At 38.4% G+C, this 140,522-nt stretch overlaps 7 protein-coding genes and 5 non-coding genes across 13 annotated transcripts in view; 8 read left to right on the top strand and 4 right to left on the bottom strand.

Annotated features, from left to right (window-relative positions):
* LOC139138308 (xylosyl- and glucuronyltransferase LARGE1-like) overlaps positions 1–2,430 on the top strand; it is a 19,986-nt gene extending 17,556 nt beyond the window's left edge. The window contains exons 16-17 of the mRNA XM_070706634.1: positions 1,420–1,518; positions 1,923–2,430. Coding sequence (XP_070562735.1) covers positions 1,420–1,518; positions 1,923–2,019 — 196 coding nt within the window. The 3' untranslated portion in view covers positions 2,020–2,430. The remainder of the gene's footprint in view (positions 1–1,419; positions 1,519–1,922) is intronic.
* A 6,099-nt stretch (positions 2,431–8,529) lies between these two features.
* On the top strand, positions 8,530–10,614 carry LOC139138302 (uronyl 2-sulfotransferase-like). The gene is made up of 2 exons (XM_070706619.1): positions 8,530–8,712; positions 9,317–10,614. The coding sequence occupies exon 2, from the start codon at positions 9,361–9,363 to the stop codon at positions 10,402–10,404; it is 1,044 nt and encodes a 347-aa protein (XP_070562720.1). The 5' UTR covers positions 8,530–8,712; positions 9,317–9,360; the 3' UTR covers positions 10,405–10,614.
* A 966-nt stretch (positions 10,615–11,580) lies between these two features.
* LOC139138292 (uncharacterized) lies at positions 11,581–17,493 on the top strand. The gene is made up of 2 exons (XM_070706609.1): positions 11,581–11,781; positions 14,131–17,493. Exon 2 carries the CDS (start codon positions 14,155–14,157, stop codon positions 15,760–15,762), a length of 1,608 nt encoding a protein of 535 aa, XP_070562710.1. The 5' UTR covers positions 11,581–11,781; positions 14,131–14,154; the 3' UTR covers positions 15,763–17,493.
* Positions 17,494–21,280: 3,787 nt separating this feature from the next.
* On the bottom strand, positions 21,281–25,429 carry LOC139138273 (uronyl 2-sulfotransferase-like). The gene is made up of 2 exons (XM_070706585.1): positions 25,291–25,429; positions 21,281–23,961 (listed from the first exon to the last, which is right to left on the bottom strand). The coding sequence occupies exon 2, from the start codon at positions 23,871–23,873 to the stop codon at positions 22,656–22,658; it is 1,218 nt and encodes a 405-aa protein (XP_070562686.1). The 5' UTR covers positions 23,874–23,961; positions 25,291–25,429; the 3' UTR covers positions 21,281–22,655.
* An 839-nt stretch (positions 25,430–26,268) lies between these two features.
* LOC139138283 (uronyl 2-sulfotransferase-like) lies at positions 26,269–31,407 on the top strand. The gene is made up of 2 exons (XM_070706597.1): positions 26,269–26,900; positions 28,362–31,407. The coding sequence occupies exon 2, from the start codon at positions 28,422–28,424 to the stop codon at positions 29,427–29,429; it is 1,008 nt and encodes a 335-aa protein (XP_070562698.1). The 5' UTR covers positions 26,269–26,900; positions 28,362–28,421; the 3' UTR covers positions 29,430–31,407.
* Positions 31,408–32,584: 1,177 nt separating this feature from the next.
* LOC139138263 (xylosyl- and glucuronyltransferase LARGE1-like) lies at positions 32,585–51,845 on the bottom strand. The gene is made up of 18 exons (XM_070706576.1): positions 51,576–51,845; positions 50,863–50,939; positions 49,705–49,879; positions 47,399–47,469; positions 46,621–46,872; positions 45,740–45,826; positions 45,155–45,355; positions 43,575–43,664; positions 43,009–43,108; positions 42,184–42,314; positions 41,287–41,402; positions 39,861–39,909; positions 39,490–39,599; positions 38,810–38,882; positions 37,862–37,989; positions 37,085–37,183; positions 36,756–36,835; positions 32,585–34,521 (listed from the first exon to the last, which is right to left on the bottom strand). Exons 1-18 carry the CDS (start codon positions 51,667–51,669, stop codon positions 34,517–34,519), a joined length of 1,938 nt encoding a protein of 645 aa, XP_070562677.1. The 5' UTR covers positions 51,670–51,845; the 3' UTR covers positions 32,585–34,516.
* Positions 43,781–43,852, top strand: Trnaq-uug (transfer RNA glutamine (anticodon UUG)). Its single transcript has one exon. It is a non-coding gene; the product is annotated as a tRNA-Gln (tRNA).
* Positions 44,092–44,163, top strand: Trnaq-cug (transfer RNA glutamine (anticodon CUG)). The gene has a single exon. It is a non-coding gene; the product is annotated as a tRNA-Gln (tRNA).
* On the top strand, positions 44,388–44,459 carry Trnaq-cug (transfer RNA glutamine (anticodon CUG)). Its single transcript has one exon. It is a non-coding gene; the product is annotated as a tRNA-Gln (tRNA).
* On the top strand, positions 44,690–44,761 carry Trnaq-cug (transfer RNA glutamine (anticodon CUG)). The gene has a single exon. It is a non-coding gene; the product is annotated as a tRNA-Gln (tRNA).
* On the bottom strand, positions 46,084–46,165 carry Trnas-uga (transfer RNA serine (anticodon UGA)). Its single transcript has one exon. It is a non-coding gene; the product is annotated as a tRNA-Ser (tRNA).
* A 3,126-nt stretch (positions 51,846–54,971) lies between the features above and the next one.
* On the bottom strand, positions 54,972–109,096 carry LOC139138249 (uncharacterized). Of its 2 annotated transcripts, none has more exons than XM_070706555.1 (7): positions 108,965–109,096; positions 69,942–72,092; positions 68,291–68,461; positions 65,256–65,407; positions 61,718–64,689; positions 59,921–60,105; positions 54,972–58,944 (listed from the first exon to the last, which is right to left on the bottom strand). In XM_070706555.1, the coding sequence occupies exons 2-7, from the start codon at positions 71,877–71,879 to the stop codon at positions 58,576–58,578; spliced, it is 5,787 nt and encodes a 1,928-aa protein (XP_070562656.1). In that variant the 5' UTR covers positions 71,880–72,092; positions 108,965–109,096; the 3' UTR covers positions 54,972–58,575. The 2 variants fall into 2 exon arrangements, with proteins under 2 accessions (XP_070562656.1, XP_070562665.1); XM_070706564.1 differs by having other exon boundaries at positions 108,934–109,037.
* Between the last annotated feature and the right edge of the window lie 31,426 nt (positions 109,097–140,522).

Here is a 140,522-nt window from a genome sequence, read left to right as displayed (position 1 = left end):
GTGACACTTCCCCCTAAGCCTCTCTCATGTTCTCCCCCTGTACTTTCAAATTCTGCCCGGTCAGATATCCTAGTGAAAACCCTGTCATAATATCCATCCAAATTAAACAATGTACTATATGATTAGATACTGCGTGATCTTTTATATCTTTATTTTATTGTGACTTTGAATTTCATTTTGATGTGTTCACCTTTTTTGAACCATCATGAGATAACTGATGATAGTCTAGCAGGGTACTTCAGGATTTGATAGGTCTTTACTGTTGCTGTATTTTGTGAATTTTACAATTACATGTATTGGTATTTAACTTTTCTAAGTGGGGGATCGGTCAAATTTCAGAGTTAGAGAGGGAGGTTACTCAAATTCATCATGGGTTGGCGAAGGGCGGGGGGTCACTTGAAATTTCGGAGTTTCAGGCCGTAAATAATGACGGCTCCCTTATATACAACGCATTACAAACTTGATGACCGATAAAAAAAAATTTGCACTGCTACTCCATTTGGAAAAAAAAATTGATGCAGGTCTGACTGTAGAAAAAAAAATTGCTGTCACTCTGACAGGAAAAACAAAATTGCTCCCATACCCTCTTCCTCCATACCCCCCCCCGAAATCAAATGGTTCTCCCCTAATGTCGAACAGTTGTGTGGCCACTCTGTCAAAACACAATTTCAAAATCGCGTACCAGTTTTATTCTGGCTAAGACAACCAAACCCCATATATCGCTGTGATTCCTAGACTCTGGCTTGAAGTCCTGCGAAATATAAATCGTGTACCTACACAGATCGTTCAGAATACCCCATTTGTGTCGGAGATGACAGCGATACAAATTCTACCGTATGGGGAACAGTTGTGTGGCCACTCTGTCAACACATTTTCAAAATCGCGTACCATTTTTAGTCTGCGTTTGACAACTACAAAACAGGTATCGTTCTAAAGCTCTGACATTGCTCTTCTTTCTTGCAAAATGTTATACGCGTACCTACACAAATAACCTTTATAACAGTATTTCTAATAGAGATGACGAACATCCACAAAATGATTCTCGGTACTTGAGCGAAATCGATAAACTTGGGGTAGAAATGAATCGTCAATATTTCGAATATTTGTTCACTAATCGGACTCCTTGTTGGACATGACCTTCTGCAGAACACGTGGATTATGTTGACTGTCGAAATTCGTCGAAATTCACAAGACAGGGGCTTAATAAGCGGCCCAAAACTGCCGATCACACTTGGTGGGTAATTTGTGACACAGCGTGACCCGTACTTTATTAATGATGTAATCTGGTCGATGATTGGCTGAATGCCGGAATACATTATCATAATGAGTCTCCAATTTTGGAGCTGACCCGGACTGTTGACCAGGTAAATACCTGCATGTAGCAACTAACATTATGAATTTCATTGGTTTTGTCTACAGGTATAAACTTTCCGTATCGCCGAACACATACATGGTTCATATGCCTCACTGGCCGAGTTCCAGTAAGAAACTGTGGGACGCCGATGGCAACTACCGTTGGTGCGTAGTAAAATATCATATAATTGATGTCTGAGTTTCTACTGGTTTTCTTTTTGCATTAATTGGAATACTAAAACCGGCTACTTTTCATTGACATCGATATATTGTGTATGACAGTGAAAGTTGTGAATCGTTTTAAATGGTATGCGAGTTACGGCTTACCTTTGCCGTTGATTTGTTGATCATGAACTTACACATATCTCAAATTTTGAGAGTCATTTTCTTTCTGTATTTTAATATGATGACAACATGGTTGCACCCTGCTGACATTTACGCGTTTTTTGCTCCACGTAATTTATCAAACAACGGAAAGGAAAGTATTTCTGGTCGCCATGTTTTTGGTTCCTCGACTGTCTACCAAGCGACTTACAGGACTTGCTGTAACTTTCTCAAATTATTTCCAGGTGCGTCTATCAGCTGACGTCACGATTCCTGAAGAAGTTCTTGGAGGAGAACAGACAAGGAGAAGGCAGAACAGATGACACTGACGACGACAGATGACGACGGCAGCGCCCTTCCGTAGAATGACTACGACAACCAAGTAAGGGCTGCCATTCGAGACAACAGCTACACCACGAGCATGATGGCGGGCAACAGCAGTCCTGGCAGCAATGGTAACGACCCAGCTTGCTGCAAGGAGAACTTCGTTCGCGCAGGTCGACTCAGGAAGATTAAAAGTACGATGCTAATGAATGGATCAAGAACTTTTGTCCAAACTCAAAGAACGAAAATCAGCTACTAGTACCTGCAGCGTCTTTGCATGGTCAAATAGACGAGAGATACCTAACTATGGTTTGTTTTACATGAATTTTCTGTGTATATGTAAATGTCCTTCTGCTTGCTATTCAAGAGCCAATAACGATGAACGCTGATTTCATAGAAAATAAATATAAAATTATTGTTTTCTATTCACGGTAAAGTGTCAGAGTTCTTTTTATAAACTCATGCATGTATGTATGTATGTATGTATGTATGTATGTATGTATGTATGTATGTATGTATGTATGTATGTATGTATGTATGTATGTATGCATGCATGCATGCATGTTTGTATGTATGTATGTATGTATGTATGCATGCATGCATGCATGCATGCATGCATGCATGCATGTATGTATGTATGTATGTATGTATGTATGTATGTATGTATGTATGTATGTATGTATGTATGTATGTATGTATGTATGTATGTATGTACGTACGCACACACGCACGCACGCACGCACGCACGTAAGTACGTACGTACGTACGTACGTACGTATGTATGTATGTATGTATGTATGTATGTATGTATGTATGTATGTATGTATGTATGTATGTATGTATGTATGTATGTATGTATGTATGTATGTATGTATGTATGTATGTATGTATGTATGTATGTATGTATGTATGTATGTATGTGTGTATGTCCTCTTTCTAAGTTTTTAGGTTTTGTAAAAACATGTCGATGTAAATGTGTCAGTGCAGGTTGTTCACACTGTCACTACTTTCCTCTAGATGACAATGCGCCACAAACTGCACCAGCTCTTTCCAATCTGGCTGGACAAAATTAAATTTATTTTTTCAATCGTTTGTGGAATAGATCCACGCACCAGATAGAGTGACAATTAATGCTACAATGTCAAGGGATTCAATGTCAAAACTAAAACTTGCGAAAGGTTAATATCGTAAATCAACTTTTTACTGAAAGCGGTACCATTTCAAGCCCTACTCACTTGAGTCAGGAAATAATAAATGACAAAAACCATGTCAAAGGCAGTACATCAATTATTACATCTACTGTGGCCAACCATAGGACCGTAACCCTGGAAAACGGCAAAATTCAACGCATTTATCGACAAAGAAATTAAGTTTTCATGTAAACATATTGCACGAGGCCGTTTAGCATCAAAAGTGAACGTTTCAAATAATGTTAACGTGCGATAATGATTATTTTCAAATATTTTAACATCGACGGTATTACAGACATTCTTCTGAAACTGTTTAAACTAGTGAAAAACCGCAACTCCTGATAACGTTCTTCGAAAACAAGGATTCCAATGCCTGACGGGGGTCCTTCTCCCTGTTGTCTATTGAGGGCGTCCTTGCGGGACAATCAGATAATACACGCAGTAGATTTGGCGTTTACGAAGAACTATTTCATAAAGAACAATTTTCCAACATAATTTTCATCGACTTCATGTACAGCTCCAGTAGCTGTGACTTTTTATGTAGTTTTCAGTATTTTTGTTTTGTTTGTTGACAGTTGGATTTTAGTCCTGACGAGAATTCATATGTCAACAACAATAATACATGTATTGTATATTGCATAAAGGTTGTGCTGGCAGGGGGACACGAAGAACAAAAATCCTAGAAACGCAATCAAAAGTTATAGCTATTGACTAGTATAGCAGACGTATGAATTGCATTGTAATGAAATACTCTTAAAATTATTTTACTCATAAGTCGTGGCTGTATGCACTTCGTTTGTTTATTTCAATAACATTCAATGTCGTTTGAAATCGCCATTGTCAAAATGAGGTATGCTTGAGTTTGCCTTGTCTTAAAACTTGACTTTTTTGCTGATACTAGGGGATCCTTTTCACATAGAGTTCTCTCTAGAAGTAGACGCTTGACATTAAAAATCGGTCATAGCGCCCCCATTTCAACTTCCTAGCGTGGAGAAAAATGATATTCACTTACTATGGCATTGGCAATGGCCAAATAATCCAATTCGGTCAACTTAATTTTGAAATTTGTAGTGGAACTTCATACTTATGCCTCACGGTGGATTCACCAGAGTTTATGAAAGCAAGAATGATGTCATCATTAAGGCAGTACGTGTCTCAATACTAAAAGAGCAACTTATTCTCAAACTTTCCCCAAGGAAACGTTCAACCATTCTCCGAACAAATAAAGAATAAAAAATCGGGCGTCAACGTGTAAAGTTTTGTACTGGAGAAATAAAAAATTGACCGCCATCTGTGTTGACCGCTATTGGATAAAAATTAAAATTTTGATTTTCACAAAAGCGTCAAATAATAATCATTGATATGTTGAAAATTAATCACCAAATAAAACTTTTATCCCCTCTCTATTGCGAAAATTTCTGTCAAGGGAGGTATGGCATTCAATTCATTCTATAAATAATTAGACAACAGTCACACGAGGACGAAAGCAAGTTTTTCATTTTTGCGACAGAAGTCCTCTAAGCGCTCCGAAAACCTGAAGTTGTATTCCTGTCATAGATGTATTGTTTCACCATAACGTGTGCATTGTTGAATGATAGATCTAACAACAGTGTTTCCTTGCATTGCGACGCTAAGTGGCATTTAAACGGTCTTTTTACGCTGGCGGGATATACAATGTATTCAGTTTGTCAACTCAGTGTGCGCATGTGTAGACTGCATTGTTATTGCTGACAAATGAATTCCGGTACGGACTAGAATGCAAATGTAAACAATAACAGTGCATTTTGCAAGTACAGACACTGTGTTGGCAAACTAAATGATAGGTATTTGCTTTGGGGAATAGAACAAGAAATTGTAGTTGACATTAAAAGCAAACACTGTATAGTGAAAAATAAACAGGCCCTTTAAAAAGTGTATCGTATCAGATCATAATATCTTCCTCTACTCACCAAAGCATATTGACGTAAAAAGTACTCAGCTTGTCAACTCAGCTTGTGCATGTGTAAACTGCGTTGTTATTCTTGACAAGTGACTCCTGATCCAGCCTAAAATTAACATAATGCATTTTACACATATGGACGCTATGTTAACAAGCTAAATTGTGGATATTTCAGCATTCTTTATGAAGAAGTATAAGTACTTGCACTTGACATAGAAAATAAAAATAATGAAAAAAAATCATCAAAAGTTAGCATTACTGGCCCTTTAAAGATAACCGTGAGATTTGTTGCATTCACCAAGGACCGATATATTTCAGACGAATCTTGCCATTCTGAAGATGCTTTATTTTTGCTATATTGGATATTCACCTGACCCATCCGCGGTCACTATGATTTAACTCTGCCCTTGGGGAAACATTTCATATCTTTCTTGGTGAAAAAAATATCAGGCAGCAATAAATATAGCAATTAATGTTATGGAATTTTACATTTATTCATAGGGGTGGACCGTCAGATATCTATCGAAAAACGGAGAGATATCGCTGTTATCTGGAGCAAAGGACGCGAAACTGGTAACCAAAGGAAGTGAACACCCACTCACAGTATATTTAGAATGTTTATGTTTCTAGAAATACTCGCAAAATGACAGAATATCGGGCAAATTATCGCCGGGAATTCCTCATTTCCTTCAGAGTACAAATGTAGAAGTGGCCTCAGTCTAAGAACAGAAATTTAGCGGTCCATCCCGGCCACGATAAATGGTCGCTCCCTTTCCGTTCCCATGCAAATATTTCCAGGTCAAAGAATACCAGATTATAAATTCTCCTCCCTAAAAATAAACATCCACTGAGTTTACAAAAGCATGCACAGTGTGCGATCTGTAAATGTAAATGAATTATCAGTGATTTTACTTCCTGAGGACAGATTATACGAAGGCCAAGTTTATTTTTAAAATTCACCCTTCTCTAATCTAGCGCACCATCAACAAAAATTACAAGTGTGTGTCGGTCAGCCGTAATGAATTTCCTAAAACTAAATCATACGGCAACAACAAAGTCATCAATTAGCAAACTCAGCGAGTGATTTCAATACCTAGTATATCACAGAGGATTTAATAGATCACTTGTAATAACATCGTTAAATGATTTAAAAAGTGCACAATTTTTGGCGGGAGAAAGGCGATGATATTTTTTAGTAATGTTTAACGCTGGATTTTGAGACAAGTACTGCCCTGCATGATCAGACGAGTCTATGACAACGATCTTGAAAGTCCATACTGAATTTCATTTAAAAGTAGCTACTAAACATCGCTATGCCGTGGTCATCTGAAAGTAAATCGACGTCACGGCGTCCATGCCCATAAAAGGAAATAGGTTTTTGATTAGGGTCGACCGATTCATCGCGGTAGATTGACGCATTTGAGACGAGCATTATCAATCACCTTCCCCAAAAGATACATGTGGCCGGCGCGGCGGCGTCTCCGATGTGAAAAACAACTGGCTAACACGTGCTGATCACGCCGACCACTGGTGTTACGCAGAGTTGAGATCACGCCGCTGTCGCATGGCAAGGTGTAGTGTCACCAGCTGTTTCAGGGGATTTCCGCTTCATGGATTGGGTTATTTGTGTTACAGTGTCATTGGAAGACTTTGTACAAAAAATAACGGTGTTCTGTTCTGTTCTGCATCATGTTTGTCTCCTTGCTGTCCCACGACTACCCAGGATGCAAAGCGTGAACCCTGGCACCATTTTGATTATTTTTGGGTCAGACTTTGATTCCCGCTCACAGGGATAGCGCACAGGGTCATTGTACTGTAGCAATGGAAGGATGATCTTGTAAATTTAACCGTTTACCTCCTAACATTATAACAGTAATACGAGAAAGGCCGTGACTTATTTCATGAAAGACAATAAAGGAGGAGGATTTCAAAAATATTTTGATACGAAAATATATTTCATGTCGTTAAAATAACACAGTCGATAAGGTTTCAAAAATGTAAAGGTAAGATTTTTAAAAGTCGTGAAATTGATTAAAAATCTGTACTGTGGCAAGACATTTTAATATGTATACACAATGAATGAAAAAATCAAGTCCGGTGAACGTTTGACCGATTTTTATGTATATACTTGTTAATGTTCGACATGATGTTTAAATTGACATTAAGTTTTTGTAAGCTTTCTAATATTTACAGAGTACACCATGTCCGATGTTTGTGTAATACACATAGTTGATTTTTTTTTCATTTTTCTCGTCCGCCAATTGTGACCGTTGTCATGTCAGTATCCTCGTAATCCCGTGGGAATGACAGCGAATGTAGCCATGGCCTCAGAGTACAACTAATGAGACGAACGACGACATCTGACGAGAAAGAGTCAACGTGAAACAACGTCACATTCGGGACAAAAATTGCACCGGTGAAATAACTTAAGCAACCAAAACTTTTCACGTTAGGACAGTCTAGCTGATATAAAAACGGTAATACCACCGTTTATCTTTATTTAATGGATATATATATATATATATATATATATATATATATATATATATATATATATATATATATATATATATATTATTATGTAATAACACAAATTACTTCAAGTACAATGTAATAATATCTGTTACTTAAGTTTCATGCATCTTGCAATCTTCAGACAGAAGATTCTGAAGATATTGCAGGGTGCACGAAACTTAAGTAACAGATATTATTAAATTGTACTTGAATTAATTTGTGTCTCCCAATCGAGCACTGTAATTTCCCACGAGGACATCTGTATACGTCGATATATATATAATATATATATATATATATATATATATATATATATAATATATATATATATATATATATATATATATATATATATATGAGTACATACAAAATACATGTCAACAAGTCACATTTGAATTCGAGCGTAACATGCTTCAGACATGACTTCCCAGCGTGCATGTCCTCCTCAATTTGGTGTTATTAAATACAGCTTGATCTTGAACAATGGAATGACATATCTAATTGCGTCAATTTCCTATACGTCGCTATGGTTACCTTTTAGCGGAGTATTGCCGTTTTCAACGATATCAGCGATTTTTTTCCTAATCTGCGCAAAATGTTGCACAAACGCATTTTGACGTCAAACCACCTATTATTACGAATGAATCACAACCCAAGCTTTGTATACTTTATTTTGTTAATGTTAATGGGAAATTTGGCAAAACGCAGAATGATTTATGCAAAGTTCAATTTTTGACAGATCCTCAGTATAAAAGAAGATTCAGTTGCATTTTTTTATTTATGAATAGTAAGAATTGTTTGAAATAGCGAAGAGCTATTAGCACAATGGCTGCAAAGGAACACATGGCGCACGCGTCAGCTGGTCATTGCCATATATGGTAATGTGCTGCCGCCATTGCTGCCACGGAGGTCATTCTTGCTGGTCTTTTCACTCAGCGTTCTTTTTGAATATTAAGATGAAATAGCCAATATGGAGGTGGATGGCTTGTCCTAGTCAAATTTGTCGACGAAACCCTACTAATAAGTGTACTTTTTATGACTTTTCTCCGTTCCAAGGTTAAAACTACGGTGAGTAAAGTTACATCAGTCTTTCTACAGCACACTGTAATATTTCAGGGAGATTAATAGACCTATGTTTTATGTTCATATAAAATCTGGAATTCCACATTATTCGGCGCGATTATGTCACTGGAGAATTCCAAAAACATTGGAGCAAATGTGAAATGGCTGTGCCAAATTTTTAGTGGAGTAGTATGGTGGGATCACTAGTAGTACTGTCTAACACGACCACACATGTCAAGTCATTACAGCGGCTTAAAAAAACCCGTATTTCAATCCACGTTGACAGAAGCAAGCAATGTACACATTTGCGTTCTGAAAATCTGAAAGCGGTAACAGGAATGTTACCAATACGAGTATTATGAAGCGAATGCTCCTTCGGGCTGTTATTTTGATAACATCCTCTATTTTTTTAATGACTTAGTTAGTTTGACAACTGGCGACATGTTTATTTTCCATTCCTTTCGCTCAGAGGACGCGAACGGTCAGCAGACGACATCTGCCATTTGTCACTCTGTTCACCCGCCATGGCGAATACATTTTTACATCACTGTCAACTTGATGTCAACATATCAAAACGATGGCAAAATTATAATGGGATTATTTTTTGCAGGTTTACGAAAAGGAGCGTCGCAAAAGTAGAAGACACATTTTGAAATGAAAATTAGTCTCCCAAGCTGGTGCCATCATCCATTACTGCTCAACATGAAATCGAGGATTCTATTATATTTTCTCTACAAAAAATGCACAACCATTGCTGTGGCAGTTGTGATCCTGTTATCATTATACTTTTCTCTGGCCAATCTGGCCGGCGTTTACAATGGACTCGTGGTCAGTTCAGATAGCTTGGACGACTCAAGGAACTTGAGAGAGTCAATAGATGACGACCTCAAACCTATTGTAAGTTTTGCTAATCTCTCATGGACCGAGAGTAGTATCATATTTAACCGCATTGAGCGAACCGGAAGTCGAACGTTAATTCGGGTCATGGAAAGGCTAGGAAAGAAATACAACTTTTCTACGATCGCTAGTGACGACTGGGCTCTAAAATATATGGACATCGAGGACCAGAAGGCGTTTGTTCACGACGTCAACAAGCAGGCGACGCCATTTGTATATGAACGTTCGGTACACTACGTGCATTTTCCGAGATTTGGTTCAAAGCAGCCATCTTGGATCAGCCTCATCCGGGACCCTCTACGCCGAATCATATCTTTGTATTACTTCAAACGATATGGAGACATAGGAACGAGGCCGAACGCCTCGGATACCAGTTCAAAGCCGAGTTTTGACGACTGCGTGCTCAAAAATCAGCCAGAATGCAGCTTGAAAAACGTCTTCCGTGTGATTCCATTTTTCTGCGGACAGAGTGCCGGTTGCCGTGTACCGAACAAATGGGCCTTAGAAACCGCCAAGAAAAACGTCCTCGAAAATTTTAAATTAGTAGGTGTCTTAGAAGAGCTGAACACAACATTCCAGGTCCTGGAGGCTCTTATCCCGCAATACTTCCACGGCGCGTCAAGGGTGTACAAGGCGATCGTCAGCTCAGGCGTCGTCGACCAATTCAAATCATTCCCGGGAGACCCACCGTCCGAGCAAGCGCTGACAAAAATGAAAGGGAGGCTGGCACTTGAGTATGAGTTTTACGAGTTTGTTAAGGAAAGACTTGGCACCCTGAAACAGCAAATGGAAATTGAGTGACAGCAAACATTTCCCCCGTGGACATTTGACAATAATATACATAAATTTTCATTCTTCTCCGCACGTCATTACATTGATATGATTTTCGCATTATGATAATATTTTATTGACAGGCCAATCCAATTGTATTATACAGTTGTAATTTTAAACATTCTTCAGCTTTAATCGCCATACTGTAATAAACTATCAAGAATATCTGTTGCAATACTAAATAATGTTGCTTTGCTATTTTTGTTAAAGATATTTGTTTAGCGTATGTATGTATGTATGTATGTATGTATGTATGTATGTATGTATCTCTCAGTCTGCCTATCTCTCTGTCTGTCTAACTACCTATACATATCTGGCGGTCTTAGAGCCACACAGTGGATTGTATGTATGAATGATGTACGTTGTTGACAATGATGTAACTTGTTGACTGCTCCGTTGATTGGCATATGACGTATGATGACTGTGTGGTAGAGAAAAGCTATGCCATGCTGGTAAGAGTGCTTATTTATTGAATAATAACAAAGATATATTTTTATTTGTTTTTTATTCTTTTATGGTTTAGGTAATTGAAAGATTTTTCCTCAAAATTTAAGTCGTTTCCTTCCGAAATCAAGAACAAAAATCAAAAGTGCTACATTGATCCTGGAGAATGAAGTTCCCCTAACATTATCTGACACTTGAAATTCACAATAAACTTGTGAAAACTTTACTTTCCAAATTAGCTGCAAAATGATCCCCACAAGTGGTACCCCAAAACTTTATTAAAGGTATACAGTCACCTGTAATCTAAATATGCCCATATATGGTCAAAGGGGCGTTCCTTGGTATTCAAAATGCCCATGTGAGGGCGCTGTTTTTAAAAAGCGGCCACCCGCTTAAAATCTGTGATTGGTTAGATTTTCTTTTTCCATGGTAACTGTGGCAAAATTCGAACAGGTGACAGTATACCTTTAAGTTTGAGAGTCCGAATATCTGACCCCGAGGCGCGTTGTACCATAATATTCAACTCATTCGTATGACGTCGAGAACGCACAAATTCGTCATTGTACCAGCTGTTAGATAATGGCATTTCCGCTAAATGATTTATTCAAACAGTTAGTTTTAATAAACATCCATTGACATATATTTATATTCGACGTTATGTTAATCACCATTCATAAAAGGGAATCACAGTTGCCATCTGGCAACAAACTGATTTGAATAATGACCCCTTGCACGTGTTCGCCGACATCAGAATCACAGGCACAACGTTCGGGGCTAACAGACTCTCAAGTAGGGGTTGCAGGGGTATATCCGGCGAGCTCTGACGAGCAGAACGCTCCGTCTGCCAGTCACCTGGGACGATCGACTCGGACGTGGCAAATGAGGGTCATTACAGTCGTCTAGGTGAGTATACCTATCTGTGACATATACTGAAATCACTTTAAAAAGTCTCTTTCGCTTGACGGCGTACGACTTTCGAAAGAATAGTCCGGGATATTCTGTCCGAATTAAGATTGGCATCATTCTGTCGGATTTCAGTAATACTCGAGTGCTTATTCAATGGAGAAACATCAAGGACCGAACCAAAATCATTATGTGAATGACAATAGGGTTAATCCCAAGATCGAATACTCTATCTCTCGACCTCATTAAATATTGTTAGTTAAATAAAGCACAATACTTTAACAAATTAATCCACTTCATATACTACACAAATATGTACTTGGTAAAATAAGATAAAATATGATTTTGCTTCATGTAGAGTTGTTTCTTGTTCTAGACGCCATCATTGACCATCTTTTCCATGTCATTTGGCGTTGTAATATTTGTACTTAAATTTAATTTGACAATAATGCGCCCTATGTATACATAGCCGGTAATTCGACAGATGGTGGGTGTAACAGATACCTGGTGGGCCGATTGCAATAGAAAGAGCAGTTTAGATTATGGGAAGGTGGATTTTGTTAGAAGGGCTTCCGAAAGAAAGAAACTAATCGACGGAAACTATGCAGAAAGCTGTCAACAAAGCCATACTTACTATCGCTGTATATACTGAAATGCATGTACTAAGCAACGTAGTAGTCTTTCCGGTGACGAATCTTGTATTTGGCCTTTAGGATAAATTCATAAAATTGATTCCTCATAAATTTATGGGACAGTATTAGGATTAAAACAGCAATCAAAGTATCTTTGCGGCGAATTATCACAGTAGCTACAATTTGTGTGAAGTACAATTTCTATCGGTGGAGGTATCTGTTAATTAAATGCATTTTTATTGCCAGCTGTTGATTGAGTAAAGAATTAATATGCTTATCGTGAAAAATTGACTATTTCAATGGCCGGTAGACAAGTCAAAGCGACAACGTCTTTATCAGAGGCACATTTCTTATAAATCCCTGACCTTCAAATGGTCAAGGTTGGCATGCGTAAACACAAATCAAACGGACAAACTTTCTTCACTCATCATATCTGTTGTGCAAATCTCGTTTGAAACGAATTGTGACGAGATCCTTTTTCTAAATACTGTGTCGTGCTACTCTATAAGTCAAAGGTCATAATGTCTGACATATGAGTTGCTGGGGTATCTTTCTGTCATGGAAACGAGCACCTAGAAAACAAGTGATAACAATTTTGCATTTGCTTTGCTATATAAATTCTATAAACATATTCTCTTCCATATCACAATATGATGTCAGTGACAATTAAGTTCCTGTTTTATAAAATCAGGCTTCACTGTGCAAACTCTTCGGCGAAAGTAACAAATAACATTAAACACGATTGGAACTAATTTGGGAGAATAAGATCTTTTAATTATAAAAATTATCAAGGGTGTTTGGTGCCCTATGACTGAAAGTTGCAATATTATAAATTATCCATAAAAACACGCAAGTGAATTGAAAAGAAAAGTAGATTGGCTTAAAGTTGTTGACTAAATCAGCATTACTACAATGTCCTTTTCTCCCAAATTAGTTCCAATCGTGTAAATCTATGTCCATAGACATTTGAATTTCGAAAAAGTGTAGACTCAACAAGAGATAAATACATTTTTTTAATTCTGTTTTACATTACTAGGCGAAATAACATTATTTTTCCCACGAGTTTGTGATATTAAGTAATACACTGTTTAGCTGACACTTGAACTATACATATAAGGCACTCAAAAACAATATTGTGCAGCACAGTATAACATAGTTCACAACACTGTATAACCTCAGAGTACCAATATTGCACCAAATCATACCTCATGTTAATGCACTCCACTCCATCAAACAGCACTGCTCTACACTACTCCAAAGTACACCACACCAAACCCTACCACACCATACCATACAGCACCACACCACACCCCACCACACCATACCATACAACACCACACTACACCACACCATTTTTAAGAGAGCGTACCTATGTGACACTGTGTAAAGCTCCAGGGAACATTTTGATGGATACAAAGCGCTATATAAATTTCTTATCGTATCGTATCGTATTTGTTGGTCATTTTGAAATCGATTGTCCACTTTTAGTAATTTGCATAAATATTCATCTATGAGAGTTAAAAGAAGAAATGTCCACATTTTCAAAACAAAGTTTGGTTATGCACATTTCGCTACAATAACGTAATACCTTTCTTAGAGTAGTTTACGAATTCAAGAAACTGTCTGGTCTACTCATGATAAACTATTTTGAAGTTACATTTCTTTTCCTATATGTTTCCGCATTTTTGATCTATTTTCCATTGTTTGTTTTTTACAGCCACAGTTGACATATGAATCCGCCATGAAGTTCGAAATCGCACGAGAGCTCGCTCTGAAAAAAATCGCCTCAATTAACAGTAATGTGCCACTGTCACTTGTCCGAAAGTACTACCAGAAGGGAACGGTCGTTCTCATTTTCCTTCTACTTTTTATGAGTATGCTTAATTTGCTAAACAGCGCACAGAGCAGCGAACTGTTATCCCAAGAAACTATAAGTGACCTTGGCCATAACTTTTCGTTGCAATTTGAAAAACTTGAACTACCTCCCGCAAAGCCAGATACTGGGCTGCCAATAGACGTGGGGAAAACGTCAAATGAAAACAAGATGATATACAACAGGATTGACAAATGTGGCACCAGGACATTTTTGTACATTGTAAATAAACTCTCTTTGAGAAATGAATTTCATCACTTCTCCAGCGATGTTTGGGCTATGAAGTACTCTGGTACCGAGCAACAGAAAAGCTTGATTACACAGGTGAACACTATGGACTCTCCATTGCTGTACGACAGGCCTGTTCACTATGTGCACTTTCCACGTTATGGCGCCAGGCAGCCATCTTGGATTAGCCTCGTTCGCGACCCCCTCGAACGTTTCATTGCGCTGTTCTACTACAAACGCTATGGAGACCAGCTGACGAGGCCGGCCACATTTACAAATGCCAGCCATTCGATCGCAAAACAAACGTTTGATGACTGTGTTTTGAATAGCTATCGTGAATGCACAAACAAGAACGTTATGCAAATTATTCCGTATTTTTGCGGTCAGGGGGTTGGGTGCAGGATCCCAAACAGATGGGCTCTTGAAACGGCCAAGAGGAATGCTGTCGACAACTTTGCCGTAGTTGGCATTTTAGAAGACCTAAATTCTACACTCTTTGTCCTTGAAAACGTTTTCCCACAATTTTTCAAGGGTGGGAGAGATGCTTACTCTTCGCTATTACTTTCTGGAGAAATCCCTCACTATTCGTCGTTTGCTGGTGATATTCCTTCTTCAGAGGCCAGGGCAAAAATGAAAGAGCGGCTTGCCTTAGAATATGAATTTTACGACTTCATCAGAGATCGCCTTATGCTTATAAAGAAACAGTTCACAGATGATGCGACAGAGTATGATATTTCTAATGACCAGCGTAATGCAGATATTCAAAGTGATCCCTCTGATAACATGGGAGAAGAGGTCAAAACCCCTGAAGAAGAAGGTCAACCGGTTGATGCAGGTCAAGATCAGCCTGTAGCCACAGCAGCTGGGATCGAAAAGGCCGAAGAAGGACATGATGATACCGAAGAAGGGCCAGACGAGGCCGAAGAAGGGCCAGAAATGCCCGGAGAAGAAGGAGGAGAAGATCCAGAAGGACCTGAAATCACTGAAGCTGGTGCAGATGAATTGGGCGAGGAAACAGATGAAAGTAGAGATGCAGTCGTTGTCGTTGATGATGATAATGATGATAATGATGATGATAAGGATAATAATAATGACGAGGGTGGTGGTGATGATGGTGGTGATGGTGGTGATGGTGACTTGGCCGATGAAAACAATGAAATGGATGAAAACAACGCGACTGATGAGAACACAGTGACAGGAGGAGACAATGACAATGACAATCTCAATCAACCTGAAGAAGAGAGATGACACAAAATTTTGTAAATTTTCGATAAAAACTTTTCTGTGCCTATATTATGTGATATGAAATCGGTCAGCAGAACTGAGATATCTGCGTGCGTGTAGGCATTTCTCTCAATTTTATATAGAATTGCTTTTCAAGTGTCATCCAAGCTGAGGTATGATCTGATAGTCCACGAAAGTTGCTATAATTTTATCGTCTGCCTCCCTGGCGAAGACATTTTGACACAGACTAAGAGCAAGAAACCAGCGCATTGAATTCAGGTAGAATGCGTCTCGGGGACAGATATTCGGACTCTCAAACTTTTTCAATTTTTTTCTGATATACCACTTGTTGGGATTCATTTGAAAGCTCTAGATGTAAGAAAACTGTTATGTTCACTTGCTTAGTTTTTCGAAATTTTATTTTTCTCCAAAGAGTTAACACAGGAATGGCGGCCATTTTGAATTTTAAATATCGGTAAATCTTGGGTTATTTTTTTCTCTAGTACCAAAATTTTCACGTCGACCCCCGATTGTCATTCTTGATTTTGAAAGAGAATGGTTGAAAGATTCCTTAAGGAAAGTTTGAGCAAAAGTTTAAGTCTTTCACTTTCGAGGCGCATACTACCTTAAATGTGATAAATCCTGATATATTCGTTTGTAGTGTCCGTCAGCAAAGTAGCACCTCAGCCTATCATTTAAAGTCCATTTGGATATGTAAATCACATGAAATGAGCATTTTTCCGAGATTAACATACACCTCACAAGCATTTTAATTAAAAGTTGGATAAAATCTAGCAACAGAAATATGACTTCACGGGTTACTCAGATGCTACAGCGATACATTTAAATGTAGTCACTGAATTTTTAACTCAAAATCAGGAAAACCAAATACTACAAAATACTTAATGCAATAAACTAAATCCACTTGTGTCACATTGAAAAGTGTCCATGTTCGTTGTTGTAATGAAATGTACCTATTCTTTGAAGACCACTGCGAGGAAAAAAGACAATGTCAGCGATACTTGCTTTTACTGTCCTACAGATCGTATTTTAAATAATGACTGTGTATAAATTCTGTGGTCGTTAATTTTATCTCTTAGAAAACAAAGTCCCGGCTGCTACATCAAATATGTCGGCTTTATGTGGATCATGTTTGGTTAAAATATAACACGATGTATAATTAGCTCTATCGAAGAATTATTTAACTCAGCAGTTTTCTCGTCAATAGCCCTGACAGGAAATTAACTGACTGGTTTCCCTAGTCTTTTAGTATCTTACAACATGTTAGATACAAATGATCAATGCAATTTGAACATACGAGCCATTCTGTTACATGAGACTCCAGACTACTTTAGAATATGTAAATTTTTCGTCAAAAGTGAATACTAGTTCTTCGATGTCGTCACGTCAGTCATAAATTTACATGTCTGTGTGTCGTTCAAGTTTCTGTCGTCTGCAAGGCCGACTGCCACTATCAGAAGCTCTCTCTGCAGCAAGTTCTCTAGTTGATCAGTCAGGCTGTATTAGTGCATTTGAGTTTCATTTTCCATGTCTGTGTGTCAGGATTCTAAACACAATAATATAACAATCCAATTCCATTTCAAGCCATACTGCATCAACTCTCCTTCTTTTCAACAGCCACAATCTGATTTATTAAATGAAACAATAACTGTAGGAATATCCCTTTCTTTCTTGAAATCAACGCTGTGTATTATATTGTTCGATTTCACTTTGTAAATAAATGTCTGAAATCTATCATGGATTATTTCCACGCTTTTTATCTTCTTAAATACCCTGACAGCTGCAACATTCAAACATTGTTTGAATAAATAATATCCAATTATTCTCTTGTTCGGCTCCAGATTGCGTGGCGATTATTGACCTCTTGCGTAAAGACTGCTGATCGTGTGCGAATTTTTGGCCAAAGATTTAATTTGATTCTAGGGTGTCGTGGAGCCTACAAAAAACTTTGTTCCATAGCCCTATGTTTGGAAAAGTGGTCGTACTTTAATATGAACCTCAGATGGACGTAATGGCGATATGTTATTGGTTGGTTGGTTGGTTCACGTGATACAATTTCTCATCAAGAGAAACTGATCCATCGATGCTGAAAGCCCTACCTTATTTTTCTCAAAGTAAAGAAAATTGCGGGAAATACCTTCTTCTGTTTAGTGTTCAATAATTTACAAAACACGCTTCGTGTTAACGTCACAAGTTACAATATGAACGAGAGAAAATCGAATTAAGTTTATGTGGCCCGTTAATAAAATCTAACACACCTTTAGGCCATTTAAAGAAATTTCTTTGGGATTTTTGAAAACCTACCAACCAGACAAGAAAACACCAAGCACAGACAAAACACAAATGTATTAACATAAGCTCAATTTATATTGTTTTCTTTGGCAAAAATTATACTTTTATTCGTAATAGTATTAACATTGTGTTTGTTTTCTTAATTTTCTCTGAAAACCTACCAACATGCAGACAGCAAACAAAGAATTTTATTCAAAGCGCATAAGGTAGAATGCGCCCGAGGGACAGATATTCGGACTCTCATACTTTTACAATTCTTTTCCAATCTACCACTTGTGGGGGTTCATTTTAAAGCTTTTGGAGTAAGAAAAATTATCTCAGTCTTATTTTTGCGAAAGTCGAAAATTTTATTTTCCCATAGAGTTGACACAGGGATGGTGGCCATTTTGAATTTCAAAATTCGGTAAATGCAAGGTAATTTTTCTTTCTCGAGTACCAAATATTTCATGGTGACCCCTCATTTCTTGGACGAAAACAGTTGAAAGTTTCATTGAATTTTCTTTCAAGTCTTGCACTTTCTAGGCGTATACTTCCTTAAACAGTGTGTTTAAGGAAGTATACGCACCAACCAAAAGAAGAATCCGAAAGACATCATCTCAAGAGCTTACTCACCGAAGTTGACAGCTATCAGACAAGTGATTTCAGACAAGATGTTTTGATGTGAAGTATGATTTAATAAATCAATCAGAAAGATGTTATCTCTGTCTCAAGTAACCATAGTTGCTTTCAAAAAATACGCGATTTTATCCAGAAAAAGCGAGAAGTAGACAAATTTCAAAGTTAGAGCAAGCGATTTCACTTTTGAAGAGCGGTAAGGGTAAAATTCTCAAAACTTGTGATTTGTAAAATTAGTCGAAGACAAATAACGGTCTATTTGAACTTTATGTAGTAATATATAACCATACGGATCCTCGATGCGATTCATTGAGCCAATCAGACACTTCAATGACTTTCTACCAACCACTATGGACTAGAGTCTCCCGCCAAAATGTTTCTCCTTTGGCTTTCTATCGCGTTCGTTGCAAGCCTACAAAAGGCGCGTTTAGTTTGCTGCACTTTGAGTCTTGTTCAGTTTTTACTTCCGCACTGTCAGTGCAGCAATAAACCTTGTGAGTTCAATTGCAAATACACGATTGTAGTTTCTTCTTTGCGAAGTCAGACTTAGTAACCTTGATCATAAAACCCTACTTCACGACAAAATTCACGCCCACTTTAGCTTAGGTGAATTATGTATCTCAACGAGTATTTGTTCCCAATATTCAAGCCATTGGGTCAGCACTTGGTGCATACCAAGTAGTTCCAGATGTTCACAACGTTGACGCACGACGTCAGTTATCGATGGACAGTCAATCATAGCTCTTTGATAGACTTAACGGCGCAAACAGACGAACTCGGCGTAGCAGTTGGAGTCAATATGCACCGTTCAGACCAAATGCGAATGCAAATGACCAGCGCCATCAACGACACAATATTTAAAGTAAACCTCTAAAAGAGGTTCATTCTAAATTCCAATATAGTCAATATGAAAGTTTGTATTAATTGACGCCCACTTCATGATGTTTGATTAAAATTTTGGTATTCTTTCTTACACGTTGCAATGTATTACCCGGCAGAAATCATTGAGAAATGTCCCTGTGGCTTTGTCCTTGGCTTTTCCCCCAAACAATTTGGACAGTGTCTTTACATTGCCTCAGTATCACAAAAGTAAATATTGATGTGAAAACGCCATAAGAGTCATATTGTAGAGAAATGTTAAGGTCGTTCGCCATTGTATTGTTTTTTCGTTTGTTTTTGAAATTCGTTAAGTTGTTGATTCTTACAGATCTACGACAAACTTTACTAATGACACTGTGTCGTAAGCTCATTAATCGCACATCGTTCCGTCACGTCAAAGAATGTAAACATTGGCAAGGGTTTTTTTGGAGTCTGTAATTTTTTTTAAATACCTATCGAAGCCCATTGCCTGCTAGTATCCTCGGTATGGACAGTCAACAATTTACTTTTTTGTTAAAAGAGGTGAGTGGAGGGACTGTGTTTCTATGGTGAAGAAGGACTGCTGTTTGTCATCACGCATGTGCAATGATCTATGAACTTTTGACGCCAACGCCTCGAATTTTCTGAAACCTTTGAACCAGATTTACCTCTCATTAATGAAATGTCAGAAATTCACGAATTCGATGTTTCGTGGACGACAAAATGAAACTGGTACAATTTTTGATTTAATATACAAGTAACACCGTTGACTTTCACTTCGTCAGGCTAAAACACAGCGTAATGATATCATTTTGTGCATGTACAACAAAAGACAATAGCCAGGCTTAAAGTGTTCTTTTTACAATATTTGAGATCAAGCTTCATCAAACTGCATGGCTATAACTATCCTATGAACAGTTTTTATACTTCTAAAAAGCATATGTGTCAATGGTGACATCGTAACTTGAATACGTAAAGATTAGATTTTATTGACAGTTTGATAACTGGTGGTTTTGTTTTGTTTTGTTTTTGGGGGGGCTCGTGCTTGGGAGTAAACAGGAAATTACTGATCGCAAAAAGGGGCTGGAAAATAACTGCAGCTGTTCTCACTTTAAGCTTATCCTCTTCCGCCATACACAGATATGTCATGAATATTTATTAAATGAGCAGTTGTCGTTGATTTATATGTCGGACATGGACATCGATTATGACCGTGTTCGTTTCAGTAGAAGCGACGCAAAATGATAAAATGAATGAAGTAAAAACGAATGTTAGCCTTGAAAAATTAGGTTCATCTTTAGGAAACAATTACACTGCAATTTTATAGCTGTTTACAAACGACATGAATACTGTTTATTCTGCATCTATGTGACCTGACCTGACATAATTCAAACAGTGGAAAACATTGTATGGATATTTCAGTTGAAAACATGGTTTTGAAGTTCCGTCGGAGGAATTAACTTGGAAATACAATCATCATACGGCGCGTTTTATCGACTTGCGGCCTGTTAAACACGGACGAGCAAAAAGGACAGAGAATGATAAAATGCTGAAATATGACACGTGGAAATCTTAAATTAAAGCTGCTAGTGAACATAGAAATAAATACCCAACAAAGCGAATCTATTGGTGGCCACATTTAAGACGATTAACAGGTGACAGTTGGTCCTTGTGTAAAGAGATGTAACGTCAAATAGTACTCTAATTCAGGCGCTGCAGTGAAAAAGGGAAAGAAAAAAAGGCATTCGGGTCCGGCTTGTTCATTTTATGGTACTCAACGTCATTTTATTTTCTAACAACAGGCATTAACATGACAGAAAACCCGGGTGCAAAAAGTATAGGGTCGGTCTACTTTGGTGATCTAGCGTGCAAATCAACTGTTATGGAATTAACGTACACATCAGAGCACCCATCATGGAGAAGAAAAATCGTGGCTTCAAACTAAATGTGTATCAGCAAAGCCATGTACTTATTCTGTTTAATCTGGAATGTAGGTCTTTACAAGGCGATCTTCCAGACTGATACCTGATTGTGTAAACCCTTGAGCAAGTTAATTCTCGTTTGCTGTTTGCTTTGGTTGCTATGCCCAACACATGACATCACAACAGTAGTAAAAAAAAATCCGTTTATCCCAAATCATCTAACACAGTCAATTATATACTCATAGTGTGATTGCACTACACAAATGTCTAATTTTTCATCGGTTTTTGTCACAACTCTCTCTAAAAGTAAGTGGTAGTAGGTTTTCATTCACAACAAATTTTCTTGGATGTTGGGAATTAATTTTGAGGTAATAGCTTTTGTCTTTGAATAGTACGTTTTTCATTAATATATATCGTCTTACTCCCTTAACATCACCCAACACTACACGACTAAGTAAGAGGACATGTAGTGCCTTCATAAAATATTGTGAAATGCAGATCGCCACAGGCGCAAAGACACCAATATGGCTGACAAAACTAATATGGCTGCCTTTATCAACAAAGAGCAAAAGTTTGCACATGAATCTTTCTAGTTTAATATACATGATTTGTAACTTCAAGTAATCAGGAATGTAGGAAAAGAAGTCTAACAACGGAGGATTCGATTATATTTACAGAATGTCACACAAAATTCACATTTCAAAATTTTGGAGGGAACTACGAAATTCTTGCCCTTTGGATGAAACCAGTCATCGAGAAAACGCAAGACATCTGCCTGAATAGTGATTAGATAAAGGGTATATATACTTGTAAATTTGGGGTAAATCGATTTCCATTGGTAAAATCAGATAACGTTTGCTGATTTTGTCAGTTTGCTTGCTTTCGATTCAACAGCCAAAATTTGAATACATTTCAAGAAAACAAATGACAAAACTCCCAAGATCACGTGATTGATCTGCCATTGACAAATCTGAACCAAAAGCTTTTGTTTAACGGTCATTTAAGAGGGGTTCCGGTTTTCGATTTTGAGTTTGTGACGCAGAAGGAAGCTATTACCTTCTTCTGGTTGTTTTGATTATTTACGGATTTATGAATAATGATCGGTCACATTAACTTGAAATTTAGAAAAAAGGTCTCTTTGTAAAGTTCAAAGAGGCCAATGATGTAGCCATTTGTAAAAAAAAAACACTTGGTAATGATAGGATTTCTTTATGTCTCAATGTTGAATTGCTTTGCTAGGTGTTCCATCCTAGCGACAGCGAAGTTGTAAAAGTCGTACTCCAGCGCCAATCGTTCTTTCATTTTAGCCATGGCTTCTTCGCCGGGAGGTTTCCCACTTATCGACTTGAATTTCTCAACGATACCGGTATTCTGGACAGAGAGATAGGCATCCATGGCGCCACCGAAGTATTGTGGAACCAGCTTGTCGAGGAGCTTGAGGGTGGTGTTGAAGTGTTCCAAAATTCCAACCAGTGCATAATTTTCGACGACGTTTTTCTTGGCTTGTTCGACAGCCCACTTGTTGGGCATTCTGCAGCCTTCACCGTGTCCGCAAAAATAAGGCACGACGCGGAAACTTGCCTTGGTACTGCACTCGAATATGTTGTTCAGAACGCAGTCATCGAAGGAACGGTTGATAATCTCTTCCGGCATGTTGAACTCACCTGCCGCGGTGTGGGGGTCGCCAAAGCGCTTGAAGTAGTATAGGGAGATAAATCTTCGTAGGGGGTCTCTGATCAAGTTGATCCAGACTGGATTTTTGGATCCGAATCTTTGAAATGGCGTGTAGTACACATGCCTGTCATAGATGAAAGGCGGTTCTAAACCGTTGATTTCGTCTACGAGTTCTTTTTGCTCTTCCTGGGTCAAATTTTTCTTGTTCCACTCTTCGCTGGTTACTTTCTTGTAGCCGTGTTTTTGCGTCAGTTCGTCGATGGTGTACAAAAGACTGCGGCTGCCGCACTTATCGACACGATTGTACACCATCCTATCGTGGCTATGGAATCTGCTTTCCTCGATCGGAAGACCCGTGTCGGGGGCCACGTCGCCGTCGCCACCGCCTGCCGCCGCTGGTGCCGCTGGAGCAGCCGCTGCTGGTTGCTCCGCGGCTGCCTGGTCGCCTCCTCCTTCCGCGGGTGCTGCTGCTGCCGCGTCCGCGGCAGGCTGCTCTCCCTCCGCCGGGGCAGCCGCCTCGTCCGCCGCCGGTGCTGCTTCAGCAGGGGCCGCTTCGCTGTTTGTGCTTATTGCCCTGGTATCAACGCTGGCCGGTCCATAGCTGCCTGACGACTGTACAGCCCCGATCGGTATTCGTCTGGGCGACGTCACGAACACGATAACAATCAAACATGTCATGAGAGTACTTGTCATCAAAAATCGTGTCGGAGTGACAAATGTACGAAAGTAACGTTTGTAAACTTCAACTCCCATGATGCAGTGGTCCCGTCAACTTGAAACCGATGAAGCAAACTTACAAAATAAGTGCACCGATCTTGAACCACCGGATTCAGAAGTGACTCTGAAATGAACAGAACTTTTGACATTAATAAGTGAACAAAGAAATAATGGTCAGAAAGAATGGAAATGAGTATTTTTCTATGGTTTAAATCTACGGGAACGAAGATTTAAAAATAAAAGAGGAATAATTTCATTTAAAATAATTACGTTGTTGTTGAAAAAATTATAAATTTCATACTAGATTCATGTAATTGTGCTAATATACTTAAAGTGGCATAATAAATTCCTGCAATTTTGAGACAAATATGTGATCAATAGAATAGACAGAGTACAAAATTAATCCTTGATTATCTTAGGATTTTAATATCGTCTTTGTAAGCTTAGCAAGGCGTAAACGTTTCGATCAGTATTATGTTTCTAGGTCATACCCTTTACGTCAAATCATCTGAAAAGAATGTGAGTTAGGTTGTCCTTTGCTGTTTACTGTTTGAAATATCACAATTCTTGGTATTTATAGAAATAGATTGCTATCCAGTTTTCTTGCTGAACTTCAACACGTTGTTTACGTCTTAAGTCAGTTTCTTTCAAAATTCATCAAGATGCTGAGTATGATTCATTCGCTAGCGCTTTGCAAGCATGAGGTCAAAATTGAGGGATACATCCGGTTGCGATGGCGCTCTTAGCTTACAATACGGAGCAAAGAGGAAAATGGACAAATTTCACCTTTTCTATGGCAGCCGAAGAGTTATTAAATTTCACCCGAGTAAAGTAGCCGACATGTCGCAAGTTTTCAGTTCTGAAGTCAATAATGTGGATGTTAGACCGTAAAATCCTAGCAATCAGTTTACGTATTGTTTGCAGTGATAGAATAATGACGCCTGTCACAAAACGTGACGTGTAGTCTGCTAAAATGAATTTAGAAATTGCAAAAGAGATTTGTGATTTTTTAAGTTCGACGCTATTATTCCGTCGTCTGTACCGACAGATGTATACATATTCTCTAAAATTCATATAAAAATATGTCTGGACAGTGGGTACACTGCACACCGTGTGAATGCTGCTCAGTGACGTCTGTTGCTCATTCACGAAAATGGCGCCTTAATTTTTCGTCCAACACTAAAGTACGACGGCAGTCCTGACTGAAAGTAAATATTCGGTCTATGGTTTTTCTTCGGTCATCGAAAATAAAGAAACTTATATATCAAAACGGAACTTAGTTTGTGGACAAAATGTTATCAATATATGGCCGATATGAGACGGATTACGCGATTCGGGTAAAAAAAAATAATTATGCGTCAGTGAGACCGGTATTAAATTTTACAGATTTACCGGTTGCGTTTTTTTCTCTTCGTGAGAAAATGTCATAGTTTACCGAAATCAGTTGTCTTACCTTGAAAAATGACAAAAAACCAACAGGTCGGACGTTGTAGGCAATTTCGCAATGGGCCTTTGCTCGGCACGGTGTTAAGACCGACTACGCATGCAGGCAACAGGCCAGCTCACAGATGACCTATGAACCTCGTGACGTGTCAAGCTAAACGCGCAGGTCGTTTCGCGTAATTGAAACGTCATATTGGTAGCCATATGCAAATTACTCGGATGAAATAACCATTGTGTAAATAGCCGAGATTTTGTATAAATCCCAAGTCTTTTGGGAAATTCCCACCAGCTGTTTAACTCTCTCGACATTTCAATGTCAGTCATCTTTAAATCATGATTGAGTGTGATAAAAATGTACACAGATATTCATATTTAGTTCATTTTTAATTAATTAGTGTTCATCACAAAATCGGACAGACTTTTAAAATTTGCTGTTCATGCCCATTGACTTTCTGGCAACTTCTTTCAATTGAATTATACAATCAAATACTCGAGGCTGACTATAGCCGAAGTTTGGAAGAGAAACTTATGGCCTGGAATAGCAACCCCTCTTTTCTGAACTTTGTTGTTTCCGCGCCAATTTTGCGTATTTTTTAGTTTTCTGAAAAATCTTTCTTTGTGAAGACTTACAAAAAACTGTTAACATGGTGTTATCCGTTGATGACGTCAAATGCAGCAGCATGTTGTCGAAAATACATAACACATCGGAAATCACTGCTACTACCTTTAATATTCTCTCGCGCCGTCAATGAACAACGTGGTGCCTGCCTAGCTTCTAGTATCGTTCAAACAGATTCCATTTATGAAAGAATGGCGGGATTAATGAGACGCGAACAGCCGAAAAATTTAGAATAAAAGGTCGCTTTGGGTTTTTTTTGTTGGATGGAAAGAGCATTTTGGACTCGCGGATGTTACAGCTGGTGTTAATCCTCAAAGTGTCTTTCGGATTAACAACGCGTGACATGTGACACACATATTCACCGTGTTCATAATCAATTGATGAACGATGTCAAAATTTGGCACATTTTGCGTTGCAGAATACGACTATTTATCTCTAGAATATCATGCGAGTCCAGCGAAGATCCTTTGCACTATAATTGGCTCTTTTTCAATAGGTAGACACTTGCGCGGTGAACGACATTGATGTCGCCCGGGGTGTCAATGTAAATCGTCACATGCCGCAGTTGTAAGCTGCAAGCTTTAAAAATTCACAAGTTGACGCCTTGTATTCATTTACACGAAGATGCCACGATCGAAACAAGAGCACTGTGGCCATATTTGGATTCCTATTATTGGCAATCGTCTGGGAACACCAAATGTTAAATCACACCACGTTTAAACAATAAAGGGTATTTTACACCTATTAGCACACAAATCGGTTTTATCAAGCGACTGGTGCGCTGTGGGATATAAAAATGGTAATTAAACCGATAACCGTGCATAATTTAATATTTAATAACTAAATCCTAAAGATGAACTGAAAATTGACACTGAGTGACACGTTGTGCAACCGGAAGTGTTTCTCTGACCCGAGTGTCGTCACCAGAACTTCGACGTCGCACATTATCGCATCATCACTGTTGGCGGGTGACGGTAGGCGATAGTAGCTGTATTTTTAAGGTGAGTGAAATTCGTTTAAGAATCTCGATTTGAGTTTGTCAGAATCAGTCACGGACGTTCTAAAACTCAAAACCGAAACAGTTTTTTTGAAAATCTTTTCTTGGAATCGAAATATCGCGAAGCAAAATGAACCGATTTAATGCCGTGTATTGATAAAAGTGTGCTAATTTTAACCCGCCGTAAATGTAGGCCTGTAGAACTCTTCTGTATTAATATTGTCAACTCGGAGTCCAAAAACCACGATAAATGAAACTACCCAATGCTGTTGGGTGATTTTCTAAAGTGACGGCATTTTGTAAAGTTTTCTTCAGTGACAAAATGACTTGCTCCCGGCGGCACTGTAACCGGCATGTAAATGCTTTGAGTGTTCTGTCCTGCTCTTCACAATACAATTATTATAGAATGTTCACTGAACTAAACTATTGTGATGTGTCACAAAAGCTCAAACTTTCGCAAAAAATGACAAATTTCCCATGATTCATCACCTGTATATCCTCATCGACGAGGTCGCCACCATCAGTTTTCTTCAAGTTTACTCGAGGTTAAAAACCTCGAAATTTGTTTCGCAAATCTTTAGCCGCCGGCAGTACTATATCTGACCTCAACGGTAACCGTTCTGTGTGCCGTACAAAATGTGATTACCTTCTAAAACCATGCGGAGCCTTAATGGTGAAGCCAGACTTGCTGTGTATATTTGTTTTATTGTTTAATTTACTTATTAATGACGGGAGAAAGTAAACATTCTAGGCGACGTAGTTTTCCACGGGTGTATCTACATTAGACAGTTGACCTCAAAGCGAACCGGCAGATAGGCGATATATCGATGATACAAGAAATTTGTTAAATGTGTGATAACCTGCAATTCCAATGCCAGTCTAATTTTCATTGATGTCCGCATCTATTTTCACTGTAAACTTCCAAAGTAAGATAAAAAATGCATAAGTACCATTTGTAGGAAGATTTATTTTTGGCCATGGTGACGCAGATCAAACGTAAGACTGGACATGATTGGATTAACATTAATATAAACGTTTTCAGTACTGGCTTTACTGGCAAAGATCAATCGATTTATTTCCATGGAAACGTGGTTGCCAAAGGAGTCTTCTCGGCAGAGACAGAGTGGAGTGGTTAACACCTGTTTATTCTCGGTTCCTCTTTTTAAAAAGATGCTGACTATGGAAGGAAAACGCAACAGATGAAATGTTTTGTGATGAAATAGCGCAAATAACTTTTTTTTGTTTAATATGTGCATGTAATATGAAATTTACAACATCAACAACAAATAACACAGAGTTGGCTCAAAAACCGATGCTTTGTCAGAAATAAATATTTTTCTAATTATTTAGAATTTGAAAATGGGTCAGACGTCTTTGAGTATAATTCATCATGAATGTCAAAATACTTCATTGGAATTGTGCAGCTTATTTGATGTTGTTCTTTTTTATTTGTTTCTGTCTGTAGTTGTAATAAGGATACAAATCTGCAACCCTGGCTCAAACACAGCAAACTACCACTCCAACAATGTTGATGATTCGCATTGGACGGATATTCATCTCGCCTGCTCGGCTGATTCTCATCGTAGGCACCCTTCTCTTCTTCGCCGTTGTCTTCAAGCTTACTTCTCAACACATCGGACCAGGGTCTTCCTCGCTGCTCGACACCAGCCTTCGCTTCGACGGCGAGTCGGCGCTCTCCCCGGACATGGGCCTGCCTCTCGACCCGACCGGCGCCTGGAACGAGACGCGAGTCATCTTCAATCGCGTCAGCAAAGTCGGTAGCCGAAGTCTGCTCAACGTTATCATGCGACTCTCACAGAAGCTTGAGTTCAAGCGCGAACGTAGTCCAGTCTTCGTCAAAGTGTTCCTCAATGAGACTGGTGAGAAAATTTTTATAAAAGAGATCGAAGCGCTAGAACCACCATACATCTATGACCGGCATCTGGACTATGTAGATTTCGAAACTTACGGGTCGGCAGTCAAGCCAGTCTGGATCAATTTAACTCGTGACCCGGTGAGTCGTCTGGTGTCTTTTTATTACTACACCCGCTTTGGTGACTCCTTTTCGGTCCCCGAGTGGACAGGCGCGCCCGAAGACTTTAACCAGACATTCGATGAGTGCGTTTTGAACAACAAGTATGAATGCAGCACAGAGAACACTTTCCGGGTTGTCCCTTACTTCTGCGGTCAAAAAGACGAGTGCCGCACGCCCTCACGCTGGGCCATCGAGCAAGCGAAGAAAAATGTCGTAGAGAAATTCCTGTTCGTCGGCATCACAGAGCAGTTCAACTCAACCCTGGTCATCTTGGAGCGACTTCTCCCTAAATTCTTCGAGGGCGCCCTTGAGGCTTACAAAGTCACCCTGAGTAGCATCCGAGACCAATTCAAATCCAAATCCAAAATCGAACCGTCAGAGGAAGCGCTCAAAATCCAGCGAGAGCGCATGGCGTTGGAAGTTGAATTCTACGAATTCGTCAAGAAAAGGATGCTGCTCATCAAAGAACAGTTAGGCATTCCGGAAAATCCGATGTAGAATGCATATCAAGGTTCAAATTTAGAGACCCTTTCTCCCAAAATCTCTGCTTTTCCCATTTCGGTGTGCACGACGCCAGGGATGTCCACGTGTAACCATTTACCGTGAAATGATAGAGGTCAGAGGTCGAAACTCGCGGTGGCATATTGAAAGTGCTGATGGGGTCGCTTAGCTATTGTAATTGTTTTGCTGACTTAGATATTTTCCTTTCTGATCTTTTTTTTTAAAGGTGACTTCAGGATTTTATTTTGTACACAATTATCTGTTTTATAGTTGTTTGAAGAACTCCAGGTGTGAGCTAGAGGGGTAGTTTTCTTTCAGTTTTAGTTTTGTAATATAATTATTATTATTACAAATCCACAAGTGAGACAAAGACTCAAATTGTAAGATTATATTGATTCCTTTTCTTTCAACAGTGTTTTTAGGATTTAGGTTGAGTGAAAGAGAATTAGGACTTTGAAAAGGTTTTAATATTTAACAGCACTTTGCAAAACTTTAAGAACGTGTAAAACAGAAAACGTAAAAAAAAGAAAGGATATCATATTGGTATCGATTGGAAAATTTCAGATTTTTTCGAAGATCTCGTTTCTCGTTTCTTCGTGTGCACACGTGGATGTGCCATCACTGAAAATACTAACAGTAATCCGCATTATCTTTGTTTGACGTCACTAGGAATTAAAAGATGAATAGATTTTATTTATTTTGTTTTTGTTTTGAAACACATGTTCGACCACAGACGTATATTTCTCGCACAAAGACATCAATGAATTAATACCAAAATATATTCTTTGTGTTCGTATTACTTTCTCCTCGATGTGATGTCCGCGATTATTCATTAGTTTTGAGGTGCCACCGGTCGTAAATTCCCTTCCCTGGAAACGAAATAAATGTTATTTACCTATTAAAAATTTCCATGGTGTTTAATGATGTGCTCGCCTCATTGTCTAATGGCACATATTGCAATCTTCTCATTGTTGTCTGGACAAAAAAGTAGTAGTTATCAAGTTAAGCTACCACAAGCTTACTCGCCTCTTCAGAGTTGCGAAAGCGAACACGTTGCACTTGAGCACAGTGTAGTATTTCATATTTGAAGTTTTTTTCAGAGAGGCCAACCACAAATGACTTTAAGACAGTTGTTAAATAGCTTACGTGTATTTTACCTCAAATTTTCTTGCTTTTTTTAACATCAGAATGTTCAAAGAGTCACTATTTGAGAAGAAAATAAATTAGGTGACGAATAGTGTACTATTGAGGTACTAACTCTGAAGGTAGCTATTTATAAATAGATCAAGATTCAAAGGGTCACAGGAATTGGCGCTGGGAATATCACTCGTGTCTTTCATGTGTATTATTAGTATATTATGTGATGATATGGAATAATTTTGAGACAAATTTGTTGAAAACCTGCTGAAACTACTTAATCGAACCTACCATGTAGATATTGGTAGATGCAAGTTGCAGTTTTAGTAAAATTATACAGTATTTTTCAGAGTAGGAACACCTCTTTTGATTGTGACAATAAAAGCTATTGGAACGAACAGGAAATAGAAATTGTATCCGTGACTTCATTAATTTGACGGATTATTCTGCCACATATAACATTCTGAATAATGTCATTGTAAATTACAGAATAAACTCAGTGTCGACGTGGAAGCCATGACAGGCTGTGCAATGATTTGGCGCGCACAGCTGTTCTCTATCTATTTACATGGTGTCGCCTGTGCACAAAATGAACATAACTAATTGAGGATTTGCTCATATTGTCTGTTGTTAGTTTTTTTGTCTCTGTATTTGATCCCAAAGGGAGGTATATTTAAAACAACACGTTTTGTTTGTAAGCTTATCGTATTTCTTTGACACTGCCAGACGACAAGAAAAAATGCTCGGATCACGTTGCAGTTTTACAGTATTGGTGAGTTTGGTTTTCTGTGAAAAGTGGAATTACTGTGCGAATAAATTAAAAGTGCTTAACATTAAATTATTTGAGAAATACTTTATGAGTTCAACTTCTACGAGTCAAATACAAAACAGAAAAACCGCTATTTCGAGATATTCGAAAGTCATTTCCAAATATCCAGTCTTTCTACAACATGTGCTAGGTGCCCATTGGAAAGAAATTATTGATGAATAGTTTGCAATCATAATCATTTTTACAATCTTCGTATTGAGAGTACCTATTCTATTTAAGGCGTTGTTCCCTTTTATATTAAAGGTGGCCATGACGTCATATTAAAATTTCCGAGCTGAATCCAATGTTGTGATAAAAAGAGCACAGCTGAACAATACAAATATATCTCGGATGGAAGCACATGTACTGCTGCTTGATTACAAATGATGAGCCAAGTCAGATTCAGATTCAGATTCAGATTCAGAGAAGAACGACCAATGCTATGGAAATTCACAAAGTGGTATTTGTACAACATATTTAATGCCAACCTGTCAAGGCTAAAATCAATCGTGAAATACTGAGACCGTCTTTCGTCTGACTAAAATCAGTTCATCAGCTCCTCTGACTCCCCCCCCCCCCGGAAAATTTGTGACATAAGGGCATGCATCAAATGTAATTGAATTGCAATTCCTAATGTTGACAGTGGCCGTGTTGAAAAAGTCCCCTTCTGATATTTGAACCAACACCTCAAGTGTCTTGTTTGTAGTGACGTGGACCTCCTAGATAGTCTATCTTTTCCACTTTGATACAGTCAACTATGACCTCGCGCTTGCATGTAAATCTATGTCGTCTTTCAGATTTTTCGTTCAGTGGCCTCGATAACTTTATGACTACGTCTCAAATATATGTATGTCTTCGTCATTCTCGTTTTTTTCCAGCTTGCGTATCTGGCTGTCGTATTTACTACCGCTTCCCCCTGTCTGTCTGTCTACGTAATCTTGTCTCTATTAGTATGTCTCTCTTCCTTTGTCTTGTACCAGTCTTTGGTCTTCAGACCCCGTCTCCGTCTACATCTCGACATGCCTACCACCAAATTTATGTATCCCTTTTAGCCTCCGCCTCTCTCTCTCTCTCTCTCTCTCTCTCTCTCTCTCTCTCCTCTCTCTCTCTCTCTCTCTCTCTCTCTCTCTCTCTCTCTCTCTCTCTCTCTCTCTCTCTCTCTGAATAAGGAAGACAATAGACATGATAGCAATCAAAGCAATAATGGTTTGGAGAAAATGTACATGGATTTATTTCACAGGTTCCAACTAAATGTACAGATATGAATATATTGTCATCAAACTCAGACATGATACAAATTTTGAAAAATAACCGGGAGATTTCTTCTCCTGATAATCGGCCAATTGAAAAGCAGATACGTATGAACGAAACCGAGACTGAAAGAGTCCTGTCTTCTGATTGATCGAAATCTCTTTTCCTTTGGCGCCTGGGCAAGACTGGTGAATGCTGGACCCAAACTCAAACATTTTACAAATAAAAATATTCCAAGAGGTATCAATTCTTTTAATTAGAAGAGGTCTTCCTGAGAAAATCCCATTGTTTTCTTGAGGAAGAACTGGCCCAGTTTCGTTACGTGCGCCGTCATCAGCAAATTACACTAATTCTGTCGCGGAAGGATATGCAGTTTGTATGTGTCTCCGGTCAGACAGCAAAATCTGTCCCAATTGTTCTTACGGTAGAATGCGCCTCGGAGACAGATATTCGGACTCCCAAACTTTTACATATAAATAACAGTTTGGCACTATCACTTTTGTAGACTCATTTCAAGTTCGTACAGTGAGTAAACTTTTCTCCGGCTTATTTTTATGAAAATCGAAAATTTACTCTCCCCCCCGTCCCCTAGAGTTAACACAAGGATGGCGGCCATTTTGAATCTCAAGTGTCGTTAACCATTGGGTAATTTGTTTCTCTGGTGCATAATTTCGCCCGAGTGACCCCTGACTTTTATTTTATTTCGATAGGGGTTGATTGAAAGTTCCCATACGCAAAGTTTCAGCAGTACCCTTCCGAGTTCGAGGCGCTTACTACCTCAACAGAGATGAATTTTTATTGGCCAGTTTTCCATCCGGGTCCCTGTACATGTAGATCAAATTTCGCAATATTATGGCTGTCAAAGTCGAACTTTCGGATCAATGAGCAGTGTTACGTTACTGAGCTCTCTGTAAATCAAATCTAGCCCAAATTTACCAGTAAATATGCAAAATTTTCTTCAATTTGCACACTATAAAATCACACCGATTTACATAACCCTCGCATACGTAAACCAAACGCCTTTTCTGACTAAGAATAGCTACAATGGACAGAGAAGAGAACATCCGGGTACTTTACATTTATACACGAAAAATAAAATTAAGTTTTAACGAACTTTAACACAAAGCCTAACGCAACGTACATCTGCGAGAGCATTTTATGGATTCCGATAATATTTTCTACATTATTTTCAATCCTTGTGTTTGCTGTCGAAAACAAGCATACCGTCGACATTTGACTCAACGATAGGTCCATAGCAGCTAATACAATTAGCAACCGTGATAACTAGACGACCAACCCAAGTTTTTAAGGTACATAAACAAATCTGTTTGGTCAATAAATGATTGTTGTATCCAAGTTTCCCCTTTTATTTAATGTAGGTTTTTTTACAAAACACTCATTTTTCGACAAAGTAAAAGAAAAAATGCATGATACTCTTTGACAACATCCATTCTATAAAATTTCGACGAGAGGAGTCGGTGACTGTTCCTCATCTCCCAACAAACACTTCCCTATTCTAACCAAATATCCCGAAACAATATAAATCCTTTGACAATCTGCGGTCCTTATTGACTCTAATTTCATGTAGTGTCGATTCTACGTTAGAACATGTCACGTAATACTTTTAATCAAGTAAGGGTCCTTAAGTGAATTGTTATTATAATAATGCATTTTCTGATTCCAGTAACCCGGTTTTTTGTGTGCAAACATTAAACTAACTTGGATGGTTTAATATTGCCAGATAGCAAAACTCGTATTACAAAACAAGACGTCTTTCCTCTGCAAAACGACCCAATCTTTGAAAACTAGTCGTATCTGTCGGAAGTTGCCAAGTTCAAGAACGAATTCTCCAAGTCCATGCTGTGTAATGTTAGTAATCCAAAGTTGTTTATCCTGAAAAAATTAGGAAAAAAATAATCAAACTTTTAAGAATAGATAAGACATGTTATAAATCTATCGATGTAATTGGTAGTACATATATCTGTCTGTGCAGAGAAATTATCACGATGTAATAAGTATCAATTTTTGTGATTCGTAGTGTTATTTACATACATACATACATACATACATACATACATACATACATACATACATACATACATACATACATACATACATACATACATACATACATACATACATACAACTGAACAATATGTTGGAAAATTCGGGACATTGTGGTACACAGATTACTCAAGAATTGCACGATTTGTTTTCCCTTTTGTATGCAGATGATGTATCTATTTTCAGTAATACTCCAGTTGGTTTACAAAGACTACTTACAGTACTGGAGTCTTTTACTAGCAAACGGAAACTGTCAGTAAATATGAGCAAATCACAAATTATTGTATTTAGACGTGGCGGGGTTTTGAAAAAATCTGAAAGGTATTTTTTTAATGGGGAATGTATGAAAACGGTCAGTTATTACAAATATCTCGGTTTAATGCTTTCCAGTAGGAATACCTGAAGTAAAGCTACATTAATATTAGCAGATCAAGCTAGGAAGGCGATGGGCAACATTTTTAGAATGATCAAGCAGACTGGCAGCTTGCCATTTAAAGACTACTTTAAACTTTTCGACGCTATGGTTCTGCCCATTATCACATATGGGTCAGAAATTTGGGGTTACACACAATACCAGGTTCTCAAATGTGTTCAATTGAAGTATTGTAAGAGATTTCTTGGAGTTAAATCATCAACCCCGGACGCCTGTGTGCTAGGTGATTGTGGCAGGTGTCCTATTTTCTTAGTCACTCAGAAAAAAGTGATCTCATACTGGTTAAAACTTTTAAAAATGCCACAAAACAAAATAGCAAAGCACAGTTATAACCTTGCGGTGCGGCTAGATGACAATGGGAAAGAATCCTGGACAACGCATGTCAAAACTATTTTGTTTAACCATGGGTTTGGGGGAAGTTTGGTTATTTCAGGGGCCGGGGGATTTCAATAGCTTCCTAAAGCTTTTCGTAACCAGAGCAAGTGATATTTTCAAGCAAAACTGGTGGTCAGAAGTCTGTACCAAAGATAAACTTCGTCTTTATAGAAATTTTAAGTTAAACTTTCTACCAGAAGATTACTTATTTATTGATATGCAATGAAATTTAGAAGATCAATTGCTTGTTTGCGGAGTTCGGGTCTTGGTTTAGAAATTGAAGAGGATAGGGTTTGTGGTATTTCTCTTGAGGAACGCACCTGTAAGATTTGTGATTCGACAGAAATTGAAAATGAATTTCACTTTATATCTGTCTGTCCCCTTTATCAGAATTTAAGAGAATCCTATTTACCAGTCTGGTAATATAGACAACCTTCAATTGAAAAATTTTATTCTCTTATGTCATCTTATAACAAAGTTATAATATCAAACCTTGCTATATTTGTGTACAAAGCTTTCAATTTGAGAAAAGAGTATTTTTGAAGTATTGTATTTCCTTTTCTTCTTTTGTTTATCAATGATTTATTTATCTCTGTGTCTGTTTTCTGTAACTTATTTTCTGTATATTTTGTGATGTATGCGATTTTGGCCGGTGGCCTTCTAGAGCAATAAACCATATAATTATTATTATATATACATACATACATACATACATACATACATACATACATACATACATACATACATACATACATACATACATACATACATACATACATACATACACACACACATACATACATACATACATACATACATACATACATACATACATACATACATACATACATACATACATACATACATACATACATACATACATACATACATACATACATACATACATACATACATACATACATACATACACACACACATACATACATACATACATACATACATACATACATACATACATACATACATACATACATACACACAAACATACATACATACATAAGTATAATATATAGATATAGATTTGTATTTAATGATTTAATATTTATGAAATAATAGCAAAATATTTCATTGATGCATATTCATTGATAATGGTTAAATTATGTTTATGTAATTAATTATAAAATCGATGATGAGTCATCATTAGTTGTGAATATTAATAGGTCACGAATGGTGCACTCGACAGATGAATTTGAAAAGTCTCTGATCTCACTGTAAATAGCAACGCCCTACTTACCCATGATGCTCTTGCTGTGTTCGGTTCCGTATTTGGCTTCCAGGTCCTTGAAGAATTTCCATGCCACAGCGTATACACATCTATACAGAATCACAAAAATTGAAAGACATTGGACGGTTTGTTCATCCACATGACGGTAAGACGTTTCAAAAATTTGTTTAGAATATTCACATACAATGATAAAATCTTGGGCACAAGAATGTATATGTCGCGTTCCACGGAGTTGTACAAGGCCAAAAAGACGTATGTCTTGTCAGAATATACGAAAGGCAAACAAATTAACATGAGGCAGAAACGTCAAAACGAAGCTCGATAGTTGGTTGACTTACTGGTTGTAGTTGACATCCTCAAGCCATGCAGCTCTGCTTGGACTTGGCCAATGAGGTGTATGCACCATCCAGCAGTCAGGCAGGATCCAATATTCGTATCTGTAAACATTCACACGAATACAAATCAAACTCCATTGTCGAATTCAATCACTTGAACTGAAATGATAGTGATTACCATCAGCCGAGATGCTCAAATTAACGACTCCTAGATGGTCAAGTGCAAAAGGTGTGTGAAACTTTCCATTGTTTGAAAACCAGTTGTAAAAGCCTGTATCAATTTACATGTGCTTGTATTTGATGTAGTTTTTCCATCGCAATGCCAACTTTCGACCACATCAGGGCTTTTTCAAACATTTTTTTTTCGTTTTGCAGTAATCAGAAATGTTCACAAGGACTGTCATTAGTGTCTCTCTCTTGGGGAAAAATTCTTGAATCGTAAGATTTTGGTATGGAAATTCAATTCCGGTATATTAAACAGGAACGAGTGACCTTTGACCTTCACAGGGCAAAGTCTCTGATTTTAATCCTCGTATTCATTACATTAATTGATTGATAAGTTATGTATGTTGGTTAGACCATGCATTGAGAGAGTTGTTGAGAAAGCTCACTTGCAACCCACAAAAAAAGATGATACCAGTTTCTGGTATCTGCTAATGGATGTATACATATGATTGATTGGTTGATTTTGAGAAGATTTGACATTCAATGGTAAAGTACGATGAAGAGCGACTTTAGTGTCCAACGAGTGTTGAGTCACTGACAGTGGGTTCAACTTACCCCAAGAGTACAAGGATGTGGATGAAGGCGATCTTGTCGTGACCTTGCCCAGAAAACCGAAGAGGAAACTCCGGTAAAGCCTTGTTCAGGAGCACAACGTATGGTTCGTATCCTTTCTCCCAAACGATCTGAAATCAAAACAATGGTTGAAATTTGATGCAAAATGTTACAGTCTTTCTAGGGGAACACCTTTGCGCTAATCAGATAGGCTACACCCGCGGCGTCACGGGAACGATTGCTACCATAGCAAATGCAGGGATGAAGATAAATTAACAGACGCCATGGCAACATTATTTTCTGGGCATTGTCATTGCAGGTCACGAAAGGTGACCGTCTGTTTCATATAGCATTGATAGTGATTTTCACGTTGGTGTTTAGCTGAGATTTCCACAGCAAGATCGAAAATTTGGATTGATGATTGTCAAAGTGATGGTATTTTAATGGAATTGTTGTTTCAGATATGAAACTTCCTTGCGAACCCTGAAAAACGCTTGTCCTGTAGTCGTTGTGAAAATGAAGCCGATTTTATAGAGGGATAGAGGGCCATCAGACAACGTTTTAAACAACTGAACCCCCTAAGATTATCTCAATTTATCAAAATGTCCAGTGTTAGCACAGTCTTGTACAGTGCAAATGTCTTCCCTACAGAACAACAGTCGTCAGCACTAAGGTCAAAGGTCACATGGAAACAATACCACCCAGGAAGAATTGAACAACATCTGTTGAAATCTGATCGAAATATATCACTGATTGTCGTAATTTTAAGAATTTCATGGCTTAATTTTTGATTTGCTATCACCAAATGTTGCTGAAGGAAAACACTGCGCATGTACAAGAAAGCTGCCCATATTTGGATGTGATGACCTTCGCCCCGTAAGACAAAGTGGCAATTTATAAACCAATGCTGTAGTATACAGTGTAAAAGTACTGTCACATCAATTGACTTACCGGGTAGGGTTGATCTTCAAGCATAATCTTGGTGTAGTTTGACGGTAAATGGCCTTGAGGGAAATCCCAGAAGCTGTCAATAGAAATAATTCGTCCAACTCATCAGAAATTGAACGGAACATGGCGTTCACAGAGACGCGGATAAAACGTACCACTGTTTCAGTGAGATACAGTCCAGGCGATACACAAACCAGAGATGTAAGGCTATGCTTGTGCTGGTACCTACAATCTACTCATTTTCATGTTCAAAATGGTTACCTTTCGAAATGACCTATGACACTCTTATCTTTTACCGATATTTGCAATTCGAAAATGACTTGTGCGACAAAATAAATATTTTACTTTCTCAGAAACAAGTCGGTAATAAATTCCATTAAATTCTTTTTACTATAGTTGTTTTAGATATCTATACATCAGGAAGCAAGTCGACAATTGTAAGATTTCGAGGTTCCTAAAATCTGTCCAAAGATGCATTTTGTCATTAAGCCATTATAAGTAGTACTATAAAACGTCATTTTAACATACGCCTCAATATCAACTCAATACAATTCAATATTTCCAGGCAAGTACAATCATACTGATTAAATTCATCAATTCTTAGGATTATGAATGAGATATAATTTGCCGATTCATTTTTGGAGAGATGACAAAGTCGTCAGGCAGACTTCTTCACAACTTACTGGAAGAGATGTAAGTCTTCATTGTCCCAGAGTCTGATGAGTTCAGCCTTGGTGCTGGGAATATAACTGACGTTTAATCTGTTCACTTCATAAGCTGGTACAACCAAAGCCTGGAATGTGACAAGCAGGAGATCAGTTTTTTGTGCCATTATTTATTGCAAACACCGCAATACACATAGATGGCAACGCACTAAGGATTTGTTTGCTTTGGAGCACAATGACTACAACAGCTGGCGTGTGCGTTGTTGCTAGGTTTGTCGCATACGTGGGTCACTATTTTACAAATGCCTTATATAATTGTTTGTATTGGAGTAATAACACGACTGCTTTCTCATTATCCCATTTGCGATATTTTTTAAAAATTTTCTCACCTTCATGTCCATACCACCACCGCTTGTTACAAACCACTGCACGATGTCCCTGTAAGGAAGTCAGTGAAAGTGAGTTCATTATGTGCTACAAACATTTAATATACTGCGTTAATGAAGATACATGGCTACCATTATCACTATGTATGTATGTATGTATGTATGTATTTATGTATGTATGTATGTATGTATGTATGTATGTATGTATGTATGTATGTATGTATGTATGTATGTATGTATGTATGTATGTATGTATGTATGTATGTATGTATGTATGTATGTATGTATTCACTATGTATGTATGTACGTACGTATGTATGTATGTATGTATGTATGTATGTATGTATGTATGTATGTATGTATGTATGTATGTATGTATGTATGTATGTATGTATGTATGTATGTATGTATGTATGTATGTATGTATGTATGTATGTATGTATGTATGTATGTATGTTATACTGACCCAAGACTAAGCACACAAATCTAATATCATGACAAGAGTAGACATAGTATCCATCATATTATATAATACTTGACCGTAAATTCTTTAATGAAAATTCTTTGATGAGAAAACAATGGACTGGCACATTGTTTTTGATAATCTGATATATCCTTAAAGAAATTTGCCAACTTGAAACATCACATTGCGTCTCGAGTGCAGTATCTCAATATTTTGTCAAGATTGGCGTGCTCTTTTGTTGGTACAACGTTAACCACAGTCCCTCGTTTCATAGAGGCACTGTGATTCAACCAAACTCTCGTCCTACAAAAAGTGACAGCTAATCGACCAATCAGACACATGCAAGCGAACGCTTTCACTGAATTGGCCAAATTTGCACAACACACAATATGTCAGCCATTTCATCCGAAACACAAACGTCACCAACGGATAATGCGCGGCACATGCGTTTAAGTCAGTCTGACAACCCATTGAGACTGGAACGACCCTACTTGAAATATTTTATTTCAATAATGATTTTTTGATATGAATATTGCCTGGAGATCACGTAAATTTTCAACTAGTGTCAACTACACTCCATTCGGGTTAAGATTCGTCACACACAAAGCTTGATGTAGTATTTCTAGTAATTTTGTCCTGTATATAAAATATAATTTCTTCCTCTACTCAAATTGAATTGTCCTCATTTTTTCAACACAGCCTGCGTGTGCGTAACCCGCATGTTATAGTTGACAATTGAATTTTGATTCCGAACGAGAGTTGGTTTGTCAACTGTATATTGGACACAATGTATTATAATGACAAACAAGATTATTGTTATTCTATACTCTCTACACAGCAGAATAAGAAAGTGTGTCCATCTGCTGCTTTACCGGAAGAAAATGGTCCAAATATTACAAAGATTACAAATATTATCTGTCAGACTATCTTGACCACAAACCAATCCACGATGAAAATTATACTTACTTCAGTTCTTCGTATAAAGTAGGTTTATACAAGAAATCGATTTCGCCAATGTAGAGGTAAGTTGTGTTGACTTCTTCCATAGCGATGTTTCTCATGTGATTAAATGGATATTGTCCCTGTAATGAAGACCAATGTTAACAACTGAACGAATACAAAATTAAGATTGGAGGTCGGTGAAAGTAAGAGGTGTATTTTTAGTGATATAAATGAGATATTGAAGGTATTCATTTCAAGTTTCTGATTAAATGGCCCACAATAAATATTTTTTAAATGATTGTCTTTCAAAAAATGTCTTAATTCGTCAACTGCATTTGTGCCTTTTCACTGTTTGTGCACTCAAAGAACTAGAACGTTTAGGGGATTTTATTGGCTTCGGTACTGTGAGGATTTTGTTAGCCAGGAACTTTTGCGATTAAAATTGGATATGTCACATTCAACACTGAGGGAATCAGAAATTATGGCTCATGATAAAAACGCGTACACGTTGAAAGAAACAAAATGTACTGCAGCTGACTAGCGTTACTTATGAATCTCTCGTCGCCGTGGCTCTTGGCTCATATGTAACTCCCAGCGAAAAGATGGCCAGATTCCATTCATGATACTGTTTGCCCGCCTGTTCGCCTGACTCTCTGTCTCCCAAGTCTGTGTCACTATCTTTCCCACCCATTAAGTCAGTTGTTCTAGTTGATCAGTTTGAGCATGTCCTTGAGAAATGCCTACCCCTTATTTAATACAAACATCTTTATTTCACCCCCACCCATACTTGTTTACACATATCCCCATTTTAAGTTTGCGAGACTTTATGAATAAAGAAAATGGATTATCCTTAGATTAAGATTTAGTGCAACACCCAACCAGGCTGTTAAGAAAAATAACGAGCGACGCGGGACTACTCACCACTTCTCGCTCCACATATCCAACGTGAACGGCGACGTTCTGTCGGTTCTTCAGAATCTGTGACATTTCAAACATGGCTGGTATGAGTTGTATCTGGGTGTCTGTGGCGTACACAGCCACACTGATTGGGCCTGGTGAAAATACAGTGCCATGTCAGTACAGTATGATGGAAGCGTGGCGCTCGAATAATATGTTTTAGAGGGCCAGTAGTTGTAATTTTATGGAATTGTCTCACTACTTTTGTTTTCCTGTCAACTTCACTTTCCATTACTACACCAGAATGGATGTTGGAACATAAACTGTTTAGCCAGCACTGTTATTGTTTACATTTGAATTCTAGTCCGGACCAGAATTCACTTGTCAACACAACAGTAACAATGCAGTCTACACATGTACAGGCTGAGTTGACAAGCTGAATACTGTGTATCTACACATGCTCTTGGGAGTAGAACAGGAACTGGCAGTTGCCATACAAAAATAATAGTGAAAAAAAACATCAAAAGGTGCAGGTACTTGTTTCTGTACCATTCGTCAGACCATGGAGGTTAAAAAAACAATCATACGTGTAAATTATCTTCCCTTACAGAAATACAAAAAAAACATAAATCGTAAACATGACATCATTCAAGGAACAACGAAAGTTCAATTTACATAATGCATTGTGATTTTTATTGTGTATTCGAAGAGACAGGGCCTTATGGGACACAATATTATGGTATCTCAATTTGGCATGAATGGCCATGCTTGCGTGTTAATTTGATTTGCTATTTTAGCCTACTCTTCTTTTGTTACAGATTAAGGACAATGATGAAACTCCATGCGTACCTGTCCAGTAAGTTGCAATTCTTTCCAACATCTGATAAAACCTGTCGAAGGTTGATTGTAGGGACAGTGTTATCTCGATTGGAGGAGAATCTTTCTCAGTCTACGAAAACAAAGAGAAATTGTATATTTAGAACACGGGCTTTAAGGTTAAAGTCTTTAATTAGAACTGTATGTATCACTCATACCATCAACTTTTATTATGATTCAAATACATCTCTCTCTCATATATTCTCCCTCTGTGTGTCATACATTCTCTCTCTCTCTCTCTCTCTCTCTCTCTCTCTCTCTCTCTCTCTCTCTCTCTCTCTCTCTCTCTCTCTCGTATATATTCGATCTTGACACCAGTGCCAGCATCTCAGCCATTCTTTGTAACTTTTTCTGAGCCCAGTTGCTTCAATCATAAATGGTAATCTATCCTTGGCATCTCCATTGGCAAGAGATGGAGGATAGCTCGTTTATTTGTTTATCATACATCGTATATATCATCCAATTTGTGATTTTTTCTTTGATCTACAATTTGAGTCTAAAGGGACATGTCATGAAAATATAATATGGATATAACTTACTGGCAAATTGCCAATGAAGTAGGTGTGTGTTCTCAAAACCATATTTTCTCTTGCAAAGAAGACGGAACAGTCAAGTTCACCGTTACGGAACTGAAAGAAAGAGAGAGGATAAACATAAGAAAAACAAAACAGATTGAAACAGGACTGTCTGGAATTTCCAGGGCTATGCAATAAAAGTATTGCTTCACACTCTTCGAAAGTGCAGGGGTCCCATGGTGTAATGGTTAGCACTCTGGACTTTGAATCCAGCGATCCGAGTTCAAATCTCGGTGGGACCTAATAGAGTGCAGCTTTTTTGTAGTGATAGTAGGAAACATGTTATGTCGATTGAAATAGGCGGATTAGGCTACATCAATTTTGTAATTCAAGTGACGATCTTAGTGCCTTAAGATTTACCTTTCTTGCTTGAAGGAGAGAGGATAAAAAAAAGAAAAAGAAAACAGATTGAAACAGGACTGTCTGGAATTTCGAGGGCTATGCAATAAAAGTACTGCTTCACACTCTTCGAATGTGCTGGGGTCCCATGGTGTAATGGTTAGCACTCTGGACTCTGAATCCAGCGATCCGAGTTCAAATCTCGGTGGGACCTAATAGAGTGCATCTTTTTTGTAGTGATAGTAGTACGTCGATTGATATATGTGAAATTTGGAAGGCTACATCAATTTTATAATTCAAGTGACGATCTTAGTGTCTCAATATTTACCTTTCTTGCTTGAAGAGGATAAAAATAAGAAAAGCAAAACAGATTGAAACAGGACTGTCTGGAGTTTCGAGGGCTATAAAGCATTGCTTCACACTATTCTAACGTACTAGGGTCCCATGGTGTAATGGTTAGCACTCTGGACTCTGAATCCAGCGATCCGAGTTCAAATCTCGGTGGGACCTAATAGAGTGCAGCTTTTTTGTAGTGATAATAGTGTTGTCGATTGATATAAGTGAAATTTGGAAGGCTACATCATTTTTATAATTCAAGTGACGATCTTAGTGTCTCAAGATTTACCTTTCCTGCTTGAAGAGGATAAAAATAAGAAAAGCAAAACAGATTGAAACAGGACTGTCTGGAGTTTCGAGGGCTATGCAATAAAGCATTGCTTCACACTATTCTAACGTACTAGGGTCCCATGGTGTAATGGTTAGCACTCTGGACTCTGAATCCAGCGATCCGAGTTCAAATCTCGGTGGGACCTAATAGAGTGCAGCTTTTTTGTAGTGATAGTAGTATGTCGATTGATAAATGTGAAATTTGGAAGGCTACATCAATTTTGTAATTCAAGTGACGATCTTATTAGTGTCTTAAGGTTTACATATCTTTCTAAGGCTGTAAGCGCCACAATCATTACATTTTCCGCACCAAATTTTGTGTGAAGCACCGATTGAAAGAAAACGAGTACAACATTTATACAATCATTTAATTCAATGTACGTAATTAAAATCAAATAAATCAATAAATCATTGAGTAATCGAAGTCATGTATTTTTGAAGTTTGCCACAAACACACTTTTGCATATTGTCAACGCTGAGTCGGTAGCTACTTTCCTTTGTAATGTGTGTGTGTGTAATTTTGGCAAAATTCTACGTACCAGTTTAACAACTTTCTCCGGTTTAGTGATGTTGATGCCGCACCCGATGATTTTATTACGGAACAAGTTGCCATCGTAGTCGAGAAGACTGAAGTATTGATTCCTGAACGACCCTCGATAATCGATATTGAACTGTTCGTCTTCGCCGAACGATTCGGGTGATTGGAAGGAGACGACGTTTCCCAGTTGCAGGTAACAATCCTTGAGTGTGGTGAAAAATATGTGAGGAATATATTAATTCCTAAAGTAAATAATTTTAGAATAATGCCCCCGATAAAAGTGCGTTTTACATGAGGAAGATTTTCTGTTGATAATGCCTCATTGATTGCGCGAAAATCATTGCATTGATGGGTCAGATAACTTTAGTTGCCGTAGCAATGCAGATAAATTTTGTCGCCATGGCAGTGTTGCCATAACAGCGGCATTGATCGCCATGGCAACGCGTGGCGTGAAATTAGGTATAACTTGATTCCCCGAGGGAGTCCAAACATATCGCCATTATATAAACCACTACATAGGTGTTGAATTTTTTTTATAAAGATGGCAAATTATGATTTTATTGGAAATGAAAAAAGTCAAGCTCACCAAGGAAGAATTTGAAAAATCCAAGTTGTAGTTGCATGGCAACAGGAAGATGGCTTCTGGGTTACTTTGAGCGAGGGTTGACACCGCCTGAAAAACAAAAGTGAATCTTTCAAACATCAAAAGAAGTTAAATGAAAGGCGAACAAAAGTAACATTTGGAACCAACTGTCATGTGAAAGACGTAACAGTTTGTCAAAGTACTCTGTAATAATCTCTCGGGTAAGTCTAATTAATTGAGATTTTCGTCCTCCGTGTCGACCGGAAACTTTCCCCTTCCATCACCGATACAAAAAAACACAATAAATACAAATAAAACACAATAAACGTCCGTTGACGGACGCCACTCGCTGCGAGCAGGACTTGAACCTGCGCGGGGAAACCCCATTGGATTTCAAGTCCAACGCCTTAACCGCTCGGCCATCGCAGCTGACGGGAAGAGGCGTTAAACCAAGTAACAATAATGGTCTGGCAAGTGACTTGACAGAATTTTTGTCCCTTTTTCCACTATGTAGTGAACGAACAGAAAAGTTTCAACACTGAATCCAATGTAGTCGGATGTCCCCTCGAGCAAAATAAAGCACTATTTGCTGAGACTCGAATACAAATCTTTATTGGCTAAGGATTGAAATAATTCAAGACCTAAAAATAGAGCAATCATACTATTGACAATAACAGACATTTCTACATCTATCAGATAACAACAATCGAATTGTCGATTTCTTATTGACGTAAGTTTTAGGTTTTCTTTGTTTATTTGTTTGTTTGTTTGTTTGTTTGTTGTCTCTTTGTTTGTTTTTGTCGTCATATTAACCCAATTCTTCACCAACTTATCACGTCACCCGATGCATGATCGTTTGGTCAACTGATTTGAGGAAAACGCACCTTATGGAGTTCATTGGTGTGTTCCACGGGATCAGCTGGAACTGATCCTATTCCCAGCTTTTGCAGAACCTCGTCGGCTTTCAGATCAATGAGAGCGTCCATTCGCAACAGCATCAGATTCACGTTCAGATCCTCCGGCGCCATCGTCAGTCCCACCACGCCTATGGCTTGGGTTGGTCCGAAGTTGTTAAACTCTACCCAGACTTCCGCGGGATCACCGAGGAAGATAGTGTTCCAATCAAAGTACATTAACTGTGGAAGGAAGAATATGTGTGCAAAGTTATTCTAATACTAAGTTGTTTAAAAACCATCATTTTATGCACTTGTGATTATTTCATGTAACATCTGCAGATTTATAATCAGTTTAGAAAGTAATTATGGTTATTGTTAAGCGGTATGTTCTATGATACACTTGATTTTCGTTTGGTATTTGTTACATGTTGTTGACACTATCTTCCATATCGGTGACAATTAACTCAAGAACTAATCAGATTACGTATTCCAATTCACGATGGAGTGAATAAGTGACATCCACTGGCTTACTGGTACATGATTGGGTAAAACTCAAAAATACAGAGACAAAAGTCGTCAGATTTACAGATAAAGGGGCGAAGTTACATCTTCAACAAGTAGTGAACAAGCTTTGAGACTAATTACACTCAAGATTTATTTGACAAGCGTATTTGAAAAGTCAAAGTTATAATTCTGTATGACTGTTTTTAAATTGATTTAAATGTTCGCATTTATCAACTTTTTCCATTTTTTTCAAATTTCTTACCCTTGGTATCCTTGTCGATGGATTTGACATCAGGTCAAGAAGTTCGGAGGAGAAGTGAGTCGAGCAGTTTACTGAAAGAGATTATTTATAAACAAATTAGCTTTTTTGATTCAAAGAAGATAGGTGACAGGGCCGACTAACGTTACGAGTATGGCATTGATGTGATGGGATATGATATTGTGTGATGTCCTACGATGTGCTGTGATGTATTGTGCTGTTATGTGATGTTGTGTGATGTGGTGTGGTATGGTGTTGTGTGGTGCGGTGCGGTGTGGTGTGGTGTGGCAGAGTGTGATGTGATGTTATGTGCAACATTATGCTGTAATGTGATACGATGCAATGTACTGTAATGTGATGTTAAGTGATGTGCTATGGTGTGACTTCACATGACAGGATGTGACATGGCATGCTGTGATATGACATTTCATTTTATGATATGACATGATATGATATGATATAATATGGTGTGATGTGATGTAAGATATGATATGAAATGTATGATCAGATTTGATATGATGAGATAATATGTGATACATGATATGATATGATATGATGTGATATGGTATGGTATGATATGACATGATATGGAATAATATGATATGATATGTTGTGATATGATGTAATGTAATATGATATAGTATGATATGATGTGACGTAATATGATGCGATATGATATGATATGATGTGAGGTGATGTGATGTGATGTGATGTGATATGATATGACATGAAATGATATGATATGACATGACATGACATGACATGACATGACATGATATAATATGATATGATATGATATGATATGATATGACATGATATGATATGATATGATATGATATGATATGTATGATATGATATGATATGATGTGATGTGATGTGATGTGATATGATATGATTTGATTGATTAGTGGCGTGAGCTGCAACCAGAGATGCAGCATATTTTACAGACATTAATTACACAATATAATGTTTATTTCGATTCACGTCTGTATGGAATCAGCATATCGTTAATACCAGATCAAATAATGTCCAGGCTTCTTAAACAATAACAAACAAAACATGAGGGAATAATGATCAAGTCAGTTGAAAAAATCGCAATGTTAGTTTATGTGTTAAGTGCATTATCTATTCTCTTGTCTTCGTTAAAATATGCAAATGAGTCGATTGTGAGCGTCTTTAGATAATACGTCCTGTCTTTCCACGTTTATCGGCTTAGACCTTGTTAAATGGTAAAAACCGGAACAGCTGACGCCCTCGTTTTAGTACAGTCAGGCGTTGGTTGAAAAAAGTGTGAATATTGTCACAGCATGTAGTGCAATTCATAAGTTATCAGAATATTATGTTTTGTATAAAAACGAATGTTCGTGTGAGACTTATAATAAAATCGAGTTTTTCATCTCGAAGAATTTTCGCTGTTTTGTTTCACGCCTTGTGCTTCTCTGCGTTGATGTGGTCTTCTAACCAATTTTGATCTGGTACAAATTAGCAAATTTTCGGTTTTATAACAGAGTAAAATCCCGTATTTGTGTCGCCTGAAAGTGACCCCATCGAGTCACCCTTTTCGAAAAACTGCAAAATTTGCATTTCCCCGATTTTAGAAGATTATGGACATGGTATGATTTAATTCCTGTCGCATCTGTGACATGTTTTATTATGAGAGCAGTGATTTATGAAATGACCTTTAGAGGTCAGAGTTCATCGTATCAGATTTATCGACACGCCGTAAAAGATAACCCTCTGCAAAATTCGAATAAATATCGACATATGACATTGCACAACGAAGCTTTTGCCTTCAAAGTAGTATAAAGAAAATAATAATTGCGCAAGTAATTTTATATTTTTACATAGCATCGGTTAATTTGTCATCTGGTCAATTAAAAATTGTTTCTTAATTTTCGGTTTCTCAGTATTTTAAGCTGCTTACAGAATCTGCAGGCATTTCTACCAGGAAAAGTAGTGTCACTAGATCTATTTGGAATTACGAGCGATTACATGCTCGAAAAATTATATTATCATGAGATATACTAGTATCTTTCAGAGCAAGGCACACACTACATTTTTTTTTGACTGTGTGAGTAGAAATTGGAAATTTTTTTGGCCGTGTACAAAAACCGAAAGTCAAATTTCAATCCTGGACGGAGGTTCGGTATCATCTGAATTTTGACGTATAAACCGTTTGTCTCCTTGCCAGCCTTCATGGAATTAGAGAAACAGTCCATAGTGATGAAGAAGTAACGAACTTAGGTGTGCTGACAAGCGACGTCTAAAGGGTAACAACCGCTGACAGAGAAGTGTTTGTCATTACTTACCTCCAGGGACGTTCCATGTTGAGAAGAACGTCCTTAAGACGTAGCCTGTCCTTTCCTGGTCGACGACAAAATGGAAGTGCAATGGCGTCGTCCTCGAAAAGTATATCGACTTTAACGTTGACGTTAAGTTCCTTGTAATGTCTTTATACGGGATGTTGATAAGCATGTGAACGGTCTGAAATGAAAGCGTGACGTGATATTTTCGATTAAGGTAGAACGCGCCTCGGGGATAGATATTCGGACTCTCAAATTTCTGCAATTTTTTTCTGATCTGCAAGAAAAACTGTCGTCTTAGTTTTTACCGTGGAGTTAACACAGGGATGGCGGCCATTTTGAATTTCAAATATCGGTATATCTAGGGTTATTTGTTTCTCTAGTTCCAAAATTTGCAAGGTGACCCACGATTTTTATTCTTGATTTTGAAGGAGAATGTTTGAAAGACGACTTGAGGAAAGTGTGAGCAAAAGTTTAAGTCTTTCACTTTAAAGAAAATGTAGGGCACAGAAACTGACTTGGATTACTTAGTTTACGTCATGTTTGCTACTCTGTGTAAATCTTGAACACCGCCTTCCAAGAGGATGAATTTGAAGCTGTATGCCTCTGTTTCTGCCCTATAGTCTAGCGTTCGAATTTATATTTTTATTTCTGTCCCTGTGAGTCAAGATTTCTCTTACAGCTTAATTGTCAATATAATTTGAATAGCCTCTTCGGAAAATGTAGCTGTTATTGCATACACATATTTTTTGTTATAATGTGAACATTGGCGTCTTTACATTCTTAGAGTAAATTTTCACGGTGGAAAAGGTTATTTGCGTATTCGATTGGTTCACCAGAGAACTGAAAAGTAATGACTAGGCCTGGTAACTGGTCTTGATTCATTTCCAAAATACAATTTTGGCACAAAAGTGACAAGAAAATGAATTTGGTTGATGAATGAGTGTTACTGGCGTTATTTATCTTCTATCCTTATAATAATGGTGTGTAGTTATGTGGATTTGTGTTTATTTGTATATATAATACTATTGCAAACATATCATCTAGACATTGAAGAATTGTGATATATACATCATACATATATATATATATATATATATATATATATATATATATATCGACCTAGGCCTACATGTATGGGAAGCATAGATCATCTCTACTTACGTCACATCCGTGGTAACCATTTCCGTTGCCAACTGTTGATCTAGTTTGTGTGACGATGTAATCTTCTTGTCTTACCGCTGAAAATAAGACGAATTCCAAAAGTAAATACGAATTTTCGCGATTTTGTGTTTTCGAACACAAACTTTCTAAAAAAAGTCGTTTGTAAGTGATTGTAAAATTTTATACTGGTATAGAATTTATATTTTAATGGCTGTGATCAATTTTATGAGTATCAACATGTCGTGGCGCCGTGAAATATTCATTATAGATTCCGATACATTCTGTTTGATGATCAAAATCGCTTTGCTTGAGCTCAAATGACTTTCAAATTATCCATTCTTTCTACATGTGGAAGAATAATACAAACATTTAGCTGACAATACGGCCATAATATCTTATTTGTGTCTCTGGCCATTGATTTGACAATTCGAAAACAAACTAGAAAAATAAAAATATAAGGCTTACAGGCCATGTGAAATAAATTTCTAAAAAATACAAATCCAACAATTCATTTTCAAGTCATATTAGGTACTCGCAAGATACATCGTATTTAGTTTTGTTTCGGAAGCGTACCTTACTGTTGATTAATCATTATTCTTTACGCCATTTTAGGACAATCTCATATTTAGATCGCGACGAAAAATCTTGACTTTTCAAAGTTAGCTATAACTTATCCTAGATTAAACAAGAGAAAGATAAAAAAATTGACTTACCACTATAAACGTAAAAAAGTAGAATAAGCTGTGTGATGAAGGTAGCTGTGAAAATAATCGGCCGTATCTGGCCCGATGTCATCGCAGCCTTCATTTTGGTCCGGTTGGATTGATACCGCGGTAACCACACAAACCCTATCCGGTGTACACCCTGTACATTCGACAGTCACACGTATACAGTGACGTCACCCTATGCTAATTTTTCTCTTAGCGGTGGAGGGCGACAGATGTAGTCCCCTAAACTTCAACCCCTGTGACGTGCCAGAGTGCGCAGTCTCAGTGGACTAACCTGGCCATGAAAAGTGCGCGTCTGTTGGTTCATGTGTCAATTTGATGACGTTTCAGCTGAGCCGCCATGCTGACGAAACTGTCGGCCGTGTAGGGCAAGCATTACATTCAGACTTAAAGTAATTTCATTCAAGTTGTTCATGATATTCATAGATAACGAAGGCATATTTACATTAAAAAGTGAATTTTCACCTTGTATATTAGACTCTTAGCGAATTTAAGTTGCGAATACGCATATTTGTTCTCCGTTTCAAAATCAGGCTGAGCAAAAATGTAATTGAAATAAGTGTCGGGTATTTCGTCTTGTGGGCAGAAAAGCACACAGCCAACACCGGAAACACGGATTATGTTTTCGACTAACACGACTTCTGTCACAGCTGTGGTTCCAAAATCCTCTTATGAACAATGCAAATAATGGCATCAGTTTTTTTTATTCTCTACGTGTAAGTCGTTCGAATTTGTATGGAAAAAATCATCATTATTGTTCCGTTCACTACAATTGAACTGTTTGATGACGGTACAACCAGTTGAATTCGTAGTTTGGTTGCAGTCAATTGATGTGTCGTTGACATGTTGGCGCCTTTATGAATAGATGTCGTCCGGTCCTCTTCTACACGAAAACGTCATTTCCGGTGCGAAGAACAGTAATCAAAGCTTGCTTTAATTATCTTCGCGATTGTCATGTCGTATAACTTCCATGGTTTGTCAAATTATCCGTCAATATTGTCGAAATGTATTCCTTTTATGTTAGAAAACTGACACGTGTGGTTCTGAGGTCACACACTGCGTGTACAAAGTCATTAAAAGTGGCAGGTTGTCTTTAATGGTATTGTAAAACGCGAATTACTTTGTTTTCATTTTCATTACAGAAATCGTTTGATGATTTGAAAATATAGCGCAGGCAGGTTTTACTTTTCAAAGTCCAGGCATTGACAGAACTACTGATGTATTGTATTGTATTATGAGCGCCACTGATTCGGTCAACCCGTGACCTAAAGTCAAATGAAATTTTTAGAGCAATTTTTTATTTGCCAAGTAATGCCCGATATTATCATTTACTAATGTCAATTCTATGTAGAACACAGCAGAAAGGTCTGACAGATTTTGTAAAAAGGTTATGCAGGGGCATTGCTTGCAACAGTCAGGAGCAATTTGAAGAACAGCGCCCTCAGTCACGCGACATCGCCAGAGTCACTCGATTTTTGATGTACACCCGCACGAAGTGAAAAGGTTGATTGAACTGCAGGCGGCAGATGAGTCATGGCAGTAAGTGACCTGCGTCAAATAAACCGTGTGATTTTACGTCAACTAATTTAGATATTTCAAAATTTTGTCAAAATATGCTTGGCCGGCATTTCATGTGGTTTCCCAAAATTGGAAATTTAGTCTCTTCAGTTCGATTTCTCAATAGTATTCATTGACAGAATGACGTTGCTAGGTACGGCCATTAGATTGTGTTTATCCTTTTCAATTAATCACATGCCGGCTGATTTCTTGTCAAAAAGTATTAATGTAGGAAGAAATGCCACCGAGAAAATAACAAAAACAATTCTGTACTAGACTACTTATTTGAAGGGAAGAAAATAAAAGCAATCAGTAATAACGAAAGCCAGCTTTTAAATCCATACGTATTCAAATTTGAAATCGTTGCTAGACCAAAAGATATTATTGCCGGGCTATTTGAGAATGTTGCAGCCCTACGGGCGCCCTCGACGGTGATGGCTGTAACACTTTCGTTTCGTAATGCCGGGAAAAAAGGGGGGGGGGGCATCATCACGCGCATTTTTATTGCCTTGTCAAAGAATCAGATGTTTCGTAATATCAGGGGCAATGTCACACATTATTCATGATCATGTCAAGGAGTCATAATGTCATTTTTTGTCAATTTAAAACATATTTTCGTAATTTGTTTGTTCAAATTATTTGTTAAAGGGCACAATTGCTATGGTGTGAACAGCCTTGGAGACTTGATATTACTCAATCACTACATATGTATCCAAATATTTGGTGAGATAGGAATGTCACAATATTTACATTTTGGACGTATGTGGCGCTATACGGGTACTGTACTAGTCTGGTTCCCTGACCCATTTCCCCGGTAGAGGGCGTGGGGAAATATAGGGTCAGGTACCGGCTAATGTAAACATGGACGCTATTGGGTTAAAATAAAACAAGCTGTGATGGATGAAAGTAACACTTCTAACTTTTTCTCATCTTTCTTGGGTTTCGCACTTTCAGGCTCACTTGACACCAACTTCTTGTTTATACCACAAAGCCGTGGAGGTAGAAAGAAAGATTTTCTACCTCCATGAATTATCCACTGTGATTTAGCACACCTCTTAAACCTCTTTTAGAACGTTGACATGATGCCTGGCATTTTCCACGAAATTCGGACTTCATTCTATCCATCGAAATCAATCCTCGTTCACAGTTCCAACAAAGTTTGCTTTCAATTAGCTGTGATATCGCAGCAGTACTTGTGGCGTGTATCGAACGTGCTCGGGTCATTGGGGTCACGCCACAGTCGGCGATGACCTCAATGACCCTAGCGCGTTCGATACACACAAAAAGTACTGCTGCGATATCACAGCCAGCCTTCAATCATCTCTATTTCCCCGTACTTCTGGATTAATCCTTTCAGTTTATGTTTCCCGTCTCGTGTGCCAATGTTTTTGGTTCGGATACCAGTGTTCGAACATAATTCTGATCCAGTCGAATTTTGACCGGCGTTTTCATGGCAGCAGCCATATTTGTTGTAGCATGTTCTGTCAGGTGACTAACCTCCGCCATCTTGAACAAAATTCTGTTCAAGATGGCTACCCGGTACCTGACCCTATATTTCCCCACGCCCTCTACCGGGGAAATGGGTCAGGGAACCAGACTAGTACTGTACAAGCAGGACACCTTTGACATGTTCACCCCCAAAGCCATGTGAGTAGGTCTGCAATCTACACCATAAATCGCAAGCAGTTTGGGCCAAACCATGGTGATGAAGGGGTTTCATGAGCTGCTGAAAGGGTTAGAAAGGTTTTCAAATAATACAGATATACCAAAGTCTGACAGTCAGGAAAACAGGTGGAATTAAATGAAATCAGGAGAACAACCATCTCATCTGAGCAAGAAGACGAATTGTTTATTGCATGATTACGTAATGTACAAGAAAGAAAAGAAATAAACCAGGGCTGATATGACCAGCCAATGAACTAGACAGAGAAACGTAATCAAGCCGGTACATGGAAATCTATACGTTGTTAAAGTACACACTGATAACATAGGGTATCTAGTCACCTCTACCAACCACCACACCATCGAAGCCTGGTGCAGTGTTTTAAACTAAGAATGCTGGAGACAGGAAAATCGGTGGAACAGAGTTTTGTGTGTGTGTGTATGCTGTTTCATAATGTTGTAATATGCAACAAGCTGAAATATCACTAAAATCCTCCGCTGTTATACCCTTCTATGGACTAGGTGCTACACTGTGTACAATTTTTTTCCATTAAGAACTAAAAATGTTTTTGGAAATATCAAAAAATAAAAGAAACACAGAGCATATGGGACTGGTTTGGACAATTACCGTTATAAATACTGTAAAAAATTACAATACGGGTATCAAAGCTACATAGACCAAAAAAACAAATGTGTTACTAACACAGCTTTCTAAAAATGTGAACATTGTTTTGAGATTAAAGTTCTCATATTATCGTACACTTAGAATTCTTGAGAAAAAATCACTAGATCTACTGAAAAAACTTTGATGATAGAAAACATTTAAAAACTCCTATGGTCGTTGATTCATTCACCCCGTAGTGCTCTACTCTCTAAATTTTATTTTTACCGAAAAAAAAAATTCCGTCATAACATTGACCATCCAGAAAAGTTACCATTGAATGTGGACGCTAAGTAGACAGAACATTGAACACTTCGGCCGTGACTACCCAATCGAATAATGTAAGTAGACAATTGCTATGGCAACAAAACCTATATTTGGCATGTTTTGTTTCGGAAACTTTTTTAATGATTGAATTTGGAAAAAAATATGCAAAACCCACTTGGGCATAAAAGGTTTTGACATGAAATCCTTCCTCTAAGACACTACTATTTTAATGCTTGAAAAATTAAAAGTTTTTTGCTTCGTTGTTAGTCTCTATACAGACTGCATTTGATTAAAAGTATTCCATAATACGGTATGGTTATGACAAAGATAATAATATTTAGAGCATGCCGTGTGGATTTCTGTTCAAAATGTTTAATTGGGTTGTATCTACAGATGAACAAAAAGCAAAAATATATCATTATCAGAGGAGTGATTTGCGTTTGCACATTAGACCATTTTTGCTACAACTGGCCTTCAGCTTTCAGTATGGTCTGTTCATTAGAGCACGTCCAACTAATTTTTTTTTTCTGCTGATTTTCATTTTATACAAAGATTCATAATATTGTCCTTTGCGACAATGAAAGACAATTTTTTTTTTTGTTTCATTACGTTACAAAAAAACATGGAGGCTTTTTATCTCAAATACAAGGCAGAAAAAATTATCTGTGGGTGCTTGTACAGACATTAACATGTGACTTTATATACCACAGCAACAACAAAGAACAGGAGGGAAAAATTTGTGGCACAAGTTTAACATTCAAAATACTTATGATAACAATTGAAAAGAGCTGCAATTCTTTTTTTGAAAAAGTATACATTGCGGTTTCATTTGAAAAATGAATTTGCCAGGATCTACAAAAAAGTGTCATGTCAAGGGTCAGAGTTTACAAGGTCAAGTATAAAGGTCATTATGCATTATGCAATCAGCATACAGGAGTCTCACTTTTCTCTTGGAGGGTTTAATTTCTCCTGATGTGCAGCGTCTCGGAAGCTGTTATCCAACTGGGTGGCTGAATCTTACCGTTATAATTGAAAGATACAAATAGGCTCCCTAAGTTGCTGTGAATAGTGACATCTACCAATCAGATATAACCTTCTGAGCACTCTGCACATCACCCCTTTCATTTTTCTGCAAAAATTTCATGAGCTCCTTACAGTCAAAAAGCATGTGTAACATTCTTAGCATTAATTTCAAAGTTCTGATTCCTTTCAAAAGACGATAAAAGGTGATGTGTTCTTGAGTGACTACATGTCCTTTTGATAGAGTGTCATGGTCATTACACAAACCTGATCACCTGTATCATTTCCAAGCCCACTGGTGTTTTCAGATAAACAAAAGTGATGGGTATATTGAGCTTGAGGGCGCTGTATTCCAACTGGAGAACACCAGCAATGATTCTCGTATCTCAATCTTGCCTACTTTGGGAGCGCTGTATGTCAGCTTGAGAATGAAAGCAACAATTCTCTAGTTCCAATCTTGCCAAGGAAATAATGTTGTGTCTTTTTCTCCCATAAAACTGTCTTAACATCATTAAGTTGAGGTTGGTTCACATTCTACCAAAACAACTCATCCAAGATTACGAAGAACTAGAAAACAAAATGAAGTACACTTGGGAGCTTATAGTCCGTGATGTCGCATGACACTTACATAAACATATGCTGTATGCTGTGCAGTACAAGAAATACACGGCATAGCTCACTGATCTATCAGCTTTCAGTTGGTAACAGTTGTGTTCTGGACATTTATTTGACTTATCTATTTTTTTTTTGAGAAGAAAGCTTCAATTACAGCTGCTTCATCCTATCACGTAATGTTTTCCATGGAATTTTGCATGATAGAATATTACAAGGGGAATTGTTTATATTTCCAGAAACTAGTGACATAAACATTTATGTACAATCTGTGCACAATTTGTTCAACTTAAGGTCAGTAATTAGGCAAGAATGAATACAGGATTGCTTGATGCCTCCCCAGAGGGCAATATAACACAAATATTGACCCGAAACATTAAAAGTTTGATCAATCAACTTCTAAGCAATGACAGAGCCAGTACGATAAAAGACCTTGTGTCTTGAATAATGCATTACTTTGCATTTAGATTTGGATATTGACTTTGGGCATGGAGAAGCAAGTCTTGGAGCACAAGGCTGCACATAATATTATTATTGCCCCTCTACAGGGCAATAATTGTGTATTTGGACTGATTGAGGAGGGCAATAATACAAAAACATATGATGTTAAACAAAAATTATGCATGTGATTTGGAAATCGAAATGAATTCTGGTGAGTTAGATAAAATAAATTTTGGTGAGTAATCCTGTTTTTTGCTGAATGTCTAGACACATACCATGTAGGTAAAAACTGCTTTTCTCAAAATCTAAATATAAATTTTCCAAAAAACACAACACGTAATTGTTAAAGAGTCGGTATTTACAAGAATTCATTTGTGTTGACCGCTTTGGCAAAACAAATTTATCAATGTACTAGAACACACACCTCTGATTTAAAATAAAAAAAGAAATTCTAAATTTCCTAGTGACACCTTGTTTGGAGCATTTTTAAACAATAAAATACTTTCCCCATAAATATTTAGTACTATTTAAAATCAATAATTTTTTGAGTCGTATATACAAAAGTTTACCTCACATGAGGTCAATATAACTCTAGTTGACCTTGGTCAATTTAAAACAACAAACAGTGACCATGGCTGTTCATTACTGCCTACGATTAGAGTTTTTGCCGTCAACTATACAGAGATGGTCAATAACATAATATCTGGTAATCGATAATGCTTTAATATTGACCTGTCAATATCATAAATATCTGCCTGGCAGGATTTATTTTTCTGTTGTCTCACTCTCATCGTTTTCCTCGTCAGCGTGTTCTTCTGATTTGTCGTCTCCGTCATCGTCTTTTCCTCCCTCCGCGCTTTTGTCATCTTTCTCATCTTTCTTGTCCTCCTGCTCCTTGTGTTCCTCCTCCTCCTCGTCTTTCCCGTCCTCCTTGTCATCCTCTCCCTCTTTGCTCTCCTGGTGGCGCCGTTCATGCTTCTTCATGAAAGCCTTCCTGGTGAACCCCTTGCCGCAGATGGAGCAGACGTGAGGCTTCTCAGAGGAGTGGGTCACCATGTGCTGCCTCAGGTAACTCTTCAACTTGAAGGCTTTCCCGCAAATATCACATTTGTAATTCTTTTCACCTGAATGAACCTGCGGTGAAATAAATCACATCACATCAGAACTATGATAAATACATACGCAACTCAGTATACAACAACAGTCTTAAGACAGACAAGTTCTCACTTAAATAAATAAGAATACCTCCCATTTGCATATATACATATGCAGATATGGGAGCTAAAAACCAAGCCCCGTTGATCGGAATGTACATGTACTTGTACCCTACAGTTGGTCTGGCATGGAGAAAACAGCATGTAACTAGCTACTAGTGGCTTGGGAGATATGTATTTACTGTGAGGTTACATAGTTCTAGATTTCCGTTCACCCCCAATTGGCAGTAAACAGGTCCTCAATCATCATTGATAACAATGGGTTTGGGTCAAACCATGGTGGTGAAAGGGTTAAAATGTACAGAAACCAATATTACCATCCCTTGTCCTCATACACAGTGTGTAAATTTAATCTTGCCTGTAGATTCAACCATGCTATTAAAGCATGATGTGCCTTGGGACAGATTTTCTGACTCAAATTTTTACAATACTTTTCTGGTACATGTATACTGCTTTTCAGTGGACTTGTTTTGAAGCTCGAGGAGTTAATACGGATTTAACCATCTTGCTTTTGTAAAATCAAAAATTCATTTTTCCCCTTAGAGTTAGCACAGGCATTGTGACTGGGTTTGGAATTTTCAATGTCAGGAAATTTTAGGTACCGTATCTCTCAAGTACCAAAATTCATTTTCTACTCTCAATGAGATAGGTTGAAAGTTTCTATAACATAATATCTGGTAATCATGTGAAATACCTATGGTTTTGGCTCAATACCGCTTTTCACCGAGTTTGCCGATGGAGATTTCACCGAGTTTGCTGATGGAGAAGTGGTACTGTCTGGCGGGGAAAGGGTTAAAAAACAGCGGGCTAAAACCACAGTGTGGTTGTAATGGACATTACCAGGTGGACCTATGACCGAAAAAAATACTGTTGCCACATGGAAGATACCAACTTACCTGTTTTAGATGTGAATTGAGACCAGCTCGGTGGGCAAATCCCCGGCCACACTCATTGCATTCATGTGGTTTGTTACCAGTGTGGGTGTTCACGTGGTCTTCATAGTCTTGCTTTAACACCATCTGATCGCAGTGGCTGCACTGAACACGCTCCCTGCCTTCTCTGTACAAAACTGTACTGCCATCTAAAAAACGATGAAAGAATTTGAAAATGAATACGCATATGATAAATTTCCAACAACTTGCTGTGTGAAGTTTGTGACAGATGAGAGGTATCTATTGGGTATATGGTGCCAAAAGGCAAAGTAGATGAAAATTCCTTCTCTATTTAAAGCTGTAAATGTTCACAGGAATACTCAGACAATGTCATGAACAGCACCATTTTTTGAATAAATATATAACATCCAGAAAACTAATATTAAAAGACTTTTCATGGTTTTGATTTTAAGAATGCACATGATTCAGAAATTTTCAAAATTTGTATGAGGCATAACCACAACAGAGATCTGTATTCTGAAAGCTCAAGCTAGCACATGCCCCGGTCTTTTTTTGTTTTGCAATATCATAAAATACTTTCTCATAATTCCTAACATGCTCAAAATCATGCTGCTACATTACATATGAATACAACCTCGCTGTACTTTCTGCTGATATTCTCACTTTGCATACAGCAGCAATCAGATTGCATAAGTTTCTAGTTGATACTAGAAATTTTGTCATACTTTTCTGTATTGTCTGTATAGGACCACTGCAGACTGTTAAGTGAATTCAACAAATTTTTTTTGTACAGATTGAAAACCCCCTCCTCGAGGCCTCCTGATGTGAAGCTTTAAGAGTGTGCATTATTTAACTTGTCAATCAGTCTGTACGTAAATAATACTTGATATTGTTGTTGTTGTTGGTGTTGTTGTTATTGATAACTAATCGTAATCTGGATAAGAATTAACTTTTTTCAAGATACTGTACAGGATCTGTTGCGTTTACATGGCCAAAATTAAGTACTTCAACATACTTTAGGGAAAACAAATATAAACTTGTTTTCCAGAGCAAAACTACTGAAAATTTCACCAAAAGTTAGAGCCTTTGTCTCCTTAAAACCATATACACCTTATAGATAAAGCATAAAGGGGCTTATTAGCTTTATCTCTTTACAAAATCACTAACTGTGCACAATTTACACAGGAGAACAAAGGACTAAAACTACACAAACAGTCAATGTCAACAACCACTGATGCAAGAACCAGGGATTGAGGATTGCCCCTTTGGACTTTGGCAGCACTTTGTCCCTTTGGCAGAAATCTTCAACAGGACATTGTGCACATTGTGTTATCTAAAGTCTGGAAAGATAATCTCATATCAACCTCCTTATCCTATTTTCAGTGCACAAGTTCAGATACATTAACCCTTTCACCACCATGCTTTGTCCCAAATCCATTGTTTTCTATGGTAAAGTTGGACCTGTATACAGGGAACTGGGGATGAAATGGTTAAAGTGCAAAATAGGATTACATCATTCAGAATAGGAAAAGCAGGTAAAAGGCTGACCCTGAATCCACGGTTCTCCATATTCTATGCGTACAGACTAAGTAAGCCAGGGAATTTTATCTAGAATAAGTGTTTGGATCTGACATGAATTTTCTGCAAAGCAGAAACTACATCGTACACTGCAACGATACAGCTTGTGAAGAAGACACACTACAAGAGGTATTTTTCACTTGCAAGTGTCAAGACAAAGCTCTGAGTCCTGAATGTTTCTGAGAGTCACCTTACCTATTCAGTGCCACTACTTAAACTTACCAGTTTTGAGTTCTCCAAACTGTAGGCTGGTGAACGAGCATTCATCTTTCTCTCTGTGATTATCCAACTGTTCCTGCGAGGTGTGGACTTTCAAGCACTTGTCGCACTTGAACGCGTCGGGGTGCGTCACGTGATCCTTATCCAGGTGCATCTGCAGCTGGGACTGGCTGCCGAAGGACTTGTCGCAAAACGAGCACAGAAATGGAAGCATTTCAAGGTGGACTCTCATGTGCCGTTTCAAGTTCTCCTCCGATTTGAACGAGCGGCCGCACAGCTCGCACAACACAGTCTTGGACTCTTGGTCGGAGGTGTGCATATTTTTCATGTGTTGTTGAAGTCCGTTAAAGAGCCTGAAAGGCGCCGTACTGCAGCGCTTGCACTGCCAGCAATTGTCAACTTTGTGTTCATCAAGCATGTGCTTCTCAAAGCCCGTGACACTCGTAATGGTCTCCTGACAGAGATGGCACGTGAACTGCCGCGACATGTATTTTTTTGTGCCCGATTTTTTGTAGCTTCCCTTCTTTTTCTTTTTGTTCAAGTCAGAGGTAGCATCGTCGTTTGTGTCATTACACTCATTATGTGACGTGTTCCCATTGTCAACGTCTGTCTCATCTTCGTCCTTTTTCACCAAGGGCTCGTCGTCTATTTCCGCCGCTTTACCCTTGTTCATTTCTTCAAGTATGTCCAACTCGTACGCCTGCCCCTTGTCCGCATTCACCAGCTCCTTCTTGGGTGTTGATAGAGTACTGTCTCGCGACTTGCCAGATTTTGGCCTGGCAATTTGCTCATGCACATAGTTGATATGATTCCTTAACGAGCTCAACAGCCTGAACGCTTGGTCGCACTGGTTACACTTCCACGGTTTGACGACGCCGTGCTTTTCAAACATGTGCTTGTCAAACTTGGTGGCGTGGATGATATTTTCACCGCAGACTTCGCACTTAAAATGGTGCTTTGTCCATGCCCTGCGGCTACTACTACTGTTGTTCGGATCATGCTTGCTCTGGCAGTGTCTTTCATAGTTCTGGTACGTGCCAAATGATATATCGTTGCATTTCTCGCACTTAAACGGTTTTGTGACGCCGTGCATTTCGCTCATGTGTTTCATGTACTTTGTCGTCCACTTGAACGTTTCATCACAATCCTCGCACGTAAACGTCAACTTCCGATGCTTTCTCTTTTTCTTCGCGGAGGCGTCCAATAAAGACTTGTCTCCCTTCTCCTCCTTGTCTCCGTCATCGCTGTCATCGTAATCAACTTTGTCATCGGCATTCCTGACTTTCGGAAGCGGCGTGTTGCTTTCTTTGGTTTCCACGATAGCTGGCCTGGCGTCCCTATCGTCACTTCTCAACTTGGAAAGCGGTGAGCTGTCTTCATCTGAGTTGCTGTTGCTATCATTACCTTTGTCCAGGGTCACTAACGTCTCGTTCTCTTGGCCGAAGCTTAGCTTCCTCATCACTTCGCTGTCATCGTCTTCCTCTGGAAGGACTTCAGAGTTGGCCTTTTTGTTGCTTTCTTCCGACTCATCCTGACTCGGCTCTCCTTGGCTGCTCACTGCTTTGTCCTTCTTTGATTTCTTCCTCTTCTTCTCGCTCCCACTTTTCGTTCCTTTCTTCCTCTCTGAGCTGCTGTCTCGTTTGTCCTTTGATTTCAAATGCTTCACGTTCTGATGAAGTTCTGCCATTTCCAGCTGATATTTCGACTTATCTGATGGCGTTTCCAGATCGCTGTCGCTCTTCCGATCATCCTCCTTATCCTCCTCTTTCTCTTTCGTTGGCGTCACATCGTTGAGCTCTCCCTTGGACTTCTTAGATTTACGAGTCCTTTTTACTTTGGCTTCCTTTTCGCCGCCCGTTTGCTTCTTTTCGACTGGAGTGTCACTCTTCTCATAGCTAAATGAAATATCTGGATGGATAGTCAAAATGTGCTTCTCAAGCGTGGCATACAGCCTGAACTTCCTCTCAGTTGGGCAGTGTTCACACTTCCATGGCTCATTTATGCCGTGTTTTTCCATCATATGCCTGTCAAACTTGGTGACGTATCGGATCGTTTCCCCGCAAACTTCGCATGTAAATTCTCGATGTGTCCACTTGCGTTTCACTCTCTTGTCCGAGTCTTCTTTCTCTTTGTCCTTATCCTTCTTCCCTTTGCTTTTCACTTTCTCATCCTCGCTAGCCTCTGGCTCGGACTCTCTATCCGAGGCCGCTTTGCTCTCAGCCGAAGCCTCCCTTTGCCTCTTTCTTTTCACTGCCTCTTTTTTGTCCGGGCTTTCCGATTTCTGAGCCCGCTTCTTCTCCTTTTTCTTTTCAAAATGTGGCGTCGGAGGCGGTGAGTCTTCCTTCTCCGGAGATTCAGCCTTTTCTTCTGTATCTTCCCCTTTACTCTTGTCTCTCCTTGACCGCCTCTTCCGGTCTGATTTCACGGGACTTGGGGTCCGACTCTCGCTGGCACTTGCACTCTCCTCTCGCTCCGAAGGAGGGGCCTCTTTCTTTTTCTTCCTCGATTTTCTTTTCGGTTTTTCCTCCTTGGGTTCTTCAGGAAGAATGATATCATTTGGATCAATCATTCCGATGTCTGCTGGCACATCTGGCTCAGCAGCAAGAAGTTTTCTGCGTTTACTTTTCCGGGGGGATTCCTCTTCCTCCTCCTCCTCCTCCTCTTCCACAATATCCTCCTCATCGTCAGAAAGCTCCCTCTTTCGAGAGAACTCCTCTGAACTATCATAGGCTTCTGGAAGAATGGCAGCTGAAATTTCCCGATCCTCCTCCGGGTCAAGCCTCGGCATGCTGCTGTCACTTGGCCTCCTCTCCTCACTTCTCTCATCCAACTGATCCGGAATATCCAGCATTTCCTGACTGGTGGTGTCTTCCTCTTCTTCCTCCTCCTCTGGCTCAGGAGATGCAAACTCCTCATTGTGGATGGCAAAGAGTTCTTGATTTGGACCGATATCTCTCACAACTTTTATCATGTACCTAAACAAGGAAACGAAGAAATAATCAGTATTGGAGATTTTGATTCAACAGCCGATGTAAGCTAATTATAATATCAATGGCGCTGGTCAGGAACCTTTCAACACTGCAAACATGGCAGAGTCTAATAACCTCACACAAGCAGAGTTTTTGCTAAAGTTGGGGAATATTGGTAAATGATTTGTGAACCCCAGTAACATTACTGCAGCCCCCTAGACTGATTGCATCGATATACTAAGGGGAACCCCGGTAATATTTACCAGCTTACCGCCATTAGCAAAAACAGTGCACAGTGTGGTGTCGAAGTGAATTATCCCTGTTATTACAACTTCTACATGATCTGAACACAAAGTGTGGGTCTTATTTGGCCATTTCCCCTTGTGTTTTTTGATACTTCATACAAGTCATTCTCTACAGTCTAATTAAGAGCTTTATCACTTTGACCGGTGATTTTTTGTCTGATGACTTGTCATTGGTCAGTCACAACTTGAACATTTATCATAAATCTGCGAATAAAACACTTTCTCAATACCTTCATTTTACCCATATACTGGGGATTAGTTACCCACCTTGTATTCTCCTCTGTCTTAACCAGCATGCAGTTCTGGTCTTGATATGAGGACGCTGGACTGATGTATCGCAGCCAGTTTGGTGGCAGTTCAGCCTCAAGGTCGTCTAATGGTTGCAACAATGCCAATGAGTTGTAGTCTGGACCCATAACCTGGCAAAAAAATCAGCAACACTGCTATCAGTTTTAATCCTGTCACCCCCATTTCCTTGTCTAGAGGTCCAACTTTACCATAGAAAACAATGGGATTTGGTCAAACCATGGTGGTGAAAGGGTTAAGGCAGAGTAAAATTGATGAACAGTGAGAAAGGAAGAAAGCATCCTGATGTACATGATATATTTTCAATGAGATTTTTACAAAGGACAGCTGTATGACGGGTGGTGTTTTCTCAAGTTTTGATACAAGGAAGTAAATGGTTTGGAAATCAAGGAGTTATTCATGCTCTCCAAAAGTATGAGATTTACCCTTTGAGTGCCAAAGTCAATTTTTGTCACCCTTGTAAAATATACCTAAGTCAATTTTTGTCAGATTTTTGCTAAAATTTTGATAAAAAACTGTGGCCAATGAAATGTTATGTTCATTTGGTCCAAAATTATCAGAAAAATTACAGAAAAGTTCATAAAAACTGGTAAAATGTTGCACTGAAAATTTGGTGGGAAAAAATACAGCACTCAAAGGGTTGATCCTCTTTCTCCAAAGTTGTATTTATTTCTATGGTTTGCCTGTGGAGCCTGCTGGCAGAAAGAGTACTAAAGGGGAAATTTGTCCAGCCTTTCTTAGGTAATCAGGTCGTTATTTAGTGAAAAATAAACAAAATAGCGTTGGTTTCATTCACTTTCACTTGCGCGTATTAGCGCAGTGGCCACGAGAAGAACGAATGTAAACCGGAAGTGACGTATTAAACTTGCTAGTCGTCGTGTGCACAGCAGGTTCAAAGCGAGGTCACTTACAGCCAAGCTCTTCTACGCCAAGTAGAGGACGCGTACGCGATACACAAACCTCAGCACTCGACTGAAAATCATAATGGCGAAGATAATCGGCAATAACTTCAAACCTGAACGAGCAATCGATGATCCAAGACTGACATCCTCAGAAAGTTATACAGACTCGAGTTCGGAAAGTGACTATTCTAGCTCTGATGACGAAGTTCAAATTCCTCTCGGCGATCAATCATGCCTGTCATTGTCAACCCTTGGATGCATGTGTCGTGTTTGCAATCGCTGTGAAATCATGCCAACGCCGAAGTAATGCCAATGCTCTAAAGAGATCAACATTAATTCTAAAAGTGCGAGCATTTTAATGTGTTACAGAACACCCTGGTGTAGCCATGATTAGTCTAGAACCAGTGGTCCTGTCTACAGCATTCCGTTTCTAGTGCCTGAGCGTACGCACAGTCCCATATGTACAAGTAAAACACTTGGGGCTGGATATGCCCCAGACAGTTTTCTTTTAGGCTTGTACTTCAGTAGTTGGAATTGCAACTTTCGCTAAAAGCAGCCCTTCTCAAAGTGGTATTCGCAGAAAACTTTATTCCTACTCGACTCAAACATCAACACCGAGTGCTTGGCCCATTCTATACACTGTAACTGGAAAAGCTTGCAGTTGCACATGTCGACTGCTTCAATGACCAGGTTTATGACGTCACTTCCGGTATTTTAGTACACCGCTGTTCGTTAGCCAGTGAGTGAAAGTGAATAAAATTGACTCGAAAGCCTTTTAATGATCATATCAGTTTAATATTCCAAAATTAATTTTGGTAAATTTCCCCTTTAACGTTCTCCAAAAGTAAGACGGGAAACTACAGTATGTTTGTTAACTGGAACATTTCCAAGAAGTGTCCGGACGGTTTACTCAAGGAGATTTACAACATAGATATTTCCCACCTATCCTTTAGGGCAAAGGGTTCAAGATAGAGTTAGAGTTAGTGTCCATTGGCTAAATATCCTAGAACAGCATCGGTCAACCTCATGTCCTTGTAAATATACAGTATGCATTTAGTTATCCCTTTGACATTTACAACCCAGACATAGTTAACTGTACACTTCTTAACATTCCTGTAACTTTTCAAAGTATCAAGTCCATCAGGCAGAATGCGTCTCAGGGATAGATACTTGGACTCTCAAACTTTTACAATTTTCTTCTGGCCTAACACTTGTTGGGGCTCATTTTGGAGCTTAGAGTAATTGAACTTTTCATTAGATTTTTGTGAGAATCACGAAATTCACTGCCACAATTGAGTTATCATATGGTTGGTGGCCATTTTGAAATACAAGTATCTGTAATATTGACTAATTTGTTTTTCTAGTACCAAATTTTGTAGGCTGTTTTAACTCTTGATCTAAAAAGAAAAAGATTTGTAGGTTTCCTATGAAAAGTTTGAGCAAAAGATTAAGTCTTTCGATTTTGAGGCGCATACTACCTTAAAAACTCTGAAGCAAAAACACAAGTGCATGGCAAATGTTATGACCTGTTAAGTACTGCACAAAAGTATGTTCATCATGTATGACAACCATTACCCTACATGTATCTCACTTAATTAAGGGGACAAAGTCAGCAGTTTTTCATGAATTCTGTTTGATACAAGATACAACTTATATTGTTTGACATGTTGAAAGATTCTGAATGATATATATATTTGACCCCAGTTTTAGACAAATTAAATGAAACCATCACAAAAATGAATTAATGGTCATGAACATTAATTCATTTTCACGATGGTTTCACGTATCATGTCAAAAACCGGGGTTGAATAAATGCATGATCACCCATTCATTCAGTATCTTTCAACATGTCAAACAATATAAGTTGTATCTCGTATCAAACAAAATTCATGGAAAATGGCCGATTTTGTCCCTTTAATGTGGTCACTATGACAGGTGAGCCCTACTCATGCCAAGTATTGGTACAATCTCAATTGTTTTCATTGTTCACTTTGGACCTGTGCACCTAAAATCAGGGTTGAAAGACTTTATAAGGCTCAGATTCTACTATTGTCAGTGAATGTATATCACCCTGAAAGCTAATGGGCCACTCACCAGCCACTTGTCCCTGGTATCTGCTGGCACAAACTTGTTTGTAAGTCTTCCTTGATAGGGTCCAAACTCAGTGTCTACAGGTATTTCCTGTTTAGCCCAAACGCTGATCTGTAACTGCTCGTCTATTTTCAACGTCAGCTCTCTCGGAAGATCGACAGGTCTCCGGACACCCTTGACAACATATACACAGATAGTGATTAACAGACGGCTTACCATATTAATGTACAAAGGAACACAATACCCTTTTTGAAATAGTTGATTTCATATGACTTAATGTATATTGTGTTATGATTGCTTCATACACCCAACACATCCAACTTACATGTACAATGAAACATATCATTTTTTAAATGTTTCATTGTATCCTCTGAGATTCATTGATGTACCCCTATGCCTCAAGAAAAATCTGTCAAAAAGAAAATTTAAATATCACATGCAAGTGCTATAGGGCTGATGCAAAGAAAAAATGCTCTGCTGGTTCAAAGATGAATGAAACATTATATGTTAACAGCCACACTGACAATCACAGACAAATATAAATAAAAATTCCGAGTACAGAATTAAATAAAGATGAGATGTTGTTTACAGCTTAGAAATTATAGATTTCAAATTAGCACGATTTAAATACTCTATGTACAACACAGATTTGTTAGAATGGGTGAGGATGCTGACAGATTTTGTTTCACTAGATTAAGGGGCGGTCAGGAAAACACAAATAAAGAAACAAAATATAAACGAAATAAAAACAAGCATACGAATAAATAAATAGTAAACACAAAGATAAATGCAAACAAATAGATAAACAAACAAACAAACAAACATACATACAATATCTTAGAACGTTGAATACATAAACATACAAAGAAATAAACAAATGTATACACACATGCATATATATATATATATATATATATATATATATATATTATATATATATATATATATATATATATATATATATATATATGCATACATGTGTATATATTTGTTTGTTTGTTTGTTTATTTATTTGTTTGTTTGTTTGTTTGTTTTTTCCTGGCCGCCCTAAGGATTAAGGTAGCATGGTTGGACGCTTTGACTTCTAGTCTTCCCTGTTAGAATTTCTTCCTGCAGAGGTGCAGGATAAGGCACTTTATAAATGGCTGTGAGACAAGATGACGAGAGTTTACTATTCAGCTTAACATGTGGACTGAACAGTTCACAGGGTTTTATTAAGATTTCATTCACTGGCTGTTGCAACACCTAACTGTCTCCACTCTACATGTACACACATGCTTTCACATTACAAGTGTGCAAACTGTTAGCCATTTTGTACAAAAGTTTCTTGGTTGCGCGCCCTTCTGAATTGTTTTTGTAATTGTCAAAACACAACAATTGCTTAGAACAACATATCATCAGTCTGACAAGCCCATTTTTGAAATTTTCCTGTGCAAGAAATTCTATCTCCAAACAAACAAGACAGGTCTTGCTATGGGATAATGGTGAAAGTCAGCAACTCAGCCTGTTTCAGTACAAAGGCAAATCCTATACTTTTCACCCCACTTCCCAAGAGTCAAACTCATTACGGGATACACAATAGGGACAGCTCAAACAGCAACGAGGGAAGAGTGGAGACAAGCCTGCATGTGGATCAAAAAAAATTCTGAAATACCTCTTTGAAGAGCATTTCTTCCCTTTGTTCATCTTCGCTATTTTCACTGCTACTCTGCGCTTCTCGTTTATCCGTGCTGCTCTGCTCCTGTTGTATGCTGCTGTCATCCTTTAATGTGGCATCCATCATACTGTGAACACTCATGAGTAACTTCAGTTGCCGCATCGCCTGCTGGATCTCACTTGATTGTCCTGGACTTGCCTGCGGAAGCCGGCTAATTGTATTTTCCAGCGTCTGGATCACATCCGTGAATGGTGGCAGACCGCTTGCTCCATCATCGGGGCTCATTTTTTCTGGCGTGGCTTGCTGTTTTAATATTTCGGTTTGCATCGGGATGTCGCCTTTGATGCCATCAGAGACATGAGTGTCCTGCAAGGGGCTAGTGTTTATTTGTGTTTTCTGTTTGATAGCAGCTGAGTGGTTTGATGCTGTGCTCTGTACACTGCTTGGTCCCCGATAATTACCTGATGTTACAGAGTCATTGGAGCGTGGGGCTGTGTAAGGTGACATTGTGGTAGTAGCGGTTGTCGCTGTCGTGAACGTTGGCGAGTAGCCCGATGTGAAAGATGGTGTTGCCGGTGTCCTGGGTGCCATACTGTACGACTGGTTGCTTCCCGGCATGGACGTGGACTCTTGCTCAGTTTGGCTTTTGCTACTCGGCATGATTGAACTGGCAGTCGTGGTCGGTGGTGCCGAACCCAAAGGCGTTGAGGGCGCTGAAGTTGTGGCTGGTGACATGTGTGAGTACGCCGTTTGTGACCTGGCTGATGACGTTGTGGAGTAGGAGGACGCTGTTGTGACAGCAGCTGCAGCCATCGATGGTGTGTTGCTGTAAGAACTCTGCGGAGAAGCAACATTACTGCCGCCACTTCCTTGCCCAGTGGCCCTGCTACTTGAGTAGCTGGTGCCCCCTCCATAGCCTCCCCTTGGCACGGGGGCTGAGCCTGGCAGCGATTGAGTGACAGGAAAGTATGGAGTTTTCTCTCTTTGGCTGCTCATTGAGGTTTCAGTGACAGGTAGTGATGGTGTGTTTGTTGGCTGAGAGCTCCAAAAGGACTGATTCGATGGCATTGATTTTTCCATGGATGCAGCAGCAACACTTGACCCTGTCCTGCTACTAGTTGCCGCATAGCTCATGGGGATTTCTGTCTGTCTCGAGCTGGCATGCGCGAGCCCTCCAAAACTTCTTCCTGCAGCAGTCATGTGACTACTATAATCTGACCTGGCGAAACCCATTCCGTCAGATCGAGTGGGCAACTCGAACGGCTGCTGGCTGCGAGACATGAATCCCGAATCCGTGCCAAGGTGACTTCGGCTGCCACTGCTGATCTGCGTCTGCTCCAGAGGGAAGCCCATCTGTGCTGATGGATCCAGTGCAGAGGTATTGCTTCCCGTCCGACTGAGACTCCGTCGTTCTGTCGTCATGAAATCGGAGTGCATGAGTCTGTTAGTGTTCAGGGGATCTGAAGCGCTGTTGTATCGATACGCTGAAAAGTCCTGCATTGTACTCGAATCGTTCTGGGACAGGTATGGAGAGTGGGTTGAGCCCATGGAGGGGAAACTTGGCATCACATCGCGTCCCCTCTGAACGGTTTCGGTCATTGCGAACTGATTCTGACTGCCGCCGCTCGGTATGTTCATGGATGGATGCATGCCTGGGTAGCTGCTGTTCGACGTGTTGGAGTACGGCATTATTGGATTGTACGACAGCCCGCGCCCGTGTTGCAGTGTGGGGTTCAACACCATAGAAGACAGTGGATTGCTTCCCGGCATATTCCCTTGGCCGTGCGGGGAAGTCATATTCCACTGCGAACTCAAGGAGTACATGCTGGATTGGTTGAAGTTTGTGTGGGGATTCATGTTGTGACTGCTCTGTGACCTTGAATGATTCGACGCAGAGCTGGTCCAATCAGAAAAGAATCTATCATTTGTGTTCATTCTATCACCCAACTGGAAGCCAAGGACATTCCCATAGAAACTGTCGGAAGACGGAGTAATCCTTAGGAGATCATTCTCTTCTCGTACTAATTCCAACCTTCACACAACAGGAAATTCTTCTTCATCAGAACACCTGAAGTCCTCTGGCTGTCTTTGAAACAACACTAGGCGAAAATCAATAGTCCGTTTCAGCTTTCCGAAATACTTTTTGACCTGTCAAAGAAAAAAAACAGACAAATGAAATTACGAAAACAAACATTAAGAAAGTTGATGGACAAATGTCTTTTTTAATAACTGACTTTGTATGTAGATCTGTTGAGTATCTAGTGACACAAATTTCCATTCATCAACAGCATCATAGAACATCCACATCAATAAAATACACCTCGATCATTACATGTATCCAGCCATTTTGGTAACTGAATAGATTGACATCATATTGATATTTCTGTTAAAAAGAACAAGCTTGCGACTGCGCGTTTCACATTCATTTATGGACAGAGACTAACAGCTGCTACAAATAACACAGCTATATCGCATTAAAAAATTGTCAATGCCACGAGCAGTTACCCATTGATATTCATCTGCACACACCTCTTCCTGCCATGCGCACCAACGACTTTTCAAAAACCACATCAAGCTCTTCCATGTGGATTTCATTGCTTGCTACAATATGTACATTGCCTGTACAGTCAATGCATGAAATTTCCCAACTGATAGCCACTTGGCCGCAAATACTGAAAAACAGAAACTTCAACCCTTTCACTGTCATGGTTTGGCCCAAACCCATTGTTATCAATGTTTATTGTGGACCTGTTTACCAAGAATTGGGATGGACAAGTGAAGTCTTTCACCACCAGAGTTTGGTACATGTAAACCCTGATTGATTTTTACTAGGATAGATGATCCTATCCCAGGAATATTGGGTTGACAGGGTAAAAATGGCAAGGGAAAGGGCGTGTGCTGCTTTTAGTGCAAGACACGGGGCAGATTAGTATTAATTTATGCAAATTATATTAATGAGCATTGTTTCGGTATTTAAATTTTATGCTAATGATTCTTTATCAATGTGGAATATTCATCTGCCCCGAATTGTGCATTACATAGCCTTCTGGGATCAGTAAAACAGGTAATACTTTGATCATAATTAACATTATGAAAGATCTATGATGATAAAGGGACAGTAGCTGTAACTTATGAAGAGATATTATTATTACTCTTCTTCCAAAACATAAATGTATTTTCTTCTTCTCCTCCATAATTAATGTTGAAGGAAATAGCATTAGGCTTGCAAACATAGCGCACTTTGTACAATGAGCAAAGTTAAGTCTAGAATGAAATTATACACTTGGCTGTGTTGATGGGTTGGCCACCATGGTTTGGTGAGAGGAACAAGAAACTGGTTTTTAAAGAAAAGAGAACAAATAATGAAAAACACATCAAAGTTTAGAACTTTAAGTGTAGTGATAAATGCAGAATACCGGTACTTTCAGAGTAAAGGCACGTCCACATACGGCTGGTATTGAACTTGGCCAATGTATATTGCTTCATTCGCTAAGTAAATTTTATTCATAAGTACATTTGCATGTAAATGCCATCATCATTTACTAACAACTCAGTGCTTTTCAATGGTGAAATGGAAATCTCTATATACCGGTACACATAGGGTCAACGCAAAAGCTACATTATTGTACAATCTTAATATGAACTTCATTTAACTCTTTTATATCTATCCCTTTTCTTTTCACACGGGTTGGATTTGTGACCAAGGCACAGTCTGTCTGTGGCACAGCCTATTTATGTCGACAATTGGAGGGAAATAAATTGACCTTTGAAAACTCCTCTAAGTTTGCATACAGACTGGTGGAAAGAAAAGCAACAGATCACATGTATGACACACCACCTGCTGCGCTGTTCAATCGTTTGTGACTCTTGACTGCACAGGAATGCCATACTCCTAGCATGCCAGTGTATGAACAACGATGAAAAAGCCACGCTCCTCTTACGACAGTGCATGAACTGACTGCAATAGCAAAGCACATCACTGTAATCCAAATACCTTAATGGGATTATTTCGGTCTGAGTTACACTGACACCAGGACAGAAAGCAGACATCTGCTTTGGCAGTGAGTAATCCATACACATGAAGGCAACAAACAGACAAAGGAACGGCATATTTGATTCACCTCTCATGGACTTTCAGTGAATGGGAAATTCTGCAATTTGGGAAAGCTTTGAAATTGGACACCCTATGTCACACCGGATGCTCTTTGCCACTCCTTGAGCCATTCTTTAGTCAAAACACACACAAAGGTGTAATAAGACACTACTTGCAAAATATGCTGTCATAACGCATTTTGCATTTTAAAATAGGCAGAGTACTGTTTCTCATGAAGGTCACCCACAAAACTTTATACTCAGACTTCATGCATGGCGTATTGGACTCGCCATCAGGTTATCCAATACGCCATTCAAAAATCCCTCATCCAATACACATGAGTCCGTATTTTGCACCATATATTTGTTAACAGGGCTATGCTCTACAGATTTGTATTTGAGCAACTTCCCTGTCAGTAAGAAAAGTGTTAACATTAAACTCAATTGGCTACATCTTGGATGCATTTTCCATGAATTTTTTCCCCTATGTGACACGCAGTCACTAGGAAATATGTCATAAAGTGTAGCGGTCAACTTCTCAACACAATCTGTTTGTTGACTTTTGCATTTTGTCATGACTAAAATTCATATGTCAACAATAACACTGCATTTTGTACACAATGTGTTGCATTTGCAAGAATAGTCCTTTGTATTTTAACATGCTTTACGGAGGAGAAAGAGAAAATGTGTTGGTTTTCAAAAAAGTAATTTAAATATCACCAAAAAACACATGCATGTAGTTTGGAATGGTAAGAAAATCCTAGCCTTATCAAAAGACTTTCTCAATGTCTAGAAATTCCCTCGTATCATCCATGCCTATATACGGTACATGTACAGCTAAATGTGATTTAAAAGATAATTCCCTAGTTCAAAGAGTAATCTGGTTTATCCCGGAGCAAATTACATTGATTGACGGGTGGCGGCAGACTGTATGTAGGGCACTGTGACTTGATCAGTGAGTGGGAAGAAGAGATGCACTTTGCTGACTGTCAGATAGACACTTGATGGCGGCTAATTTGACCCTACTCACTTCAATTTCACTGTAGATATAGTAACTGACTTACTCTAGAAAACACTACGGTCAAAATATTCCGTAGTTATCAGGGGTGAATTGGTTAATGTGGAATTGGTTATTTTTTTAAGACAGTGAAAGGAGTTGATCTGACAGATAATCATAGAATAGTTAAAGAATATTTTACTGATAAATGCTTACAGGTATGATTATTCTACTAAACTATGAACTACTATGGAAAATGGTATAAAATTGTGAAATGAAAAAACCTACAACTAATAATTACAAAGGTGGTAATGCATTATCCTAGAAAATGTTTATATTTCATAAATTAGCTTATTTACTTAATTATTTATTTATACATTCAAGTTTTCATGTAATTTGCTGGCCTAAACCCGTTGCTACATTTATCAATAGGGAGTGTGGATCCTTTTGCAGGGAATGGGGAAGAAACAGGTAAAATTACTGACTGATGAACAGAGAGTGCAAATGGGCAAAATCAATTGTAGTAAGTTTGTAGTCTGTGATATGGAGTTTAACTTGCTGATTCCATTTCTCGAGCATTGAGGAACAGATGAAATTTACATGATTTTGAAAACAGAATCACTCCATTTGTAACAGACAATCCCATAGGATCAATACAATACCTTGTTAGCAAATGCTGGCTGGCAATTTGTAATTATCAATCTGATGAAATAAGTTTATGAGCTCATCAACCTTGCAGTCGTTATCGAACACTTGAATTGGCAAGACCATAGAAGAGAAACCACCAGGAAAGAGGTCAAATTTTTGTCGTCTTTATAAAATATATCCCAGTCAATTTTTTCAGATTTTTGCAAAGATTTTGATAGAAAAGTGAAGCCCATCAAATGTGATGCCCATTTGGCGCAAAATTATCAAAAATATTACAGAAAAATTCATAAAAGTTGGTTAAATGTTGCACTATAAATTACAGCACTCCAACGATTAATATTATCAACCCACAAGTCAAATTTTGTCATACTCCTGAGATGTTTACATTACATTTCATTTCTTTCACTACACACAATACCAATCTCATTAAATATGAATTAGAATGTTGAAAAGTCTAGTGACACTACACATTCAACAGCATTGTGCTCATCTAATGATGTGAAACGAAACAATCCAGGGTCTGAAAATTAGCTGGTAACTGTTTTCATAGACTCTCTCACAGCCCATGGTTCACTACACACTTTCTAATCTCCTCAATGGTCTTGGCCAGGCAGGCCTGAAGGTAACCGTGTAGCAAAAGGGCTAATGTGCAGCGTCTCCGAGGCTGATATCCAGTTGGGTGGCTGAATCTTATCGTTATAATAAAACAGTACAAAAAGACTCCCTAAGTTACTGTGAATAGTGACAACCAACCAATCGGATATAACGTCCCAAGCATGCTGCACATCAGCAGTAGCAAAACGTTGCTGAGCTGCACTACACTAGCTCAAAATCAGGGCCAGAGAGGGCCACAGTGTGTACACGTAGCTGGCAAGGGGCTGTGACAGAATATATTGCACTGCAATCTTCCTCAGTACCAAATAACTGAAATGAATTCAATTTTTCGCAAAGCCTTCAGAATAAAGAGGTTGATCAAGACATAGATAGTCTGTGCGTGACACTGTAGAAAAATACAACGGTGACTTTGCCTCAGCTGTGAGAATGCTTACTGACTGCTCAGCCGAGTCTTTCTATGTTGAAGAGCCTCATATATGTACAATTTATCAAACAGGAAGCTGTAAAACGTTGACAAGCTATTTCATGGATGAAGTACTTCCTTCAGTGATTTGTTAGCTGGTTATGTCTCTTTTGTGAGTGGCCTTCCCTCTACAGGAACTCATTCACACACTAGGATTCAAAGGCCTTGTTCTCCAACTGCACTACACACATACATGTACATGTGTATACTATACTTGCAATTTGTAAGTTACAACTTATGATTGCAATTCGGCAATGGATACTTTGATAAATGCCTTGACATTCAGTGTTTCCTGAGAGCATGATATCGTTTTAATATTCGTATTACAAAAAATAAGTAAGTAGCTCAATTGTTGTAACTGTCAAGTTTTTTAAATTTTTGTTATTTTTGTGGAAGAAAAAAGGTCCAGTTTTCACTCTTTTCAAGAATTTATGTTCAAATAGTAGAAAATTAATAGCCTTTTGCACACTACATTGAACACACAAAAATTAAATTTATAGAATTTATAATGTGTGAGCCTTCAACACAACTACTGTACAACACTTTGAATTAGCTGCAAGCCTTTTTAGCGTTTTTGGATTTCCTATGCAATCAGTAGGTTTTAATTTTAACAGCATCCTAACCACGGTAAATATTGGGAAAAGTTTATATCGACGTTAGCAGCATCTTAAATTAGTGAATTGACAGATTGAGCCCAATTCACTAAAAACATAATGCTAGGTAAAAAGACCGATGTTACAAAGCATTGGGGGAACTTTACAGGGTCTGAAAGAAAGATTATCATTTGAAAACATTTATTTTAAATTCTAAACTCTTTTGAGCATGCTCAATGTGAAAATGTACATTTTGGCACTGAGCAACAGCCAGTTGCCTTGTCAGACCACACAGTGTGGCCATATTTTGTGATGTATGCTGCATTGCTGCAATACGGTAAATAATACAGATTTGACAAGACAGAGTCCTTTAATGCACATATTGGGTCTCTTGAGAATAGTTTCAGGGTTTTTAATATGAAGGATACTCTGATACTTGTTAATTTCAAGAAATGTACTGCCTTGTAGAATACTAGGGCAATATAGGTACGAGAATGCATACATCATATAATATGGCCACACTGTGCGGTCTGACAACAGATGTATGATGAAAATGCAAGAGACTACCTACAGGCATTCAGTAAGCATCTCAAATTCAATTTCCAGAGAGTTAAGTGGCCCCAGACATGCACGTATCCTATGATTGGCTGTAACCTCTGCTAATGAACTCAGGGGGAAATTGGAAAATGCTGAGGGGTCACTGGGTCACTCTGCAGCAGGAAGTATACAGTACAATCCTGACAACCTCTCTCCATTTACAATTTACATATCAACTTGGAAATCTGCCGAAAATAGACATTCACAAACAACCTACTTCAGGACACGCTTTGAGAATTTTAATTTAAGGTTTTTAGTTACTTCTTTTCGTCAAACTGTCTTCGCAATTTGCATCAGATTACCCTCACAATTTGTGTGGGATCACCTCAATATTCAACATTGTAACCTGAGAAATCTAGGCATCTTCAGTGTTTTCATCTTGTTGGTGGGGTCTTTTACAAGCATAATGAATCAAAGAGCTAATATGTTTGCATCTAAGGCAGGCAATAATGGTTTTGAATTATGTCAGCATCCATGTAAAGTATGATATCAAAGATTCTGCACTGGGGTGGGGGGGTGTAGGGTGGGGAGGGTGGGTATAGGGGTAGGTATAGAGTGGGATGGGGTGTCCATATCAATTATCCAAATGAAATTTACTATTATTTGAGTGACATACATATAAATAAATGGCTGAGTGTGAAACATTCTAAAATCATCAAATTTCTTAAATTTCTACCATAACCGTAACTTTACTGTGTAGGTGACTTTGAGATGGTGATACACTGTACACTGTGGTTCTGACCACAACTTATCCTAAATAATTTATTTAGCCTTTATTTCCGAGCATCTTCATCCATTATCACCATCAAGTCTCGAAACAGTAAAAGGATAGCATTTGCCACATGACGCGCGTACTCAAACACACTTGATTATTTGAAGACCTAAAGGCATACATGAACACAGGTTTCACTGCCAAGTTACAGGATTGTGGATTTCCAGCAAGCCATACTTGACACTGAAATGTCATCAATCTCATGATGGAAAGACAAACTAGACAATTACATGTAGATAACTTGTTCATAATTAATGTAATTGTTTTCATAGATTCCAACCCCTCATTAACCCTCATAAAATTTTATTTGTCCTGCTAAGACACACTGAGCCTAATTCATTTCCATTGACTTTTAAGCTAATCCTCATAAGGTACATATTGCTACTCAAAATATAAAATCTATCAGACAGATGTACATTACAGCGGCGCCTTACACCGATCACCTGGTTAATACTTGATTTTTATAATAACTTTGAAATTACTTTCAATTTACAAGAAAGAAGCCATGTAACTCTCAATATAGCTCAGATTGATCAAAACATCTAAGTAAACACTCCTTTTTGGCAAGATTAGGTCTCCCTCCTCCATGAGGTATTCCAAATCCTCTACCCCAAACAAAGCATGACTGAAAGTTCAGTCAAAAATCCACTTGCATCTGGAACACCTTCTCCAAGGCTTTTGTTTCCCTTATCAGCCCTACCTATCACAGTCAATCAATTGCACTGGCTTCAATGAATTGCATCCTTCGCAGGTGATAAAACTGTCATTTAATCTCTTTTTTAAACAATCAAGGCCAGTCTTTGAGGACACGCTGGGTGAAATGAGAACTTGATGGGGTGTACTTAGATATCAAAACAACATGTGTTGGCAATTGTTATGCTATATTCAATGACCCAACGTGTAGGAAAGGTCGTTCACTACCTGACTATGCCCACATGCAAATAGGAGATGCAGGCATGCGCATATCCAATTGACCAAGATCCACAACCACTAAGTTTTTATTAATTGAATTTGCCATTCCACAGGTCCAAGGGAGCGGTGACCCCTTCTGCCATCATGGTTTGGCTCAAACCCATGATTATCAATGGTAATTTTGGACTTGTTCATTGTGAAAAATGGGGGTGAACAGGTTACAGCAACACAATAATGCGGCTGACTCGCAGCGTGTTTGCAAGGTTATATCTGATTGGTCGATTGTCACTATTCACAGCCACTTAGGGAGTCTATTTGTATTGTTTTCATTATATTGGTAAGATTCAGCCACCCAATTGGATAACAGCTTCGAAATCGCTGCGAGTCGGCCCCAATAATGCAATGAGATCCCTCTCACTTAGCCAAACCTTATCAAAAATTGACACATTTTGGCCAAGGACACCTTTGCAAATTCCATCCTATCAGTGGAAATCAGCTGGAAATCAGCGTAAATTACTATGTACAGTGTACCATGATCCAGTTTTTATCACAAATTAATCACTCATAAGTCATGATTTCAATTTCAATTTTGACACTATATCCTAATGCTTGAAAAACGCACAAACATCTTCCCTGCCTGCTGCATAAATTAGGATTTTTGTGTGATCATTTTCCCGAAGCGGTCTCCAAAATTGAACGATTAGTCAGGGTCATTCCAATACATTTTGTCATAGTACTCATCTAAGACCAGACACTGAAACCATATATATCCAAAAGAAGTCGGTGTCACAGAATGTATAATCTTCCAACACCTCTAGACAAGGAAGCAAAGGCAGACAGAGTTCATACACATCATAGCCACTGAATTAAACAAGGCTGATGTCTTTCTAAGTCACGCAACAGAAATTCAAAACCTGTACCACCAACCATCTGGAAGTTGTAGCTGCACCTTAGTGAGTGTGATGTTTTCTCTTGCTGATAATACTCAGCTGCAATTTAAGTGTCCCTGAAGGTCTATTTTACTTAATATATGTAAATGTATTCATTTATGCAAAGTGTGTTAAAAAGCACTGTTTTATGCAAATCATATGATAATTACACAATATGAATGGAGAATATTCGAGGGCCTAAAATCCTGCAATGTTAACATCACTGACGTTTCCAGTCATGCTACCTTAATATGTCGATACAATACCATTATGCAACAACAGTCATGATACTGTTCTAGTAGCATATATCTAGAGTATTTCATCATGGATAAATAAATATAACAAATCCTGAGGCTACTATAATGTATGTATGGTCTCTCACTACTTCATTCATTACCTGGTATCAATCCAATGCAAATTTCCATGCATAAAATTACAAACATCTCCAAAATGAAATAATTTACCTTAGTAACCATCAAAAGTCAAACACTGTTTTTTCCCTTTCATGGAAGACGGAGCAGCTTGAAATTTGATGAGACAGACAAGTTTCCACATCCATGACAAGACACGCTGGAAAAACTCACCATGACAAGACACACTGGAAGTACCCACCAATCCGTATGATAAATATCAACGGCATGCCACGGTTCAGCTTTCAGAAAAAAGGTCGCAGCAAGCAACCCCTATAGTGATTAAAGCGTTCAGAGTGTATGATGTACGTATGCATGACAGATATGACAGAAATTGGTTTTGGCTGGTTGTCATGGCAACACACTGACATTTCAACGCAGCTTATTACTACAGATGAAGGGTTGGCGAGAGAAACGTTGATTGGAGAAATGAGGAAGAGATTCTTGTATCTGTCTCCTGGAAACTGCATCAGCGTATTGCTATTCTACTGAGTTTTCTCTCAGCTAAAAAATTTTCAAAAATATAATTACCCATTTTCTTTTTTCAGTGCAAGATATGTAGTAGATTAATATTCCTTATCAATAATTATTTGCATAAAACTTTCATAGCCAAACAGTACTTATAAGTATACATGTAATTTCTTTAATGAAATGAATGTTAATCCACCTAATATCTTGCACTTATTGCTGTTTCTCTATGATGAAGTACAACATATTTGAAAAAATGACATTTGTGACTGAAATTCAAAACACCAATAATTTACAAAATACCTGTAATTTTCATGATAATTACATGTACTTCACTCCTACCATATTAGTGAAAGAAACAACTAAATAAAGCAACAATTTCTGTTCTTTTACTGCAATTGAATTTATCACATATCTAAAGGGATTCAAACTCATCTGCTACATGCTTTGTGCTAGTTGATCTGAATACAGCAATACCATCGGAAAGAGAGAGATATTGTAGCTTGATAGCAGAAAACTGCTTGTTGACATTATCGACGCAAGAAAATACACAGCAATGTCAAACAGCAGTACTTCTTGTTCAGAGGTACTGTTTTCAACACATCTATATTAACTGATCATGGATGTAACATTATTATCCATTCCACCACGATGAAGACACGGACAATTTGAGAAAAATAATCTGCGTGCTGTAAGAGTCACCCTGTGACAGGCCATACTGCTAAGACCACATTTTCTCTGTGGCAACTATGCTCAGTATGCTCTGCAGTATGCATTCATTAAATATTCTATCATGATGATTTGCTTTGCCGATAATTGTGAAGACATACCATAACACAGGCTACACAGCACAGCTATGACATGCATTTATGAACATATACTTGTGCCAATTGATTATTCAATAGCGCCCTCTTCAAACTTTTGTATCCCTCTCTGACTCTGTTTTTAAATACAATTAGCCCAGCCTAACTTCATATACACAGCAGTCAATGTAAACACCCTGCCACTGCATCTGGGGGCTTACACAGGGGATTTGAAAATCAATCTTGTAAAATCTGACGAATGCCCCAGGTGAGGACATCAATTATTTTCTCCTCCCTCAAAAAAAAATTTCCATACACAGCTACATGTATATGTACCATGGGTCTTTGAAAGCATGGAAGTAGAACGGACATGAGGTGATTGCTCCCTCCCCTTGGGCTCAGTTTCATGGCAAATCCCATATTTAGCTGCCCCTAAACCTGCTTATAGCAATGAAACACATTGAATTATCAAGCATCAGAGATCTACTCACACCTTGCATATATAACATGTACATAATGTGTACATATACCAATGGTGAGTATGCTCTATTTAAACCACTCAAGCATTTACTGTTTATCTGCAAACAGAGAGCAGAGATCTGACAACTGACAATTTAGCATGAGCAGAATATTACATAAATAATGGCTCACATGAAACAAAAATATTAAACCACAATAATTTGAAAAGATAGTGACTTAGTTCCTTCAAGTTCCTTCCTATTTAAGACAACTCATAGATAGCTTAGTGTTCTCCCCAAAGCAATTATAGAGTGGTGGCTGCCACTCTTTAATTTTGGTAAACAATAGAAATCATTACCATAACAATTACATTTATTGTTATGCAAATTACCACCACTCTACCAGAAAATCCTGGGGAGTACACTGCACTTTGATAAATCTTGTACTTCATGTATGTTCATGAATACACTGTACTTGGTTTTTGCTATACGTAATACTGTAGAACTACACGTATACCTACAGTAGCCGGCCATTTTCATATATGTATAAAATTTTTCTGATAGGCTATCGCTTAGTATTGACACTTGCCAGGTTTCTGAGAGGCTGTAGCTACTGTATGTTGACACTTGCACATCACAATTTGTATTAAGTTGTAAGATTTTATCACTCAGTTAGCAGACCCTTGTCAACTGTTAGCACTCTGCATTGAAGCTGATTACAATCTTATCAGCTACTTGACTTTGTCAATATGGAAAATGTGAGTAACACCATGGGCTATGACACTTTTTGTGTACAGTGCAGTACAGGTAGCTGTCTGTATGCAAGCTACATGATCTGCTAATGGTTTCTGTCAATCTGATTGGTTAGCTTGCTAATTGGTTAACCCTATGTGAGTGCTGTAATTTTTTGCGCCAAAATTTTGAAGCAACATTTTACAATTTTATGAATTTTTCTTCATTTTTTTCGATAATTTTGGACCAAATGGACAACAATTTTCATTGAGTACAGTTGTTTATCAAAATTTTGGGAAAAAATACTGTATTTTATAAAGGCGTCAAAAATCGACTTTGGCACTCAAAGGCTTAATGGTTAATCTAATGAAAATCAAATTGTCCAGAAGACAATGGATAATTCTTGCTCCATTCACCCAACAGGTGTGTGTAATGCTCCAAGACATGCAGACTGGCCAGCAAAACTTAGTTTTTAACTTAAATTGACTGAAGTTTCCCACAAGAAATTCAGTCAGTGGAAAGTTGGAATACGCTACTTTCTGACAAATTACTTATTACTCATGTATTGTTAAAACACATTCAAGTTTGGAAATGAATTGCATTTGTCAACAAATAAATAATGACATGGATAAATTAGACTGGCCCACTAGTCCCTTGGCTTTTTCACACATAGGCGACTACCTAGCCAAGCCATTGTGTTTTGTCCAAAATTTTTCTAAAGTATATTGTTTCAATTTTGCAATCACCTCACAATGAATGTGATAGTCTGCTGAACTTTATTGCTTTAATTTACTCTGTTAATATGTGCCCACAGAATTGGGGCAAGTCTATAAATAAACATATACTGCCCTCATCATTTCTACATGAGATATTTTAGACTGGGCTACAAGTATTAAGTATGTCAAGACATAGATACTGAAAAAGTTAAATAATTTTGATGTTGGATAAATGTGTTCTACTGATTTTTTTCACAGAATTTTGTTCATCGGAGAAAAGCTGATTATATCAATATGAATTTCACTTTATTTCAAATCTTGTAACATTGCCAATTTAGGAAGCATGCCAAATGCCTATCATATGGCCAGTAAAACCAATAGGTCAAAAGTTAGAAATATCAACGCATAGCTGCAAGACACAAAAAGCCCATCATAGCCACTTACATCTATGAAAACACCTGAGAACACAGCTCTGAAGGTCAAAGGTCATAGCCAGACTTGTTTGCTAGAAATTCCATTTAAAAATGATCAGACTGGTATTTACTGGTTTTTCAGAATATCTTTTACTTCATTTCTCAAATACATGCATTCATTTAATGATGTGAATAAATTATTATGATCATTGTTTGAATAACCAGAACAAAAGATAATGGCATGTTATCGATGGAGAATACAGCCTCTGCTCTACAATTATGCACTATGAATATTAATGACATGCAGATAAGGGTCTCCAAGAAAAGTTCAAAGGGCACTAACCTTGACCCTTTGATTTGACTTAGAAAAACGATTGAAGCTCATTTACTTCACTAAGTCTGCTCATAGAACATGAACGTGTCCCAAGGCTATCAATACTTCCCGGGGAAACCCACTAAAATCCATCAAGTAATATGAGGTCATAGTTCACAAACATGTATAAATCTACCAGGTATCATAAATGCTTGAAATATCAAATGCTTTAATTCAATGCAAAAAAAAAATCAGTTGCAAAGAAAAATGCCTCCTGATTTTGCAAAAACTATTTATTTAACCAACCAAATTGTCAGACAATTTCTGAAATAAACCCTTACTTGCTACAGGTCTGTATGTTACAAGAAATGTACAATTACATATTTAAATTTTATCACAACAAGATAATGCATAAAAACAGAATTCCAATTAAGTTAATGCTTGCAATAAAAATCTTGAGCAACCCATTAATCAATACATAGCCACTAAACTGGGTCATGTTCTCACTACTGCTCTAGTCACTCAAATTAATTACCAGACCATTGTCAGACATGGGGGGCAAACACCAGCTTCATGACATTAAATGCAACATGACTCGAGAGAACTGGCATCTCCAAGTCAACACAATATCACTATCTAATGTACATATAGATCAGCATGCATGACCATGTCAATAGCACAGAAGCACTTTGAGTTTTGTGTTTTTCCCAGAATTCACCGCTACAGTGAACATCAGCACTGCCCTCAGAGTTCAAATCAACTTGGACATGCGATCAAAGCTACAATAGAGGACCTGTGATGACAATACAGTGATAATACATGATGTATATAATCCAATGATCCATCAGTGAAAATGACGGCACTGATCAAATTTAAAGAACATACAAAGAAAACAAGATGCCACAAAAAATCTTCCTAATCGAAGTAATACAAATAATATATATATATGCTTTATATATATATATATATATATATATATATATATATATATATATATATATATATATATATATATATATATATATATATATATGTATGTATATATATATATATATATATATATATATATATATACCTAGCATATGTTGTTATTCAAAAATTTGTCTCCATTTTTCATTCAACTATAAGTTGAATGAAAAATGGAGACACCATTTTTCATTCAACATATATATAATATATATATATATATATATATATATATATATATCAAGCATAACACAAGCATAATACATATATGTTGTTATTTCAAAAAATTCAAGTCTCCATTATTCATGCAACTTTTAGCCCACAGCAACAATGCTCCTTTTATAAAACTGTTACTGTAGAGTAACACATTTTACATCAGATCACATCACATCACTGAAGACTCTACGCACCAATGTGAGTAAAAATATACCTGCTATAAATTACGGTTCACCACCTTCCTCTGGAATACTTTTGTAACACTTATTGAGAACACACCGTCAGAGCAGCCCAGGGGACTATTCAGAGTACAAACACTTTATATTGTCAGACATAATAATCCAACAGGTAGACACTCTTTTTGATAAACATTTATGGCCTGCACCATAGTCTACACACAGGATTAACACAGATAAATAGATTGACATGGGCAAGAATTGTGTACAACTGTTGAAGCGTGATACTGTTTAACAGATAACAGAATTAACCATCATTGCAATCGGTTTTGGTGTTTGGATAAGGAACAAAACACTGTCATTAGCCCGTTGAACCCACATACCTGAGCAGTGTTTCCTCCGCCATTCATCAAACATGTGGATTGGCTAATTGAATGCTGAATTGGCAGACTCTATTTGCCAGTTTGCCACAAGCTAATTGAAAGGGCCGGTAGCTGTAACGCTTGTTGATTTTTGTCACTACTTTTTGTTTTGTGTGTCAATCATAAGTTCTTCTACTCCCCAAAAACACTGTTGGAACACCCAGTACTTAGTTTGTCAATACAGTGTCTGTACATGTAACAATGCACTGTTATTGTTTACATTTGAATTCTGGTCCGGACCAGAATTCACCTGTCAACAATAACAACGCATTCTACTCACGAGTCAACAAGCTGGACAGCACATGTCTGGATCTCAACATGCTTTTGGGAGTTAACAAGAACTTTAGTTGACATTAAAAACAAATATACAGTGAAAAAAATCAAAAGTTACAGCTAAAGTTACACCAAACAACTGCATACATGTATGGCGGTCCACCATGGCTTTGCATACATGCAATGAATACAGGTACTACATGTAGTCCTAAATGTGTAGGCACTGGCAACCATGACAAACCTGATCTGTCTGGGTCATTTCCTTTACGCTGACTTGAATAAAACATTGGGATGATGATGTCACACTTTGTTTGCATATCAATAACATTGACTCTCCTGCTTGCAATGTTCATGTAACTTTCAGTATGCAAATACAAATCTAGACAATATGATTATTACTAGGCTGTCAATTACCAACAACAGATTGTGGTGAGTCACAACAATGGCACTTTATAACTGGCCATGTTAAAAAAAGCAGGATGATCTGTAAGAAGTGTGTACAGCCATTGACCACTGACTAGGATAACACTGGAGGGGCACGGGAACGGGACACTTCTGATTGACGAGATAGCAAACTGACAAAACAAAACTGAAATCAGATTGCAAGGCATGCGATCATGCATCTGGGCACTGAAAGAACATAAAGATGGCAAGGTCCACATTATCATCATCATCAAATCACAGCCATTCACATCATCAACAACAACATCGACATCATCATCATCATCATCATCAGCAACGTTGTTGTCATCTTCTTCTTCATATCAGAATCTTATCAATATTATCATTATCAACAACAACAACATTATTTTCCTATAATCCCCACTCTCTAGACAACTTGCAGTGTTCTAGTTAAGGCCAGTGCACTGTACCTAGGTAAATTCACTGGGGTTTTCAATTGCATTTATTATATTCTAGGAAATCTGAAGTACGGGGTTCCAAATTTATGCACCTATATATATTCTCAAACCATACCAAACACACTGACTTGCCAATAAACCTACCAGTACCACTGCATAATTTGTGTTATATGGTTTTGCAAAAGGTGCTGTTTTCCTGTCTGTTTTGTAACTAGCCTGTCGGGAGATGCTCCTCATCAAATCAATGACCCATGCTTCTGAGTCATCCACTGTACATGTAGTGAAGTGCACTGAAGAGCAGTCCACAGTTCATTTCTCAGAAGTGTGAAATCTTGCTGCAACATCTCGTCCTGGCTTAGTGGGCAAATGGTGACATTTGCCAACTGTGTGGCATTTGAGGCTTTCCATGGATGATGCAGGATTAAACCTGGAGGTTGTATGCTAGTGTATGGTATCAATTTTACCTGTACTGGGATTTTCACAGGGATCTCAGCTAATGGGGCTACAGGACACAGGTGCTCACAGCATTGCTTGCATATATGCCAAATCTGCAGGCGAAAATTCAGCGGGCAATTCTTCGCATTCACGTCGCCAGGCTGCCATGGGAAGTGTACTTTCACTCCAATAATCCTTTGTACTTGTTGAACGACTCACTGCCTCTCTGATTCCTAATGGAAGATTGGCAACATGAATGCGTAGAATCGTCTGAAAGTGAATTTTTGTCTAGATTTTGCAAGTATCATTCAAATGCAGTTACAGCACCAAAGTAAAGATTTTAATTTTTTAAGTATTTTTGACCAGCCCATCTTATTTTTCTGAAGATGGATGCTTTATGCAATGCTGGTTTTTGACTTCTCGCTGATTTACTATGTCATACTTTCCATTCTTTTATATACCACTGAGATCATTCAGCCTTTGGCCTCACAATTCCCGCCGCTCAGGCCTGTGATCGAATATCCAAGTAACGCTGCGAGCACCTGTGGACTAGCAAACAACATTTTTGATGCAGCACTTTCACATATACCATACCCATCACAGCTCTATAGCTGGACTCAGTCCCCTCCCATGAGCATAACACTTGCATGTAAAATGTAAATGCAGTTGTGCAGCAAGAGTCATAAGTATAGTCTCATACTATTAACTACATTCTAATTTACGTTGCATGTTGAAATCTAGTGTGCTTTCCTCCACCTTTATTTAAGGTAGAACGCACCTCGGGGACAGACATTCGGACTCTCAAACTTTTACAATTCTCTTCTGATATACAACATGTGGGATTCATTTTAAAGTTCTTGGTGAAAGAAAACTCTTCACCGGCTTAGTTTTTCGAAATTCGAAAAAAATTATTTTTCTCCATAGAGTTAACACAGGGATGGCGGCCATTTTGAATTTCTAACATCGGTAAATCTTGGGTAATTGGTTTCTCTAGTACCAAAATTTGCATGGTGACCCCCTGTTTTTATTCTTGATTTTGAAAGAGAATGATTGAAAGATTCCTTGAGGAAAGTTTGAGCAAAAGTTTAAGTCTTTCAGTTTCGAGGTGCATACTACCTTAAGAAGGAAATTGCCCATTGCATTCACTATACATGTAAATTGGCTGATTTGTACATTTGTATGTACAAAATGAAATAATCTGAGAGATTTGGTCAAAGAACCCATCTTTCCTTTTCATGAAAGTTCCATTTATAGTCATTAGTTCTGTGAAAGAGTGACAAATACACATACATGTACAGCAACACTGCTGGGCGATGTGAGGCACAGTGGTAATTCAAAAGGGTTTGTAGAAAGTGATGTGGAACTCCAGACAGTTTTTTGGTAACATTACTAATAAATACGTATCAACAAGTTGAAGAACCAGAGTGTGATTACAATTGGTGAACACTGAAATGCAGTACATATATGTAGCCACTGGACAATGTGAAACTGTGTCCATTCATGGACAGGCAACATGTACACGTAACAGAGCTCTTGATTTTTCATTACTGATCAGTGGATCCAATTGTAACCCACATGCATTTATCTTTCCTTTCATACAGGAAAGATAAGGGTGAAATCATATGTTATGGTGTGTAATCTCATAGGATCTGTCTTTTATGTCCAATATGACACACATGCATAGTTAGAGCTCATTGGTGAATGGTGCTCTACACAAAGCCAGTGCTGGTAATTGGGTCAAAGATCTGTGGACTGGCTCCTTGCCAAGTCAACAAGGGAATGCCGATACAACATTATGAAGTCTGCCACGCTTTAATGGATATTTGTGAAAACTATTAAACAAACATGTAGCAAATTCACAGGTTGCACAGAGAGATAATTTGTAATTTTGAAGTTTCACAAAGTCATTGCTATACAATGCATATGTACATATTACATATAAGTACATACATAAGTACATACAACATACCCAGTAAATAAATGCTATAATACACCATCATACAAAAGTGACAATATTTGACACCTGTGCACAACTGTACAGAAAATACTAACAAATTGAACAATGCATAAGACTAGGTTATAACAACCAGAGTATAAAATATTCAAATATGGAACGATTACTGGCCTAGACATTGGATATTACTGCTAGATGAACATCATGATCATCAAATAATATGTGTGGCCAAAGTCAACAATTTGACCTATGCCATCCTTTATCATGATTCAATAGAAAATCTACAAATTCGGCATCCATTTTAGCAGCTCAAAAGTCCAACAACAGGTGCAGAAAATATTATTCAAGAACACAGGAAAATCTGATGCTACTGGTATTTGTTGAATTCTCCTTCACTGCAGTCATGATTCTTTGACTAATTTTGATTCTAATAATATTTTACCACGATAGCAAACATTGAAAGATAAATATTTGAAATAATTACAAATCAGATGAAAATCCTAGTCAGGTTGAAATAATTACATACAATGTATAACATCAAATCTACTATCAGGTATAGCTACATCTACATGTAGGCCATACCTACTTGGGTATGCTGGTAGTACACTGAAAGATATTCACATCCACGTACTAAACACCATCTTGAATGACAACCCCTGACCACTGACCTCCAATCAGCTGGGGTCATGTCACATATCGTGAGCGAGCACATAAAAATGAATCTGTGACAGCAAATCTCCTACTGCAATATGGAACTCCCTAGGACAACGCTTTGACTGCAAAAAAATGAAATATTACTCCCTAGCCTGCTGCAAGTACTGTAGTATCCCATTGACTAACTGCTATTGTACACCTTCAGATGTTGTTGGCACATATATGAATAAACTTGTTATTTAAATACTTGTAGACTTTCATACTTGTAGGTCAAAAAACACCACAGAAATTATGTGTATTTTACTGTACACTGGCCTCAGTCGCTTGTATTTTCTCAGCAGCCATTACTGGTTGGCCAAGTGTGAGCCATCGAGTTCACCCAACAGTGTCCGCAACAGCCTAACACTAGGGATTTTAGGTCACGTGACATTCGTGTTGAACGTACGTGTTAGATGCAGGTCTAGTCCGAACTTTCGTGTTAATTCTTAAATAGACCAAATAATCAGATAAAATGAAACTGTAGTGTTGAAGCTTATTATTTTCACTTCATTTTGGGAAATTTTCACTTTTGTACTACGATAAATGGCAAAGCAGCACGACTACAAACTCACGCGTACCGGCGATTTTGGCGTCCATTAATGAGCGTTGTGCCGTGATCTCAAATGTCCCGCGAAGGAGATCGAATATATACCTCTTTGATAGGCTCTCCGCATGACTTATTCCGATCGCATCACTATTTTTTAGGGGTGGTACGAAAGTAGAGATGATGGGCTTCATTTTGAGGGGGCGAACATTAAAATCGGCCGAGAAAAACTCAATCTGTGATCAAACTTTGTGTTTCGTTTGTGTTTTTTTGAAAGAAAATCTTGATTTCCTTAAACGTTCGGCCCCAAAATAAATTTTATGATAAATAATAATTGTAATTTTGCAATAATTACGAGTCTGACGATGCAAAAAATGATGCTTAAGGCCCTTTTTAGCGAGTATGGTTTCACCCAAACTTTACATCCGGGCACTCCCAGGAATCACATACAAGTAATCAGCGCTTCGCCGCATGTTCTGTGAGTTCCGACGTTCACGATTTTGCAGCTAGATTTGCCTGATTTCTTATCAAACGCAAGGATCTAGAGATATATATTTCTATATGACTTTACCCTTTCTAATCTTGTTCGAAGTAGTTTGATTTCCGGGTGATATTTTTCGATAGACACTGAGAAGTTGTCAAGCCAGTACTCCAGTGTAGGCATACGCACGTGCACCACACTTTGCAGATACTATACTGAACTGCTCACATGCACCGCACTTTGCCGATACTATACTGAAATTTTAGTTTCGATCTTTAGTTCCCGAGAAGGGGACTATTTTGGTTCTCTCTGAAGAACAAGGCTATAGATTATTTTTCATTTATAAAATTTAAAAACCATTGAACATTTCATCAGCAATATCCACAAAAAATTTCATCAATTTTCAATAAGAAATGCTTGAGTTATTGCAAAAAGCACTAGAAATTGCAATTCTAGTTTCCTCAAACAATGTTCATATATGGGGTCACCTGGTTGTAATGATAACTGCAGGTGTCTACCATGGCATAATTTCTAAATGTAGGAAGCTGATTTTTTTCAAATTCAACAGGACATATCTCTGCACGTACTGAACCAATTTTCATCAAACAAAATGCAATCGATTGGTCTTGAAGAGAGCTTTCTTTTGATATATAATTTATCGTTATTGTAGATGTCTATCAATTTCATGTAAAATCCCTACTAACACTAACGCGACGGTCTGCTGAAGTTTATTCCTTCAATTTATTCTGTTTTGATTTTGAAATGCCCACAGACTTGGAGCAAGTCTAATTTAACTGATAAAACTGGCAGAAAGCAATGAATGAAAATATAATCAGCGCCCCCCCCCCCCTTTTCCTGTCCATAGGTCCAACTTTACCATGGAAAACAATGGGATTGGTTCAAACCACAGTGGTGAAAGGGTTATTGAGAGGCTTGACTCCACTATCCTAGTTGCCAGCTATTATTAGCATGACTACATTTTAAACATGATGAATCCGGTAACGAATGGATAAATCTGATGAATTAATGAGGTCGCTTCAAATATGGATTGCGTTTCTGGACTGACAGATGATATCTGATACACATGCACAGTTATTTGAATGGCCATATTGCGCGATAATATACAGTAGAGGGCTATTTAAAACAGCACAGGTCGTACACTCTGTCACGCAGCACATAAATTTCAGCGAGCAGTGTTGCCTGCACTTTTGCGAGCCATGTCAAGTGTTTGAGTATGTTTTACTTTATAGAATATGATACCATATGCAACCACTATAAAATATGACTGTCTCTGCCCTACTCTTACGTTTGTGGGCTCTACCGTGCTATAGTACTCGACTGGGTCACCTGTCAACTGGGGGTGGTAGGGTAAACTCATTGCATTCTCACAATTAGATATTTGTGCAATCCCGTGTTTCCTAGGGTACAGTCGCCGCCCCTTTCCCCCCCCCCCTCCCCGATGGATTACCAATGGGGTGAAAAAGGTTGAAGCTGTAAAACAACGGCCTCCATATCCACTTGTGTTACCACTGACAGCAGAAGTGGGACTGCCTACTATGCTTGAGAGTTGTAAGTTTTCCCATCAAGATTTTAGTGCAACATTTTAACACTTTTTATGAATTTTCTGTATTTTTTGGACCAAATGGTTGTCGTATTTCATTGGCTACAATTTTTTATCAAAATTTTGCCAAAAACCTGAAAAAAATTGACTGGAGTATATTTTCTAAAGGAGACAAAATTTACTTTAGCGCTCGAAGGGTTAACATTAACTCTATGTTTATAGATCGAAGTCCACCACTGAAATGGATATAAAACTGTAAGTTCACAGCAAACATACACCAGTAAACTGTATCTTTCCCTGAACAGAAAACTGACGACACCACCCTTTCACTGCGGAACATTTTGATCATCCCAATTGTTTTTAATAGTACCGGTACAACCCATTCAGGAAAGTAGGTGTGAAAGAATTATGCCACACACCACAGCATGCGGGTTGAAATTATAATGCTGCGGCGCCACTGCGCTAACTTATGACGGTAGCACAGTTATAAATGAGCTGATATTAACAGCTAGTAAAGTCTTAACAGCCATTATCAGCCACTACAAATCAGTATGATTAGGTAACACTACCAGCATTTTCCCACATAAACAATTTTCCACTTCTGTGACACAGTTACATGTATTAGGACCTTAGTTTTGATTAATTCACCTCACTGAACCTTCCACTTTCATATTTCCTGGTACATATTTCATATTTTAAGTATTCATTTAATCAGTGTCTATGAGTTATGTCATACTCATACATGTATGCATGTGTCGTCATCGCTACTCCCCCGCCAGGATAACTTGGGGTATAAATTTTAACAACAATAATTTTACACATCCTCTTGTGTCAAATACATGTATACCCATATATCTGTACTGTAGGGAAACTAGCACTGAGAGATACAACATTTGATGGATGTAGAAAATAGCCGGCAGCTGGCAAAATCAATCGGCTTTGAGCTATAAGTATAATTATAATTATACCGGCTGTGAAAAATGTATAAGGAAAAAGTGAGATTTTGCAAAAAATTGGGCTTATACACTATTGTAACTGCCGATACATTTATTGTTGCCACCTGCAACAAATTTTTTCTGCAAACCTGGATTAAACTACTCATAAAGCTAGAGGCACAGTTTCTTTATCAATTCTACCTCACAAAAATTGCCTGACTTGATAAAACTTTCCAAAAACACACCAAAGGCACAAAAATATGTCAATACAGTAGTCAATATCAACAGTAAAAACTAATGTCAGAAGGAGTAATTAAGGACTATCACTTTCAATACACTTCACTGTACATATATGATGAAACACTTTTCTTTGCTTGATATTTTGAAACCAAATATGAGATCATACACCATTGATTCGTGGTATTGAACTAAAGGCCTGCCTTCCTCAGCAACACAGTACAGAAATGCATTAATTAAGGTGGAATGCGTGACTTGTCACTCACAGACAGACATTCAAACTCAGCTTTCACAATACCTTTTTTCTATCTACCTCTTCTGGGAGCTAAGTTCATGGAGTAAAAAAGTTTTTGCCAACATATTTTTGTTAAAATATAAAATTCTACTTTTCTTAAAACTTTACAATGGGGTTGCGGCCATTTTGAATTTCAAGTTTTGGTAAATTTCAAATATTTTGCTTCTCCAGTACCAAATTTTACATTATACCCCCATAGTTTATCATGAATTTTGAAAGAGAATGGTTAACAATTTTTCCAAGGAAAGTTTAAGCAAAAATTTACGTTTAATTTCAAGGCAGTAGGGTATACTGTATGGCATACATGTACAAGTAGCATACTTGCCTAAGGCATTATGCAAATACAATACATGTATGATGTAGCTTCCAACATTAAAAGAATTCATGAAATACAGTGTACATGTAACATTTGCATTTCATAGGTCATCTAGAAAATAGTTTTTCTTCAAAATTTATTATATTGACAAATTTCAAAGGACTTTAGTCTCATTACCATATTCTGAGTGATTTGACCCATCATAAAATATTTTTATGTCAGCATTTTCAAAAATCTTGTTGATGGTAAGATGCTATCATGTACCAATTAAACCTGCCTATCATTATGATCCCTGAAACACACTGTATGAAATGTTTGGACCTATCATTCTGTTTCTTGTACAGGAAGGGTCGGTCCATCACACAGCAGACCAAACGTAGAAACATATATTGGGTTGACCGGGAAACTGTAATGGCAGTTTCAAATCTAGAATCTACAAGTATCTACTTTAATCTAAGTTGCCCTATGGGTTTACAATGCCCCAAAATACAGTGTAGACATTAGACAGATTGTTACAGCCATATGTACAGTACAGTTCTTATATTCCACCATACTAAATACTGGGAATAATGGCAACAAGTTAAAAGAGATATTCATTCTATAAACACAGTACTACTTCTGTTGTTGTAAGTACACGTATTTATTATTAAGCTCACACACACTTAGCAGTCTTTATGTTGTATAGAATTACACTATGATCCCTTTAAAATATCAACTTTACATTTAATCTTATCAGAAGAACAGCTCATTAAACTGTAATACACCTTTAACCCTTGACTTCATTTTGGCTATGATCCAACCTCTATTGTTTTCCAAATTCAGGACTGAACACAGTCTTGGCTGGCTACACACCTTGGCCTGGCTAAGCACAAACCAGCCTAGCCGGCTCAGCGAATTGGTACAGCAAAACGAGCCTCACAGGTTATGCCAGCTCACTAAGTCAAGCGTTACATCAGCCTGCTAGCAAGGGGCTCAATAACCAGATAATTGGGGGTGTGTGGGTAAAAGAACATGCAGGGACACACTGAAATCCAAACATCTTACAGACATTACTGTTATGCCCTAAACTGTTAATCAGAAAACCCACCAACTGCCCTTCCTCGATATTTCATAGTTCCATGAGGAGGAAACAACTAAACATTAGTCCCACTTGTATGTTGGTGTTCTCACCATTTTGGGAGATGACCCAAGATTCAAAAGCCATCATTCGAAAAAACATCAGCTTGTATGAAACCTTGGTTTTCAAAACGATTTTTAGTGTCATTGATACAATGGTACATGTAGGTGGCTAGCAAAGGGAAGGGGATAGTCAGGTGTATCTCTGCCTCCCCCCCCCCACCTCCCCTACATGTATTCATGGTTGAGAAATTTCAAGGGGCAATAGCAATTGGATAAAGAAAATGGCAAGTAAATTAAATTGTCTGGAAACACTTGTGTTTGCACTTTGAATGACTTGACATGATAATAGGTATGTACACATAATTTAGAAAATTTTAATTATAACATTTACAAAACACTTGATAAAGAACAAAGTTATTCATCCTACCAGGTACATATAATTACAAAATGTATGTAACTTGCACATAGAAATAGTACTGGTTACAAAGTAAAATTCAGCATGAACCATTGACAAATTTTCAAGAGTATTCACTTACAACTTTTCCATGAGGAAGATTAGCATTATTATCACAGGAGGACACTTTCCCTGTGGTATTGTTACATAGCAGTAGCCTTCAATTATTGTAACATGGTGTGATAATCAAATAAAGTCTTGTGAGTACTACTTCACACAGACAGCGATTACTGTTCAGGGTTTTCGACATGGGGGATTTCTAGGGCTGAGCCATCCCCCTGTTTTTGGAACAACCTATTCATATGCAAATAACTATACAAAAAGAATGCAGTTTCACAACAAAAGAATATGCAAATTGTATATTGTTATGTAAATCGGCTGTCTCTCTGTTTTTTTTCAAGCTGTAGAGAACACTTGTGTTACTGTAATATCTCTAAAGTTATACAGAGACTATTTCAACATGTCTGATGCATGGGACTTGGATTGGTGTAACGGATTTCTGCAACTGACAGTGAGCATGCAATATTTTCATTTTACCAGAGCATTCCTGACAATTCGCTAATGAAGCTTATCCCTGCAAAGCGGATTGTCATTATTTACAGCAACTTAAGGAGTCTGAAACTAGGGCAATTGATTTGCTGATTAGTTGTTTGGAAACGATGAACTTCAGCTAACCAATTGGCTAAAAGCTTCTAGGGTGCTGCGCATTTCATAGCCCCAGCATTTTAATATGTTAATCAGCAGAGAATGGCCAATGAATTGTCAACTTGCTTGTCAGAAAGGGGCTTCCATAAGACAAGACCAACCCTTTGACTGCCAAAGTCAATATTTGTCACCTTTATAACATATAACGCAGATCATTTTTTTAAGATCCAGACAACTTTTTTCAAATTTTTCCCAAACTTTTGTGAAAAAACTATAGCCAACAAAAAGCTGTGCCCCTTTAGTCCAAAATTATCAAAACAATTGTGGAAAAAATTATAAAAATTGAAAAAATGTTGCACTAACATTTTCGTGGGAAAAATTACAGCACTCAAAAGGTTCAAGAATGGTTGAGAAAACTTTAACCTATATAATGAGGAGATATCCGTTCTCATATATCATAACGAACTATGTCCACGAAATGTTGAGGCATTCTTCCATGAAAATTATACACAGGACAAGAAACACGACTGCTGACAAATCTCGATACAGATGGGTGGAACTGGGAGACATTAAAATATTACAGGCACAGTAGAAAAGGCAGTGATAAATAATTCACCAGGGAAAAAAATGGCTGAATTTGATATTACCTTATTACCACAGATGGGTTGAAAAAGGGGCCTTCAATAATTTATTGGGTTGGAAAGGGTAAAGCCTGTGAATGCAGGTTAGAAGAATCTTTTTTCAGAAGAGAAGGCTGGAAATGGGCTTCACATTTCCACACGTTATGCAAGTACATGTACGGGCTAATCGGCCATTTTCATGACCCCTGTACCTTGTATCCTGTCATTTTCTATTGATGTGACTCTACAAGTCTTTTGATTGAACAGTCAACCATGTTCACTGCAATCTGCACTGCATCGCTACTGCAGTGCAACTTACTTTCACGCAAAAGTTTGGAATTTCCTCTGTCCAAAATGCTAAAGTTTGAAAACTTTGTAGCATGTAAACTACCAGGATATAAAACTGTGTCCGGGACATAAAAACTGTCCATTGATCACCAGGAAGAAGTGGGATCTCAGTAAAAGGGAACAAGGATATGAAACACTACTCTATAGAGCTTGGGAAGGTCTTTTCAGGTGAAAACAGAAAAGGGTTTGTAAGGCTACAGTGCTAACAGTACTGTCACATGGGAAAAGCCTAATTTAGCAAAAGAATCGCTAATCTTTCATGAATTTTGGAATTAATCTTCAACCTCAAACTTCTGAACCAATCAAAAATATTTCATATTTTTGGTTAAATTTAAATGTTTGGTTAAATTTCTATGAATTTTTCTGTAATTTTTTTTTATAATTTTGTACCAAATGGATATCACATTTCATAGGCTACAGTTTTTGGCCAAAATTTTGCCAAAAATCTTGACTTTGGCACTCAAAGGGTTAACCAACAACAAAAATTGTTGATGTGGGAAAGAGGGGGAGGGCTTCTGCTTATAAAGGCTGAACAATCCTGTGGGGGGGGGGATGTTCTCAGAAGCACAGATCATTTCTCCTATGCATGTTTCACAGAAACATGATACACCTCGCAAGGGTGCTGACACTACGTTTGTGCGCCTCAAGTTTCACTGAAATCAACATAATCCGCCAGGCAGGAATTTCAAACCCGTGCAATTCATTTTCAGTAAATTTGGCGGCAGAACAGAGAAAACACACATGTCCAATCATACTTCTCACACTACTGATTTTTGATATCTGCCTTGTGAGGTTTCTATTCAGAGATACAGAGAGGCATGATTCTGTGGCCAATTCTTCGTTAGAAAGTATATTTTCGGTTTTATATCTCAACTGCTCACGTAAATACTGCCTTGTGTAAAGGAAAGAAATATACAACTATGACCACATATTCAAATGTTGATTACATATTTGTATATTAGGTGACTTTTTCGTGTCATCTTTTTTTATAAAGAACATCCGTGTACATCTTTGCCAACTGCCAAAATAAACGATTATCAGATCATTTCCAGTTATCCTATTACTGTGACAATTTAAGAAAGGAAGCGAGCTAATTTTGACAATAGTTGTTCTTCTATACAATTTCTGGACGTACCCGTGGGAAACTCACCAGGTTTCCATGGCAACAAGCACAATTTCTCAGCTCCTCTGAGATCACCTTTCCTGGCAAGACAGAACTACAATTACTAAGATTTAACATTTGCTGAGTTACGATGCTAATGCAAGGTGAGGAACAGTGTTTTCAAATTGTGCGACAAACAAGGCATATTTACCACTGCCAGAGATGGGGGTCTTCAATTTAAACACAGTAACACGAAACTAGATGAACAGCATATGTGATTAAGAAGACAAGATACAATTGCTTGTAAAACATCCTAATTAGCTAGCTCTGTCCTGAGATCTGATGATAAGGCTTCTTGTCAGCATGTGAAAAACCCCAAGCCACACAACACACCAGTGAGATGCCCACTGCAATCAAATTTATGCAAGGTCTTCAGACAGTATACACAAGAGCTGCTGGGTAATTACCGTGTAATTAAATTAGCATTTCAAGGAAGTAATTGCAAGGGCAATTAGCCAGGAGCACTCTTGTGAGGCTTTGGCAGTGTTACACCTCCAACAGGAAGCCCAAACAACATAAGATTTATTTTCACTTTCTTTTCTATTCTAGTGAGCAGCGCCTGATGGATGAGATCAGAGTTGCCCACACCCGTGACACTCCACTGTTCCAAAATAATCACAGTGGGTCAGTTATTTCCGTGACGGTGAACAGATGGGACAATCAGCCGGCAAGAGATTTTGTTATTCACATTCAAATGACAGACACAGCCTCTGTGAATTTCTTATAAACTTTTATCTACTGGTGAGCAGAGAGACAGGAAGGCGTGGGTACTGAATGAATGGAGACGCAACCCTGACATAATGTACTGTTTGAAAAAGACAGTGAACGGTGAATACATGAATTTCAAGACAGTAATTTGATATCTTCTGTCAAAGGATTAGAAACGATCAGCAAACATCAAGATTCCAAACAGATTATATTATGACCTCCAGTGATTTTTTTTCTACTATTTAGTTTTATAATATACAAGATTTGTTTGTCCCCTAAAATTTTACGTTTGGTCAATAAACTTTGAATTGACAGTTTTTACAAATATATATACATAGCCATGTATTATTAATAAGGATTTTTAATGAGGGAATCCTAACTTCCATTATCTGAATCATACATGTATCAAACTGATTATCACTCACACATTCATCTGGTGCTCTATCTACTGACATGGATTTTGATATCAACGGAAGGGATCTGATCATAATGTACACATTTATGTAAGCTTGCGCTTTGAAATAATTTTGCTGACTGACAGCATGCCATGGATTGACCTTTGACCCCTAAACCTTGATAATGCACTAACACTGTAACAGGCTGCTTGTAAAATACATAAGAGGAACTGCAAAGAGAAAAGTCATTCTAACTTGCTTTATACTCTCATGAAACAAGGGGAGAAAATAAACAGCTTATGACTTCAATACCGACCTACATATTCATTTCACCATGACTATCGGTGATCACAATTTTTCGAAATCTTTGCTTGAAAGTGAAGGACTGGAGCGTTTTGCTCAAAATTTCTTCAATAAAACTGTTAATCATATTACCAAATCAAGAAAAAAATCAAGGGTCACTGTGCAATTTTGGTATGAGAGAAAGAAATTACCTGACATTTACAAATATTTAAAATTCAAAATGGCCGCCATTGTGATGTTAACTCTATGGTGAAAAATAAAATTTTCTATTTTTTGAAAAACTTAGTCTAAATTTTTAATACTCCAAGAGCTTTAAAATTAGCCCCCACGAGTGATAGACCAGAAAAGTAATGGAAAAACTTGAAAGTCTAAATATCTGTCTCCGAGGCGCTTTCTACCTTAAATTCAATCACTGATAGGATCGATGCAAATTAATGCAGAAATCTAATGTCACATTGATTCATGATGATTTGATCCCATGACTTGTCCAGTAACAGTGCATGCTGTCATCCCCTCAAGATTACATCAACACCAACAATAACTCCTTATTCCACATGTTGAAGGGAGGCATAGAATTTGGACTGCTTTGTATAAACCTTTATCATATACCCATGCCCATATTGCTACATCCTAGTGACGTTCAATGTAAAATATCAGCCGTGATATTTCACGATAAACGTCGAGATATGCACGATGAACGTCATCAGTTTTAGAGTTTTCCCGAACTACATTAGCAGTTTGTTGGTAAACAACGTAAACAACAAAATGGCTGCCGCTCCCCGCCTGCGAAGCGATGTCGCTGACGTAAAAACTTGAACTTGAAGGGCTTCGAGGAACAGGGTATTTCTGGTTGCAAAATACGGAAATATCAACGTTGAGTCTTGAAATGTTTTCCCATGGTATTTTTTTGGTCAAATTCTAGCAAACATTCTGCCGTTCGCACGGCGCCGGCACTGTGCACAGTCTCCACCGAACAGGTAGTGTGAGCGCGTGGCGTGACAGCGATGTCGCGCGTGCGACGACTGTTGACATGGCAACTCTAAAGGTAAACTAACAAAATGGCGTCCTCTCCGCGCGAGCTCCGTGCCGTACGACGATCGAAATCAGGATAAATTTAAAAGCTGAGCAGTTTTTGATCGGTTACAGTTGTAATAGCATATTGCACCTTAAAATGTTCCTTCTGTATGACGATTTTTGTATCCCGGTGTCTTTCTTCTTGGGTTTCATTGAGATATGGACGACTTGCAGCGATGTCGCGCGTGATGTTGACATCTTCGTCGTATACTTTATGAATGAAGCCTGTTTACATAAACATTCTGATATTTATGCGCAAGGCGTAATAAAGTAAAGCCTCAAAATTATGGTGTTTTTCGTTCTATTAGTAAAAATTCCCTAAAATTGTGGGCATGGGTATATGATAAATCGGTTATTACCCAATATGGCCTGTTCCTGTGTCGTATCAGCATGAGTGTCATTTGTGCTGCGTCAGACACGAGACGAAGTCGAGTGTCTGACGCAGCACAAATGACACTCATGCTGATACAACACAGGAACAGGCGATATTGGGTAATAACCTCTAATTGTAAAACAAATCTTTACGTCTATGTTCTTCAGTAATCACTGACTAAAATAAAAAACGCTGATAAAAAGTTTGGCATGAACTGAAACCATGAATAAATGTTTCTGGTGAGTAGTTTTGAAGTTACAGTAAGTGGATTGGGCTTTTATATCTCCAGTACGGAAGTTATTTGAAAAATTTCACGTAATAAATGCAAGCAAATCCTTTCAATTGATTTTCAAACTCACTGGACATAAGAGTGGATTAGATACCGGTAGGTTAATTATAAGATAAAAAACATCAAAAGAAGTGAAAATGTATCTTAGAAGCTGTTTTCAAGCTAACTAACAGGTAAAAATGGCTCCTGAAAAATGTCACAAATTTTTTTCACTTTCCAAACATTGAATTCAAAAGCCTATACATGTCAGTACTTTTCTTACGCCATCACACTGTACATACAATGTACACACCATGTGAGTGGCTATCCATATTGAAATACCAGTAAATCAACTCTGCCTTGAAGGGTATACTTTGGTCTGTTCCGTTCTGACCCGGGTATCAGGACAACATTGAATACTGCCCTCTAAGGTCTATACTGTGTAATGCACCTTTGGCTGATCCATGTGATATTCCAAGACTTCAGGGGGGGAACAAACTTTTGGAGTCACAGACGATGCTATAGGAAGTTTACTGTAAGCCCCGGATGTCTTAATACTAACACTGAAGTTATTTCAAGCATTTGAATATTGCTCCACTTTTCATTATTTCAAAATGACTGACCGAGTATAAGATTTTTTCTGATATGAAAATGTTATTCTTGAAATTAGGAGCATGTCAAGTTTATGTATGATGGATACAAGTTGTATCGGCAAATGTTGAACTTTGAATCAGTGGCATTCACTTTCACAAAACAGAAAATTTCAATACAATCTCTGATCATTTTATTTTGCCCTCATAGTGATCATGGTGAAAACTGCTCGGCCTACCATTACCATTTTTACCATTATGCACAGTACATTGATAATTTTTCAGTCAAAATGAGGCAATTAATTAGACACAACATTTTGTGGATGAAATGCCAAGGCGGATCACTGTTGCATAAGACAGTAGCAATGAGTTTGGCTTCTATCATGCAGCTGTGACAAATAAACATTGACACAGTGTTGTCCACAGCTTGGAAAAACAGGTGACAAATTTACATAACAATCCATAATTTGCATGTTCTTTTGATATGGAAATGTATTATTTTGCATAGTTATTTACATAAGAATAGATTGCTGGAATAACAGGCAGGAGGCCATCCCTCAATATCCCCATTGCCAAGAACATTGCACTATAAACCCATAATAGAGCAGCATATTTTAATAATCATAATGGACATCAATCATAATTTCAGACATGTCCATGAAATTACATTTGCTAAAACAGAACGTGTGTTCATGTAATTCTATAATTTCTGTGCGTCGGTGTGGGAAAGCCTTCTTATAATTACTATATTGTATTTACAAATTACCGACCATAAGACAAATGCATGGAATACAGTTAATCAACTGAGCAGAGCATCATGGTTCTGTTGGAGTTCATGTTTCAGGCACAGGCAATGGAGGGTGGGCAGAATCTGAAGAACATCTCTGGACAACATGGCTCCAAGTAGCGGACAGTGTGATTAATATTGAATACGATTAATATAAGAAACATCCGCTACATCTGCACAATGAATCAGCCACTTAGTTGTCACTTCTCAACAATGTACCATTATTCCAAGACTTGCAATCGATCACAAACACATTTTCAACGTTCACAAACTAATCGACATTTCCCACACAATAAAGTCTGTCATCCAAAACAAAAGCAGATACAAGTAGCACTTGCTAGGAACATTAACAAATACGATGAGAGATGTGTAAAGGTTAAAGTAAACTGAGCTTGTTATCTTCATAATTCTAAGCCTGCCCTCAAAACACAATACCTGAGTCAACAGAGATATATAATATTGAACAGAAAATGATGTCGGCATGTATGTTTGTTTACTTATTTATGTCTATTTCTTTACTTATCCCTCTTTCTGCTAATCTACATGTACATGCATCTCTTAATCTGTCCATCTTATATAGGGTTTTCCTTTGCTCTAACAAAACCCAAGCATTTATGCCCCCCAGTAAAAACCACATGGATTACAATACTTTACGCAGGGCACTGAAAGAAACATCACAAAAGTCCAAATTTCCAATTTTTGAGCCTACAGTCACTGCATGAGAAACGTGTCATGTCCCCATACAAAGGAATAAAATCTTTCTGTAAAAGCTGATCCTTGAATGACAGCATAAGTCTATTGCCATCAAGGGTACAGTTGGCCCTCTATGGAAAACAGGAACTGTGAGTGTGACAGAGATGATTTTTAGTGTACATCTGACGCATTATCTACAGATTTCTCTGTCACTGTTACATGTAGGTCAAGTTTGGTAAAACCAGTACCACATATTATATCTTAAATACTGTTCCTGAATGATGATGATTTGTCGACCATGCACCACTGAACAAATATACTTTTTCTTATTCCTATTTTTTGAGCTGCAGTGAGAAAGTCGCGAATGATATTTCTGGCTTCTAGTTACGAGAATAGTACATGTGCCAACTTGGTGTGAGAGTTTATTTCCCTCCTGGGTTGTCACTCGCCACCCTGCCAGTCAGTGAAACGCAGTATTGAGCCAAAAACCTGTTCACCTACCTAGATGTAAGGTTACATACAAGGAAGTAACATACCTGCGCTAAGCTTGGACGTTTGACTTTACAGTTGGACAGTGAAACCCATTACTGCCATCCTCTTGGCAACCTGGAAATCAATGCACTTTCCACAGACTTGGCAGAATGACTGTCAACATTTGAGTAAATTATTTTTACATTTAATTTCAAATGTCGGAAATACAAAATGCAACAAGTTCTGCTGGATTGGCAAAGTGATGTTTTTTTCCAAAATGTTTACTAATAGAAGCTTAATTTTTTTGTTCATGCAAACTAGTGTATTTAATTCTGTTTCCATCATGAAAGATCCAAGTACTCAAAACAAATTTCCATATATTTTCTATATTTTTGTCAACATGTCCAAGTCTAAAACTTGACACATGATTTTAAGGCCTGTTTTATGATATTTAAAGAAACCAGATGTCAGGAGAGAGCAATTTCCATGATTTTTTTCTGTGATGACTGTCAGAAAAGGACACATTTTTGAGTAATAAGGAGCATCAATGCACAGTTATCTATTTGTGATCCATGTCAGGTATGATATGTCACCCTCCTTACTGAAATGCATTGCTGTCGGTAGTGCTATACTGCTAGAACAACTACCATTCTCTTTATGATCTTGAGCGTCACAAAACAATTCATAATCCTTTTCCTTTATCCTTGGAAAAGTTAGAACTCTGCACAGAGACATGTATGTGAAAGGGTTAAAGAATATCATCAAAAAGACAGAAATTTCATCTAAATTAAATATGATTCAAACAACACTGTTAGAATAAATTTGAAACAACAGTAATTCCGCGAATAATTAAACAGAATCGCGTATATAAAGACTATGGTGAATGTCAAAAGGTGGATCGTTGTTCTCTATGCTGTTCTCCCCATATTCCTTGTGAAGTGGCCCACAATTACCATTGCTAACTATGGGATTGGGCCAAACCACAGTGTTGAAAGGGTAAGCTCTCAGAGAATGGTTGGAACCATGCTGGCGAGGAAATATCAGGTTACTGAAAGGGCACCTGATAAATATGGTTAAAACACTAAATTGTTTCTAACAGAATCTGACACTGCGTTTACACTGACAACTAAATGCTGATTATAAAGCCTTCCCACTTCACACTTCAATGAAATTGTTTTTCCAGTAAACCTGGATGGCTTTATATAATAGATGACTCCCGATGCCACTCTAGCGGGAAGTCGTTCCAACCATCTGAAGTCACCCTGTTGCTGGACTGAAAATTCATTTCACCGGAAAATATATTATGGGCCTTTTATATTGACTTGAGTTTCTCTACAAATTCCATGACAAAGTAAATAAAATAGCTTGAAAAAAGTAGTGATGACATCACAAATATAGCAAATATAAATGGATACAAGCCCAAGATAACAATTCAAAGGCATTTTTGAATTTAGATATACAGTGTAAATTCAAAATGTAATAGGTTTTCATTTCCTTTGATCAGAGATAAAATATTAAATTAATTAAACAATCTTTCATGGTTTGTCATAATACCACTGAAAAGTATTTGTAATATGTTGCTTAATGTTATTAGGATCAATTTTCTTTTATCGATATGACATAGAAGACTCTTGGGAATATGACATTTTACCTCCAAAACAATGAAATATTTGATAGATAGGAACTGTAATGCATTTCACCTCTGATATTCTACCAACCGCTGCACAGAAACACTAAACGTGTCAAATCAAACAAAAGTCAACACATGACATCAACTGGCTATTTTGAGTTCTCAAAAATTAGGCCACAGAGTGTGAAAAGGTCAGGGGTCATCAAATTGTCACCTGACTTCGATGAATATTGCAGCTACTCACTGAAGAAAATTTCCTGTTGATTTTCAATCCTGTGGACAACATTACCAGTAGACTTTTATTGCCAGCATAATCTTCCTTCTCTTTCACTATTTGATACAACAAAACATAATTTCCCTGTCGACACAATTTCAATAATTTTACAATTTACTGTTTGATAGCAAAAATGCCAGGTTTTTGGTGATTTCCTTGCTAAATTGTATAAAGCCCAACGATATCTGTAGTGATGTAATTTCTTGAATTTTTTTAAGAGAGAGAGTAAGAGACTTATAGAGACAGACTGGCGGACTGTGTCTGAATATTTGACCTTTAACCCCATAATGCTTGGTGTAACCCAATTGTTTTATTTGGAGGGGGCAGGACCATGTATATTTAAGCACACCCAGGAATTAGAGGGTTTCAGATAACCTACTCTGCTGTGGACAACGCCATATTAAATCTATCATACACACCACAGGAAAATCATACACTTTGGCAGAACATATTATTTTCAGAAAAAAAGCCATATTTTTTTCACATGTATGTGATACAAAATACTCAAATTAGCACAAAGGTGAAGACAAACTCAGTCCACAAAAAAAATTCACCGCTGTTTGTGAATACCTCAGAACACACTCTGACATTGCATGTAGAAGTCTGTCAGCCCTTCGTGCAACAAACCAAGGGCAAGAAGAGCTGAGCGGCATGTCCAAAGACAGAGACACTGACAAGCATAAACAATGCTCTAGTTGCATAAATTATGCTAATTGACAGTAATTTGGCTACATTAGGTCGGCTGCTGCTCTGCTACGTATATTTTGGCGCACGGATTTCACTTTCAGAGCCGGATTAATCCAGTGATTTCGACTTCTGTTTGCTCCCCGTGCTCTCCTGTATGCAGATTCGCCAAGCCGATCCCTGAAACCCCATACAACACAGCCATCATGGAAGGCTGGGCACATATCTCAGTTTACCCCACCGACTCGGTTTTTTTTTTCACTGTCAAACCATCACTGTTCCACATATCCGATTCCTATCAAATTCTAATTTGCAACTACCGTTACTTTCTATACCTGATCTGTGGCTGCGCAACACTCGGTGATGTCCTTTGATTGTGATATATAGCTGCCGCAGATCAAATGGGCGAAATTTCAATACACCATTTAGACGCTGCCCAAGGCTTCGCTACACAGTACTATGTGTACGCACGGCTGCGTGACCTCGACTGACTATACATTTACGAACCCACATGCTACCACCACAACATTTCCATGTAGCTGTGAACGATCCGAAACTCCGATATCAAGACAAAATCCGGAGAAATATACGACTACAAGCCCGAAATGGTTACTTTTGCATATTTTTCCTCTCCTCCTCGTGGGTAGTGCCTGTTTAAATTTTCATGAATGTTAAACTGTCTATCCCCGCAGATTTGCAAATGAACGCGGTAGCTCACCAGAAACAGTGGCTGGCTGTCAAAATGGCATTCTGAATTTTTTTGCTAATTTAGCATGCGTAACATCGGGTAAGCCAAGTGTTTCCCGGTGTAAAATACTAATACGCTATTCAAAGAGTCTGAAGTGCGTATAATATGAAACGTGCTCGATATCGCTGTGTGCGTACGGGGCTATACAATTGCGAGGTAATTTTCGTACATAGAGCGTCTCATTGGGTGTTGATGACAAGCAGTGGTGACGGACAAAGAACGCCTTTCACATACCAGCCCCGCGAAGGCTCAAATTGCGGTCCACTGCAACAAATTGTAGCATTTTGGCCACAATACCCTTCGTTAGATACAGTTCTGCCTTTTAGGTGCAAAAAGCATTCAACATACCTCGAAAATAACAGCAAAATGTACTACTTGCCTCGCAGCTTACGGGCGATAGCCTCAAATCACAGCAGTTTGCACGGCCATATTGGATTGGTTGTCCCGACAAGCATTGCGATATTATTGAACTCTGACCTCACAATAATGCAAAAGCGCGCTTTTTCCTGCCGAGGCATGCTTTATCAGTCGTACTTTGGTCTGTGGAATAAGAATAAGCCCACTACAGTGAATGGAAAACGACCCGCCGCCACTTCTGCTTAATTTCCATTACCATTGCGTCGTTTTGGCATAGATCCCACTTTTATCCAGAACAAGGTGTTTATCAAACTTGTGAGATAGAGTGTATTTCAGAAACTGTCAGAGGCATTTTTAAAATTGGATTTCAGCATCAAAGCGGGGAGACCTTGGAGGAGAGCGGTGCTGATTGGTGCTACTTGATATTTTTGTTAGGCATAACGACTTTTGACCGATCTGCCTGACCTTACACCGAAGGTGGGGGCCGAGGTGCGCGGCACTGTTTTTATTGACAAAAGTACTTGACTGCGTCGCCCGAAAGTCGGGTGGGCTTCATACGAATTAAATACGACCTCAACGGGCATGGGATTCTGCACTCACCCTACTTTCTTTCCTAGAATCGATTAGTCAATTTAGGTGCATAAATCCAGTCGTAAATAAGTACGTGCAAACTACTTGTTCAACAAACCTACATCCATGAAAAGCCACTGCGAAGAGGCGTCGTTTATAATTTTAAACACCGTAGGCCTATATTGTGCTACGTATGAAAAGGTCAACATTGTTTGTGCAAATAGGCCTACAGATTGTCAACTTGGCGGAGACTATTTAATTCGCCTATTGCATCTTCACACACATATGTCGCTATGTATTGCATGTGGGCTTAACTGTAGGCCTATGTTACATGTTTAAAAGACGCAGGACTGCACGCAGGGACTGTTCAATTTATAATTACAACGTAGTCTTTATTTCTGAAGTTTGTCTCAAATACAATCATCGCCCAAAGTCGAACTTAAGTCAAATCTGACCATAGGCCTATTGATCGCGGCTTTATTGGGGCTATAAAAGAGCAATTTTACCTCACTTAAAAAATAAAGATCGTTAACGTTGTTATCGGATGACAGTCGAATGGTTAAAGGAAGCGCACATTGAAAACTCAGTATAATTTACACTGTTGCTCGGCTCCATATTTATTTATTTATTTATTTATTTATTTATTTATTTATTTATTTATTTATTTATTTATTCATGCTGTCTAAATGCATCCATAGATGGATTTTCATACAGTGAATAAATAGAATACACCACAGTTTAGAATAAAAAATACCAATAAAATAGTACAGAAAAAAGAAAGATCAGACTGGAAATGAGATGCATGCAAATTGACAATACTTAAAGGGCAACACCAAGAAATACAGAAAATGACCCAAAAAAAACCAAATTAACCCGATAAAAGTAGCATCCCAAAAAGAACAGTGAAAGTCAACTTAAAAGCCAGCGAGCCAGATAAAAATGTTATAGTCAAGTCATGAAAATGTAATTAGCTGCTAAATGTATCGTCGAGAATAGATGCAGGGCACCTACATGAACGGCGATGGGCTTCAGCAATATGGAACTTACTTCGAGTATTGTCATAATAAACAGATGAAGTTTGGACAACGAGCTTTGTTCTGAATAAAATACGTTTTTTCACAAGATTTGAAAAATGGTAGCCATCTCTGCCTTGATTTGACAGTTGAGTGAACGCCTTGCCTAAGACAAGTGGTCAGCTGTCTTTACACCCACAGTCACCTGTGGTCTATTCCGCCCTGCGTCCATATATATGCGCCCCATAGACGTGTGTACATATGCCGCCTGAGAAGAGGATCATGCACACACGTCTATGGGGCGCATACATAGACGCAGAGCGGAATGGACCACAGGTGACTGTGTTACACCCCAGAGAATACAGACTTCATCTTGATAATGTGTGGTAAGCTACTTTCCAAAGTAATATTGCAGTTTAACAAAACTGTATTACAGTGATCGAGCAAGATTCTTTATTTTGAAAATATAATCAATAGCTTATCTCCTTAGATGCTGAAGGGACCAGAAATCGAAGGAAAAGATGTTTTGACTCTAATGAACCTTTAATTTCATCATTGGTCTTCAGTTTTCTTAGATTTGTTCCGTTTCGCAACAAGTGGAGGGAATTATAGTGTTGTACCTTCATTGCGTAAAAGAATTGAAACTTTATAAATAAACACTAGAATGACAGCCATTTGGAATTTCAAACATTCGTAGAACCATGGCCCCGGACCGTGGTAGAACGTCCAAGCTTGCTTCACTTGTTAAAATTTGCATGGCGACTTCAAACATGGCCATGGTGACCTTTTAGGCCTACTTAAACTCTTCATTACGACAGAGAATTGTTTGAAGCTTCTAATGACAAAGTACAATTCAGGTTTATTTTCATTTTTGAGACGCCATTTACCTAATACGCCTGAGAACTAAAGCCCCTATCGGCTCATTCGTATGCTTATGCGCCTCGGGGACTCCCAAACCTTCTGATATACCACATGTGGGGGTTCATTTTCATTATAAAGCTCTTGGTGTAAGAAAACTTTACAACATCTTAGTTTTTCGAAATGGTGGCCATTTTGTATTTCAAATATCGGTAAATCTTGGGTAATTTGTTTCTCTAGTACCAACATTTACACGGTGGTCCCTTTTTTATTTTGATAGAGAATGCATGAAATATTGTTCGAGGAAAGTTTGAGCAAAAGTTTAAGTCTTTTACTTTCGAGGCGCATACTACATAAAATTATTTGAACTTCATAATCGACAGAAAGAAAAATATATAGGAAAATAATTGGCAAAATTATGCAAGCTGCGGACCTATTCCATTGTAAACGATGAAAGTTTACTTTCAACGTGATTTGAGTGCGACCATTATCTCACGATGTAGAGAAATCTATATCTAGTTTTCTTTTCTTTCGTTTCTTCCGAAGTTTGTCCATATCTGTTTTCCTTTGTTTGAAAAAGATATCCCAGTGCAATGAACATCTTTTGCCATAATCAAATATATTGTTGGTGCCATTAGAAATCAAAAATCGTGTTAATCGACTTTTAAACTGTTTTGTATTCTACCAAATATGGCATTAATTAGACTGATATGATTGCCAACTTTTCTCTACTGCGAACATTTTGTCGAAATCAAGTAGTTTGTTTGTGCATTTATCCCAAAACAGCTAACCCGTCTATTTTATTGATAGCCAAATCGTGTTTCGCAGACTTCAAATATCGTGTTTTGTGTAGAGAGTCAACTGCCAAATATTGATTTGTTGACAACCAAATACGTTACATGAATATCAAGATGATATCATTTTCTAGACAGTCAAAACCCCTGTAGACTGTCAAATAATGCGTTCAGTATTGTGTACGGAGGCTTTTAATATTGTTCTTTTGAAAATAATCAGATACGTGACTCTGTATAGATTGCCAAATACGTACATGTATAGACTATCGTATAATATGTTTTGTGGACCGTTAAGTATCATGTTGGTAGACTTTCGATAAGTTTTGCAGACAGTCAATATCATGTATGTAGTCTGTAAAATTACAGTTACGTTTTGTGTAAAGAATATCAGTTGTCGTGTTTCGTATAGAAAGCCAAATACCGTTTGAGTATAGACAGTCAAGATTGTGTTAGTAGAATGTTAAATAACATAAAGCTGTCACGGCCGTGTTTGTAGACTATCAATATCGTGTTTTATAAGTAGTAAACTATATGGAGACTAGCAAATAACGAGGTTTTTTTTATAAGGAGTGCCAACTATCGCGTTTATATTGCTGCTAAATATCATGCTTGTAGACTGTCAAATATCGTGTTTGTAGACTGTCAAACGTCGTGTTTAGTAAACTATCAAGTAATGTGTTTTGTAGACTACGAAATACGATGTTTTGTAGGGTATTATTAATATCTTTTGTAGACTATCAAATAGTGTGTTTTGCAGACTATCAAATATCGTGCTTTATAGACTGTCAAATATTGTGTTTTGTAAACTGCCAGTGAAAAAGTATACTTTTACTCTTGTATTGCGGGTTTCCATTATGTACTGTTTTACAAGAATATAAATTGTATTCCAATAAAAGTTTGATCACTACCTGTCGATCAATGGCTGGCAGCACTGATTATACCCAAGCTCTCATAGCCCTGGTAGCTGCAACAATTAGCAATTTTTGTCCAATGTGTCAACATGTTTTTGTAATTACTACGTATAGTGCGTGGAAATACTTGGTATTTTTTGTTGTACACGTAGCATATGACAGTTGAATTTCTTTGAACACTTGGATTTACTTGTCAACGGGAGAAACCAAGTAGTCGATTTGGATGAACTATGCTATTCCATAGACCCTCAAGAAAACGTTTTTCTCGAGGGTCTATGACTATTTTAACGTGTCTTGAACAATTTGAATTTGGATAGAAGTAAAAGATGCTCGTAACCGGGCAGTACGCTATAATTTTTTTAAACCCCCCCCCCCCCTCTCGTCACTCTCCAACAGAAACCTCCCCGCTGTCAAATTCCAACACAAACGAACATCGCCCTCTCCGTGCAACAACAGAAACCTCCCCAAATGTCCTTTCTTCGCTCCGTATCTTTGGCTACCCTATCTAAATTCCAGAGAACAGCTGAATAATTAATCTCCGCCCACTGGCTTTGCCCGCTGAGCAAAAGAATAATTTCCCCTCCCGATAATGACAGTAAATTACCCAGAGGAAAAAGGGGGCACCCATCCGCCTAGGTATCGCTCGCCAACACCTTTTTTCATGGGTAGTTTTGTTGAATGGGCCTGTATCATCCATAACATTGCACCCCATACATAATCTAATTGACATGCCCAATCAACCTTTTTTGAGAACTACACAATGAATTTATAGTCGACACTGGTGCCAAAATACAAAATAAAATCCAATAATACTTCTTTCTTTTAACTTCGGGAGTACTTTCTGGTATTTTATTTTGTTTTTTAAAATACGTCTATGTTCTTGTTTTTTCCAAATCACAGTCTTCAATTTATCAATACAGTCTGTATTCGTGAAACGTCAAGTTTACCTGGTGTACTTCTGATTACTAGATTTATTCCTGACTAGATTCACAGTCCCTCCTTTTGTGGAGGGACCGTGCTAGATTCCATTTGCCAGCGGTAATATAATAGACAATGCAGGAGGTATGTTCGATTACGGGACAAACATGCTGAAAGCGGTAATATATCCCTCACAAGTTACCGAGGCTCTATATGTGAGTACCCGGCCAATAACGTGAATTTTCAATTGATTAAATTTGACACTCGTCTACACCACTATGTCACGGTCGTAACCAGGGCCAGATATCGACGGATGGCTGTCAAAATGACCGATCTCAAGATCAAGGTTAGGAACAGTGAATGTGGTGTTTGAGAAGTAGTAATGGCTGTTCATCATAACGGTAAACTGCGTCGCATTAATGACAGAAAGAGTCATGCGCAATTGCCCTTATAAGTAGTCTATCGTTTAGCAAAGGCTGCCCTCACCATCTGAAAATGTCACAACGTTACCGCAAACATTGTCCAAACAACAATTGCAATGGTTTTATTGGCTTAGCCTTCAGAACTAAACCCCTTGAATATGAAATACTTAAACTTTTGCTCAAACTTTCCGAAAGAAAACTTTACTCCATTCTCTTTCAAAATCAAGAATAAATATCGGGGTCACCGTTCAAATTTTGGTACTGGAGAAACAAATTACCCAATATCTATAGATATGTTAAATTCAAAATGCCGCCATCCCTGTGTTATCTCCATGGAAAAAATTAAATTCCCGATTTTCACGAAACTAAGTCGGTGAAAACTGTGAAAACTCTGTTTACTCCGTAAGCTTCAAAGTGAGACTCTACAAGTGGTAAGCCATCAGAGTATTGTCAAAGTTTGAGAGTCTGAATATCTGTCCCCATAGCGCCTTTTAGCTGAAAGGGACAGCAACTTTGACAGCTGGTAACATTTTCATAGGTCTTGTGCTAGAAAAACGTACATTTTCCTCACAAAAGTTTTCTGAAATATGGCGCATAATCCCTGCTAACACCGTGAATGCTTGTGGTGCATTATGCCGAGTCATCTTTGACAAATTCGGTCGCAACACACGTCACACATAAACAGGGCATTTTCATGACCTCGGGAATAGAACGGGAAAATAATCTATACAGACAGAATACAGAATAAAAAAACTATTGGAAAATAATTCAAAAAGTTAGAGTCAAGGGAATTCTGGTCTCAATTGCACAGATCGGCTGATATTCTATGACTATTTATTCAATCGTCATTTTTTGTCACATTTCTTTAGGCTTCTTCCATTCCTGAGCAGGGAGGGCTTTTTTTCTTTCTTTTGTTGGGGGGTGTTTTGTGTATTTTGTTTGTTTGAGTCTTCTTGATAGCAGCACAGACATCAGGCCTATACACTGTAAAGATGGCGCACCATAGCCCTAACAAGAATGGAATCAATCGCAAAATGAATAAATACACTTTATTACCCCTCCGGAAGGAAGTTAAGCTGATGCTAGAGAAACTGTAATATGTACTCTAAATAGTTTTCTGGGTTTATAAGCAAAGTTTTTCTTGCTTAACCCTTTGAATGATGTAATATTTTCCCATCAAAATTTTAGTGCAACATTTTACCAATTTTTATGATTTGTTAATGTAAATTTTGAGATAATTTTGGACCAAATTGCCATCACTTTTCATCGGCTACAGTTTTTTTATCAAAATTTTGACAAAAATCTGAAAAAAATTGACAGGGATACATTTTATACGGGTGACAAAACTTGACTTTGGCGCTCAAAAGGTTAAGGGTGATTGATACTTTTAATGCAAATCCGCTGCAAAGTTAGCGATGGTGACTCTTATATTTTTCAAAAGTGTAATTCTTTACAAGCAGAAACCTTACACTCTCGTCAAGGAGAAGAAATGAACAACGGGGAAATAGTAATTTCAAATAGCTTTAGATCATGCAATATGGAATGCAGTGAAGGACTGTTGATGCTAGCTTTTTAAATTAACGCAATCAAATATACATTTTTCGTTCTCTCGTATTTGGAAAGAACTGCACGTGAAGTTACAAGTAGCTTAAGTAAGAGAAGGGCAAACTTGGAGTACTACGGTCCCTCGGTAAAACGCTGTTTTGGGCGGGGACGGGGAATGTGCGGTAACTATCTCACGAACCGTTTTATAGTACCTGTCGCACACAATTTATGTTTTTCCCTGCAAGGCAAAATGGGACTTAAAGATCCACTTTGACTCGGTACTGAAAATATGCTTACCTACCCGCTTTTTAAATTATCTTGCGTGAAACGACGGCGCAGTCGGGCGTAAAGCGCGTACCCGCGATCTTGTCGGAAGAGACGAGAGAAAAAAAATAAAAACTGAAAAAGTACAAGTGCGAAAAAAGTTACGACTATTGGACAAAGAGACGAAGTTCATATTCCGCTGACAGGCATTGACAAGCCAGAAAAGACCCAAGCCGAGTGCTCGCGAAATGTGTGCAATTTTTTTTTAAAAAGCTAATCTTATGAAAAGATATTGTATAAATAGCAGTTTTAGAGGCAGATGACTGAGAAATAATTATGACAGTACTAGAGACATATTACCTAGTCATGAGGGCTATAGCGCCTGTTTATTACCCCAACGCAGGCCGTGCGTTACCAGAAACACATCGATCGCTGTAATCGCGATGCATTTCTGGTAACGCATGGCCACGAGGGGTAATAAACAGCCGTTATAGGTGTTTTATAATATACCAAATGCTAATGCTGTTATTATTCTTTTCATGTGTTTCAATGTATTCTTTGCATTAATCAGCAACAAGGGTAGACTTAACTATAGTAAAATTTTATGACTTGTAACATATCATGAAATTTTACAATAATTAAATCTACTCTATTTGCTGATACATTTTTTGTTCATTACAATTTACATACTTTTCCCCCCGTGATGTTGAACGATCAAGAGAAGACGGCAGCATAGTTTTGTCTTCTCTTCCTTTGGTAGGCGATCGGTTTTTTGTATTGAGTCGATCCCTTTCAATCAGTATAGTTTCACCAGCATTGCAGAAAACATGATGTCGTCGCCACACTGTGTAAGAAGGCATCTTTGTACACCATCATCGACAATCCAGATTTCAGCTCTGCTGAACTTGCCGAGAGCGAACGTAGTTCACTGGGCGATTTCTCAACAGCGGTCACAGAGGCTTCAGTTTCTCCCGGCAGTTTCTTCGCAAAAAAAAGCGAATGACATCCTTAGTTGCACCTGCGCGGTTGGAATGCTAACTTCGTCTATTTGCTGAAGGCTCGTCGCTCTGACCACCCGCGATCGTTCAAAAAGTACAGACAACACCTAGGTCATGGTCACGTGACCGGGCACTTTGCAAAGACTTTCCTTTTCCCTAGAGAAATTATCTTTGGCGAAATACCCTCCGACGTCACATTTTTAGAGAAAGTGGGCGCGAGACGTAGCTATTTTCCCCTCACGTGACTTGTTCTGGTGGTAAGCCTATATGGTTCATGTGGTGCACAAAGCACCTTATAACACGCCACATGCTCATTCCGTGTTGCAATTCCTCAGAATTCGTCACGAAAATAGACACACCTAGTCTCCACTGAATCGAAAAAAAGACACAAGAAGGTATTTTTAAAAGACTTTGACCAAATTTGTAAAGGTGCCCGGTCACGTGACCGTAGTGTCGTCTGCCACTTTGAAACAATGGCGGGTGACGAGAACGTGGATGAGCGCCCGGAATGAGCGACGAGTCTCTCTCGAAAACAGCAAGATTTTCCAACCAAACAACACAGGAACTTAATCACCTCATCGACGAAAAAGATTCAAGCATCCAAGGATCATGCTGGGTAAGCTTAGAATTTTTTTCGGAAGAAAGTTTAAGTGGTACTTCTGTTATCGCTGCGAAGAAATCGCCAAGTAGACCTTAACTTGTCACAATGGATTTTTGCGGTGCATAATATCAAACACATTAAAAACCATAACATAATTCAGCACCTATAACGTGGTCTTTATTAGGGATAAAGCACCCGTTTATTACTACCTCGTGGCCATGTCTTACCAGAAACCCATCGCTATATCCATCGCCCTACGGCCTCGGGGAATGGCGATGTGTTTCTGGTAACACACGGCCCCTCGGGGTAATAAACGGGCGCTATAGCCCTCATGACCAGGTTATAGGCCTAGGTGTTTACGAGTCCCCACTGAATCGACACAAGTGACGTCAGAGGATATTTTTTAAAGACGTCATATATATAGGATATTTTTGGCCAAATACCAGGTAATAGGTGTTCATTAAATACCTCCCTCCCCCCATCCTCCTGTTCCAAAAATCATCATCATTAACAACAATATCTTCACCACACCCACCATCCTTGTCGTAGATCACCTTTGATTTTAGGCCTAAGCTTAAACTTGTCCAGAGGGATGGGTTTATCAATAAAAAGTCGATATTTTGAAGCCCTACTTTTCAACGAAATCTGTCGCTTTTTTACTGCGTCGGTATAGCCTTGTTCACGGTTACAGGTTTGTTACTAAATATAGCTGTACGCGCGCGACATCGGACACGCAGCTTGAAATGCGGACAAATTTTATCAATGTTGCATGCGTGGCTGTTTTGGCAGCTTGTACTCTGAGTCGTGAATATGTTTTTTAGTATTCACTGTTACACTAGCAGTCGCCCACTGAGATGTATTTTGTCGTTCTTGCATGCGTAATTTTCAAAAGCGTAATCTAAAAATGCGGACAAATATTTATTTTTGCATATTAATGAGAGAACAGTGACGTAAACTGTGAACGGCCCTACTAAGTGAACGTGCGGTGGCGTTTTCCTGAAACTCACTGGAGGACCATTCTTACACGGACACCTCTCTCTCATCCAGAGTTGGAATTCCTTTGTAGCCTCGTACATCAATAAATAAGAGTGGCTGAAATTAAAGCCACCCTCAGCTCAAAATTAATCACATAAGCTTCATTCATAGTAATAGCTCTCATAAACCAATTTTGTAGAAATCATACTTTTCATGGATTACTCCGATTCGTGTTTCCTGACCCGCCTCTTCGGTCGCTCTGGCCAATAACTTTTACGATTATGTTGGCACGATTCTTCTAACATATTATAAGGATTAGTCAAGTCTGTTGAAATATGAGTATCAAAACAGAACAAGAGCAAACTTTAGCAGGCTGTGGCCAACAATGTAACTGCTGCCGACAAAAGCCAAGCGACCGTGGGGGGGGGGGCAATCTATGTAAGTGTGTATTTGTATATGTGCGTGTGAAGGAGATGGGGAGAGGGAGAGAGTGACAGAGACAAAGATTTTCAGCCGCGACTCAGTCATTGTACGAAGAGCGATTACACCATTTTATATGTTTATATGTTTCATTTTATGTAGCCTTGTGATCTTTAAAAATGTTGAATCTTCCAAGACCCGATACGTCATCTTACCCGTCCTTAAATTGACCCTCAGTTCTCATTTCTCAATCGTTTGAAATAGTTTCGTGATCGAGCGGATTGGTCAATACGGATGACAAATTAATATGGTCTCTATGACGATGATCTTCAGACTCGACGGAAGCTGTTCCGAGGATGATTGTGTTGCGGACAATTTTATTGTACTGCACGCGGGAGCTTATAGTTGTACAGAAAAAGACTCACTAAACTGCCGTTGATGGCCACAATTAATTGCCATATTACATGATCACAACGAGGGGCTGTGAGAAAGTCTGGAATTGTTCCGTAAACAGTTCTTCATCAATCAACATCTGAAGACACTAACTGAGTTTATATTAATTGTATTGTCCTCATAAGTTTCTAAACGACCTTATTACCTTCATACAGTTGCAAAATTGATCGTGCAAAACTTCTAATTTGTTTCCCCTATATGAATTGCGTGTAACAAATAAATAAGTATAGTCTAACTCGAAAGCGCCGTTCCCGACTACGAATCATTCTATAAATCAAAACCACTGAACGTACTGGAGAGCTTTTTGGGTCCCGAGCAAGGGTATCCTGTGAGTGCCCCCGTAAACGACGCTTGAGGGCGCCGTATTTGCCAGTGATGAAAATGTTCAACGGCAGGAGAGCGCTTGCAGGAACCGGATATTTGAAGTGAGTCTATCCATAGATAAATTATCCAATATTGTTACCATGGGGCTATAATTAGTGCGTGTGACATCAGTGCACACATTTATTAAAAAAAACAACTCTTGACGAACGTAAGTCTTCAAACTGTACCAGTTTCCTGAAGAAAGGTACCTCAATGGAACCTGTCGTTGACGGACATGCCTTCCTTGTGTTTCTTGCATATTGTACATAATTCCCTGAGTTCGCAAGGATAATAGTAGTTGATATGTCAATATCATGGCATAGATAGAAACAATGAGCAAAGAGTATTCCATGTTCCTTGAAAAACAACAACAATCCCCCAGGAAGTTGGGCTATTTTCCCTCTATGTTAGTAGAAATGCTTTACGTTGTGCAGAATTCAGGAGTATTTCTCAAGTACATGTAAGGCCCGGTTGCTTTTCAATGTCCTGAATAGAGATGTGCCGCTTTGTATATGTAAACCTTTTTCCACGTCAATAACCACAGTAGTCGGGCACTCCTCTGCCAGTCCGGGCAGGGAAAACACTTGATCGGTTGAACGTATATCAAACTACACGTAATGTTGAGTGTGTTTTATTATGTTTCAATTACTGGTAGTCAAATATTAGTTTAATCCAACAGGCCTATTTTAGCAGGATTAAGATTGTCTCCGGATTTCGCCTGCCTCTCTTCAAAGCGGGTGAGTGATGTGACAAACTAGGTCGAGACCTAAGCTTTTGTCAGACAAGAAAATTACATTGTCTTCGTTCACCACGAAGCTACTGTACTGCGAACCAACCAACCGGCCACACTACCAATAGTTGTGCATAATGAGCAAAATCCTGTACTTAAAACGAGTCAATTTATCTAAGTTTTGGTTTACTTTACTCTTTTGATGGGTCGAAAACAACAGAATGAAATACTTTCGATCCACTGCTTACCCAGAAACCTCTCTACCCAAGTTATATTTGATTTTTATGATAATAAAAAGATATAGAATCAAAACTTTTATAGTAATTCGCCGACTTGATCTCCAGGACGTGTTTTATCCACTCGTCCTCGACGCTGAATATCATAAAACAGTCAGTATGAAAACGACCGCGGCCACTACATCGGTCCGAGCACTTTAATTTCAGAATAATTAAAAACCGGATTTTACAACGAGTGTGAATTCGTTAAGCGACAGAATACTACAGCACTGTCTGGTGTCTGTTTTTAACATTTTGAAACGCAAATATTATTTCAATTGTTTCAGCCTGCTGTCGATTGACAAACCCTCTTTTTTTTAATCGATCAATCAGGAAGACTCACTGTAAGTGAGAGAGACGTGGTTGCCGTTGATCAAGCCTACAACAGCGTAGAGAGTAGGAGAGGGAGGGAGGAGAGAGGAGGAAGAGGATGAGTGGGCCAGAGACACTGACAGACATAGAGAGACCGAGAAAGACAGAGACAAAGACTGTGAGACACATAGAGAGACAGAAAGGTATAGGCAGACAGACATAGGGACAGATATAAGAGACAGGGACTGCCGAAATACACAGAAGATAGACACACGGAACGGAGAAAGACGGAGAGAGGAGAAGTTAGCATAGATCAAAAGATAAAGAGATTAGTGAGGTGTAGAAGGGCAGGGCAGTAGGCATTATGCAGTGCGAGGGGGCGTCAATTGCGTACGCTGGCCATGGCGGGAGGGCAGTCACGAACAGTTTCACTTCCCCTCCAAATTACAATGTCATGGCCAACAATATGTAAAACCATTATAATTATGTTTTGTAATGATCTTGTCAGAAACGACTGAAATACCAGGTGGCTGCACCTGTTCTATCAAAGGATGGGTTGTGTGGTTTTTGATTATTCGTGAAACGTGTTATGTACTGGCACACCGGAAAGTACTTGTCGAGATGTAAGTACTGAAGAGCATATATGTCAGTGAAACCACTAACTGCAACTTTTGAAGTATTTATACAATTCACTTTCAAGTACGCTGTGATTGGCTTGTAAAACACAGTTTATCTTCAAAAACAGTTTGAGGCGTGCCAGCTGCTGACACAAGTCTATGTGAGTGAAATGTCTGAAGTTGCTGTTAGGCGCAAACTGCCTTAAATGAGGTCTCTTTAATCAGAGTCGGTGTTACCCGAACACGACACACAAATTCAGTCAGAAAAATGTAACAACTAAGCCGGCTAATGAACCACTCCTTTTTGAGAGTGGGAATTTAGCCGAGCGGTTCTGGCTGTTGCCTTTCCCCTAGGCGACTGATGCCGTATGTTGTGAGTTCGAACCCGATTTAAAACTAGCTGTATTTTCTACCCTGGGTTGATAGCTCTTCTGGTGGACAGAATTGTCTCCGAGATTATCGTTCGCCCAGTTAAAAAAAAAGCGATGAATTCGTTTCTTCGCTTCGATAAAGTTTGTGCGTGGGATGTGTAATAGTGAGCGTACATGCGTGAATGCTTCACGAACTCTACAACGTGTGGAGCGGTCTCATTCAGAAAAAAATGTAACATTGAGCCAGTTATTGAACCACTCTTTTTTGAGATTGGGGATTTAGCCGAGCGGTTCTGTCTGTTGCCTCTCCGTTAGGCGACTGATGCCGTATGTTGTGAGTTCAAACCCGATTGAAAACTAGCCGTATTAGTTACTGTAACGTTAATGTCAAGGAGTATAAATAAGTGTTATCTTGCTTCACTTTGCCTGGAGGAAGAGACAGCTGGTTGAACTCTCGGGTAAGTACAACTAACTTGGTCTTTCCTTGAGGAGGCGGCCATCAAAACCGGCTGGAGACGGAATGCTCGCGGAAGGTCCGTCTTCGGCGGGAAAGCAACCCGTCTTCATCTTAGGGTATCTTTTTTGTTTTGGCGGCAACTTTGAGGAAACTACCAAATATGTTCTTTGTGGTTAAGCAATTAGGAATTGTTAATTTTCAGAATTATTTTGCGTGTGGTGTTCGGGTAATGGTAAGACAAATCACGGGGCGATGATAGGGCAGCGAGGAGCCTTGTTGACGATAAGGCCGAGGAGGAATGGGGGATTTCTTGCGGAGGGGAGAAAGGAAATTTTCCTGTTGGAGCGGCACTTTGTAAATCGTTAACGATACAGAAGGGCTGGGGTCGATTGGTTTTGCACTGCTAGTCCCTTGGGCCTGCACGCAAAAACAAGCTATAGGCACAGTTTGCGCACCGTTTTTCATCGAGCTCTAACCATGCTAACCTCCAGTAACACCATAGACAGCAGACAAACTACTGTCCGTGGTAACACCGACTCTGATCACGGGCACTCTGTTGTTCTGAATTGAAAGTCTGACTAAACTAAGCAGCTTATATGAAAATACGAACTTTGATGATAACTGTGTAAGAAATTTATAACAGAATACCGTTCAGATTGAAATGCCGACTTAGCTACAAAACCAGATCAAGGTCGAACCGTGTCTACGTGAATGTCACAAGCGACCACATCGATCGACCGCATTCTTTTGATGCTAAACACCGCGGCACATATAGGCCTACGCGTACTATACACGCGATTGTGCACCACCTTTTTTGAAGGTCGATTCCCTAAAGGTTGTGCTGGCGTTCATGCTGAAGCTTAGACAAAGCTTTGATTCAAAAAAATCCAAGTCAAAGGTTGTATTGCAATCTTGTACAAAGGTTACTGCCCAAAGTTTGAATGAGGTTATTTTCGAAGGTTAAATACAACTTCAGCCTTAGAACCTTCGTCAAATGTTCACAATGAACCTTTCGACAACCTTAGTTTTCCGAAAGGTTAGACAAAGGTTACTTTCACAATGTTAAATACAGCTTCAGCCTTAGAACCTCAGTCAAATGTTTACAATGAACCTTACGACAACCATAGTTTTCTGAAAGGTTGGACAAAGGTTACCTTCAGAAGATTAAAGTGGCACTCACACTTGGTAACATTTTTAAAGCATATTTTTTTAATGCCAACGGTCGATATTTGATGAGGCGACTGCGCGCGGATCACGAGATATTGATAAAAACATGTCCTCAAAAAAATAAAAGTTTGAATTCCGGTGGCCCACCTAAATTCAGCTTCCGAACATCGAACGTTCGGCCTGGCAAAATCGATTTTTCTTCGTGGGTGGTATGGAACGCGAAAATTTCAAAAAAAAATCACTAAATCTAGCGCTACACATTGTAAAGAAATATCGCCTTAAGTTCATCGAGAATTCAACTTATGTTAATTATAACTAGGCGAATTGAAAGATAAATAGTTAGATTTACCAAATCGCATATTATTTAGTGTCTTATTAGTTTAGACTAGACTACAGTGGTTTCAAGTCTATGGTTGTGCAAGAAATTTGTTTTTGGAATTTCACTGAAATGTCCATTCACTATGCATGGCAGCCTGTGATGAAACTATGAATATTTGTATTCCAATACAAACTAAGTAAACCTGTGCATTTATGTACACCTAATTATTAGTATTAATGTTCATGACTAGACTACAGTGGTTTCAAGTCTATGGTTGTGCAAGAAGTTTGTTTTTGGAATTTCACTGAAATGTCCATTCCCTTTGCATGGCAGCCTATGATGAAACTATGAATATTTTTTTAAAATACAAAACTAAGTAAATCTGTGCATTTATGTACACCTAATATTAGTATCAATGTTCATGACTAGACTACAGTGGTTTCAAGTCTATGGTTGTGCAAGAAATTTGTTTTTGGAATTTCACTGAAATGTCCATTCACTATGCATGGCAGCCTATGATGAAACTATGAATATTTTTTTAATACAAAACTAAGTAAATCTGTGCATTTATGTACACCTAATTATTAGTATTAATGTTCATGACTATACTACAGTGGTTTCAAGTCAATGGTTGTGCAAGAAATTTGTTTTTGGAATTTCACTGAAATGTCCATTCACTATGCATGGCAGCCTATGATGAAACTATGAATATTTTTTTCCAATACAAAACTAGGTAAAGCTGTGCATTTATGTACACCTAATTATTAGTATTAATGTTCATGACTAGACTACAGTGGTTTCAAGTCTATGGTTGTGCAAGAAATTTGATTTTGGAATTTCACTGAATGTCCATTCACTATGCATGGCAGCCTATGATGAAACTATGAATATTTGTATTCCAATACAAAACTAAGTAAATCTGTGCATTTATGTACACCTAATTATTAGTATTAATGTTCATGACTAGACTACAGTGGTTTCAAGTCAATGGTTGTGCAAGAAATTTGATTTTGGAATTTCACTGAATGTCCATTCATTACGCATGGCAACCTATGATGAAACTATGAATATTTTTTTCCAATACAAAACAAGGTAAAGCTGTGCATTTATGTACACCTAATTATTAGTATTAATGTTCATGACTAGACTAGAGTGGTTTCAAGTCCATGGTTGTGCAAGAAATTTGATTTTGGAATTTCACCGAAATGTTGATTCACTATACATTGTAGGCTAAGAGGAAACTACAAATAACTCATAGGTTATCTAATACTAAATTGTTATTCAAAAGTTGTTAGACCTGAAGCTTCCAGTTGTTATTGATGACATTTTGCACTATTCTGAATAGTTTGTATTCTGTCAATGTTCTCAAAAAATGAAATATGTACATACAGCTCTATACCCAATGTATTGTCAATGGGAGAATGATATCAAATAAGTGATCTCCCAAATTGTTATATAAAGCGTCATTATAGGGGACAGTTTATATGTACAATAGAGGAGTTGGGTAAGTAGAAATCATGACAACTTAATTCAATGTGGCTGCTTGGATCATCAATACATTGCTTATTATACCCTTAAACTTGCGCCCGAAGGGCGCGCCGAAAATGGAAATGACAGAAAATGAAAGTGCCAGGAGGTATGTTTTCTTTTTCAGTATTCCATATTCTTTAATACGTGCACACGCAATTTCAGCTTTGATGCATAAAAAAAGGTGACCCTCCCCCATAGGCTTGCACAAAATTTTATGACCCTTCAAAAATGCTTGCATGAAAAATGGCGACCCACCCCCAAAAAACACCGGCCCACCCCCCCCTGTAATTTGTGTCCAGTCCCTTACTAGGCCCCACTGAATCGACATAAGTGACGTCAGAGGATATTTTTAAAGACGTCATATATATAGGATATTTTGGCCAAATACCAGGTAATAGGTGTTCATTAAATACCTCCCTCCCCCCATCCTCCTGCTCCAAAAATCATCATCATTAACAACAACAATATCTTCACCACAACCACCATCCTTGTCGTAGATCACCTTTGATTTTAGGCCTAAGCTTAAACTTGTCCAGAGGGATGGGTTTATCAATCAAAAGTCGATATTTTGAAGCCCTACTTTTCAACGAAATCTGTCGCTTTTTATTGCGTCTTTACTAAGTGAACGAGCGGTGGCGTTTTCCTGAAACCCACTGGAGGACCATTCTTACACGGACACCTCTCTCTCATCTTGAGTTGGAATTCCTTTGTAGCCTCGTACAGCTAAATAAATAAGAGTGGCTAAATTAAAGCCCCACTCATCTCAACATTAATCACATAAGCTTCATCTTAGTAATAGCTCTCATAAACCAATTTTGTAGAAATCATACTTTTCATGGATTACTCCGATTCGTGTTTCCTGGCCCGCCTCTTCGGTGGCTCTGGCCAATAACTTTTACGATTATGTTGGTACGATTCTTCTAACATATTATAAGGGTTAGTGGGTGTGTAAGTGTAAAAATGCTTCAAGTATGTACGTGGAAATATAAGTATCAAAACAGAACAAGAGCAAACTTTAGCAGACTGTCGCGTTAATGGTAGGCTGTGGCCAACAATGTAACTGCTGCCGAGGAAAGCCAAGCGACCGGGGGGGGGGGGGCAATCTATGTAAGTGTGTATTTGTACATGTGCGTGTGAAGGAGATAGGCTGAGGGAGAGAGTGACAAAGACAAAGATTTTCAGCCGCGACTCAGTCATTGTACGAAGAGCGATTACACAATTTATATGCTTATATGTTTCATTTTATGTAGCCTTGTGATCTTTAAAAATGTTGAATCTTCCAAGACCCGATACGTCATCTTACCCGTCCTTAAATTGACCATCAGTTCTCATTTCTCAATCGTTTGAAATAGTTTTGTGATCGAGCGGATTGGTCAATACGGATGACAAATTAATATGGTCTCTATAACGATGATCTTCAGACTCGACGGAAGTTGTTCCGAGGATTAAAATGTTGCGGACAGTTTTATTGTACTGCACGCGTGAGCTTATAGTTGTACAGAAAAAGACTCACTAAACTGTCGTTGATGACCACAGTTAATTGTACATCATCACCTAAGAAAAGACTTCGAAAGTTTGAGTCTCTCTCTCTCTCTCTCTCTCTCTCTCTCTCTCTCTCTCTCTCTCTCTCTCTCCCCCCCTATATACGTATGTGTCCAACAGGCCTGGTAAAGCAAGCCCTAAATACATCGCTCAGCTTACTAAAACAGGGCAATACTCAATTAACTTGTCGAAGGTAGGAGAGGGACATATTACATGATCACAACGAGGGGCTGTGAGAAAGTCTGGAATTGTTCCGTAAACAGTTCTTCATCAGTCAACATCTGAAGACACTAACTGAGTCGATATTCATTGTATTGTCCTGTTATAAGTTTCTAAACGACCTTGTTACCTTCATACAGTTGCAAAATTGATTGTGCAAAACTTTTAATTTGTTCCCCCTATATGAATGGCGTGTAACAAATAAATAAGTATAGTCTAACTCGAAAGCGCCGTTCCCGACTTCGAATCATTCTATGAATCAAAACCACTGAACGTACTGAAGAGCTTTTTGGGTCCTGAGCAAGGGTATCCTGTGAGTGCCCCCGTAAACGACGCTTGAGGGCGCCGTATTTGCCAGTGATGAACATGTTCAACGGCAGGAGAGCGCTTGCAGGAACCGGATATTTGAAGTGAGTCTATCCATAGATAAATTATCCAATATTGTTACCATGGGCTATAATTTGTGCATGTGACATCAGTGCACACAATTATTAAAAAAAAACTCTTGACGAACGTAAGTCTTCAAACTGTACCAGTTTTCTTTTTTCAGTATTCCATATTCTTTAATACGTGCACACGCAATTTCAGCTTTGATGCATAAAAAAGGTGACCCTCCCCCATAGGCTTGCACAAAATTTTATGACCCTTCAAAAATGCTTGCATGAAAAAATGGCGACCCACCCCCAAAAAACACCGGCCCACCCCCCCCCTGTAATTTGTGTCCAGTCCCTTACTAGGCCCCACTGAATCGACACAAGTGACGTCAGAGGATATTTTTTAAAGACGTCATATATATAGGATATTTTTGGCCAAATACCAGGTAATAGGTGTTCATTAAATACCTCCCTCCCCACCATCCTCCTGTTCCAAAAATCATCATCATTAACCAGCTAACAACAATATCTTCACCACAACCACCATCCTTGTCGTAGATCACCTTTGATTTTAGGCCTAAGCTTAAACTTGTCCAGAGGGATGGGTTTATCAATAAAAAGTCGATATTTTGAAGCCCTACTTTTCAACGAAATCTGTCGCTTTTTTATTGCGTCTTTACTAAGTGAACGAGCGGTGGCGTTTTCCTGAAACCCACTGGAGGACCATTCTTACACGGACACCTCTCTCTCATCTTGAGTTGGAATTCCTTTGTAGCCTCGTACAGCTAAATAAATAAGAGTGGCTAAATTAAAGCCCCACTCATCTCAACATTAATCACATAAGCTTCATCTTAGTAATAGCTCTCATAAACCAATTTTGTAGAAATCATACTTTTCATGGATTACTCCGATTCGTGTTTCCTGACCCGCCTCTTCGGTCGCTCTGGCCAATAACTTTTACGATTATGTTGGCACGATTCTTCTAACATATTATAAGGGTTAGTGGGTGTGTAAGTGTAAAAATTGCTTCAAGTATGTACGTGGAAATATAAGTATCAAAACAGAACAAGAGCAAACTTTAGCAGACTGTCGCGTTAATGGTAGGCTGTGGCCAACAATGTAACTGCTGCCGAGGAAAGCCAAGCGACCGTGGGGGGGGGGGGCAATCTATGTAAGTGTGTATTTGTACATGTGCGTGTGAAGGAGATAGGCTGAGGGAGAGAGTGACAAAGACAAAGATTTTCAGCCGCGACTCAGTCATTGTACGAAGAGCGATTACACCATTTATATGCTTATATGTTTCATTTTATGTAGCCTTGTGATCTTTAAAAATGTTGAATCTTCCAAGACCCGATACGTCATCTTACCCGTCCTTAAATTGACCATCAGTTCTCATTTCTCAATCGTTTGAAATAGTTTTGTGATCGAGCGGATTGGTCAATACGGATGACAAATTAATATGGTCTCTATAACGATGATCTTCAGACTCGACGGAAGTTGTTCCGAGGATTAAAATGTTGCGGACAGTTTTATTGTACTGCACGCGTGAGCTTATAGTTGTACAGAAAAAGACTCACTAAACTGTCGTTGATGACCACAGTTAATTGTACATCATCACCTAAGAAAAGACTTCGAAAGTTTGAGTCTCTCTCTCTCTCTCTCTCTCTCTCTCTCTCTCTCTCTCTCTCTCTCTCTCTCTCTATACGTATGTGTCCAACAGGCCTGGTAAAGCAAGCCCTAAAATACATCGCTCAGCTTACTAAAACAGGGCAATACTCAACTTAACTTGTCGAAGGTAGGAGAGGGACATATTACATGATCACAACGAGGGGCTGTGAGAAAGTCTGGAATTGTTCCGTAAACAGTTCTTCATCAGTCAACATCTGAAGACACTAACTGAGTCGATATTCATTGTATTGTCCTGTTATAAGTTTCTAAACGACCTTGTTACCTTCATACAGTTGCAAAATTGATTGTGCAAAACTTTTAATTTGTTCCCCCTATATGAATGGCGTGTAACAAATAAATAAGTATAGTCTAACTCGAAAGCGCCGTTCCCGACTTCGAATCATTCTATGAATCAAAACCACTGAACGTACTGAAGAGCTTTTTGGGTCCTGAGCAAGGGTATCCTGTGAGTGCCCCCGTAAACGACGCTTGAGGGCGCCGTATTTGCCAGTGATGAACATGTTCAACGGCAGGAGAGCGCTTGCAGGAACCGGATATTTGAAGTGAGTCTATCCATAGATAAATTATCCAATATTGTTACCATGGGGCTATAATTTGTGCATGTGACATCAGTGCACACAATTATTAAAAAAAAACTCTTGACGAACGTAAGTCTTCAAACTGTACCAGTTTCCTGAAGAAAGGTACCACAATGGAACCTGTCGTTGACGGACATGCCTTCCTTGTGTTTCTTGCATAGTGTACATAATTCCTTGAATTCGCAAGGATAATAGTAGTTGATATGTCAATATCATGGCATAGATAGAAACAATGAGCAAAGAGTATTCCATGTTCCTTGAAAAACAACAACAATCCCCAAGGAAGTTGGGCTATTTTCCCTCTATGTTAGTAGAAATGCTTTACGTTGTGCAGAATTCAGGAGTATTTCTCAAATACATGTACATGTAAGGCCATTTTTCCTGTTCAATGTCCTGAATAGAGATGTGCCGCTTTGTATATATAAACCTTTTTCCACGTCAATAATCACAGTAGTCGGTCACTCCTCTGCCAGTCCGGGCAGGGAAAACACTTGATCGGTTGAACGTATATCAAACTACACGTAATGTTGAGTGTGTTTTATTATGTTTCAATTACTGGTAGTCAAATATTATTTTAATCCAACAGGCCTATTTTAGCAGGATTAAGATTGTCTCCGGATTTCGCCTGCCTCTCTTCAAAGCGGGTGAGTGATGTGACAAACTAGGTCGAGACATAAGCTTTTGTCAGACAAGAAAATTACATTGTCTTCGTTCACCACGAAGCTACTGTACTGCGAACCAACCAACCGGCCACCCTACCAATAGTTGTGCATAATGAGCAAAATCCTGTAAAACGAGTCAATTTATCTAAGTTTTGGTTTACTTTACTCTTTTGATGGGTCGAAAACAACAGAAGGAAATACTTTCGATCCACTGCTTACCCAGAAACCTCTCTACCCAAGTTATATTGATTTTTATGATAATAAAAAGATATAGAAACAAAAACTTTTATAGTAATTCGCCGACTTGATCTCCAGGACGTGTTTTATCAACTCGTCTTCGACGCTGAATATCATAAAACAGTCAGTATGAAAACGACCGCGGCCACTACATCGGTCCGAGCACTTTAATTTCAGAATAATTAAAAACCGGATTTTACAACGAGTGTGAATTCGTTAAGCGACAGAATACAACAGCACTGTCTGGTGTCTGTTTTTAACATTTTGAAACGCAAATATTATTTAAATTGTTTCAGTCTACTGTCCACGGACATACCCTCTCTTTTTTTTGAAATCGATCAATCAGGAAGCTTTAAAATGAAGACTCACTGTAAATGAGAGAGACGTGGTTGCCGTCGATAAAGCCCACAAGAGCGTACAATTGCTTTTTTTGATGCGAGGAGTAATAGAGAGTAAGGGAAGGAGGTAGGAGAGAGGAGAAGAGGATGAGTGGGCCAGAGACACTGACAGACATAGAGAGACCGAGAAAGACAGAGACAAAGACTGTGAGACACATAGAGAGACAGAAAGGTATAGGCAGACAGACATAGGGACAGATATAAGAGACAGGGACTGCCGAAATACACAGAAGATAGACACACGGAACGGAGAAAGACGGAGAGAGGAGAAGTTAGCATCGATCAAAAGATAAAGAGATTAGGGAGGTGTAGGAGGAGAGAAAGCCAAAATAACCGAGCAGATGAAGCTTACATAATCGAAAACTTCAAACAACAATGGTTAATAAAAGTAAGAGGTTAGATACTAGTAAACTTGACAATTCGAAAAATTAAATGTTAAACTTCGGTGCAACAGGGCCATCTCGGAACAAGCTTGAAGTGACCACGAAATGCTGTAATAGATTGATGCTGATCCCGCCCTGAATGTCCCGGTTCCGTCGTATAGCGAAATTGCAAATTCTTGCAACGTGTCTCTGTATGAAAGAGTTTTTACACGTATACACTGTCACGCACAAATGGACTTGGCAATGACAAACCGATTTACTTTAGTATCGGTGCACCTTCAGTGACGTGGCAATTTGTGACCAATTCATCTTTCATATCAGATACAGCCAACGGAGCTGTTTTTGCGAAAATGTTTACGGGCGCAGTTTTTCAACCGATAGGCAATTTTCGACATAACTTGGGTGAATGATAGATAATTGCGTCACTGAATGAGTACATGTGGTGGGTAAAAGGGAATTGTCGGTGACGGGGAGAGGGCGGGGTCGGCTTGGACAGTTGTGGGGAGCGGGCCGTACCATGGGTACCGCAGGGCAGTAGGCATTATGCAGTGCGAGGGGGCGTCAATTGCGTACGCTGGCCATGGCGGCAGGGCAGTCACGAACAGTTGTACTTCCCCTCCAAATTACAATGTCAAGGCCAACAATATGTAAAACCATTTAATTATGTTTTGTAATGATCTTGTCAGAATCGACTGAAATACCAGGTGGCTGCACCTGTTCTATCAAAGGATGGGTTGTGTGGTTTTTGATTATTCGTGAAACGTGTTATGTACTGGCACACCGGAAAGTACTTGTCGAGATGTAAGTACTGAAGAGCATATATGTCAGTGAAACCACTAACTGCAACTTTTGAAGTATTTACACAATTCACTTTCAAGTACGCTGTGATGGCTTGTAAAACACAGTTTATCTTCAAAAACAGTTTGAGGCGTGCCAGCTGCTGACACAAGTCTATGTGAGTGAAATGTCTGAAGTTGCTGTTAGGCGCAAACTGCCTTAAATGAGGACTCTTTAATCAGAGTCGGTGTTACCCGAACACGACACACAAATTCAGTCAGAAAAATGTAACAACTTAGCCGGCTAATGAACCACTCCTTTTTGAGAGTGGGAATTTAGCCGAGCGGTTCTGGCTGTTGCCTTTCCCCAGGCGACTGATGCCGTATGTTGTGAGTTCGAACCCGATTTAAAACTAGCTGTATTTTCTACCCTGGTTGATAGCTCTTCTGGTGGACAGAATTGTCTCCGAGATTATCGTTCGCCCAGTTAAAAAAAAACGATGAATTCGTTTCTTCGCTTCGATAAAGTTTGTGCGTGGGATGTGTGATAGTGAGCGTACATGCGTGAATGCTTCACGAACTCTACAACGTGTGGAGCGGTCTCATTGAGAAAAAAATGTAACATTGAGCCAGTTATTGAACCACTCTTTTTTGAGATTGGGGATTTAGCCGAGCGGTTCTGTCTGTTGCCTCTCCGTTAGGCGACTGATGCCGTATGTAGTGAGTTCAAACCCGATTGAAAACTAGCTGTATTAGTTACTGTAACGTTTATGTCAAGGAGTATAAATAAGTGTTATCTTGCTTCACTTTGCCTGGAGGAAGAGACAGCTGGTTGAACTCTCGGGTAAGTACAACTAACTTGGTCTTTCCTTGAGGAGGCGGCCATCAAAACCGGCTGGAGACGGAATGCTCGCGGAAGGTCCGTCTTCGGCGGGAAAGCAACCCGTCTTCATCTTAGGGTATCTTTTTTGTTTTGGCAGCAACTTTGAAGAAACTACCAAATATGTTCTTTGTGGTTAAGCAATTAGGAATTGTTAATTTTCAGAATTATTTTGCGTGTGGTGTTCGGGTAATGGTAAGACAAATCACGGGCGATGATAGGGCAGCGAGGAGCCTTGTTGACGGTAAGGCCGAGGAGGAATGGGGGATTTCTTGCGAAGGGGAGAAAGGAAATTTTCCAGTTGGAGCGGCACTTTGTAAATCGTTAACGATACAGAAGGGCTTGGGTCGATTGTTTTTTCTAGTCCCTTGGGCCTGCACGCAAAAACAAGCTATAGGCACAGTTTGCGCACCGTTTTTCATCGAGCTCTAACCATGCTAACCTCCAGTAACACCATAGACAGCAGACAAACTACTGTCCGTGGTAACACCGACTCTGATCACGGGCACTCTGTTGTTCTGAATTGAAAGTCTGACTAAACTAAGCAGCTTATATGAAAATACGAACTTTGATGATAACTGTGTAAGAAATTTATAACAGAATACCGTTCAGATTGAAATGCCGACTTAGCTACAAAACCAGATCAAGGTCGAACCGTGTCTACGTGAATGTCACAAGCGACCACATCGATCGACCGCATTCTTTTGATGCTAAACACCGCGGCACATATAGGCCTACGCGTACTATACACGCGATTGTGCACCACCTTGTTGAAGGTCGATTCCCTAAACGTTGTGCTGGCGTTCATGCTGAAGCTTAGACAAAGCTTTGATTCAAAAAAATCCAAGTCAAAGGTTGTATTGCAATCTTGTACAAAGGTTACTGCCCAAAGTTTGAATGAGGTTATTTTCGAAGGTTAAATACAACTTCAGCCTTAGAACCTTCGTCAAATGTTCACAATGAACCTTTCGACAACCTTAGTTTTCCGAAAGGTTAGACAAAGGTTACTTTCACAATGTTAAATACAGCTTCAGCCTTAGAACCTCAGTCAAATGTTTACAATGAACCTTACGACAACCATAGTTTTCTGAAAGGTTGGACAAAGGTTACCTTCAGAAGATTAAAGTGGCACTCACACTTGGTAACATTTTTAAAGCATATTTTTTTAATGCCAACGGTCGATATTTGATGAGGCGACTGCGCGCGGATCACGAGATATTGATAAAAACATGTCCTCAAAAAAGTAAAAGTTTGAATTCCGGTGGCCCACCTAAATTCAGCTTCCGAACATCGAACGTTCGGCACTGGGGCCATTGTCAACTAAGCTATGGCAGTGCGGACGCAGATACCCGAGACGCGCAAAATCGATTTTCCTTCGTGGGTGGTATGGAACGCGAAAATTTCCAAAAAAAATCACTAAATCTAGCGCTACACATTGTAAAGAAATATCGCCTTAAGTTCATCGAGAATTCAACTTATGTTAATTATAACTAGGCGAATTGAAAGATAAATTGTTAGATTTACCAAATCGCATATTATTTAGTGTCTTATTAGTTTAGACTAGACTACAGTGGTTTCAAGTCTATGGTTGTGCAAGAAATTTGTTTTTGGAATTTCACTGAAATGTCCATTCACTATGCATGGCAGCCTATGATGAAACTATGAATATTTGTATTCCAATACAAAACTAAGTAAATCTGTGCATTTATGTACACCTAATTATTAGTATTAATGTTCATGACTAGACTACAGTGGTTTCAAGTCTATGGTTGTGCAAGAAATTTGTTTTTGGAATTTCACTGAAATGTCCATTCACTATGCATGGCAGCCTATGATGAAACTATGAATATTTTTTTAAAATACAAAACTAAGTAAATCTGTGCATTTATGTACACCTAATTATTAGTATCAATGTTCATGACTAGACTACAGTGGTTTCAAGTCTATGGTTGTGCAAGAAATTTGTTTTTGGAATTTCACTGAAATGTCCATTCACTATGCATGGCAGCCTATGATGAAACTATGAATATTTTTTTAATACAAAACTAAGTAAATCTGTGCATTTATGTACACCTAATTATTAGTATAATGTTCATGACTAGACTACAGTGGTTTCAAGTCAATGGTTGTGCAAGAAATTTGTTTTTGGAATTTCACTGAAATGTCCATTCACTATGCATGGCAGCCTATGATGAAACTATGAATATTTTTTTCCAATACAAAACAAGGTAAAGCTGTGCATTTATGTACACCTAATTATTAGTATTAATGTTCATGACTAGACTACAGTGGTTTCAAGTCTATGGTTGTGCAAGAAATTTGATTTTGGAATTTCACTGAAATATCCATTCACTATGCATGGCAGCCTATGATGAAACTATGAATATTTGTATTCCAATACAAAACTAAGTAAATCTGTGCATTTATGTACACCTAATTATTAGTATTAATGTTCATGACTAGACTACAGTGGTTTCAAGTCAATGGTTGTGCAAGAAATTTGATTTTGGAATTTCACTGAATGTCCATTCATTACGCATGGCAACCTATGATGAAACTATGAATATTTTTTTTCCAATACAAAACAAGGTAAAGCTGTGCATTTATGTACACCTAATTATTAGTATTAATGTTCATGACTAGACTACAGTGGTTTCAAGTCCATGGTTGTGCAAGAAATTTGATTTTGGAATTTCACCGAAATGTTGATTCACTATACATTGTAGGCTAAGAGGAAACTACAAATAACTCATAGGTTATCTAATCCTAAATTGTTATTCAAAAGTTGTTAGACCTGAAGCTTCCAGTTGTTATTGATGACATTTTGCACTATTCTGAATAGTTTGTATTCTGTCAATGTTCTCAAAAATGAAAAATGTACATACAGCTTCATGAACATTTGACACCGACCTATACCCAATGTATTGTCAATGGGAGAATGATATCAAATAAGTGATCTCCCAAATTGTTATATAAAGCGTCATTATAGGGGACAGTTTATATGTACAATAGAGGAGTTGGGTAAGTAGAAATCATGACAACTTAATTCAATGTGGCTGCTTGGATCATCAATACATTGCTTATATACCCTTAAACTTGCGCCCGAAGGGCGCGCCGAAAATGGAAATGACAGAAAATGAAAGTGCCAGGAGGTATGTTTTCTTTTTTCAGTATTCCATATTCTTTAATACGTGCACACGCAATTTCAGCTTTGATGCATAAAAAAAGGTGACCCTCCCCCATAGGCTTGCACAAAATTTTATGACCCTTCAAAATGCTTGCATGAAAAATGGCGACCCACCCCCAAAAAACACCGGCCCACCCCCCCCCTGTAATTTGTGTCCAGTCCCTTACTAGTCCCCACTGAATCGACATAAGTGACGTCAGAGGATATTTTTTAAAGACGTCATATATATAGGATATTTTGGCCAAATACCAGGTAATAGGTGTTCATTAAATACCTCCCCCCCCCCCCATCTTCCTGTTCCAAAAATCATCATCATTAACCAGTTAACAACAATATCTTCACCAAAACCACCATCCTTGTCGTAGATCACCTTTGATTTTAGGCCTAAGCTTAAACTTGTCCAGAGGGATGGGTTTATCAATCAAAAGTCGATATTTTGAGCCCTACTTTCAACGAAATCTGTCGCTTTTTTATTGCGTCTTTACTAAGTGAACGAGCGGTGGCGTTTCCTGAAACCCACTGGAGGACCATTCTTACACGGACACCTCTCTCTCATCTTGAGTTGGAATTCCTTTGTAGCCTCGTACAGCTAAATAAATAAGAGTGGCTAAATTAAAGCCCCACTCATCTCAACATTAATCACATAAGCTTCATCTTAGTAATAGCTCTCATAAACCAATTTTGTAGAAATCATACTTTTCATGGATTACTCCGATTCGTGTTTCCTGGCCCGCCTCTTCGGTGGCTCTGGCCAATAACTTTTACGATTATGTTGGTACGATTCTTCTAACATATTATAAGGGTTAGTGGGTGTGTAAGTGTAAAAATTGCTTCAAGTATGTACGTGGAAATATAAGTATCAAAACAGAACAAGAGCAAACTTTAGCAGACTGTCGCGTTAATGGTAGGCTGTGGCCAACAATGTACTGCTGCCGAGGAAAGCCAAGCGACCGTGGGGGGGGGGGGGCAATCTATGTAAGTGTGTATTTGTACATGTGCGTGTGAAGGAGATAGGCTGAGGGAGAGAGTGACAAAGACAAAGATTTTCAGCCGCGACTCAGTCATTGTACGAAGAGCGATTACACAATTTATATGCTTATATGTTTCATTTTATGTAGCCTTGTGATCTTTAAAAATGTTGAATCTTCCAAGACCCGATACGTCATCTTACCCGTCCTTAAATTGACCATCAGTTCTCATTTCTCAATCGTTTGAAATAGTTTTGTGATCGAGCGGATTGGTCAATACGGATGACAAATTAATATGGTCTCTATAACGATGATCTTCAGACTCGACGGAAGTTGTTCCGAGGATTAAAATGTTGCGGACAGTTTTATTGTACTGTACGCGTGAGCTTATAGTTGTACAGAAAAAGACTCACTAAACTGTCGTTGATGACCACAGTTAATTGTACATCATCACCTAAGAAAAGACTTCGAAAGTTTGAGTCTCTCTCTCTCTCTCTCTCTCTCTCTCTCTCTCTCTCTCTCTCTCTCTCTCCCCCCTATATACGTATGTGTCCAACAGGCCTGGTAAAGCAAGCCCTAAATACATCGCTCAGCTTACTAAAACAGGGCAATACTCAACTTAACTTGTCGAAGGTAGGAGAGGGACATATTACATGATCACAACGAGGGGCTGTGAGAAAGTCTGGAATTGTTCCGTAAACAGTTCTTCATCAGTCAACATCTGAAGACACTAACTGAGTCGATATTCATTGTATGTCCTGTATAAGTGTCTAAACGACCTTGTTACCTTCATACAGTTGCAAAATTGATTGTGCAAAACTTTTAATTTGTTCCCCCTATATGAATGGCGTGTAACAAATAAATAAGTATAGTCTAACTCGAAAGCGCCGTTCCCGACTTCGAATCATTCTATGAATCAAAACCACTGAACGTACTGAAGAGCTTTTTGGGTCCTGAGCAAGGGTATCCTGTGAGTGCCCCCGTAAACGACGCTTGAGGGCGCCGTATTTGCCAGTGATGAACATGTTCAACGGCAGGAGAGCGCTTGCAGGAACCGGATATTTGAAGTGAGTCTATCCATAGATAAATTATCCAATATTGTTACCATGGGGCTATAATTTGTGCATGTGACATCAGTGCACACAATTATTAAAAAAAAACTCTTGACGAACGTAAGTCTTCAAACTGTACCAGTTTCCTGAAGAAAGGTACCACAATGGAACCTGTCGTTGACGGACATGCCTTCCTTGTGTTTCTTGCATAGTGTACATAATTCCTTGAATTCGCAAGGATAATAGTTGATATGTCAATATCATGGCATAGATAGAAACAAGGAGCAAAGAGTATTCCATGTTCCTTGAAAAACAACAACAATCCCCCAGGAAGTTGGGCTATTTTCCCTCTATGTTAGTAGAAATGCTTTACGTTGTGCAGAATTCAGGAGTATTTCTCAAATACATGTACATGTAAGGCCATTTTTCCTGTTCAATGTCCTGAATAGAGATGTGCCGCTTTGTATATATAAACCTTTTTCCACGTCAATAATCACAGTAGTCGGTCACTCCTCTGATAGTCCGGGCAGGGAAAACACTTGATCGGTTGAACATATATCAAACTACACGTAATGTTGAGTGTGTTTTATTATGTTTCAATTACTGGTAGTCAAATATTAGTTTAATCCAACAGGCCTATTTTAGCAGGATTAAGATTGTCTCCGGATTTCGCCTGCCTCTCTTCAAAGCGGGTGAGTGATGTGACAAACTAGGTCGAGACATAAGCTTTTGTCAAACAAGAAAATCACATTGGCTTCGTTCACCACGAAGCTACTCTACTGCGAACCAACCAACCGGCCACCCTGCCAATAGTTGTGCATGATGAGCAAAATCCTGTAAAACGAGTCAATTTATCGCACTTTTGGTTTATTTTACTCTTTTGACGGGCCGAAAATAACAGAATGAAAAACTTTCGATCCACTGCTTACCCAGAAACCTCTCTACCCAAGTTATATTTGATTTTTATGATAATAAAAAGATATAGAAACAAAACTTTTATAGTAATTCGCCGACTTGATCTCCAGGACGTGTTTTATTCACTCGTCCTCGACGCTGAATATCATAAAACAGTCAGTATGAAAACGACCACGGCCACTACATCGGTCCGAGCACTTTAATTTCAGAATAATTAAAAACCGGATTTTACAACGAGTGTGAATTCGTTAAGCGACAGAATACAACAGCACTGTCTGGTGTCTGTTTTTAACATTTTGAAACGCAAATATTATTTAAATTGTTTCAGTCTACTGTCGATGGACATACCCTCTCTTTTTTTTGAAATCGATCAATCAGGAAGCTTTAACATGAAGACTCACTGTAAATGAGAGAGACGTGGTTGCCGTTGGTCAACCCTACAAGAGAGTACAATTGCTTTTTTTGATGCGAGGAGTAATAGAGAGTAAGGGAAGGAGGTAGGAGAGAGGAGAAGAGGATGAGTGGGCCAGAGACACTGACAGACATAGAGAGACCGAGAAAGACAGAGACAAAGACTGTGAGACACATAGAGAGACAGAAAGGTATAGGCAGACAGACATAGGGACAGATATAAGAGACAGGGACTGCCGAAATACACAGAAGATAGACACACGGAACGGAGAAAGACGGAGAGAGGAGAAGTTAGCATAGATCAAAAGATAAAGAGATTAGTGAGGTGTAGAAGGAGGAGAGAAAGCCAAAATAACCGAGCAGATGAAACTTACATAATCGAAAACTTCAAACAACAATGGTTAATAAAAGTAAGAGGTTAGATAC

Source organism: Ptychodera flava, chromosome 1 (assembly GCF_041260155.1).
Source record: "Ptychodera flava strain L36383 chromosome 1, AS_Pfla_20210202, whole genome shotgun sequence".
In the NCBI taxonomy this organism is placed as follows: domain Eukaryota; kingdom Metazoa; phylum Hemichordata; class Enteropneusta; family Ptychoderidae; genus Ptychodera; species Ptychodera flava.
The sequence above is the reverse complement of the archived record's forward strand: the minus strand, read 5'-3'. Positions and strand labels throughout refer to the sequence as shown.

Excerpts from the sequence above, each read along its gene's own strand:
- LOC139138302 (XM_070706619.1), top strand. The coding sequence starts at position 9,361 with ATGAAAATTAGTCTCCCAAGCTGGTGCCATCATCCATTACTGCTCAAC.
- LOC139138292 (XM_070706609.1), top strand. The coding sequence starts at position 14,155 with ATGAAGTTCGAAATCGCACGAGAGCTCGCTCTGAAAAAAATCGCCTCA.
- LOC139138273 (XM_070706585.1), bottom strand. The coding sequence starts at position 23,873 with ATGGGAGTTGAAGTTTACAAACGTTACTTTCGTACATTTGTCACTCCG.
- LOC139138283 (XM_070706597.1), top strand. The coding sequence starts at position 28,422 with ATGTTGATGATTCGCATTGGACGGATATTCATCTCGCCTGCTCGGCTG.
- LOC139138263 (XM_070706576.1), bottom strand. The coding sequence starts at position 51,669 with ATGAAGGCTGCGATGACATCGGGCCAGATACGGCCGATTATTTTCACA. Across the intron at positions 49,880-50,862 it reads ATGGTTACCACGGATGTGAC|ACCGTTCACATGCTTATCAA; the intron begins GTAAGTAGAGAT and ends CTTTCATTTCAG. Across the intron at positions 41,403-42,183 it reads GATATGTGGAGCGAGAAGTG|GGACAATATCCATTTAATCA; the intron begins GTGAGTAGTCCC and ends TCTTCATTACAG.
- LOC139138249 (XM_070706555.1), bottom strand. The coding sequence starts at position 71,879 with ATGAACACAAATGATAGATTCTTTTCTGATTGGACCAGCTCTGCGTCG. Across the intron at positions 65,408-68,290 it reads ATACCAGGGACAAGTGGCTG|GTTATGGGTCCAGACTACAA; the intron begins GTGAGTGGCCCA and ends TTTTTTTGCCAG. Across the intron at positions 58,945-59,920 it reads TCAATTCACATCTAAAACAG|GTTCATTCAGGTGAAAAGAA; the intron begins GTAAGTTGGTAT and ends ATTTCACCGCAG.